The following is a 143,692-nucleotide window of genomic DNA, read 5'->3' as shown; positions in this document are numbered from 1 at the left end:
TCACATAGACCATAACATTTATGATGATTACAATAGAGAGAGAGAGAGACAAGGAATGTGCTCTAACTTTAACATCTGTCTATTAATTATTTAATTTAGCACCTTAAGTAACCGATAATTCATCCAAAATTTCAGCTTGAGATGGTCATGTTGTTACAAATAAGTGGTGTGAATCCCTTGGTGATTGAGCTCGCAGTGGTTTCTTGCACCCCTGATATCACCAAAACTTGAAACCCAGATAAACCCAAGAAATCCATCGAAACAGAAGATTCATGGAATCAAGCAAGGCCATGCAAAGTAATGAAATGGCCTCCAGTTGCGTTGGGTATGAGTGTTGTAAGATTAGGTTGCACCAACAGGATTTGGATTCAAATTAACCTGACAAAAGTACATTGAAAAATCCAGGCCCGACCCAAATCAACTAAAAAGAATCCTGATCCGACCTGACCCGATCCGATCCAACCCAAACTTATCAAGTGACGGCAGTCTGCATTAAATCTAGAACAAGGTAGCTTGGGACCTATTTGCAATTGTTGATTCTAGATAGGATTTAAATCCATGACATTCTTCAAACTAGAAAGAGACAGTCTGCCTGAGCTGACTCTTAACTATTTACCAACTACGTTTTTTAAGCACAACATATTTCACCTAACAAGGGAAGACTATTTTGCTGAATTTGGACTTTCAGCTTAAATATGAAATTATTCAGTTGATTTCATCAAGAGGTTTTCCAAGAAAAGCATACTTACTTGATTGCGACATTTTTGAGTTTATATGGAGAAATACCTGTCAAGTTTTAGCTTTTCTCCTACAGAAGTGGCATGCCTTTTGCTGATTATGGTCTATTAGATTAGATTCAGCTTTAGGCTTATGGAGTTTATGCATCTAGCTAAATTTTGCTTTTAGTTTGTTGGGTTCCTCAGTACTATATACGATGCCAACTCTATTAAGAGCAAGATCTGGAGGGGACCTACCTTGTTGAGATTAGGTGTCTTCAAGACAAAGACAGCCTATAATACATGCTATTTTAGAGCCAAACTTTTTTTTTTTTTTTTGAGTTGTACAAGTGTAAAAATATAAATCTTATACGAAAAAGTTTCCCAACTAATGTGTAAAATTCCTATTTATTTCTCAATCTTGCATTGTGCCTATAGTAAGGACCACAGATACTTAGGCATCAATTGCGTAATCTTGTCTACAAGATACCTATCTGGTAGCTGTAAATTTTTTTTGTCCAAAAAGAAGAGAAGCAATAAAAAGTTCCCATGTTACCCTTTTTTTAAGCATCTCACTTTGGGATTTCTGTAGGGCTGAAATCGGATCAAAGACTAATATATACATATCCATATTTGTTTTATTTGATAAATACAGATACAGATACGAATATTAGTTAATTAGTTAAATACAAAAATTTATATCTATAACTAAATTTTATGATCACAGAATCAAACATATTACTAAGTGGATGGTAAGTCAAGTTAATAGCATATCAATGTAGTTATATATTTCCATTAAAAATTTATGAATGCTGTATAAAATTAAATAGGGCTGGAAATAGAATCGGATATTCGGATATCAATCGAGTAATTGTCTATTCATATTTATATCTATTTTTTTCACTAATATCAATACGGTTACTGACATTAATCGGATACTCAAATGTTTATCCATGTCCAGATAGATTCCAATACAAATATGGATCTGAACGGATATTATCCTATCCACTTTCCTTCACAAATTTTTGGTGTCACAAAAATCTTTTACATACTTCCACCAAATATATATATATATATATATATGGCTGGTCCCATAGTCCTAAGAGTCAAATCATTTTGAAGGAAAGAAACATCTGAGCAACATGGGATGAAGATATGAATCCGGGGGGACCAGGAAGATAAGAAAGGAGGAGCAGGGGGCCCTCACAGAGACATCATCTGCTTGATGATTCCCTCTCCTTATCACAATCCTGTTTTCTAGCTTTTGTATCTCATGCGTCAAATCGGATTCATTGATGGTGGGAGCTGATGTGGTGGCGACCGGTCGCAAGAATCTCCAGCCATAGCCTTCCAAATGCCCCCCCTCACGGCTCCATCCCAATCCATTCAACCACCCCTCCCCCTAAAGCCATTAAACAACCTAGATATTAATTGAAAGACACCAATTATGTTCATTGTCAATTGTTTCATTGCTCATCTCTCATCTCCTTCCTAATTATACAACTCATCCCTATCAAAAGGCAAATTAGTTTGAAAAAGAACTCTTGTTAGCCGATAAGCTGACTATAATGATGCTCGGAAGGAGAAACTACTAAAGCAAATTCGCAAGGCCCTAACCCTACTCCTAAAGAAATTTTGCAAACATTATTGCGGAGGTACGGGCTTCTTTCTTCCCCCCTCTCGGTCCACACCATAGGGATCTGTGACCAATGATCGGCAAGAAGTACATATATGTGGCATCAAATTTAACACCTTAAGCCATCAACAACCACGTAACCATAGCAACAGTCCACAGCATGGACAATTATTTGATTCATGGAGTAGATGTGATGCACATGCTAACTCAAAGAAAATGGCAGGCATCTATATTTTTGCGGTTCACTTTAGGGAAAGCAAATGATATTGCCTATGCTAATTCTCAGTGAAAACAGGTGCTCGACCTGACATATCAGTACCCAACTTGGCATGCAGGCCGAAACAGCTTTACCCTAGCAAAGTGTGACCCCTCAGCCCAACAGGATCGATATGATGCGAAAAAAATATGGTTGAAGTGGAACCATGATATAATATAGATTAGATTGCGCATCTTACGGCTGTCTTAATTTTTTGTAGCTTAAGAATTGGACTAACTTTTTATTTTTGGATAACATGGTTGGCCCCATGAGGATGGCTAAATCGGGTGGCATGAGCCACGAGGACTTCTGCTAATGTTGGTAACTCTTATTATTATACACCATCGAACTTTAGTTCAGATGATACAAGGGTTCAATTTCGGTTGGAGTCATCCTTGAAGGATAAGATAGGAGGATGGAAATGTGGGGTTAACCTCACCTAGTCCGAAAAGGAAAAATAAAACAACTCCTGTACCGAGTCACTCGCCACAACTAAAATGTACTACCAGAACCACATATATAGAAGCTGCAGTCTTAAATATCTTTAAAGAGATTACCTATTGGTACACACTACTTAACAACCCAGGCTGGCTCACCAGACACACAGTGATTGTGGTTGGATGAATTAATTGTCCTTGACATAGGACAGCCATCCGAAGCCATTGGAATATCACATCCTTATCGAACTACTACATTATTCTATCAAACTACAAGATTACACCAGCTCCAGAGGCATTGATGACAGGAGACACTGGAGAAGATTCGTCCCTGTTGCACCATCTGTGGAGAACAAGCAAATAAATGTATTTATATTTCAATCAATCTATCACCCTTAATAGATGGGCCATAGTTTTGGGAATTAGATTCATGGAATAACTGCAGTTATATGCAGCATTGTTCCATCTCATTCCATAGCTTTTTGCTCTTTCGGAAATTTGTAGCTTTGGCAAAGAAATAGGCTCTATGTTATTGACTAGGGTCATCATCTTCGTTGGATTCCACATCCTAATTAATTATTCATGTGGAAGACAAAGTCCTTCAAAGGATGAGACAAAGAGCCTCCCAGTACTCTATATCAGGTTTTATTTGGCCATTAAACTTCTTCAAGTTGTTGGTTTAAAGCTTACACAGATAGTGTATCACAATTTACAGGAGCTGGTGCATTACTTTTCTGCTGAGGAGGAGGAAATTTGATGCTTATAAAAAAGAATATAATGTCATTTAATTTAGATCCCTTAAGCAAGTAGTGGCTCATATTTATGAAGTTTCTTGTTCTTCTTCTTCTTCTTTCTTTTGGTAATAGCTCATATTTATTAAGTTCAATGTTCACATTATTCAAGAGCCTTTAGTCTTTTTTGTCTGCATGTTTTTTGAAACTGGAATTGTCAAATAGCTACAGTGAATGAAGAAAAATTAGCTGATTAATGTGTTTGTACTCGTGGATTCAAGGAAAGGCCCCCTTGTAACCTCAATAGTCGGTGTTTAAGATATCATGCTTGATGTGAAAGGTTCAAATGCTTAGTTGATGGGCCCTCCAATGGCCACAAATTTTGGGTGACCTAGACCTGAATCTTGTTTCTCATGGCTACATATTTGTATGGGTTGTCTTTTTGTTGAGATTGCTCTAAAACAATGTCAGATCCTAGATGCCAGGCCAAGGTGCGCATATAATGCATCTTTGCTTGCCTCATTGGTGGCCACTTGAAGAGCATGACAATTCTATATAAAAATTAATATCTATGTAGAGTAAGATATGGCATGGTCTCTTCTTGATGCATGCTGAGGCACGTGGCAAATATCTAAGTATCCAAATATCCAAGTATCCAAATTGTCTAGCCAATCTAGGTATTCAAGATCTAACTTGCTTTCTGTCATAAAAATTAGATCCACCGAATCCCACCTTATATGTTGTTTCTATTTTGATATCCCTCATAACCGATCTTTGACCTTTGCTGGTAAGACGAACCGACCTTTGCTGACAAGACGAATCGACCAATAAAAGCTCATTACCTAACTGCAAGCTGATCATTGAGAGCTTGCTACATAGTCAGGCCAATAGCTGTGAAGAGTCATCTGTATTTTAAAAAAAAGAAAATCTCAGCTAGCAACAACTAGCTCGTGGTCGCTAATTGTTTTCTAACAAACGCGATATTCGAGTAAATCCCACAACCGAGAAACACGAGCGAGATTCACGGGTGAGATATACGATTTGTTGCTTTATCAACCAGCGTATAGCCACAAATTACTCGGCAATAGGCTTTGGCCCTTACCTATATATTGCATTTCTGAAGGTCCTCTAAGTAAGTTCTCTTTCGACTCTCTTGCACTGCTTCTCTATCCCTATCAAGCCTCCTCCTCCTATTTTCTGAGAGTTACATCTAACTTAAGCATCGAAGTATCTTACGTCGGACACGCTTTGGCAGGTGGACTTTTTTATTTTTGTTGTTTCAAGTTGGCGCTAGCATCTGAGAGCCACCCGAAGCCATTCATCCATCATCCAACACCGACTCGTGGATGCTCAATAACATGATCCCCACCGATCGAGCATAATGGCCATCGAAACATCGTCGCAGAGGCGTACAACGATCCCATTCAATTCCTCCGATCCAGATAGCAGATGATCCAAGATCTCCAGCGACCCTCACCAGCATGGCTTCTAGATCTGGCTAATACCCAGCGGCAACGCATCCATTATAATTACCGGTCTCTCGAGCTTTTCATGCACAACCCAAATATCTTCGAGTGCTGGACTCAATAGAGGAGTCGAAATCCCCTGGTCAATCGGCAATAGTGGAAGAATCCTTTCAAGTGAAAGTGCAAAATATCAGTGGCCCCAAGTGTTTTGGAAGCGATAAAAAGGTTTACCCATGCTAGGTTATACTATGGAGATAGATTACCCAACCATCTTGATTTCAAAAAATACCATGTTCAACATTCATCCCATAAAAAAAGTGCTAACTAGCTTAGTCAGTAAGGTTACACAACATTACCGCTAACTATATATTTAATTTTTTAAATCTCGTTTTGATATGATTTTTGCCAAACTTCTTCTCGTTCTATCTTTTAAATTAAAAAAAAAAAATATCATAAAAATATGATCCAATAACTTACTAATGTAAATCTCAAAACTCTATCCAATAAATATAGCATGAAGGAAAAAAAAAGGAGGTTGGAGATCTTGGATACCCCTGGTTGACATCTCGTCTGGCCCTTTGCTGTGATCATCATGAACATATCGGCGTACAGCAGACCAAGTCTCCCTGAAGTCGACAAGATATCCTTTCAACTTGGATGCCTTTCAACTTCCTTGTAATTGTTGCCTATGCTGTGGGTTTGTTTAGCTTTCCACGTCCAAATGGATCCACGTTTAAACATGACTGTCCATTTCTTTGTAATTGTACGATTAGATATCTTTTTTCTTCTGTGCGACCTGCCTCATCCAAATTCTGGACCCATCAGCTTAGTGGTCCATAATTTCGAGCTAGGGGACAAAATTAATTAGATAGTAGTGATAAAATAATTTTAAAAGGTAAAGTTAGGTACACGTTATAACGCTTCAGCAGACGTACCACCTGCGCTTGCCTTGTCTTTATCCCATCTGAGGCCCCTCCAGTTTGGAAACTTTGAGATTATTTTTCTCCATGGGATTTGGCACAGCTGCAATTCTCCAAATCGCCGCTCAAAACTATATTGAATACTATTACATGTATCGAAAATGGCATCCCTCGCGGGCAGCAGCCTTGTTATGTCTTTATAACCCACTTCATACAAAATATAATTTTTTTTCATAAATATTTTTCTAAAAATTTAAATTTATATGAATATTTTTTAAAAATTATATTTATTTTTATATCTAAATAAAGTACTGTTTTTGCACAAATGCTCCTGAATAATTTAAATTTATGTGAATATTTTTTAAAAATTATATTTATTTTTATATCTAAATAAAGTACTGTTTTTGCACAAATGCTCCAGATATAACGATTCTTTTAACACCATTAATAAAAACTATATTTATTGAAATTAAAAATAAAATAAAATTTTAAATTTATTTTTTTGTCCTTCAGTATATTTTTTTTATAAATGTTTCTTTTTGCATGTCTATCCATTAAGAATATTTTACTCTTAGATGGCGTAGGTATATATATATATAAATAAGGATAAAAAGGAATAAAATAGCAAAATAAGTGTTTTATGATGATATACATACAAATATCAATGTTACGAAAGTATTCATACAAAATTCGATATTTAGGAGGGTATTTATGCAAAAAATTTAAATATAAAAGAGAAATATTTCATCTATTACCTAATTTAATGTTAATTATTGAAAAAAAAATTATTCCATCGAATGCAATCTAGAAACTCTAAAATATCTTCTTGCATAAAATTATATATTTCAAGAATTTCTAATTTATGCAATAGATCATCTCAATGTATAATCGTAATAAGATGATATAGAGTATTAGTTTCGGAACAACTTGGTGCGTAGATAGAGCATCTATAAAATCTATTTTTTTATAAATAGATATTTTAGATTTTCTTAATCACCCACTAAAATTGAATTTGATGGCAAATAACAAAAAATTTTCAACACTCCATCTATATTATAATCTCACCCTCTTTTTTGTTGGAATAGATCCCATAACCTTTCACATAGAAAGAGAATCCTTATTATAAATTGAGTTTTAGAGTTCTGGTTACGCTTATACATTTGTAAATATAATACTAAATAGAAGATTAACTGCATAATGATCAATCCAATAAATTTCCACATGTATGAGCATTAATAGTAGCACATGGGGGATTTAGTCTCGTACAAAAAAAAAAAATATTTTTTTCTTGATATAGCGGTGACTCATACCAGCTCTGTGTAAGTGCATCCAGTAAAATCATAACTTTTCTAAAAAACGGCGATCTAGTCTGCCGCACTGTACATTAAAATTATTGCACCTGATATGCATTGTATATTAAATTTTATATTTTTTATTTATTTAAATAACTGATGATAATTAAGGATTTTATATGAACGATAATGATAGTTAAAAAAAAAAAAAGGAGAGAGAGAGAGAGAGAAAAGATGATGAGGATGATGATGGTTGATGCCAAGGAGGGAAAAAAAATCTGGCGCAAGGGGAAAGCTGGGGTGGGTGGGGCCCACAGACTAGGCGCGTGCCTCGCCGGGGCAGCAGCGCGTGCTCTGGAACCCGGCAGTCGTGGGCCCCCACTATTAATCTTTTCCATTTTGAAGTTACCGTCCGGTTTTCTCTTGTCGTCTTCCGCCGGGTGGTTCTATATACACCCCCCCTATTGCTCAGGACACCCCCCAAAAATTAAAAAAAAATTAAATACTCTCTACACCCCCCATTTGCTAAGGACATCCCTAAAAAATTAAAAATTCCTAAATTACCCCCCACCCTCCCCACCCCCTCACCTAAATTGCTCTCTACACCCCCCAAACCCCCCCCACCCCGCTCTTCCCCTCCAAAACACCTCGCCAACGCCCAAAACCCCCCCGTTCCCCCTTCTCCCTCTCGTCGCCGGCATTCTCCCGATCTCCGACCACCTCGCCGGCTTCTCCCGGAACCACCTCGCCGGCTTCTCCCGAAATTTTTTTTTTTCACGGTTCGTGCTCCGTTCGGCACTGGATCGCCGAACAAAAGGCTTCTGTTCGGCTGAACAGTGCCGGACAGAAGCCTTCTGTTCGGCACTGTGCAGCCGAACAGATCTGTTCGGTTGAGGGTTGCCGAACAGAAGGCTTCTGTTCGGCACTGTTCAGCCGAACAGAAGCCTTTTGTTCGGCGATCCAGTGCCGAACGGAGCACGAACCGTGAAAAAAAAAAAATTTCGAAACAAGGTGGAACACGTACCTTTGCGGCCGATTCTTCGTCCCAAATCACTAGTTGCTTGTCCATGCTTCGAATGGGGCTTAAATCTCCTTCAAAGATCGCCTAAACGATGTAAATGGATCGAGGGTTTTAAGGGGGGTTTGAGGGGTGTTTTTTTATTTTCTTTTCAAAACGAAACGGAGGAGGAGGAAGGGGGGTGTATGAGAAAACTTCAAGGGCAATATGGTAATTACACTAAAGGTTAGTTTGGGTATTTTATTTTTGGTTTTTGGGGGGTGTCCTTAGCAATAGGGGGGGTGTATATAGAACCTTGTCTTCGCGGATTTCGCCGAGAATAGACTTCCCAAATTACCCCTACTTCGGACGCGAAAGGATGATTCACCGCGTCAACCGTTGGATTGTATTATTTGTACCGTAGCTACTTCAAGATTTGGGTACGATAAAAAAAAGCTCGAAGTGCATTGAGAGCTGCGCGAGCGCGATCTGACGCCGAAAAAAGACCAACCGTCCTTTAGGGGTGGCAAAATATGATCCGACCCGCCAACCCGACCCGTGTTCGACCCGCCATAAACAGGTTTGGGTTTGGCTTAAACGGGTTCGGGTCATAAACAGGTTGACCCATTTAACCTGTTTATTAATTGGGTCGGATACAGGTTTAAGATGTCTAACCCGTTTAACCTGTATAATCTGTTTAATAATCTGTTTAATATATGGGTCAGATTGGATAAGGGCCACAGCCCACAGCCCACAAAGACCCATCAGTCACCTGTTTAAAACCTTCTTTGAGTTCTCTCCAAGTTCACTGTTCACCTGGGCACCGCTGCCCCTTTTTTTTCGTTTTAGTTCAACCTGAACCCCACCCTCGAGCCCGCCGCCTCCGACCACTCCGACGGCGCCGACGACCCCTCCCGCCTCCCCGACCTCCTCTTCCGCCCCCGCAAGCCGGCTTCCAACCTCCTCCCTCCCCTCGGCATTTCCTTTTTGGCTTTTCTGCTCCGCGATGGGGATTGGGGATCGAACCCTAGAGGCCTAGATGCATTCTCCGCTCCGCGATGGCCGATGGGGATCCATCTCTTCGACAACTCCGCGGCCTCGCCGGCAACTCCGACGACTCCAACGAGGATGAATCCTCGTCCGACGACAGCAACGACGATCCCATCGACTCCGGTAAGAGGGACCTCTAGTTCTTTTTTTTTTTTATTGCCAAAAGGGGAACTTCTAGTTCCGGCTCTCCCCCACCCCCCACCATCGTCCTCCCCTTTCCCCTCCACCCATCGTGTCTGCCCCTTTCATCGTCACCTACGCAACGCAAAATGGCGATCTGGCGGTGGCGCAGCACCGCACCCTTCCTGGAGGCCACCGCCGCCGCCGACGACCCCAGCATCGCCATTCACGGCCGCGAGCGGCCCCTCCTGTCGGACACCGGGCCAACCCCACCAGTTCCCTCTCCGTCCTCGAGCGCCTCCGCTCCCACGCTCGAATCCCTCCTCGCCACCCTCAAGACCGTCTCCTTCCTCCTCGACCAGCAAATTAATGGCAGATCTCGAGCTCAATCTAAGCCCCCGGTCGATAGCAAGGAGCAGGAGGAGGGTCTCAACTCTCAGTCAAGGCATTTCTGGAGGTGGCGGAGAAAGAGGAGGGCAAACTGCAAACAGGTTAGTAGGTTACCTGTTTAACGGGTCAGGTCGGGTTAAACATAATTCCTGACCTGTTTATTAAACAGGTTAAACGGGTCGGGTCAGGTTACCCGTTTAATAAACAGGTCAGGTTTAGGTTGTAATTTCCGGACCTGTTTAATAAACAGGTCGGGTTCAGGTTTATAATTTTCTGACCCGACCTGCATCTGACCCGACCTGTTTATGTCCAACCCGACCCGATTGCCACCCCTACTGTCCTTTCGTGCGAAAGATTATCTTATTGTTTGCCACTCTTGTCCTCTCCGCTGCTAGGGGGCGTTTGGTATGGAATGATCGTCCTAAGATCAAGGGTGATATGGGTAGAGGTGATGAGATCACCGCATTTGGTTGCACCACGGTAATCTACGTAGCGGTGATATTAAATCACCTCCGCTCCTCAAATCATCCCCCAATTCGGTGATGGGATATCTGTCCTTGAGGTCGGAAATTCAAGATCACCCCAAGGCAGTGATCCTGAATTGAAAGTTAAAGACAAAAAAACCCCTCAAGTTAGCATAAAAATTGATATATCAATATACCATCAATATATTATATCAATATTATATATATATATATTATGTTGATATTATATATTATATTAATGATATATATTATATTATAATATATTACTAATCATATTATTATCCTATTATTGAAGGATAATTTTAAATTCTAGTAGAAATACATTTTTATTTTTTATATTTATATAATGAAAATATATAATATATTACTATATTACTTCTATTTACCTTATTTTTTAATCAAAATAATTATTAGTATTAAAAAATTATTATAAGTATAAATAAAAATATTAATTCTATAATAAAAATAACATATTTTTATAAGATTAATAATTTATAGAAGTAATAAATATATTTTTATAGAATATATTAATAATTAATATATTGATAAAATATTAATATTTTATTATAATATATTTTATATGATTAGTAAATATATGATAAGGGCTACTAAAAGTAGAATATGTGACAAAATTATGGAGTTATTATAGAAATTAGTATATTGACTTATATTTTTAATTTATGAGAATTAAAATACATAAAAAAATCTATTTAAGATATATCAAAGGTATTTGTGGTATTATGTTGTCAGTAATTTTGGATCCTCGTACCATACCAAACAAGTTACTCATAGATATTCGGAAATTTTTAATCACTGAACCATGGTCTACTAAACACATTAACCTTAGATCATCGGGATCAAATCATTCCAGCATTCAAATTACCGAGAATCTTAGATCATCATGGTGATCCGTGGTGATTCTGTCGGGTTACCAAACGCCCCCTACCCCTTTTTTTTTTTTTTTTTCTTCAACTGCAAAAGTGTATAATTTTGGTCCTAATCATTGGGTCAGTGGTTGTACGGAAATCTCGCTTGGAGGGTAACGGCAGTCTTGGAAACGGGTCCGGATCAGTGAATGTACGGTGAATGATCTGTGCTGCTGCTTCCGTCTTTCACTCACCGGGACAAAAATTTTGACCAGAGATGATTGCGTCCAAGGATTTTTAAATCTGGATGGATCGGTTACCTCCTTGATTGACGGAGACCGAGATGAATGGACATCAAATAAATATTTTTTTAAAAAAATAAAAATTTTAAACACCTTAACAAATATTTTTAGAGAAGGAGAGCAAAATCTCAACCAACATGTTAAATCTAGAATTAAAAACTAAATTAAAGTTTAATTTTAATATTATTAATCTTAATTTTTACTGATTTTTATTGGCTAAGACATTAGTATTAAATTTTGACCAGAGATGATTGCGTCCAAGGATTTTTAAATCTGGATGGATCGGTTACCTCCTTGATTGACGGAGACCGAGATGAATGGACATCAAATAAATTTTTTTTAAAAAAATAAAAATTTTAAACACCTTAACAAATATTTTTGGAGAAGGAGAGCAAAATCTCAACCAACATGTTAAATCTAGAATTAAAAACTAAATTAAAGTTTAATTTTAATATTATTAATCTTAATTTTTACTGATTTTTATTGGCTAAGACATTAGTATTAAATTTTTTACATACACAATATTTGAAGATGTATGGTACGAATACAAATCAAAATTTTCGAATTACACACTATAGGTTTACATGGAGCTATTAAACCTTTGATCTTCCAATATAGTATTGAAAGTTTATTGTGTTATTGAGACATGCACATGTATATTAAGTTTGTTTGAATTTGAAAGGTTGTGTATTTCTAATTTCATCTTTTTTTTAATTTTTTTCTGAAACTAATATTCGATAAGCTTCCATTTAGTTGCTGGCTTAAACGTTTTTTTACGAATAACCTGAATTCAATCGGCACACTTTTTTTTTTTTTTTTTTGGAGACAAGAAGCCACCGACAAGCTAAAATATCTTCTAACACCAAATTGCTGGTTCCATTGATCAAACCAACCAATTTAAGTAAAATTAACAGAACATATATTTATTTATTTATTTTTGGGTAAAACCCTATATTCAAATTTCGAACACAAAAATTATGAGAAAAATTTGTGGGACCTCTATTCATGTTTTTTCAACAAAACCTGTATTCAAGTTTTGAATCGAATAATTTTGAAAAAAAATAATGAGATAGTTTTCTTTGAGAAATACAATATATATATATATATATATATATATATATATATATATATATATATATATATATATATATATATATATATATATATATATATATATATATATATATATATATATATATATATATATATTGTATGCCCCCACCACCATGCTGCATTGTGATGGAATCCATTTGCCTAGTCACGGTAAATTGTCTGGATCAGGTCACCACGTGTGAGCTCACCCTCCTTCCAAGTTCCAAGTGCACCAGCTTGCAGTCCACCGGACCCATGGCAGCCGACGTCATACTCAGCGATAGCCAGGCTCTGGTCATCTGATTTAAAAAAGTGAGGAGAAGAGATGGATGAAGGAAGCTAAGAAAGCTTGAAAAGGACTAGAGATTCTTAAGAACAGAGTAGACTTTTCCAGTACCACAACCGAATCCCACCGGAAACGACAGCTAGCTCTTTTCAAGAGAGCAGCAGATCTCCAATCTCCATCCCACAAAGCTATGGATCGTTAGACAAATCCGAGGCCAGCCTCAGACTTTCCTCAGACTTTCTCTCCTCTGGAAGGAGCCCGACCAGCAACCACGGATTCTGTCACCCCCCATCAGGAGCCCATGTTACTACGCCATGCAATAAAAATGTAGCCAGGTTTCATAGCTGAAGTTCAAGGGAAAACAGAAAAAAGTACAACGCTAGTGGGACTGACCGTATGTACATATATAGTTTCTTTCATGTAGAGCCTAGTTCTCTCTCTCTCTCTCTCTCTCTCTCTCTCTCTCTCTCTCTCTCTCTTTCTCTATATATATATATATATATATATATATATATATATATATATATATATATATATATGTGTGTGTGTATGTTTGTATGTATTTCTATAGAAGATATTTTTTTTTTTTTTGATGTAAAGGGAGGCAAAAGGAGCCATCCGGTTTTTATTGAAAGTTAATCTTATTTACAACAGAGATAAGAGGTAGATATGAGTTATATTGTCAAGAAAAAAGAGAAACATACACTACAGGATAATATAGTATTCTCAATGCTTTTTGGAGCCTATCTCGATGTCAAAAAGCGTTTCTAAAATATCTTCTGACGCTTTTCCAAAGCGTCGCCAGAGGGGATCTGCCGACCCTTTTCCAAAGCGTCGCTGGAAGAGAGGATCTACCGACGCTTTAAAGCGCGTCAAAACTGCTTTTTTAGCCAAAAAAAATACCATTTGCGGTCTGCATATTCTTCTCCATCACAAATGTTGATGGAGTACAAACGACCGAAACCATAGTGCTGATGAAGCACAAAGAGAAATACAAACACCCTCCCCGATCGGTACCTTGATTTCATCTGTGCGGAGTGGTTGGGTTTAGCTATATAAACAGTTTTTTCTTTTTCAGATCCGTCGACGTGGACTAAAATAAGGTGGTTTTTTAGCTTCCGACGACGCTTTCAACGACGCTTAAAAGCATCGTTATTTAACAACGCAAAAAAGCGTCGTTCAAAGTGTCGTCAATTACATATTACCTTCGACGACGCTTAAAAGCGTCGTTGTTAGCCGACGCTTTTTACAAGCGTCGGCAAATGTTGGCGGGAAAATTTTTTTGTCGATGCTTGGAATAAGCGTCGGCAAATAAGAGTCGGAAATTTTCTTTTTTTGTGTAGTGATATGTGAGAAAAAAAAGCTAAATGGTTCCAGACCAAGCATCTGATAATCAGGATAGGGAGAGATTTTGATAATACTGTTATACTAGTCTAATGGCTTTTGAGGACTATAATTATTGGCCAAGAAAGATTATTAAAGTTTTTTTTTTTTTTAAGGAAGGGAAGCAAAGCCACCCGAATTTATTGGAGAGAAGAGAGATTAGAATGGACAAGAATGAAAGAAAGATCTACAGTTAGAAGCCTAGAGATTGTTATTTAGCTTGCCAGGTTAGAAGTCTCGTTACTGTAATCAAGAATGTCGTTTGCCACCAACTTTTCTCAGCAGCATTGATATAAATAAAGAAAGTGTGACAAGATGGTGAATTATCCGACCGGTTGTCTACCCAGAAATTGACCCCCTACTATTACCCAAATTGAAACAGACTCCATTCCAAAATGGATGAAGAGCTTGGTTTTTAGTTAGTAACATGCTTGGTCTAGTTACTATTGGTTTTTTTTTCTTTTTTTCTTTTGTACAATGATAGCTCATCCTACTGTATATAGGCACAGTAAGCAGAATCAAGAGATGCAATTCGGCATAACTATAAAGGAGGCGCTCCTTGATGTGTTCAAAAGAACTTTCCGAAATGCTACGCTGCATAGGAGGCGACCTAGTTGGTGACCCTGTTCGCCTCTCTATACACGTATGCGGTCTAGAACTCACTACTATTAGCCTTTTTTGAAAAATATATTGGGCTTTATTTATTCAAGAGGAGAGATGCTTGAGTGGTACATAAATCTTGCACCACAAAAAAAAAAAAAAAACTCATACGGCTTTTGTCCAACTTTTCCTTTGACCTAATCCTCTAAAATGCAGCTGCAAGAAATTTCTACAATCAGATTTATAATAAGGTTTTTCTTGGCGATACGACTCTGGCATGTAGAAGTTCGCTAGAGAGATTGGATTTATGGGGAATAAGATTTTTTTTTTTTTTTTTTTTGAGGTAACAGAGAGGGGAGGGCTACATGGAAGAAAAATCTCTCCTAGATTCTATTGACCTATCAAAACTTATCCTGTATGTATGCTGTAAGAATTCCATGTAAGTTGCATTGTAGAAGATCTGCTGGCCTCTAAGTAGTTTGAATGGTGCAAACTAAGGAGTGTGATAAAAGACTTGTAAATTGGTTATGAAGTGCTTTTATATGTCATTTTTGTTGGTTTTCTTTGTATGTGTCAGTTGTTGTTGTTGTTGTTTTTTGTTTTTTGATAAAACAACTTTTAATTTTAGATAAGCAATCAATCACTCTTGATTAATGAACCCATTTAAAATGATGACGAATGCTTTGAGTGGCAAAGTTAGGCAAAATATAAAAGAAAGGAAGCTCTGCACTAAGCTTCTACTAGAAAATAATGGATAGTGACTACAAGATAACAAAATTATCTGATGAAATCACTGCTCTTAGCTTAAGAATTAACTTTTGAATCCATGATTATAAAACAACAAAATAAATGCTTTTTTTTTATGGAAAACAAGAAAATAATTGCTAAGCAACAATTATTATTTAATTTTCCTAATCATGCATTTCAATAACGTAACGGGCCACCCAATACCGTTATAGCGGTCTTTCTTTATTAGAGAGAGAGAGAGAGAGAGAGAGAGAGAGAGAGAGAGAGAGAGGTGGGTGGGTTCTCCAAAACAAAATCCCCTGACGCATGTGGGGCTGTTGGTGGTGGCGGTGGACTTCCCCGGAGATGCGGATTTTTTAATCGGCTTCAAACCTCTGCGGACAAGTATGTTTTTGGTCTGTCGGCTTTTCGACGAAAGCGATAAGCATTAGATGAGAAATTACTGTCTCTCTTTTTTTTTCATCTTTTATTTTTATTTTTATTTTAAATTTTTTTTTTTTACATCGGCTACTCATATTAATTTCGTATGAGTATAACCAGCATTATTAAGAAAAAGTAGACCGTTCAATAATGAATGAATATCTCACTTTGGACGCTTACCAATTGAAGGTAACGGAAATTTGAAACCTTTTTTAGAGAAGATGTGGTAAAAAGTTAATGATCTGCGGCAAAAAAAAATCGCATCAATTTACAAGAAAGCTCAAAGATAGAATTCTACCCTGGGTGAATTTTCTGATCTATAAATAGTACGGAACCCTTTCTTTCAGATAAGAAAGAAACCCCCACACGCAAGTCCTCGACTCTATACCAAAATCAATGATTGGGTTGAGAATATTATCTAGCCAATGAAAAGATAAGTTTTCTTGTGGTGATGATGCCGACTTCTTGCAAAATTTGTATATTTAGACAAAAAAGTAAAACACACACACACACACATCGAAGGAAAAGGTATAGACTCTATATCAATAATTGAATTTGGAGAATACTATGTAGTGGAGAAAAGGATTTTTATGGTGTACTATTTATCCTATGGGAAAACCCCATCAAGGATTACTTCAGCTTCGAGCCAATAAAAGGGGGTGGGGTCTGATCCAAAATGGCAAATCTAGGGTACTAACCACCATTATTGATTGAGGAAAAGTTCCAAACGCCGTTATTCCAGGTGTAGAATTTGAAGAATGTTTTTTCTAGTTGTTTTGCTCTTCTCTTATCCAAATGCCTTTAGGGAAGCACCATTTTCTCTAGTAGAATAATGCCCATCCAAGAAAAGTTTTGCCTTTTTACCCATCTGAGGAGTTGGATCTGGTTTAGAATGACAACTCTAGGATACTGAACCACCATGCTTGATTAAAAAAGTGATCCTAATGCAAAGAGTAGAAACCACTTGAGTAGGTCCAAAGCATGGATATCTTTAGATCTCTAAAGGGACAGAAGTAAGAAATGAAAAGTATTTGATTTTGTCTAGATGAGCTGGAGTGAAGGGGTGGGGGGGGAGGAGAGGGAGAGGGAGAGAGAGAGGAAGCATCAGCCCACTGTAGCATCTATCTTCATGTCCTATAAGAGCTGTCTGGAATATTTTGTTCACATGCTTCCATGGTTACATGGATGAGTGAGATTTGTTTTTATATGTCCTTGTTTTGGTTTGCTGACTCTTCTGATCCTCCCTTGTGGATATGATACAATTCTGAACCGATTTCACCAAGGGCTTCTCCACCTTTTTCTTGCCTTCTTCCCCTTCACAGCCTGTCATGCTTACATTATTTTTGGGCTGCCTTTCTTGTTTTTCCAAGCAATTGCTTGGTTGTTCATGTGTGGTAAAGAGCCTGCCCATATCCGACTAGTCTCCGAATCTATCACCCCTTTCGCTTGGATTTCTCCGATGATCATCGGACCTCCACGGTGACAGCGTCGCCTGGAAAGGAGCCATAGAGGATGATGGGAGAGTGGGTTCAAGCTTTCTTTGGCTGTTTAAGGTGATGTTAGATGGAGGAGTGAAGGGTTGGTAGGGGGGGAAGATGCTTGATGAGCAGTGGAAACAGAGCTTGCAGGTGAATTATACTTTCTTCCTGTTCTTCCTTTAACACCTCTAGAGTCCTTACTTATGTTAAATTTATTGTTCATTACTTTGTAATTGTGCTTCATTGGGATCAAATCAGTTGATCCTTGTTGTTTTGGGTGTTAAACCATGGTCATGCACTTACTTGGAAGGGCTAATCCTCTTGATGGTCTTGTTCTACAAGCCTTTTATCAACAATTAGCAGAACTCTGGAGTGGGTCTTGAATTGCAATTGTTTATCAATAATAGTCATCTACCTGGTGAAAGATTCAAAAAAAAAGGAAGCTATAGTCTTCTTGCAAGATGTGTTTTGTTCTTCAGCTTAGAAGATGTTTTTTGTTCTTAATATTGCAAAAGGATTCACCTTGGGGGTCACATATATGATTCATACAATCTTTTGTTTCCTGCACAAGTTTGAGCCTTGCTTAGATTCTTATGGCAGCCGAGAGAGGGGAAAAAATAATTGTTGGCTAACCATGTGGTTTTATATAATTTGATAGAACTTTACGAACCCTAAAAGGTAGCCATCAGTTCATAAACTCAATTTCCAAACGAAGATAGGTCTGCTCGCTCTTCCTTGGCAAGAATAAAACATACCACTTCTCTGTTTTATTTGAACTAACCACGTTCTGGATTTCCGGTATCTGGTGTTCGTCTATCCCACCCTGTGATCTTCAGTCCACTTTGAGCTAAAAAGATTTTCCAGGCTCTCCATCTCTCTGTAGCTCCAAACTTATGTTAGATATCTATCTCTTATTTTGGTACTCAATCAAATAGGAGCCGGGTTCTCTTATTTGTTGTTGTTGTGCTCAAGGATTTCCTTGTACCGGAATCAAAATCTTATAATCAATATTTCTTTGTTGGATCGACTGTAGATGTCATAGACTGATGACATAATTGTAGTGGACTGGCGATAACAATTTTAGGAACACGGCACAAAGCCTTGAGCTAAAATTGTTAGATGCAGCGATCATATAGCACTTCTGCTTCATGAGTCTTGAGTAAAATGCTGATGTTTCTATAATTTTATTTATCAGGGTTGAATGCGGATATTTCATTTATCTATATTTTGTCTTCTCGATTGGAAGTATGGATTTAAGTTTTGATAACATCTCGATTCTGTTGGAATGCACTCATGACATAATTTTGTAACTGGAGTGATCGGCTGATTAACATGCATGATCAGATCATTATTGTTTTTGTTGTTGTTATTATTATTATTGTTGTTGTTGTTGTTGTTGTTGTTTTGATTGAAAGGGAGGCCTAAGGCCACCCACGGATCAGATCATTATTTGAGGAAGACACATTGAGGCTGTAGAGTTTATTATTAATTACCTGTGAAGATTGTTCTGCATAGTACGAAGGTCCAGCATCAGTTTTTGGAATGCAGCTGAATCTCCAACAAGCCAATTGACTCACTACAAACAGTTTGTGAAATATAAGAAAAGAATGCCATTAGAGCTGTCTTAAATTGTAAATGTTTATTGAATATCTAAATCTTTACATTGTTACATTTTAGTTTCTGAGTCTTTACTGATACAACATTTTACCAGCCATTATGAAGAAAACATAGCTGACATGGCCCCTCATTGTCTCAGGAATGGGAACAAAACTGCATGACACTCATAATGTTTTTTCCACCTTGCTAAAGAACAACCGTCATGTAGTAACCATCGATCTGAACACTCCAGATAGTTGGGCCAGGTTCAGTAATATATTGCTGAAGACGGGCAGCCAGACTGCTTTCAATTGTCTTCCAGTGTCCATGGATAGATTGCAAAGCAACAGAGAATCTGTCAGAAATGCCATGTTGAAGCATGAAGAAATATTCAGACAGCAGGTGAAACTGTGCTCATGTGTCTCATTTTTTTTATTTCTACCCACTCCAAGGATAGGCAGATGGTGTTATGGATGCGGATTACTTCTGAATCCTCTCGGCCGACTTCCTTCTTTGCTGGCTTTGCTCTTCCCTTCTGACATTTTTTTTTCTGATGTACCCCTCTCTCTAACAGGTGGCAGAATAAGAATGCCAAGATGGATAGATGGCAACTGTTATTACTTTAGTTCTAGTTTATCATCAAGTACTGATGCGCAGATTTTGGATTGGATATTGCAGGTGCATGATCTACACCGGCTATACAGAGTTCAGAAGATGCTAATGGCTGAGATGAGAAGTAAGGAGGAGAAGCCCCAATCTCCCACAATTGTGACTTCCAGAGGGTTCACAGATACAAGGACCAGATTTTGGGGTAGTGCATCTACCTCAGAGACCAGTCATTCTTCCCATGTCAGTAATACACTTCACTCCACTAAACATCTGAACTCTGAGTACAGCTCCATCCATCACTACAACACAAGAGCAGGCCCTAGCTCACGAGAACTGAGCATATGCTCAGAAGACCCTTTAAGAGTGCCGAAGGGCTTCGATCTTGAACAGCCCGCTGAAGAGTACACCTCCACAGAAGTTGGACACACCCAAGATCAGATTACCAACTTGGGGAAGCATCTGAAAGAAAAGATGAACACAGAAAGCTCCAAAATGTGGACTGATGATGAGAATGATGTTGAGCTCACACTTGGCATAGGATGTGGCATTGGTAAGAAGAGATCAAAACATTGGCTTAGCTTGAATGATGAAATAAGCTACTCTAAGCCAGCTCCAAGTGATATCAGGCCACTGCTCTTGTCTACACCTGTCATACCACAGAGAACAGAGGAATGCAGTGACCACTCGACCAGCAGCTTCGACAGAGAAAGCTTACAGAGACCCCCCTGGCTTTTGCAAGCTTTAAGTTTGAACAAGACATAACTTCAAAACTTGGTGCAAGTCTTTTGGGTATAGGCAATTGCTTTATTTATGGAGTTTCAACTTCAGTATATCAGCACTCATTTAGGTGACAGCCGGCATGCAGGAATCATGCCTCCTGAGATCTATAGTCTTCTCACCACTACATCCCGTGTTCTTCAAGCTACTGCATTTAAGGTTCTGTTCTATCATCGGATCAGTTTTTCTGGGTTTCAAGATTGATTTATATTGGTGGGAAAACTTCATTGGTTTAATGGAGTTGGAAGTAAATTTGGTTCTCTTACAATGTTTTTTTGCAAACGGTTCTCCTTTCTAGTAACACCCCCATGAGAATAAGTATCAGAGGCTCATCTCACAATGGGGACTCACGATCAATAACAAGGTCACCTCTGTTGTCTGTAAACACTGACTTCTTTATATGTAAATGCAAGCTAATAACTTTTTTCTGCAGGATTGTAGTACTTTCTCATGTTGCTCCTCCATATTCACCAATCTATTATTTTTTCTTGGTTCAATTGATTCTGCTTCTATTCTTATATCCTCTTTGGTTCAAAAAGTACCAGGAGATAAGAAAGAACCTCCAACCAGGGTCTTCAAAGGAGTGATCTCATAGGCCTAGCAGTTTTGAACTAGGTCAATTTACATGGACACTGAAAGACTGTTTCTATTTTTTTTATGGAATATGAACATGAGCTTTGGGAATATGGAAAACAACTATGCTTAACTACAATCACTGTCTTCGTAAAACAAAAGAACAAATAGGTAAAACCTAGATAGAATAGGAGTTGTCAGTACACCAGGTGTACTTGGAGGGGCAATAACAATAGAGAACAAAGAAGAAAATGCAAGAAGAGGATTTGAGAATTTCTCAAAGTCCAACCTCCTCTAAATAAAGAACCAATGACAGTTCACATAAATTACTACGGTATATCACGACAATGTTCAATCACTTTTCCAAGATAGTTGTGCAATCTGCATTAAAAAAAAAAAGATGAGATTTTTTAATACAGCTAATAAAAGAAACCAGCTCTACTTCATGTCTCGCCTACATCTGACTTATAAAAAAATTCTGAAAACATAAAAAAACGTACATCCTTTTTTTGTTTGAAAAGAATTGGTTCTCCTTAAGGAAAAGCTGGTTTGAATCTTCTGGCCAGCTGAGAAGCTCAACTCCCTTTAGTTTCATTTTTCCATCTTCATGTTTATCGCTATCATAGATATCTTTCATAAGAAAAAAGATCATAGAATTAGTTCCCTGGATTTAGTATAATGCATGTCTTCAGCTCTTTGCGCTGCTTCAGCAGAGGTCAAATGAATTCACAAGGATCCAATAAGGCAACTGAGCTTCAAAAGAATTTAGGAATCTCATATCAAAATCATGCCATACTATTTCTCCTCCCTTCTCATGTTTATGTTGCTTATAAAGCTCACCTTCACCAAAATTCACCACAGGAGCACTCACCATTTTTGAAGTGGTGGAACCTCATGTTATCCCTCACCACAATCTCCCTGCTTTCAACCTTAGACACAAGGCGCATCACTAAATGACAGTCCTCACAAATCCTTAGGTTCTTCACAATCCTAATTGTGCCTCCAACAGTGGTTGTTAACAGACCGAATGCCAGAGCTAGCTTCTCACTATGACCCTTCAGTAGCCTTTCCTTCTCGTCATCACTAACATCATAGACAACTGAGCTCAAGACAGGCACATATCCATCTTGCTTCAACCTCCGCAAAAGCTCCTCTAGTGCCTCCTTTATCTCACGAGACCTAGGGTGCAAACCATCTCCTGCAAAGAACTCATGAACTAGACCATCTTTGGCCTCCACCCAGCTTGCCGCTGGGTTCTTCCTCAACCCCCTTCCCCTCATCAACTTCCTCACCTTCGACACCTCCTCCCACATCCCTGCCGATGCATATATGATCGACAGCAACACATAGTTCCCGATTCCATCAGGTTCAAGCACGAATAGATGATCTGCTGCAATTTTAGCGATTTGGGTCTTCCCATGGATCCGGCAAGCACCTAGCAATGCTCCCCACACACCACCATGGGGTTCAACAGGCATCGATTTCACAAGTTCAAGTGCTTCTTCCACGAGACCTGACCGGCCCAACAAATCCACCATGCAAGCATAATGATCGGCAGAGGGAGAAATCCCATACTCGTCCTTCATTTGTGCAAAGTAAGAGCGGCCTTCCTCCACCATCCCGGCATGGCTGCATGCCGTGAGCACCCCAATGAATGTGACCCGATTAGGCTTCACCTCCGTCCTCTCCACCATCTCCTTAAACAAAGCGATTGCCTCCTGAGCCCTCCCATGCGCAGCAAGGCCAACGATCATAGCACTGTACGTGTACACATTTCGCTCTACCATCCCATCAAACACCTTACGGGCCTCGTCAACAAGCCCACATTTTGCATACATATCCACCATTGCCGACCCCATGACGACGTTCCTCTTGAACTCATATCTCTCGGCAATCTCCCGTACGAATCCCGCATGCTTCACGGCACCCAACTGAGCGCAACCGGAGATGGCGCCGATTAACGAGACCTCATCGATTTTAACACCTGCCTCTCGCATTCTATCGAACGTCTCCAATGCCTCTTTCGGCATCGAATTCTGGGCGTACCCCGTGACCATGGCGGTCCACGCCACCATATCCTTCACCGGGGTCTTCTCAAAAAGCCCCTCGGCGGAGTCCATGTCACCGGTCTTGGTATAGGCAACGATCAATGAAGTCCAAGATATGGCGTCTCTCACAGACATTCGGTCGAATAACTTGCGGGCTGACGACAGGTCGGAGCACTCCACGTAGAAAGAGATGAGAGTGTTCTGGACGAAAAGGTCAGAATCGAACCCACCGGTGGCGAGGGCCTGGGCGTGGACCTGGGTGCCCATGGGGAGGCAGCGGGCGGCGCCGCAGGCCTTGAGGAGGGCGGAGAAGGTAAATGGGAGGGGCGGGGCGGGGGGCCAGCTGCGGCGCATGGCGGCGTAGAGGCGGAGGGGATGGGCGGCGGAGGAGGAGGCGGAGTAGAGGAGGAGGGCGGCGCCGCGGATGAGGGCGGTCCAGAGGAAGCAGTTGGGGCGGGGGACCTGGGCGAAGACGAGGAGAGGGTAGGGGTGGGTGGGGACGCGTTGGTCGGCGAGACGGCGGAGGAGGCGGGCGACGAGGAAGTTGCTGCGGTGAAGCCCGAGACGGACGAGGCGGCCGTGGGCCTGTCGGAGGTGCCGGGGGCTGGCGGCGGCATCGAGGGCAGCGATGAGGAGCGATTCGAGAGCGGCGCGGGGGAGGAGAGGGGAAGGGAGGTAGAAGGAGGAGGAGACGAGGATACTGGTGGTGGGGTTGGGTCCGGTGATGGCTCCGAAGGGCTGTGCTAAAACCATCCGAGGGAGAGAGAGAGAGAGAGATAGGGCGGTTGGGCGGGCGGGGGTTGGGGGAGTTGGTGCACTCAATCAGACAAATTATAATAACAATGTATTATAAATAATGTATAATATAATAGCATCATTATCACTTTATTCCATTCAAGTTCTTCAAACAATAATAACTATATTGGAGACGAATAACACCATACCAAAAAAAAAAAAAAATTATATCATGAATACAATATAAATTAAAAAACAAACTTCATTTTTTAAAATTCCAATAATACATCAATATTTTTGAGATACAAGCAATAAAATATATAGAAGAAAAAGCATATATAAACATATTGATGTACCTGTTCGGTGAATGGTATTGTTTGCAGAAGAATCAAAACTTGAACAAAGAATCCGTGCAAAACTAATATAAGCAAAATAAATCCCTATTACTTATGCTAAACAATATCTTTTCCGAGCTACTATAAATGATTAGATATACAGAATTAATTTGGAGGCTAAATCATAGTGAAGCAGAAAATTAAAGAAGCTTCAATTTTTATTCCTTTAATTATCACCCCACCAGCTACTAGCATGCTACTCGTCAGAGCTGATCATGGGTCATACCTCAGGCCTAAACTCTATTTATTTTTAATTGGATTTCAGGCCAAGCCTATGCTGATATTTTCTATATCCAAGCCCAGCTGATGATCAGCTTTACCATCCGTTAGGCTAATATGATTTGGGAAGAGAGTTCAATGCGATCCCTTTGATATTTTCTATTAATGGCCTATATTGACCAACTGGATCCATAATGGCACAACTAGAGAGAGCAAGCAAAGATCTAATTATCAGTAAGCAATTAGTGGGAGAGAGCAAGGTAGGTCGAGTCCCAGAAGCTTTTATCCATTTGCCCTTCTATAATCTGACCTACTACCATACTCTGACCATCATGTCAACATGGTCATGAGAGAGGGAGAGAGCAAGAGAGGCTTTGATCATTGAGTCAACAATACTGTGAGAGAGAGAGAGAGAGAGAGGGGAGGGGAGGCTTCAGCCTTTGGGTTAGCAAGGTCATAAGAGAGAGGAGAGAGAGCAAAGGAATCTAGGTGCCATTGCGAATTTGCCTTTTAATGCTACTACCCTCCAATAGTTTGGCTTGCCACCAAGCTCTAGCCATCCAATGATGGAGAGGGATGGGGTATTGTCGTCTCCCATCGATCATCTACTTAGATGCAGCAAGAAAGGGAGAAAGGGATAGGGTCTTACCCAAACATCGAAGGCTAAGAGTGGTAGTTGGTGCTTGTTGATGATCATTCTTGTTCATGTTGGTGCCGAAAAGGAGGGTCTAGGATGAGAGAAAGATCAAGAATCATGAAAGTGTGGGAGGAGAGAGCTCGATTCGGTTGAATCCTTAATCATAATCTACTTTAACTAGCTGGTTTGCTCGAACTCAAAGTGGTTCGAACAAGTTGACGATTCAACCGTAAGTTTAAGAAAATTTTCAAGACCAAATTAGTTTTTATCTCAAATCATTTTTAGTGTATATTTGGAGAAATGCCAGACCGATTAACGACCTAACTAGTTCAAGCGATGAATCCGACCTAATTTTCAAAATATTGGATGCACCCATTAGGAATAACTCGCCCATTTCAAGCAACCTGGTCAAGAAGGGTCTTGGTGCCCTATTGGTCTCCCTGCCTAGCTTGACCCTATTGGATGCACCCATTAGGAATAACTCGTCCACGCTCGAGGAGGACCTCAGCATGGGCCGCGAGATTGATGATAAAAAAAAAAAACAATAGATTGATTTAGGAAGGTATGGAAAAGGATTAAAATTTTTTCTTTTAAAATGTGGTTCAAGATATGCATACAAAAATTGAAAAGAAAAATACCTTTTCTTACGGAAGGGAGTCTGACGGCTTGAGTTCTTGGCTCCAGCAGATTTTTAGGTTTATAAAGGGACAAGCTATGTAATTATTATATTTTAATATGGACATTTTTGTCAAAAATACAGCTTTCCGAAAAAGCTGAAATAACTTCCTCCCAAAAGCTCCAAATTGGAGCTTCCTCCCAAAAGCTGTTTTCAGCTTTCCGCAAAAGCTGAAACAGCTTTTTGAAAAATTTACCAAACACAGTTTTTCATCTAAAAGTACTTTTGGAGGGCCAGAAAGTGCTTTCTGGCCCTCCAAAAGCTCCCCCAAACAGGGCCTAAAACAGTGATGTCAAGTCGAGCTATCCAGCAGTAGCGCTAGACGCACATGCATACGTGGTTAGGTGAAAAAGGACTACATAATTGGTCGCTTGCAAGTTGGGGCCTCGTTATCATATCTAATTCATCAACGGGGCCAACTCAAGCTCACGGCATCTTCTGGTACCGTTCCATGGCCACATGTGTGCGGTTGCACGTGCATATCTCTGACATGTGTCGCTGTCCTCGTTTTAACTTATTACGGTTCAATCAGCATCATCCTTATTGTTGCTAATGCTCCTGCGTGTTTGTAAAAATGCGTTCGTGCATGATTTTGGTGTAAATCCATGAGTCGACATCAATCTCGTGCATTGTGTCGTACATCTCATGGGCAATCAATGTAAACTTAATATAACTTCTTTTGTCTTCTAGTCATATATTAGGGCAGACGGTGGACCTCTACATGCATGCAAACATTGCATTATTGCTGCAGTTCAACGCTAGCTACGTGCAAGCCACATGTGTGAGCCACCTACAGGGTGTGCAAACTAAGTGCTTGCATTGTTTAACTCTATGAGTGCCAAAGTCCAAAAATATTAAGATGTCATGGTTGACAACTATAAATATTGCCACCAATCATCATTAGCAATTCAGATCAAAAATTTACCGAACCAAATTGAAACTGTTTATTAAACATGTCAAAAAAATTTAGATCTCAATGTATATACTCTTTGATTTTCTAAGTAGTGGTCCTGCGAGATATTTCCAGCTTTTTCCAGTGGACTGATGCTGTATTCTGAATGATTTAGAGAGACTCCAGCTGTCAAGCACACATTGTAACCAGTAGTCATTTAATTGGTTTGGATTTTTGTTTATCATTATTTTTTTCAAACAATGTTAAGAGTAATATTAATATAAGATCATTTGGAAGAAAAATAAGACACATCTGCAAATTAATTAACTTGATAGGTTTACATGTCCGTTAATTAATGAGTTACGTAAACATGCAACAGAACTGCAAAACGATTAAAAAGAAACAAAGAACTCAGACTGGCATGACTAGAGACAAAAGAGAACCAAACGTTTTGCTTCTTCTGCTCAAAGAAATGCTTCGACTCCTGAGTTTCAGACTCTTTGTACATAGCGTTGACTACAGATTCAGAGATTTTCCTTTGGACACTACATAGACAAAGTGGAATAATTTTTACAGAAATCTTTATTCACGCATTCAGAATGCAGCCTTGCAGCAGTCCTAGGATGTGTTATAAGTTCCACGAATCCTAAGGTGAGTTTGAACCTACCTAACTCACAATTGATTTTTTTCCATTGAGAAAATTTTTGGTAGAAGCTCCTAAAGGGAATTGATGAAACACTAGAGTGACAAGAAGATTGCATTCATGATTCATGATCAAGGGCTTTGGCATGTTCACTGTCCATGATATAGAGAATGTACTGATGCCACCAACCAACATCAAGCTATCCAGCTCACAGAAATCTGTAGCACTCGGCTTTATATAGATTCTTTACAACCTAGAATGATTCTTAGGCCATTACAAATAGTAGTCTTTTTGGTTGGAGAAATAAAAACTCCTTACGCTTCTTCCAAAGGTGCATGTCATGAAAATTATATCCACATCTAGCTAAAATACAGAATAGGGAGAAGGAAGTGTTGTGCCAATGTGTACATTAGCATATTAGGCCTTTTCAAGAAATGCTATATAAAAAATAGAAGTAGCAAGAGAGTTCATTTTAAAACTCAAGAATCAAATTCTTATCCAAATCGGAGTTATTTCAAAGAGACCACTCACCTCCATCCTATCCTATCCTATCCTATCCTTACCATCACATCGATAAGCTCAGCCTTATCCTAAGGCGTATGCTTTTAAAATTTCGACTTGACAAAGCCATTCTAAAGGAAAGCCACTATGCTTCCAAGGCTCCTCACTCTCCTACCATTAAAATACTCAAATTTTATTCTAATAGCCTGGTTGGATCGATGTAGCCAATATTTAATACGCAGTCACAAGTTTAGTAGTCAGAAACAATTTGGCCAGATAAATATAATCTCGGAAGCGCCTCTTAAAAATATTAAAGACTTGCCAAAATTTTGGAGAAGTTATAATCTAATTGTACTAGGAAAAATGAGTCTGGGCCTGTAGATAAATTGATTAGTTCTCGTCGGAAACCTCAACTATATAACAAGTATAGATAGTTTTGGAAAGAAAAGATAATAACAACAAAATCTATTTAACGAATCTTATCTCTTCGCAAATTCTCCCTCCATCCAAACCCATTTAAACTTTTGACCAAATAAATATCATTTTTCCTCAATATGACATACTTACTTCTGTGAAGATAAGTACTGTGAAGGCCAACAACTGTTTGTTTCAGCTGGTTGGCACTTCTCTTCTAAGGACACTATTCTTGGGGGAAGTCCAGTGTTCAAATGCTGGTGGTAGGACATGATCACTGTTGTTCAAAACGAAGGGAAAAAAAAAAGGAAAGATTATAAGCATCTGAAGAAGCTTGTCAATGGATTTGCACGTGAAGGGAAGAATCATACGAGTCCAAAACAAGATTAGCCCCCACTGGGACACACCATAAGCGAAACCCATGTGCTCCCCTTCTCGCTAGACTCCAATCTCAGCCATGTTCATAGCACAGACAAACACAGCGAACTTTGGAGCTAATAGCAATTTCAAAGTAATAACCAAGCATGGTGAACAAGCCTCAGGTAGATGCAGTGATGAGACTGGCTGGTTATGCCATTACTATAGCCAGTCTAAGGAGGCCATCTTCGTGCCCAAAAGATTTTTTTTTTTTCTTTGTTGTCTTTATTCTGTGTTCACCAAAAAAATGTCACCAACTTTATTATTAGAAGATGGGAATATTAGGTCTAACCTGAGCTTTGCTGTTTTGTAGGCCTGGAGTAGCCTTTCGTACTCTTGTTTCATTCATTATCTCAATGACTTACAACTCTCTCTCTCTCTCTCTCTCTCTCTCTCTCTCTCTCTCTCTCTCTCTCTTTCACTGAAGGAAAAAAAAAAGCTCAAACTCTCAGTTGAGTCAATGATGCCTCGTGAAGGCTACAGAATTCGATCTCCTCAATGAGAAATTCAACCGAGACAGAAGCAGCTTCTACTAAAAACGGTAATTCTATTTCTAGCAACAAATTCTCTTCTCGGGTTCTCCTGAGATTGCAGCAAATCACATTCCAAATACCCAAGGGCTGCTAAAGTAGGTTCAAACATGGACATTTAACATATTCAAAGAGACTTTAGCATTCCTGCTATTTGGCTAGCAGATTTGAATAGATGAAAGAGCCTTCTTCAAGAACAATTCAGTGATACGGTCTGATTCTTGGACCAAAAATTTGCATTAATGATATCATTCCATTAGCACAACCATCCGTTGGACCTCTGCTATCCTTCCATTAGTGATTCTATGGACTTCTATTGCTTGGTGCCGTTTTGCTAAAAAGTTAAAAAAGAAGAAAGAAAGGGAAAAAAGAAGATGTTGTGGCCCTCTATTATTTCATGTCCAATGAGAGAATGCATTGATTAGGTCTCAAGATCATCAAAAAGAAAAGAGTATTTCTCAATATCAGCAACAGTCCAGTTAAGCTGAGAGTTAGCACATGATTATTTTCCTAATTTCATCACAAGAAAAGAGAGTAAGCTCAAATGGAGCAATTTTGGCTGTCACAGCTGATTTTGTCCATCTTATATCAGTGACAGTGCTCACTATATTGGATATTATATTGTTAAAAAAAAAAGACAGGAAAAGCAAGAGGAAGAATTAAGGATCGTTGAAGTTTAACAGCTGGAACATTTGCTTCCATATTTTATTATTATAGCATTTTAAAAGAATGACATTCTGTGGAAATTCCTTCAAAAAAAGTAGGCATACTGTGGGATTTTTTTTTTTTTTTTTTTTTTTGAAGGAAATCATGTACATAAAACTTTCTCAACAACCATTTCAGTGGTTAGTGTGGATTTGTCGTGGTTTAACAACCACATAACTCCGTGCCTGATATCCAAAGAGGACGAACAGTATCATTTGGTCCCTCCTCGAGGTGGGGGAGAGAGATGGAATCGAAAGCTCCCGGACTTTCCTTAGAACACAGCATGACAGGGATTACCATGTGGTTTCCGATGAGAGGTTTGCACGCAAGAGTTTGGTAGTTAAAGACAACCACTGCTCTCATTGTCCTCTTGATAACTCCTGGACTAGAGTTCTCACGTGGATGGCAGGTCCCCCTCCAAGTAAACCTACAAACTTGCCATCAATCATTGGGCCTAGGTGTCTTCTTAGGTGACCACGTCGACACCGACGACACCTCATCTCTCCCTTGTCTTGTGGTGCATGGGGTTGGCACACCACTCCCATCAATCTTGTCATTAGAAACCCCACCTCATATTAAACAAAGGATTGTGTGGACCTTCTCCCCGGCATTTGGGCTGAGTGCATCCCATGACCTTGGAGGGACCCTTTCGAAGAGTCGAGGCCAAACCAAAAAAGAAAAAAGAAAAAAAGATGCATGTATATCCAATGCCCCATCCAACACCATTCAGAAGCACCATTTTAATCCAAAGTATTTGGTCGCATGCCTAGCTCCAACCCGGTTATATTTTCTAACTCTTTTTTATTCATATTTTCTTATATTGATCATTTCATTTCATGTAAGAACAAATAGTAGCAGATTGAAAGTGGTAACGTTGGAAAGGTATTGGGAGGAGAGGTGTCTAGCTAGAGAAGAAGCTAAAAGAGAAGAGAAGAGAAGAGAAGAGAAAGGTCATTGCCATAACCATCAGAAGAGAGAGTACTTTGGGGGCTGGATTCATGTGGTGGCATTTATAGAGGGTTCGGTGTCTTCTTCTTCTACGAGCACATGGGATGGGGGCTGTCCTTTTAGGTAGGTTGCGAAGAGCAAAGGGTGAACGTGCCGCCATGTGCTCCACCAGAACGCACCTTATATACTTCCATTCCCCCTTAGAGCTTCTGCTTAAAAGTCATTAATTCGAAGTTCTTTAGTTATCAAATCCTTTAGAAACTCACTCACTCTAGGACCTAGTTATTGGGTACGTTTATTTCCTTCAGGACTGTATATGATCTTTTCTTTTTTCTTACTTTCCGAATTAAGACTTCGGTTATTCCAAATATTTCCCTCTCCAACTTTCAATCATTTTTGTTTGTGGGCTGGCCTCCACATGCGAAGGACTGCTTGGGATGGATGAGCCTCGGCGCTTTAATGAGACAGCGGTAGGAGAAAGTTTTGGCTCTTCTGCCCTTCCAACCCTCCCTAAGTGCTTAAATGGAGGTCGCACAGCTCAATCCTCGACCATACTGAAGCTCTTAGGGCTTGGCAAGGTAACAAATAGCTTTCTCCTCCTACTTCCTGGCCACCTTCTTTATTATCTGTGTCTATCCTCAATCTCTATTCTCTGTAACATATTCTTAGTTCTTCCACTTTCCTTGTCATCAGCATTGTTTCTTCTCTCCTCCATTGCTATAAGAATTAAGTCCTCCTCTATTCAATGCATTACTGCTGCTGCAATCGTTGTTTCAAACTGATTCTTTAATCAAAAGAAAAGGAAAAAAGAAAAGCATGTTTCAACTGATTCATTAATTTAATATCACTGATATCTTGCTACAATCCTGCTGGTTAATTTTCATGGCGGTCGATGTCGTGTCTTTTGTTGTAGTTAGTTATATAAGTAGCAAGTAGTAGTGTCTATTCTTGTGATTTGCATAGTTGCCATCTTCTTCAATGCAGTTCTCCTTTCTTCGATGGAGAAGCAGCAAAGAAATAAGCAAAGACGGGCGTATTCGGTCAAACCAAATGCCTTATCATGTGCAAACTTCTCGCAGAAGTACATCAGTTATCTCTTGCCAGCTCTTCTAAATGTCACCAGCATTGGCTCCTCAGGCAGAAACAAAGATAATAACATCAAGAAGACCATCAGATATGAAGTAGACATGGCACTAGCACTGTCGACTGGTGAGTTCAGATGGAGCCGTGCCTTAAGACGCAAACTCGAGCAAGGCATGGACCCAAGAAAACTTCATAACACTGCCACACTCGGAACAACCACCAATAGTACTTTTAATATTGAAATGCTTGGCCAATTCTTGGCATGCCCAGGAATTCCTAGGTCTGTCGATAATGCTGAGAACCAGATGAACTTAAAACCAAATTCTAAACTAAATGAAGCAAGCAGGTTGAGAACAATCGGCCAGCGGCAAGGTGCTCGGAGAGAGGAAATCAGAAGGGAAGAGGAGATTGATGACCACATGAAGATACTGAGATTGCTTTTACCTGGTGGGAATGAGATGGGGTTAAGTGAATTGCTCTCTGAGGTGGAGAGTTACGTGGTATGTCTGCAGTTGCAGGTGAATATTCTTAGGACTCTTGTTGGTCCACACTAAAATATTAGTACTCGTGGCCTTGGTCTCATCAAGGACTATTTCATGTTAAAAAGCAAAGTTATATACTTTATTCATGTTTATATTGTGAGCATGTGAGAGAGTAAATAGAATGTGAGAGATAGGTGGAGACTATTATTGCAACTGAGTAGGCTTTCGTTGGCAAGCTACATTCAACTATGTACGTACTCAAGTTTGTTTTAGTAATGATGGTGCAGCTTTGTAAGTAATGTGTTATACCATTCTCTCCTCTCAAAAAAAAAGAAAAAAGAATTGTGATATCATTTCCAACTTATAATAATGGTGGACATGATATTAGGAGTTTTCTTCTTTCTGCACTGTGAATGATATAGAGTATGCCTCGCAGATGCTATGCTTTGCAAATAAGAATATGAAACAAACTATAGAAGGTAACATGCATTTATCTACAACAGGCCATTTGATTAATATGATGCATCACTTGACTGCCCAAATTCCATTGACTGTCTTATCGGCATGGTTTCACAGTAAAGTCCTTCAAGAATCAACATGTCTGAGTTAGACAGCTCGACCACAGTAGAGTAAGTTTATGCTGAAATTGAATTGATGGAGCTAAATAATTGTCCAACCACCTAATTCCCATTTCTCAAAAAAATTGAAAAAAAAAATAAAGGAGAAAACCAAGTCTGAAAAAATAAGGGAGTTGGTAACTTAATGCTTGGAGTGCTTTTAAGCAGATATGAGGGATTTTTTAAATACTTGGAAAGCTTTCTTTCCGGTAAAACAAAAGATAAATCTTATTTGAAAATAGACCAGTCAACCAAATAGTATATAGTCTAAAAAAATTCTAAATGTTATGCAAAATTTGTTCACTGTATTTCCTGCAGGTAAAGATTTCAGAAAATATGACTACAACCATAAAGTCACCGATGAAAGATGCATTGACTCAATGACCATACATAAGGTTATAACGATACAATATTTATGTTTCATAACTTTCTTCTAATGTTTCTTTAGCATGAATTATTTTTTGAGTTTTTTCTTAAGAAAAATATTAGCATGTGTTTTGTTTGATTATTTTTTATAATCTAGCAGACTAGATATCAAGAAAGGACAAAAATGATAATAGTAGCTACTTTAAGATTCATTGCTGCAACAATTTGCATATTTCTTAATCCAGAATAAAAAAAATCTAATTGCATTGATGCAGCTATCTGCATTGCAATAAACATAATTAGGTAATCTTTAGATCTAGCCCTTTTTTGAGGAAAAAATCTACCTATGTCTTAATGAACAGGATACTTGCTTTAAGTGCAGCAAAAATGTTCTAAGGAAACCAATCAAAAACTCAAAAGAAACATTTCCAGCCGTTGCTCCAAAATGCTACTTGCCTAACTGCTACTCAGATGTGAGATTAAGACACCAGTGTTTTGGGAAAAGTGGCAATATATGTAGATCAGACTTAAATCGATCCCTTGCTTCCCTATCTCACCTATTGCGACATATCTCTTCTTCTTCCAATAATATACCTATTCATATCTCTTCCTGTCATCTTCAATGTAAAGCTATTCGTGCACTTTTATCTTCCAGTGCATGCTACTTCATGTGCTTCCTTGTTGCAGAAATCATTTGCTCGGCACCGTTTCGATTCTGTTAAGCTGGTCCACATTCTTACAATGTTAATCTCTCCATCTAAAAATGATAAAATAGCCTCAAACTGATCCTCTTTTGTATAAGCCTACAATTAAGCAAATTTCCAGGCTTTCATTAATGCAAAACCAGATGCCTTTATGAGGTGATGAGACTAAGAGCACTACTGTATATAGTTTAAGTATTGAGGCAGGAGTAAGAGCATCATCAGACTTCAAACAGAATGGTTATTTGCAATCGATTCCAGATTTAAAAGGCCCTTCTCGGTCCTCTCCTCTTTGCTAGTTCTATGCATACAACTTTTCGATACGCCCTTTGATTTCTAGCATCATTGCAAACAACTCTCATTAATCAACTTATAATTCAGATATGTTTTTGGATCATTTTGTGCAAGACGCTTGGTTACCTTTTCTCATTGACTGTTATATCTAAAAAAAAGTTGAAGGGCATAGGAGCAAAATATCAGAGCTTGATATGAACTAGCTATCATATGGAAGAGTTGAAAAGGAGGGTAATCATTCTGAAGTTTTTCTTCTTCTTCTTCTTCTTCTTGAGGAATCGCTGGTCTGAAGAAAACGGTGCGAGCATTATTACTCAAGGAAGCATAATTCAGAACCAAAAGTGCCTCCATATGCCTCAAGCCTTGCCAGGAGAGCATCGGAGAAGGACATAACACAGTGGGAGCTAAATTGCTAAAAGCAGGGATATTTTTTTTTTCATTTTATTTTTTTAGGTGTTAAAACCATGGATGTTTAGAGAATGCAGGATGAGCTTGGCGTTTCTATTTGGAATAAACAGTTTTGACTGTCAAGCATTCAAAAACAAAAACCCAAGCATTGCTTAACTCACGTCAGATAACATCAACAATGGTACTCAAGGAGATGACTAAATAGAAGAGACTGCTGAAGCCCTTTGAGATTTAGCAACAGACTTGTGACTTTGCTCAAAAATTTATACCTATGATTCCATCCTGCTTTCGTTGCGATTCATGCTCTGATAAACCTAGAAATCTATACTATATCAGAAAGAGCAATAGCGTCCTTTAGGTCCGTCAAATTTTCAAATAGCCCCAAATTCCTCTCTTTCTGCCCTAATTAACGAACCCATTACCGCTCTATCTCCATCTCCCTCCCCCTCTCTAACAACCTAACACCACCAATATGTATCTTCATTTTATCCTTTTTAAATTTTTATGTTATTTTTTATTTATTATTATTTACTATTTTTTATTTTTTCTGAACATCGCAGCTACCTATATGCTAATTTGTCAAAACTGATAAAATATTTTAAAACCAAGGGGAGTTTATTGATGAACCTAGCATGACTTGTATGCTATCAACTTATGACTACTTCTTAGGGGCCAAGCAGAGAGAGAACACAGTTAAAAACCGCATATTGAGCTTATCTTATATAGTCAATTGAATCTGAACTTGAAAGAAAACAACAAGAATGAAACAGGCTTTTTCGTGCTATTTCAGTTTGACATGTAGGTCAACCGTTCCAATAAAGATTCATTAAAGATCACACGCAACTACATGGAGTTCATAAGAACAAGTGGACTTCAGTTCCCATAACATAATATGCAAAATTACTTGATTAGTTCCTAATAACAGCCATGAAGTACAATAGGTTAGTGCTGTTAATCTATAATCATGCGGAGCTTATGGAAGCCATTGACTGTTGCTACTTGGATCTGAGGAAAACTAATAACAGAGCATAAGAGTTCCCTATCCTTTGTCAAGCATTCCTTTGCATGCCATCATACTGTGTAGTTCTGTTGGGCGGTGTCAATATCAAGCCCTTTCATCTTGGCCATTGATTCCACATGGCCCTTAAGTGCGTGCAGCTCCCTCAGCCTGCAAATTATGATCAGAAGATGGCAAGATTCTGATTAGAACATAAAAAGGCTTTTGAAAGTAATTTTTTTTTTTTTTTGCTAAAACAGATATTTCATACATTTCGAGTATGGATATATCCAACAAAATCAGAAAACAACAAGTCATAGAGTGTTCTAGGCAACTCTCCCTGCCCGGCCCACAAGGTGCCTCCAGAGTGGCAGGCCACATATACAACCACCTAGTCCGTTGCTCCGTTGGCCTCTCTGAACACATGCTTAGCCTGAAAGGCCATTTCATCTCTCACCATCGCCCAAATGTCTCGAAGCAGGAGGTATCCCCCTTCAACACCGCAAGGACCCCCTTGACCCAGCTGATCACGGTGGCCAAGTCACCCTCCAATATAATCGAGCTAGCCTGTAGCACTCGTCGCGCATGACACAGGCCAGCCCAAACCAACTTTGACTCTGTTCCAAAACCAACGTGTCGAAGATTTGACAGCCACCACCCTGGAGTTCGGGCCCTGATGACAAATCTAGCACCTTCCCTCCTGCCTTTGTCCAAAATAGAACAATCAAATTTGATCTTGAGGAAACTCAAGGATAGGAGCTCCTAGATGAAAAATACCATACAAGGCCTTCCCTGAGCAGAATGGGGGCCCCAGGTGTTCCGATTTTGATAGTAATTTTAATTAAAAGAATTAAATCCATAAAAGACATGAGGGTCATTAAAGTCATGTCTCAGGCATCCTGAATGAGCCACACTAAATTGGAACCCACATCAGTATCCTCTTGATGCAAAGAGTTCTAGGAGATGATGAGTTAGGATACTTGCCGGTTCAAGTATTCAAGCATCCTTCAAAATGATATCGGAAAGTTATTTTCACAAACAAGATTTTTCTGAACATTATAGCATGTGCAGGAGAAACAGCCAAGTAATCCAACAAAAGCCATGTACCTTGCAGCCTCAGCGCATCTCCTAGCTTGCCAAGCAACTTCTGAAAGCTCCCTGTAGCTATTCCTGTCAGAGAAAAGGGTGCTTGTTTCTGGGGCTTGAAGTCCATGTTGAGTCCTTTGCAATGTGGCCCATTGGGCTTCTCTCGTGAAGGAGAGAGAGTGAGGAGAGAGAGTGAGTGACTTGGGAAGTGTGCCGAGGTGCGCCAAACTCGGTGCGGTGGGTGGGGCTTTTCCCCAAACACCTGGGAGGGGTGGACCATGGACGCTGGGGGGGGGGGGGGGGAAGGAAAAGGGAAGGGGACGGAGTCGGAGGGAACGAAGACTCCTAAGGGTGCTGGGAAGCGGCAGGGACCTGGGAGGGCGGGATCCTCGCGGTCCTGGTCGGAGGTGGCTAGGGGCTCGGCCCGGCCATCTATGTGGACCACCCACGAGATCTCGGCTGAGGCATTAGAGGAGGTCCAGCGGCGGTTCCCGAAGGTGCTGGAGTTGACGCCGGAGTGGGTGGACATGGAGAGGGAGGTCTGGAGCTCCACGGCGGTGATTGCGAGGAATCTGGGGCGACGTGTTCCGGCGGAGTGGGCAGCTCGGGAGGTGAAAGCGCGAGGGAAGTTGGAGTATGAGGTCGAAGCCTTCCCTATGGCCTCCGGGTACTTTGCTCTTCGGTTCCGAAGTGTGGAGGATAGGGAGGCGATGCTGCTGCGAGGTCCGTGGGTCATTGCCGGGCAGCTACTGGCGGTGGAGAGGTGGCAGCCAGACTTTGTTCCCGGGAGGATGGAGGTTAACAGGGTGTGGGTGTGGCTTCGCCTCCCTGGGCTGCCCCTCGAATACTGGCGCAAGGAGTCTATCTGGGAGATCGCTAATGAGGCCGGCGTTCCAATAGAAGTTGATGCTTTCACGGAGGACCGCCGGCGGATGGGGTATGCGAGGGTCAAGGTGGAGGTGAATGCTAGCTTACCGGTGCGGCCGGGGGTCTTTATCAGGGGGAAGGAAGGGAAGCTGTGGCAGTCCTTCACCTATGAGTCTCTACCGCCGGTTTGTTCCTATTGTGGTCGTCTCGGCCATGGAGGGAATGGGTGCCGAGCTACGACCCCGGAGTCGGCTACGGGCAACGGGGGGTCTGAGGCCAGTGAGACGGGAGGAGGAGTACCTGATCATGGCTCCGGCGGTCAGGCGGTACCAGTGGTGGACGGGACGCGGTGCCGTGTTTTTGGCCCATGGCTTGCCACGCACAGGGTGCCAGTGCCGGCGCGCGCGGGTGCTGGCCCGCCTCCGGCTCGTCAGTCTGCAGCGGCTGAGCCGAGTCCCTCCATCGTGATGTCGACCTCCCCGGAGTCGCCTGTGGACACCGATGGGTGGCAAAAGCCCACCAAAGTGGCCAGGCGGCGGTCGCCGGGGAAGGGGGTGGTGGGCGGTTCGGCGGCTAAGGAGACCGAGGCAACTCATGCCGGCGCGGGTGCCGACTCAACCCCAGTGCAGACTGGGAAGGAAGGTGAACCGGGCCGGGCGGAGTTAGGATGGGCTGGATCTTTTGGGCTAAGGCCAAGCCTGGCGGCCCAAGGCGGGACGGGCTTTGTGAAGTTGGACCAGGCTTCTGCGATCGGGCCTTCCCCGGGCCAGGGCCCAAGCCCGATGAAGCGGGCCAGGAGCCCGGCTCGAACGACCCGGAGCGTCGGGGCGGGTCGAGTGGCGAGCGAGCTGCATCTCATCCGATCGTCGTCCTCCTCCTCTCTTGAAAGCGGGACGACTCGCCGGAAGGGGGAAGGGAGGAGGCACTTCCGGAGTGCCTCCCTGCCACCGGTGAGACCCCCAGTGAGACCCCCCATACGACCGCTGCCGGCGGATGCAGCGGTTAGCGGAGCTGTGGCGGAGAAGGCTCCTCTGCCGAGCGGGACGCGAGCGATGGAGAGAGAACCCTCCCCGCGGCTGGCATCGGTCCAAGATGGCGGGTTGGCCCCGGCTGAGGAGCGGGGACCGGAAGGCGTCGTGATGGCCGGGAAGACGGCCGAGATCTTGGTTCGGTGTCCTGAGGTGAGTTTGGTTGGGGGTGATTTGGTTTCCCCTTCTAAACTGACAGGTAAGGGAGTGAAGAAGGTGGGTCTCCCTGAGGTGCCAAGTGGCTCCTCCCAAGGCTCCGGGCGGCTGTCTTCTCCCTCAGGCACCGTGGTTGGGCATCCGCTACCCTCTGGAACCGTGGTAAGGAGGGGTATGTCATCTGGTTCCGGACAGGGATCTTCTTCTCCGATCTTGGAGCATGGGAAGGTGGTGGATTTGCTGAGAGCTGCGATCCAGGGGGACGTTTTGGCATCAGGGGAAGGAGGGGTCTCTGTACCCACTGTGATCAGCCCGGCAGGTTTGGGCCAAAACCTCTCTTAATTGTTTTGAATGAAGATACTTTCTTGGAATTGTAGGGGGGCAGCCAAGCCGTCCTTTTTGTCGTCATTTAAGAGATTGGTTCAGCTTCATGGCCTGGATATCTGTTTTCTTTGTGAAACCCGAGTATCGGGAGATGGGTTGCGTCGGGTGCTGCGGCGATTGGCAGTTGATTGGGAAGTGTATGCTGTTGAGTCTCGAGGCTTGTCTGGGGGCATCCTAGTGTTATGGAGACGGGGGATAGTTTCTGTAGATATTATCTGCAATTGTACTCAGCAGGTGGTGTTGGTAATTTCGGAACCGCATAATCCTACCTGGGTTTTGTGCGGGGTGTATGCTAGCACTGACTACCGGACTAGGAGAGTACTTTGGGACGAGTTGACGTGTTTGTTGACTCAGGGAGTGCCGACCATGGTGGTAGGTGATTTTAACTGCATCTTAAGCCCCAGTGAGAAGAGAGGAGGTAGAGCCTATTCAGAGTCTGTGGACAGAAGGGAGTTTCGAGAGGTTTTGGAGAGAAATGGCCTGGTGGACCTCGGGTTTTCTGGATCTCGCTTCACCTGGTGCAACAATCAGCTTGGACATGCTAGAGTGTGGGAGCGGATTGATAGAGCACTTGCTTCCCCAGACTGGATTCAGCGATTTCCATCCTATCAGGTTAGTCATCTAGCCCGCATTGCATCTGATCATTGCCCTCTTTTGATCTCCACAGTGTCGGGGTCCACACATAGCAGCCCGTTTCGCTTCGAGAAGCTTTGGTTGTCATACCCCCAGTCTTGGGATGTGGTTAGGGAGGCTTGGGGTATGCCAGTGCGGGGTGACGCTATGCAGAGGGTGTCGCGTCGGCTGGAGCTTACCAAACAACGCCTTCGCCGATGGAACCGTGAGGTCGTCGGCAATGTCTTTCGGAGGTTAGAAGTGGTGGAGGCTCAGATATCGGAGTTTCAGGGGCGGGAGGATCGAGGAGAGGAGCTCACGGTGGAGGATATGGCGGGCTTACGGCGATCGCTAGCTACCCACCACTCTTTGCTTCGTCAGCAGGAGATCTTTTGGAGACAGAAATCTAGAGTACATTGGGTTAAGGATGGTGACCGAAATACCAGCTTCTTCCACCGGTCGACAGTCATTAGAAGGCAGAGGAACATGATTCGCTCCTTGCGGGTGGGGGCAGGACAGCGAGTTGAGGAGGATGCTGCAGTGAGACAGGTGCTAGTGGAGTTCTTTAGATCGAGATGGATGGAGGATGATGGATCATATGTTACAGGTCACCTCCCCAGGCCGAGGGCCTGCATTGGGGAGACAGAAAATGCAGCTTTGATCCGGCCCGTATCAGAGATGGAGGTGAAGGAGGCGCTATGGAGTCTTGCTGAGGATAAGGCCCCAGGGCCAGATGGGTTTCCACCTTTTTTCTTTCGGAGGTATTGGTACATCATTCAGAGGGGTGTGGTGGAGGCAGTACAGCTTTATTTTAGTCGGTCGGTGATGGCAGATGAGTGGAAGGCCACCTTTATAACATTGATACCGAAGCGGCTGGATGCTTCAGAGCCGAGTCATTATAGACCCATCAGTTTATGCACTACTTTGTACAAGGTGGTCGCGAGGATCTTAGTGGGGAGGATGAAGGATATTTTACCGAGGATCATTAGCCAGGAGCAGGGAGCTTTCGTGGGCGGGAGGAGTATTTCTGACAACATTCTGCTAGCTCAGGAGCTGATGGGGGACCTAGTGCGTGCCTCGAGGAGACGATGTTTGATGGCTGTGAAGTTGGACATGGAGCGTGCCTACGACCGGATACGGTGGGATTTTCTTCGGAGGGCGCTGGAGAGCTTTGGTTTCCACCAGATTTGGATTGACTGGATTTTGGGATGTGTGCAGAGGCCCAGTTTCTCTATTTTGATTAATGGCACGCCATCGCCGTTCTTTCGAGCTACTATGGGTCTGCGTCAGGGATGTCCACTATCCCTGTATCTTTTTATTATTTGCTCTGATGTACTCTCTCGTGCTTTGCATGCTGCTTGTGGGAATCGGGAGTTGGTCGCCTATAGTCCAGCTCCTGGCACCCCCATTTCTCACCTATTGTTTGCAGATGACTGCCTCTTGCTCACTCGGGCGAGAGGGACTGATGCGAGAGCCCTTCGGAGGGTCTTGATGGAGTACTGCGAGATGTCTGGGCAGAGAGTCAATCTCCAAAAATCTGCCATACACTTCAGTCCGAGCACGGAGCGGAGGGTGCGACGGGAGGTCAGGGCGATCCTAGGGATGCAGGAGGAGGAGGGGGCCCTGGTTTACCTGGGGGTCCCCCTTACAGGGAGGAGGCTGCGGGTGGCGGAGTGCTCTACCTTGGTGCAGAGGGTGCGGAGCAGACTCGAGGGTTGGAGAGCGTCCTCTCTCTCTATGATGGGCAGATTGACGCTGATCAGGTCAGTTCTATGCTCTATGCCTATTTATTTGATGGCACATACTGTTGTGCCGAAGACTGTACTGGAGGAGATTGAGAGGCTCATGAGGAGGTTCCTATGGGGCTCTGGTGGGGGAGGTCGCGGAGTACATTTGATGGCCTGGGAGAGGGTATGTTTGCCACTGCGGGAGGGAGGTTTAGGGGTGCAGTCACTCCAGGCGCGGCGCGAGGCTCTACTGGCACACGGGCTGTACAGGTTGTCTTGGAGCCACAGGGCTTTTGGAGCCAGATCATGTTAGCTAGATACGGTCGTGCGGGATTCACTGTACAGGCGGTAGGGGGCCGCAGAGTTTCCTTTATATGGCGAGAGATTGGGCGGCACTTGCCGATGGCTTTGGCTCATACTAGATGGTTGATCGGCGATGGACGGAGTATTGATGTGACTGAGGACTCATGGGTGGATGCGCTCCCATTGAGATTATGGCCGACGATGTTTAGTGGATCGGGGGCAGAGGGACTCCGGGTTTCTGACCTTCTCAGGCCGGGGGCGGCAGAGTGGGATGGTGACAGACTTGACCAGCTGTTTGGAGAGCATTTGGCAGAGCGGGTTCGGGCACTTCCCATTCCGGTGTCTGCAGGTCCGGATGTCAGGGTCTGGAGCACTACTTGCAGAGCGAGTGTCGGGGTTAGTGATGTTTCCCGAGTTATTCAGCGGGAGTCTGTGCTAGGCCTAGATTGTGGCTGGGTGTGGAGGTTTGGGCTACACCAGAGGGCTGCTCTTTTCCTCTGGAAGGTGGCTTGGGAGTGTTTGCCGACGTGTTCAGTGCTGAGCAGACGAGGAGTGGGCCTCTCTCCTCTATGTCCGGATTGTGGGGAGGACGAGTCGGTGGATCATGTCCTATTCCAGTGCGATCGGGCGCGGGATGCTTGGAGGCTGACTGGGATTCCGGAGGATGCGTGGAGTCGGAGGGACTGTTTTTTGGAGAGGGTCCAGCGATGGGCGAGCACCCCTCTGAGGCGCAGGATGGCTATTCAGGCAGCTTGTACAGCTTATCAGATATGGCTGGCCAGGAATGCCCGTGTTTTTGGCGAGGGTAGGCCTTCACCGCGTTTTGTGATGGAGCGGGCCAGTGCTCAGGCAGCAGAGATTATACATGTAGACTTAGCCCATAGACCTTTGATAGCTCGGGACACCTGGGGCCCCCATTCTGCTTCGGCAGCTTCACATAGGGTATTTTTTACCTGGGAGCCCCCACCCCCGAGTTTTCTCAAGGTCAATTTTGATGGCTCAGTCTTGGATGGAGGTAGGAGAGGAGGGGCTGGTTTTGTTATCAGGGGACCGAGCTCTGGTGTGGTGGTGGCAGGGGGCTGTCAGATTTTTGACACTTCAGTTCCTCGGGCAGAGCTGCGGGCAGCCTGGATGGGTATGTGCTATGTGCGGCGTGTGCTTCAGGCGACTTCTGTCCTGTTAGAGGGAGATTCTGCTACTGTGATCAGCTGGGTCCGAAAGGGCTCGTGCAGCTATGGGGGAGTTCACCCTCTGATCCATGATATTTGGGATATGGCGAGGGAGGTTAGTTTCCAGGCCATGCATGTATATCGCGAGGCCAATGGGGCGGCCGACTGGGTGGCGGCATATGTTGCGAGCCACTCAGGAAGCACCCTATGGTCAGGCGAGTGTGAGTTGCCCAGAGCTCTTCGGGGCCTTTTGTTTTCTGACTCTATTGGGTGTATTCGTACCCGTGTTGTATGAAATGCCCGTTTCATCAAAAAAAAAAAAAAAAAAAATGGCAGCCTGTCATCCATAATAAGAGAAACAAGTAAGAAAACCTTTATTTGAACTTTTGAGTTTTTTTTAAAAGAAAAAAACCTGATTCAAGATTGATTGGCATCATCAAGGTAAACAAAGGAACAGAATAAATATCACTACAATGGTATGCCTTCTTCTCCAAGACATGATCCCAAGCCCTTCCCCTGAGACTGTAGTGGACCGTGAATTTTAAGAAATCAAGGGGAATATAGAAGATCACACTGTGCAGCCAGATAACTCCAGCCCAGCCCCAACCAATACCCTTTATAAGTGCAAAACTCCAGTTGGCATAGACAGCAATAAGTGTTGCAACCTTCCAAAAATAAAAATGTCGGTCAAGCAATAGCTAAGAGGATGACTGGCATACAAGAAGTTACATATTACATGAACATGAATTGAACTTGAATACCACAATAATGATGCCTACCATTGCAGAGAGGTTACTTGGTATATATGAAGAATCTGCAGGTAAGTTTCTTTGAAAAGAATTGGTGCCTATATGTAACTACCATTAGTTAATTGTGGTGTTGATTCAATAGATAAATGATTCCCAAGATGGCTTAACTTCACAATGAACCATCAATTGATTATACGTTCAGAAGTGGAGGAATGCTTTGAGAAATTTTACCAGATGAGCAAGCAGAAAAGCAAAAACTAAGAGAAGTCCTGGTCGTTCCATAAGTGACCAACTTTGAGATCGGGTGACGAATTTGAGGGCTTGGCTCACAATGCTCACTTGCAGGTACAATGCAGACATCTTTCCATAGTGATTGTGATGAAGGGATCTTGCTTTGAATACACTCTACAGAAAGCAGTTGAATGTTCCATGAGGACGTGTTATATTAAAGATAGAACAAACTCGATAAGTGATATAATAATCAGTTACTTCTATTAATTACTTCCGGTTATTTCTAACTAACAAATACCATTGAGAAATGATTAATTAGATACATTTTCATAAAAAAAAACTTCAGAAAATTCCCCAAGACTAGAGGAAAATACCATAATGAATCAGACTTCTCAGATTTCCTTTTTCTACGATCCTAAAGTAGGACGAAGGGAGCTCAATGAAACTTACAGAAAAGAAGTCAGTACTGTTCCTGACCCAGAAGAAAATCACAGTCATCCCTGCAAGATACCTGCCTAAAACCAGACCAGTAGCAAAAAATTCTCCCAGCTTCCAACCGTCTGGCATTGGAGACGGTTTAATTCACTCCTCTGAGATGGTCATTATGGTACCTGGAAAAACCACTCAGTTCAGACTAGGGAAAGATACACATTCAATGACAAACTGCATCAGGTCAGCTAGGGGGGAAAATGGACACAGCACGTAGTTCTTCATCCTCTGGAAAATTGCTCGACATGTAAGAACAGCACTGATGATGACAGTGAGCCCAGGTTCAGTGAGGACAATATCAGAAGCACGTCTACCGAGTAAAACTTTCAATTATTACTTATAATTAAAAAGAAAAAACATGGATGAGAGAGAGCCACTTACTTCATCTGGAGCTCCTTTACTTGCTCGATGCCAGCTTCCATCAGCATCAATGTAGGTGAGAGCAGTTCGCTTGTCAACAGGATTGAAGGGAAGAAAATGCACTTCAGTAGTACCAGCTCTTGCCTATTTAATACATGCCAAGAACAACATTAACTATCCACATCAAATATGAGCTTCTCCACTTATGAGGTGTTGAATTCAAGCAAGCAATTCCAAGATATACCTCCTTTTTTTTTTTGGTAAAAGCGGTTACTCATTTCATATTGCTCTAACGTGAGTACAACCTGCTAAATCACGGGAAAGTAAAAGATGCAACAAAGGATAAACATCAGAAGCTGACGTCCAAGTAAAATCCCCGGAGTGCCGAGCAACAAAAGAGGCGACCCAGTCTGCAGCCCTGTTCGCCTCCCTGAACACATATCCTATCTGAACATCGCCAAACAGCAGCACCACCCTACGGATCTCCCGGATGAGGGGGTGACCATCCCCAAACCGGTCCGCCCCTCGGATCCAGTCGATAACCACAGATGAATCTCCCTCAAGGCAGACCCGCTCCGCACCAAGTACCTGCCGCACATAAGATATACCTCCTTTGGGTCAGCAAGCATCCCAACATTCTGGTTTTCTGTCCTTGATGCTCTTGCCGCTAATAAAATCACATGTTCCTTGTCAACACCTTTAGCAAACACCTCAATCAGGTTTTTGCCGATGCTCAGCGTGTTGAGGGTCAGTGTCCCTGTTTTATCACTGCAGAGCACGTCCATGTCAGCCATTTCCTTGATTGCAGTCATCCTTTTAGTGATGGCCTCTTGCTGGGAGAGCCTGCGAGACCCGATTGCCGTGGTCACAGACAAGACAGCGGGCATGGCTATGGGTATGCCACCAATCAGAAGGACCAAGATATTGTCTATGCCATCCCTGTACTTCCAGCGTTGCAGAGCATACATTACAATTGCCTCAACAACAATTCCAACTGCAATGGAGATGATGCAGAAATTTCCGATGGACCTAAGGACCTTCTGGAAATGGCGCTCCTGGTTGGTGCTATCCACTAGATGGGCAGACCTGCCAAAAAAGGTGTGGAGACTGGTGGCTATGACGACTGCCTCAATTTCACCCTGCTTGCAGGTGAAGCCAGAATAGACTAAATCCCCAGGATTCTTCATCACAAGAAGGCATTCTCCAGTGAATGCAGATTGATCGATTTTTAGTGGGTCACCCTCAAGGAAGCGCACATCGGAAGGAAGGATATCTCCAGGAACAAGAATCGCTGCATCCTCCTCGCTCCACTGGCCATCCCTAAGCACCTGCAGACATTGCCATAAGTAGTAACAAAAAAATTTTAAAAAAAAAGTTAAATTAAAAGATTCAAAATACTGTAAAGGTGTTCTTGCCATGTCTTGTAACCTTAGTTTCTGGAGCGAGATTAGCCATGAGAGCAGCCGCTGCATTGCCAGCATTGTTTTCTTCAATGAAACTAATGGTGGAGTTGATCAGGAGCAGCATGATGATTCCAATGAAGTCCTACCAATCAGGAGGTCTCCCAAAGCCATTTGCCAATGCAATGGCTGCTATTGCAGCTGCTTCCATGACCCATGAGAGGGGATTCCACATAAACCCCAAAAATTTGAGAATTTTAGATTCCTGTCATTAAAGAACCATATAACCATGCTTTCAATAAAGAGGCAAAGAAAGAACAAATGGACGAACAATATGATGAGCAATACTGACCTTTTTCTCCTCGAGCTTGTTTTTCCCAAAGAATTGGAGCTGGTTGGCTCCTTCCTGGGAGGATAGGCCTTCTTTGGTACATTTAAGATGCCGAAACACCTCCTCAATAGGAATCTGTACCTGAGGTCATGCCAGGAAAACCAACAGATTGAAAACAGAAATCTACTAGGATCTTGGAAACCATGACAAACATAATAAGTTTCACTATAATTAACGACATACAGAATATGCAATAGATTGAAAAAAAAATTAAAAAATAACAACAGTTCTCTACCTAAGAATACAGCCTACGTCTTCCTAAGAAGTGCAGAATATGTAGATTCATGAATAGTGTGTAGATTTTCAGTTACAAAACAAGCCCCCTTTTATTCCCATAGAACTACCCTTTTATTTTCTCCAAGAAAAGGAAAAAAGAAAAAAAGTCTAGTGTTTTAGTTCAACTACGGATAGCAATTTATGATCCAACCCGTCAAACCAATCCGCAAATGGCCTACTTTAAGCAGGTTCGAGTTTGGCATAAATGGATTTAGGTTATAAACAAGTCAATCAATATAGACCTGCTTGTAATTTTTTTATGGAAATAGGAGGTAGAAAATAGCTACCTCTTTTTTATTCGGAACGAAAGGTTACAAAAATATGCAAAGTGTGAGCAAAAGGAGCAGGAGATACATAATTCAGGGGATATAGATGACAACGATCAAAAGAAATGCAGAGAGGAAAGCCTCTAACAGTAGTCTGGATGAACCAAGGATGCTACTTTACTACAAAGTAGCTAATGAGACGTTTTGTCCTTTGAGGAGCAAAGTTGGCCCTAGCTGTGAAAAGAATTTAGTATCTTCTGGACTAGAGAGTAGATCAAGCCCTTCCTATTTAGAAAGGGTCGTGCATTTCTCTCTTGCCAAATCTCCCAGCAAACAGCAATGATTATTAAATGGGTCCAGTTCCGGTTTAGACCTTTCATTCGTTTTAACCCATTTAATAAATAGCTCGAGTCATCACCTTATCCATTTAACCTATTAAAGATATGTTTAACTTATTTAAAACCATCTCAACCTATTTATGTCTTGTTTAACCTAACCCACGTATCCTGTTTAACTCGTTTAAATTATTTTAATCGGTTAAAAACCCACATAACCTATTTAACCCATTTAATCTGATTCGATTTATTTAATAAATAGGTCATGTGGGTCCTATTTAATATATAGGTTGGATTTAAATCTGAATTTTTGATCTATTTAATAAACAAGTCAAGTTGGATTGACAAATTTTTGACCCAACCCGTTTTTAGTTCCAATTCACAAATATAAAAATAAAACAACCAAAATGTAAACAAGTAAATACTTAAAAAAGAAAAAGAAAACTTAATCGGAACAAAATGTTTTTCAATATATAAAAAGAGTTCCATCAAATCAAAAAATAAATTAGAAGCATCAAATGCACTTGTTCACATAGGTGAAGCTTCACACAATGGTAAGATTGCTCCATTGCAACCTGGCATTATAAGTTCGAAACATGAAAACAGCCACTCCCTGTATATCCAACCCTTCAAGATCATTCAATGGCACAAGCCACAAGGCAGACTTTTTTATCAAAAGAACTCTTTCACAACACAAAATCTTTGATTTTCCTTCTCTTTTCTTCTACTCATTTGTTGAAAAATCCCTTTAAATCAAGAGAAAAAACATCAAGCATATCTTGATAAGCAAGAAACCATAATAAACATTAGGGTTTTTTGCATGAAGACCCTCCTAAATATCGAATTTTGCATGAAAACTCTTCCAAAATTGATATTTGCATGTATACTCTCGTAAAACACTTGTTTTGCTATTCTACCTTTTATTATCTTTGTTTTTCATATATAACCACGCCATCTAATGCCGTTAAAAAATTAACGGTTTCAAATTAAAATGACTAAAATATCCTTAATGGTTAGATATGCAAAAAAAACATTTATAAGACGATCGCGATAGAGGACAAAAAAAGAATTTCAAAATTTTATTTTGTTTTTAATTAAAATAAATATAGTTTTTATTAACGGTGTTAGAAGAACAGTTATATCAGGAGCATTTGTGTAAAAATAATATTTTATGAGGGTACATAAATAAATATAAATTTTAAGAAGGTATATACGTAAATTTAAATTTTTAGAAGGGTATTCATGCAAAAAATCCCTAAACATTATATTCAAAGTCTTTATCTTTTTTTCTGAAAACTTCTACTTAAAAAAATAGAAAAAGCATGATTGATTGAGAAACAAAGTGGAAAAGCCTCACCAAATCAACCAACTCAGTTAGGATATCCTGCAAACCAGTCGCGTTGTTGCTAACCCCACTCATCTTTGCACAACGAAGGAGACAAAAGAACTCCCGAGAGACAAAATCCTGAAAAACCATAATGTCTAAGATAAATAAGAGAGGAAGATAGCAATAAGAAAAGAAAAGATTTAAAAGCAGCAGAAGTGAAACAAGTACTCCCACCTATCTCCTCTTAGGAGCGGCTCCCGGAATTCCTTCACGTGAATCCGTCTTCCAATATAACAACAGATAGCGTTTATGACTAGCCAATAGAAGATTACGAATTTTTTTTGAAAAAAAAATCTTTTTTTTTTTGTACAACGGCGCCTTACACACACAACGAATTGACACCTGGTTCTCCCAAAAAACCCTCCAGTATCATGAGCCGCAAAGAAGGCCACCCAATCGGCTGCATTGTTTGCCTTCCAATAGACATGGGTGGCTTCCAATAGACATGGGTGACTCAAAAAGAGCCACACTCTCTTATTAGTCTCAGTATGTCGTGGAGCAGCGACTACCGACTCGTATCTCTATGCCGACCTCGAAGCCACTCGATCACCATAGTCGGGTCTCTTTTAAGGTGAATGCAGGTTGCACTCAGAACATGCCTCGTATAGGAGAAGCCCTCCCATGAAACTCTAAGCTCAGCTCCAATGACAGAAGTGTCAAAGATCTGTAGTGGAGTGCCCCAACACTTTACGGCGCTGCTTGGATTGCTAAGAGTTTAAACTTTACTGGGATCAAGTTCCTCGTCACCTGCACCAGCATCCGCATCTGCTTCTCCATCAGTTTAATCCCGTTATGGATAGCTTCCCGCCTCCTCGTACTTTTCCTCTTTTTGCTGTGGTGTTCTGGTTGGATCGCCACTCTTTTCTTCTCCTTCGTTATTGTAAAGGAATTGCAGCTGAGGTCACCTGTGCGTCCCTGCGGGGCTCGGTCGGAGTCCATTGAGCACCTCTTTCTGAGGCGTCGTTTTATCAAACATTTGTGGTGCACCATTGAGCAACTCGTCGGAGTTCGTGGGACGCCAGGATGAGCGAGGCCTGGTGGACGATTGGAGGCGTTCCCTCTTCTTCTTTACAGGAGAAACGGCACAAGCGGCCAATCCGAGGATGCAGATGAAGCTCCGTGTATCGCTGGCCATGGCGGATTGAGGATGGGGAGATGGTATGACCCAGGGCTTCAGGTTTCTTTTGAGAAGAAGGGCTACGTTTTTATGTGGGCTTAAACTGCGGGTCTGTTGAGTCGGGCCCAATTGGGGGACTGATTCTAATCTGTTTACTTTTTTTTACTATTTTTTTTTCAAATCTTCCTCTCCCTCCTCTTCCCCTATTTTAAATTGTATTCCTTCACTTCAACATCTTAATGAATTGACGGGTGCTTGCTGCTTAGGCACCGGTTTGTTATGGGAAAAATAAAAAAGAGCAGAGTTTCTGGGGGTTCCTAGTCTGTCTCATTTTATCTTCCTAAATCTTGATGAAATGGTAGTGTAGAAAATTCGGATACAAATATAATAAGATTTGGGAGAATTGAGAATTGTAACCATAAGAAGGAGATGTTCAGATTTTGATGGAGGGAAGTGTAAAGCATCTCATACCAGAGTTTTGGATAGCATAATCTTTCGTTGAGAGACTTTGAGCATATTGGGCATTGATTATTTGTTCTCTCTCAGTAAAAGTTTATATGTTTATCTAAAGAAATATAGTCATTTGGGCATCTTAGGCATTGATTATCACTTAATCCTTAGTACAAGTTTATCACTTCTAAAGTAATACAATTATCTGTTTATGTTACAAATTCATATGATGGTCAACTATTTAGCCCTTATGATTGATACAAGAGCACTATAACAACAGTCGCAACAAAAGAGAAGAACATATTATTGATCCATTATTTTAAGATCAAATCATATATTAACAACATTTTGGCATGGCTTCCTGGCAATTAAGCCCTAGTCGGACGAGGACCAGAAGGCAGAGAAGCATGCTATCATCTTCTACATAGTAGCAGTACTACTAAATAACTATACTCACTAACTTGCCAGTATGAGGACATGGAGGCATGGATAATCTCATAACTATACTCACCAGCTTATGGTACAAAACCAAAATCCTGTTTACCCAAAATGACATCATCAACCTTAATCCAATATGAACAGATAGTAACTGCAATCTGACAGAGATTTAGTACAACAAGCAGCTAGCGCAGCTCGCTGAATAATCATTATTAGCAAAGACTGATGTTTAAGTTCAGAAACTAAAGCACTATTTTCTTTTACCGTAAACAAAAGTTTTAGCTTTTCACACGCACACCCCCCCCCCCCCCCCCCCCAACCCACAAAACAAAAAAAAAAAAGAAAAAAAGAAGGAAGCCATTGGCACTGCTCATGCACTGCTCATCATGAGAAGACAAGGAAACTGAACGTAACTTGTTAAGATAAATAGACTTAGAATTACATTGCACTCGCTACATCACGTACTGATATAATTTCTACTTCTTTCCCTGAATTGTGAACGCTCTCTGCTTCCCTTGCATGCCCACCAGTTCATGCAAGTCTCTTTCCTTTGCACAAATTACCACTACACTGTGTAACTCTGCTGGATGGTGTTGATGTCGAGCCCCTTCAGCTTGACCACCGATTCCACATGACCCTTTAGAGTGTTAAGCTCTCTTAGCCTGCAAAAGATCACAAAAAATGGCAGAATTTAGTGTCTAGCAATTGCTGATCTTATTTAAGAGAAATGACAGGCTCTCGTGTGCCACTTTATGACGGTTTCAGCATTTGTTGATGCCCAAAGTAGAGATAAATTTCTTAGCGGGCACCGGGGTGTAAAACCCAATGAATCAAATTAATTAGACAAGCAATGTGGTGTAGGAGATTGTTGCAATGGATGTGTGATAAAATTAGGAAAAAGCAGAGTGAGGAACTCGCGAAAGTTGGTTGAAGGCAAAGTGGTAGAAAAGCAATAGCAACTGTGCAAAGACATGAATAACAAAAAATTTTAAGAAAGTTTAAAGAGGAGAGACACTCGAATAGGTGTTGAAGGATTTAAGAAGAGGAGAAGACCTAGATGTAACATGGTTAAATTTTGTAGAAGGATATAGCAAGTTTGCCATATCCCCAGAGGTATTCCTTAATAGGAACAACAGGCAAATAAGGATTCTCAAAGCGAACAAACACAAGGTTGAGATAGGGCTTGATAGCTACAACAGCCAGAAATGAAAGAAAACATTGGCAAAACCATCAAAATATTTGACTAGTGAGTGCATAAAACCTCCAGAGGAAATAACGAAAAGCATGGTGACTTCAGAGAGCAACCACTGCTTTTTGGACTTTTAAAACCACTTACTTTGCAATCTCTGCTCGCCGTTTGGCCTGCTCAGCAATTTCTGAGAGCTCATGATAGCTGCTCTTTTCACTGAAAAGAGTGCTAGTTTCCCGAGGTTGGAGTCCATGAAGCGTTCTCTGTGCCGTAGCCCATTGAGCTTCCCTCTCCTCTCTACCATAATCCTTCTTACTGGTGAAGGCAGTCTGTAGTCATAGAAGAGTAGATGATAAGCAAAAAAGATCAACAGCAAGCAACAAGGAAAATGGATGGCTGTCTGAAGAATCGACAAACTGAATAGGTAAAAAGACATTAAATAGGTGCCATACCTTCCTCTCTAGGAGATTATCCCAAGCCTTCCCACTTAGAATGTAGCGAATGGCAAATTTGAACCAGTCAAGTGGGACAAAGAAAACAATGCTGTAGAGCCAGATCACTCCAGCCCAGCCCCACCCGACACCTTTAATCCGTGCAAAACTCCAGTCGGCATAGACAGCAATGAGAGTTGCAACCTGCCAATAGGAATGTTGGTTCAGTCGTGGCAGTAGCACCAGATGCATGAGTACTTATTTTAATTGAGTAGGAGTAGACCTGTTTGCAGACATTTATGTTGTAAAAGTTTAATGGAGCATTAGCTCTGGTTATGTGGGACATGAGTGAATAGTGGAATGCAACTCCACAGAGAGAAAATGGCAAGAGTCAAGATGCAGAAAAGAGTAGAAGTATCAGCACTGCGACCACATATGAAGAGCAAGGACGGGGTTCTGGGGCCGCTTCTTATCAATGGTCAATGAGCATAGTACCCAAAGTCAAGTAAACAAACTAGCTTTGCAGATTGCAGGAAAGAGGACTTAAGGAGTAGAGGATTCTGATGGGCTGTTACACTTGACCATATCTTGTATGTTAAAGCTTTTTGAATGTTGGAAAGTGAAGACAGGTTTGTTGATGAGATTATTGATAAACATAAACCACTTGCTGATATTGATAATGAGACATTATTATAAAAAGATGAAGACTGATGGAAAATACGATACTAGGGGGGGGGGGACTTACAAGTTGAGCAATCATAAAAGCACTGACTAGAAGAAGTCCAGGGCGTTCGACAAAGCACCAACTGCGAGACCGGGTGACGAATATGAGAGCCTGACTCACAATACTGACTTGCAAATATAATGCAGCCATCATTTCATGGTCGTTGTGCCTCAATGATCGAACCTTGAATTTATCCTGCATCGAGGCATCATAATCAAATAAATCAATGTTATCTAGTAGATAATGGGGAAGCATCAGTCGTCATGCTCATCCAAAAGCAGTTCCAGATGTAGGAGAAGGGGATTGAAAATACTCACGGAAAAGAAGTCAGTCTCCTTCATAGCCCAGAAGAAGACGACAGTCATCAATGCCAAGTAAGTACCCAACACTACACCAGTAGCAAAAATCTCTCTCAACTTCCAGCTGTCTGGCAGCGGAGATGGCTTCACTCGATCTTTCGATATTGTCATGATCGTACCTGCACTCGAATTACCGCATAAGAAGGCAGTCTCTATTAGCTTAGAAGTTGAGGGAACATACAGAAAGAATAATTGAACTATTCAGTTAAGGGATTCACCGTCATTAAGGATGGCAATGATCAAAACCATGAAAGGCGAGAAGTCGAATTTCCATATCAGTGCAATAAGCATGAACCCAAGCTACAAAATTTTGGAAGAAGAGAGAAAAGTTCAGATCAGTATCCACAATTAGGATCTACGAGGAAAGAATCCAACAATTTGACCATCACACCAGAAACAAATTTGCAAAAGCATTTCGGAAATTCCATCTCTATTTGGTACTTACCACAATACGGATGGTGATTGAAACTGCGTAGATCTGCAAGCGACAGAGAAGAAAAGAAATATCAGCCATAACAAAGTGCAAAGAATGAAGATTTGGAAGATGAATACTGGCAGATAGAGCTCACAGTGTAGTTCTTCATTCTCTGGAAGATGGCTCTGCTGGTGAGAACAGCACTGATAATGACACTAAGCCCAGGTTCAGTGAGGACTATGTCTGAAGCACTTCTAGCAGCATCGGTGGCATCGGCGACGGCGATTCCTATATCTGCTTTCTTCAACGCCGGTGCATCATTCACACCATCTCCTGTCATTCCACATAAGTGCTTCCTTTCCTGCAACTTCTTCACGATTTCGTATTTATGCTCTGTTTCAGAGAGAGAGGACAAGGAAACAGCCCATTGTCATTACAATCGAAGTTTATGAAGTTCAGATTTATCAGCAGAGAATATGCAAATGAAGCGCACCAGGAAAAACTCCAGCAAACCCGTCAGCCTTCTCGATCAATTCATCTACTGGAAGTCCAGCAATAGAATCATCTTTGTGCTGACCAAGCAAGGAAGAGGATGGGTACATGTTTGTTCCCATTCCGAGCCTCCGGCCAGTCTCCTTAGCAATCGCAAGCTGATCGCCTGAAGGCAGAAAATTTTATTTAAGAACAGATGACAAGCTAAAGTTTACGATAAATCGATAACTCAATGATGGAAGGATTCAGCCCAATTACCCGTAATCATCTTCACATTCACACCAAGGTTGAGAGCCCTACGAATGGTCTCTGCACTATCATGCCTTGGAGGATCAAAGAGAGGCAACAATCCAATAAATTGCCATGGCCCCCCTGCACTCTCCTTGGTCTTCTCAGGAACTTCCTGCCACCGGAGCCAACAAGACCAGTAACGTTAAGGAATAAGGAATTCATTATGCCAATAAGAGTACCAATAGTGATTACAATCATAAACCTGTCTTGCAACAGCCAGTGACCGAAGCCCGCGTTCAGCAAATTTGTCGATCACGCTGTGAGCCCTTTTCCTGACATCCTCTCTGCAGCTGCAAAGGTCCATGATCTGTTTCCATGGACCAGTTAGAATTAGCGAGCCATAAACTATTGTGATCTATCCAAAGAGAAGTGAGGATCGAAAGGATGAACAAAACCAGCAAGCACTGTACCTGTTCAGGGGCCCCTTTACTCGCACGGTGCCAGCTGCCATCAGCATCGATGTAAGTAAGAGCAGTTCTCTTGTCCACAGGGTTGAAGGGAAGGAAATGCACCTCCCTGATGCCAGCTCTTGCCTGAGAGTCATACATTGGTATCTCAACTTAATAAAGAGCCAGAGGAAAAGAAGCTTCATACGTCGCCATGAATTCAAGAAATAATTTGTTTTTATGGTAGAAATGGATTTGAATGAGGGAGATATACCTCTTTAGGGTCAGCAAGCATGCCAACCATGGCGGCATCGATAGCATCCTGATTCTCTGTCCTGGAAGCCCTGGCTGCCAATAGGAGGACATGGTCTTTATCGACACCTTTGGTGAAGACCTCGACGAGGTTTTTGTCGACACTGAGCTTGTTGAGGGTGAGGGTGCCGGTTTTGTCGCTGCAGAGGACATCCATGCCGGCCATCTCTTCGATCGCGGTCATCCTCTTGGTGATGGCACCTTGCTGGGATAGCCTGTGAGACCCGATGGCCATGGTCACCGAGAGGACGGTCGGCATGGCGATCGGTATCCCTCCGATCAGGAGGACCAAGAGGTTGTCGATCCCGTCCCTGTACTTGCGGTGCTGGATCGGGAACATGACTATGATCTCGACAAAGATCCCGACGGCGATGGAGCAGATACAGAAGTTACCAATGGCTGTCAGGACCTTCTGGAAATGCCCGACTTGGTTGGTGCTGTCCACCAGATGGGCTGCCTTCCCGAAGAAGGTGTGAACCCCGGTGGCGATGACGACGGCCTCGATCTCACCTTGTTTGCAGGTTGAACCGGAGAACACCTCATCTCCCGGATTCTTGCTGACGGGGAGGGACTCGCCGGTGAGCGCGGACTGGTCGATCTTCAGAGGATCTCCCTCGAGAAGACGCGCGTCAGCCGGGATGATGTCTCCCAGTTTGATACTAATGATGTCTCCCGGAACCAGAATGGAAGCATCCTGCTCACTCCAGACGCCATCTCTGAGCACCTACAGACATCAAACCATGCAGAAGGACGATAAGAGAAGCAATTCATTCGACTGCAGGAAAGATACGAATTTTTACGAGATTCGAGAGCTTCTTCTCACCTTCGTTTTCGGAGCGAGGCCAGCCATGAGGGCGGCCGCTGCGTTGCCGGCGTTGTTCTCTTCGATGAAAGAGATAGTGGAGTTGATGACAAGCAGCGCAATGATTCCCACGAAGTCTTGCCAGTCTGGGGGCTTCCCGCCACCGTTTGCCAAGGCAATAGCCATGATCGCAGCCATCTCCATGACCCAGGAGAGGGGGTTCCACATAAATCCCAAGAACTTGAGAAATTTGCTTTCCTGTTGCAAAGCATCATTCTAAGCTTTTAGAAAACCACGCGCACACATCACAAAGAAGGAAGGTTAAGATTTTGGGACCTTCTTTTCTTCGAGCTTGTTGGGGCCGAAGATTTGGAGCCGGTTCTCTCCCTCCGACGCCGAGAGACCTTCCCGGGTACATTTCAGCTGTTCGAACACTTCCTCTACGGGAATCCGTTCCTGTGTAACATACCAAGAACGCACACAAAGTCAGTAGCCGTGAGCCATCTCCTACAACTGCTGCACCGAGGAGAGGTTCCAAATTTCAACGGTGTCGAAAGCCTCAGTAAAGTTATCCGAAAAAAATCTATGTAAGTTCCAGAAAAAAGTGCACAAAATGCGAACGAGGAAAAGAGAAGGTATGAACCAATGTCCTCGACTTCAGAATCACATAAAATTCAACGAACTTTGGAATCACGCCCCTCGTAGAAACTGGTCGTAGACGTCACTTGGCTGGCAAAAAAGTCAAGCCAAGCAGAGCTCAAGTTTTGCTTGTCTTGCTCTACCAATCGGTCCTTCAATGTTCCAAGTTTAAACTCAATTGGAGCCTCGCTACATGTAATCAAACTTGATTTGCTTTCTAGATGAATGAGATTAACAGAGAATGGTGGATAGAACCAGCAAGAGGGAACAAATATAAAAAGTTTTGTTACGCACAAATTATTACTTCTTTGGGATAGAAAACAGTAGGGACATCAAACTACACTCCTGAATCCAACCACCAGAATAATCTTTACATAATTAAAGCAACTCATAAGGAAGAAAGACTTGGTCCACCGGCCTACAAGGGCAATAATTACGTGGGAATGATCAAATTTTATATAAGAAAAAGGGCAGCCTTTCTAAATTTCAAGTTTGAATATTAGATATCGGGAACCCTATGCACCAAATCCTGATGGTGTGGCTTGCAAGTCAACGAACGTTGGGTGCAGAACAAACAAACAAAAAAAAAAAAATAATCCTGCAACTAACCCACAGCGCAAGACATCACATCAATCCTCCAATCACTATCTTCCGATTACCCTCAGTTCTTGTCTCACTTATTACCCTCCAAAAAAAGTTGGAAAAACCGCACCCCATCAGCACCACCACGTTTTTATTTCTTTACTGTTTTTTTTGGTTAATCTAAGAAAAAATAAGCGAAAAGAAAGGAAAGAAGTAGAACTGTAAAAGGATACGGAAGCTTTGATTTCTAGAAAACAAAACGCAAGATGGCAGTGAAAACAACCGTGATCGAAGCAGGAGTTGTATCGCATTTGACGCCGGCGGAAGCTTAGCTTTTTCCAGATTCGAGGCAGAGAGACAGGCATTAAAAAAAACCGTGCATGCGACCACTAAAAAGAAGATCCGTTAACGGATCCAGTACAACTAATTTTAAATATTCAATTTATTTATTTATTTGATAACTTACTTTCTTGAAATATAATATATTTATTTGTACCTACTTCTGTTTTGTTACACCGTAATGGCTAGCGAAAGGCTACCTGATTGTTTCGCTTTTATTCAAAAGCAAAAAAAAAAAATCTCAAAAGAAAAGGTTATATTAAGCTTCAATATAAGCTAGAGACACCAATTCCCTCTTCCTTCTTTCGGAACTTCATCCCATCATCCACATATAAAGTGATTTAGAAAAATAGAAAACGTCATCAAAAATCTAACTAAGCAAAAGCGGAAGAGTTAGAAACAAGAAGAGAAGGGAGGGGGAAAAAAAAGATATTAGTAGTTGAAGAAGCAGCGGCTCACCAGATCAACGGCCTCGTTCTTGATCTCATCGAGACTGATCGCGTTGTCCCCTCCCATCTTCTCCCCTCCAATCGAAATACCAGAAAAAAAGAACCCAGTAGTCCCGAGCTAAGCGACCGTTGCCCTCCTTTCCTCCTTTCTTCTGAAAGAAAGAAAGAGAAAGAAGGGGGAGAAAGACAGCAGCTCACGGTGCCCTCTGCTGCAACGCGCGCACCCAGCTTTATACCCTGAGAGCCCCACCCCCTACGCCAAACTCGGCGGGGCCCACCCCGGACGCCCGCGCCCGCGCCCGCGCCCGCCCACGAGCGGAGGCCCCCTCCGCTGTCCTTCGTTTACCAGCTGACGTGCCTTCAAGGGCGCTACGTGGCCCCCTCTTATTGGCCGACTCCAAAAGGCCAGCTAAATTCTTGGGCGGTTTTGACCTCGAAGCCCCGGGTCCCACTTTTACTTGCTGTCTCGGCGGCTCGGATCCCTGTGCCAATATTGGAGCGGTCCGGTCTGCCACGGACCGGGTTGCGGTTTATTTATTGTTCTCCTCCCGCCGAGGCCGCGGCACGGAGATCGGGAATGACGGTTTTTTTAATTTTTTAACTCAAATCATTATAAGAATTATAAGATCCTGGCCGTTGGATCAAGCACGTCAGTTACAAATAACCGGAGAACATGATGGGCAGGGATAATGCTGTCTCTGTAATCCTTAAATTATGATATAGTGGAATTAGGGGAAATAATATCAATTAGTTATAATAGTGTGAAGGGAAAGGTGATAGCTTCATAGATACCGCTGAAACGGTTTGGATTACCGAGGTCATATCCACATCGGAGTTCAATTAGAAAAGTGGGATTCGGATTCGAATCCAGTAAAACTCCGGAAATCCCAACTCGCATCCAAACTTGATTAAAAATCCAATTCGAGTTTGGATTCAATTTTTTTTAGATTAAATTTAGTACATCATTTGAATGGATCGTCTCAGTTAAGAATTAACAATTTTGGATTATAGTGACTTATGGTGGGTTACGATGGAAGATGTAGAAAATAAATTTGTGGACCAATTGCTAGATTCAACTTGACTTGACCGGCACAGAACCGAAACGATTAGCCAAGGGGTTTCTGTGTGTAGAGGGGATTTTTTTTCTCCTAGTAGAAATAAGAGAGTCAGGCTACTATGATTCTAAAGATTATAGCTAAGAGACAAAAATAGATGATTCATGATATAAAATTCTTTTCTTTTTTTCCCAACAATTAACATCATATCATATAATATGAAAGAAATAAAACAAATTTAGTTGACCGTCTTGCTCTTTAGAGTGGCTTTATGTCTTCAAATGACAATTGCACGTATGTCACAATAGAGAAAGATGAGTAGTTTGAATAGAAGTAGCAATATGATGAATAATAATTTTGACCTAACCAAAACAAAATTGAACGCTCAATCGATATCATTTTTGTAGGGACTCTCGCGATAATCAACTTTATAAAAGAATGCTGTGATATTTAAAACATATGCTCTAATTTGTCCGTCCGATCAAAAAAATAAATTTTAAAAAAAACATAGGCCCTAATGTAATATATTATGCAAAGTTTTCTTCCTTGATTTTTTTTACTCATTCCAACAATTTAAGCTATAATACAATAGTGGCATATCAAGATTAACTATAATTAACGAAAAGTATGCATGTCTTTATGTTACTCGCTTTGGTTAGACCGGTGAAGTAAGTCATCTCTAACAGAAGTGGCCTGCATTGCTTCCTACGATACTATGAAAAGAAGGTAATTTTACATCAAGAAGGATAAGTTTTATGTATAGAACCTCCATCACTTTCAGGTTTCATAAAAATTATATATATATATATATATATATATATATATATATATATATATATATATATATATATATATATATATATATATATATATATATATATATATATATAATATGACTACTCTCTACATTTTAAGTCATCAAAAGCTCGATCAGAAGTTTCTAAAAAGTATAACTTTTTAATACATATAAAGTGGTAAAAAATACAGACTTGTAATTTTATTCACACCGGGTGCATATCGTCATCTATAAAAGCTAACCAATAATGAAAGTGTGTATGTTACATTAAAAATCAATGACGCGAACCTGCAAAACTAGTTTCAAACATTCTTTTGGGAAGAAAAGATTGGCTCATTTGGCATTTGTATTTGTCATTCTTGCACAGCAGCTAGACTAACTCATGGGCAGCTTATCTCTAATTGGATTTCCTTTTCCAACTGGATTTTATTCCAAAGATGTGATCTTAGAGCTCGTAAGGATTAGAACATCCTCGCTCATCTAAAGAAGATCCCTTCACTGCTAAGCGTCTATGACGCGCTCCCAGAACTGCGCCAAGCATTGATCGAGCGGGGTGGAATTTGTTGACTGGTTTTCTTTTACCTTTTCTTCAAAGATGTCATCTTTTCGAATTTGTAGATCATTCAACTAACTTTTCCCTTGAGAAAAGAAAGTTTTGATTAAATTTTACCCCAAAAAAAAAGAGTTATTAAATAGGTTTAGGATATCAAAGTCTGCATATGAAAGGAATGCCTCCCCTTATTTATCTTCCCAAATCACTGAATTGGTAAAAATCTGTCCAACTTCCCAATCCCACATCATATATTTTCAAAAAGAAAAAATTACTTGGACTAACAGAGTAAGTTCACGCATATCAATCCATCCAAATCAAGTTAAAGTTTAATAAGTCTGCTTCCAGGCGGAATGCAATGTCTTTTCGTGGAAACATGGAATTGCGAAGTCCTCACACAACGGCCCACATTTTTGGGACCTTTTATGACTGGTTACTCTCTTCCAACCTCTAACCGAGGTAGTTACTTTTCAGAAAATTCTAATGATATAGAAGAATATTTATGTTTCATTCATTTGAAGGTGAAAAAAAAAGATAAAACTAATTATTGATCAAAATAAGAGTTTGAAATTTAATGTAATTAACTTCATTTGTTTTTGTTAATCTAAGAAAAAATAGGATAGATTAAGATGGAACGCAAAAAGAATTGATTATCATTTTTTTTCACTTTTACCTTTTTAAATTTTTGAGAAGAAACCAAGCTGTTCTTGGCTCAATTGATGCACTCGGGCCAAGTCCAATTTTATGACAATTATATTAATCTTAACTCAAGTCTATGGTATGTGTCAATATTTTATAAAAAGAATTATATTAATCTTAACTCAATTATATTAATCTTAACTCAAGTCTATGGTATGTGACAATTATATTAATCTTAACTCAAGTCTATGGTATGTGTCAATATTTTATAAAAACTGATTTAGCTCGAAACGACCCGAGAGTCTTTGTGAAAGGGAGATGCAACTAGCTTTGTGACCAACAGTGGTCAAAATAAGGCAATTTCCTTCGCAGCTCGAAGAAACTTTTCCCAAACGCCAACCTACTCTCCTCGGCCAGCCGTCTCCTGCTCACCTCAGCCGCTTGCCCAAAAGTCTTCTTTCTTACGTGTGCAGGGTCCGTTATTCACCATGGCTGTCCCTGTTTCGACTACTCTTTGGGCTCTCGAGCTTCCAAATTATGAGCAGTATTTTTTTTTATACAACGGTGGTTCACACATTATGGATGTGAATGCGGCTAACAAAATCAGAAAATAAAATACTACGTAATGGCTCTGGCACAAATCTACCGTCCATCCAGACAAGACCATCGGAGTAGTGGGCCGCATAGAAGACCACCTAGTCAGCCATCCCATTGATCTCTCTGAACACGTGTGAAGCTTGATGGGAGTTGAGCATTGTTTTGAAGGGCAAACAAGCTGGCTTCAAAATTATGAGACAAGGATGCAACAAGATGTTGATTTCCATGGAATCATTCCACGATCCAAACGGGGCGTTAGATATTATGCGGTCTTGCTGTTGGATCCATCGACCTACTGCGATGCCGTGCACCACTAAAACGATGGACCTTGCTTAGCTGGAGAGAAGAAGCCTGTCGAAAGCTACATTAGCAGCAGTTTCTGAAGGTAGATATCCAATATCAGTATTATACTGTATGATGTCTCTGTTAGTACATAGAAATAATGCTATAAAAAGACATTAAGAGAGAACATATTGTGATGGTTGGAGCATGAGTGATTGATCAAGTTATCCTCGGAAGATCCATAAGACATTTTTGTCAACAAACTTTCGTGTCATTTATATCATCGAGGTGCTTTGGTGCATGGAAATCACGATGTTTGTCGTATTTTCTATCTCATTCTTTAATTTTTATGATTCCGTGATGGCTCAATTGTATTGAAGTAACTCTCTAACTATAGAAAAAAAAGACGTGTTTTAATATACCTAGTTAGATGCATGAATTATGCACGGAGTCTAGTAAACAATTGATAAACTTTGGAGAATCCGTAGGTTTTTTTTTTTTTTTTGTCTGCGAGGGAAATTAAGAATCTTATAATACTAATTCATCCTCTAGGCAATCCTCCCTCGTTCTTTGGTTCCGAGTTCTCTCAACCTCCAAGCCTCCATGGAGAGTTGGAATGATTCTGGATCCGGTTTACCCTGTGGGAACAAGGATTGGTTTATGCTGCCGACTTGCCGAGCCTACACCAAACCCGTGGAAACTTTTCCAAATACCCCTCGCTGACGTGTCTTCAAAAGCTAGAGCAGCCGCCGTTTGAACGCTATTTTGGGCTGCTAGGTCGTCAGTACTCAGCACAGTTTTAATGTTTTTCTTTTTCACTCGATCGACATGCTTGACCGCATTACGGGGTTCGATCCTTTTAATCATCCGTAAGGCTGAAACCAATTCGGTACCAGTATATCCATATCGGTGCTAATATGTTGGTTGATGTTGAAATATAAATACCGATATCAATATTAGTCTAAAAATTAATTTGATATAAAAATTTATATTTATTTTAAATTAATATGAATATAGAATGGATATAAAAATTATAGATATAAATATAAATATATATATTAAATAATTAAATTCTATAACTATAAAATTAAAAAAATATTAAATAAAAGATAGATCAAGCTAATAACATGTTGATATGATTATTTATTTTCTATGAAAGTTCACGATTATTATATAAATTAGGATTACAAAGAAAATTGAATATACGTATATAGATCGGTTAGTTGTCTATTTATATCTATGTTCGTTTTTTTTTTTTTAACGTACATGGATATTATCTGGATAGATGCGGATACGAATATAGATCTGGACGGATATTATTCGGTCCATTTTCACCCTTAATCATCCATCCTAAGCCATGGACTTACAGCCAACACGTTGGATGCTTTCTTTTCTTATTCTTTCGATGTCCCTATAGTGTGGCCTTCGAGCAAGGATCCTGTATGATACATAGCTTACACTGTAAAATACTATGCAGCATTCGATGGGTAGTCATCAAACAAAATGGTCTTATATATGATACAAAATATATGTTATTTGATGGTTGTTCATCTTTATCCAAATGCTGCCGAGCGAAAGGCTCTGGTATCTTTTTGCTGTGAGAGAGGTCACCACAAATGTGCCCGTACAAAGAAATGGCACCAAGATCTGAAAATCGGCAAACCGGGTGCAGTTGATATCAGCACAAGTTTCGGTTATTTGCATTTTTGAACATGACGCCGTGGCTTTGCATTAAATATGGATATCTTTGGTAGAACACGCATCTGAGGTAGGTTTTTTTGTTTCTTTTTTGATCGTTGCCACAAACATATCCCACAAGCTCTTGAATCAGCTGCAGAAACCTGCATGAAAGATGCCCATGTATGTAATATAAGACTCAATTTATTGGAGGTTTTTCAGGTAATTAAGCTTGAAGGCAAGAGGTATGCTCTGCTCTTCAATTTTTATTTGAATGATCGACAGTACTTTTGACCTTCTTTATTTTATGGATGAATTCTAATGATAATCACGTTTCCAAGAAAACTACTAACATTTTTTGACCATTTGCAACCTAAAACGTGACCGTGAAGATGTTCATACAGGTATGTTAAATTGTTGATGGGACCTGCAAATCGAACTTGATGCAAAGGTTTGCATTTGTAACTAAAAGTTTTTAATAGAAAGTGATGGGAGGCAAAATGGATCATCCTACTCCGGCATGAAGTCATCCAATTCCGGCTGAGCAAACCTTAGAGCCAGGCCGACCTCAATGCGCCAAAGGCTGAGCCGACCTCAAGGTGGAGTGATGCAAGTGCATGAACTTCAGGCAACTTGCATACCATTTTCAGAGCATTAAATGGCCGAATTTAGAAAATTTATTAACATAAAAGTTTCAGGTCTCTTTCTCTTCTTTCCAACAAGCCTAAGAACATTAAAATCCGAGTTATGGTTGGAAAGTTATAGGTATTTCAAGAAGTAGGTATCTTTTGACCTTTTAAATTTCCTAAGAAAATTTAGTTGGCTTTAATGTCTTTTATTGTGTGAGTTACCCATATTAAGGTGACTTTTGATCTTTCATTTTCTTTTATCTTTTCATGTTACCCATGACTTGCCTATAAATAGTCATGAATTGTAATGAGAAGGCATCCAAGTATTTGAAAGAAAGTTATCTTCCTCCTTGCACAAGAAATTTATCTTGTCTTTTCTCCCACTTCCATTGGATTGCAAATTGATCCAAGCGGTATCAAGTGGTATCAGAGCGAGGTTATCATCTCTTGACGTTTCGAGAGGAATCCTATCGCATTTCTTGTGGTGGTGTTGATGCAAGCTTAAACCAACCATGGCAAGCCGAGGCAACCAAAGTCGTTCTAGCGATGAAGAACCTCGTAGAGAGCGAGATCTTCACGACATAAAGAATGATGAGTTGCGGCGGCAAGTCCAAAACCTTACCGAAAGGTTGGCTCGTTATGAGCAAAAATCGAGTGAAGAGGAGGGTAGCACCACTGAAGAAGATCGCAACATCTTCCGTGACCAAAGTTCACGTCGTGGTAGGAGGAGCTACTCTTCTTCATCTCACCAACATCGTCATCAATTTCGATTTCCAGACATCAGGGTAGACATTCCTGAGTTTGAAGGAAAAATGCAACCCGACATCTTTCTAGATTGGCTTAACACTGTTGAGCGAATCTTTGACTACAAAGAGGTCCCCGATGAGCTTAAAGTGAAGATTGTAGCCATCAAGCTTCGAAAGCATGCATCAATCTGGTGGGAGCGCCTCAAGTTGCAAAGAGCAAAGGAGGGCAAAACCAAGATTCGTACTTGGGAGAAAATGAAGAAAAAGCTTCGCAAAAAGTACCTTCCCGAAAATTACCTTCAAGATGCATTTCTCACTATGTATCAATTCACTCAAGGGATGCGAACCGTGGAGGAGTACACTGAAGAGTTCGACAATCTTATGGTTCATTGTGGTGTAGCAGAGGCCGAAGAGCAAACAATAGCTCGTTACCTTAGCGGATTGAGGCGTGACATCCATGATATGGTACATCTCCATTCTTTTATTTCTCTTAATGATGTTATTAAACTTGCTACTAAGGTGGAACGCCAACTTCAACAACGGTGAGAAAAGGGTTTAACAAATGCTCCTGGAGGCCGAAATTTCAAGCGTGAGGGCATTCCTAACCGGGGGAGTGCATCGCAATCTCATTCGTCTTCTACATCTAAGCCAACCACGATGGTGAAAAAAGATGCTTCATCTTCTTCTCGGCCAACATCATCTCGACCTCAATGTTTCAAGTGTTCTGGCTATGGGCACATTGCTTTTGAGTGTCCAAATAGAAGAGTGGTTTCTCTTGTTGAAGAAGGTGATAGTGAAGAAAATGAGTCAGATTCTATATATGATGAAATTGAAGGAGACATCACATATAGTGATCATGGTGAAGCTCTTGTGGTCCGTCGAACCCTGAATTCAATACGAAGCGAAGATGATCACATGTGGCTCTGGCACAACATCTTTCATACTCGATGTACGGCTCATGGCAAAATTTGCAATGTTATTATCGATGGAGGAAGTTGCGAGAATTGCGTCTCAATGGAGATGGTGGAAAAGTTGAAACTCAAGACAAAACCTCACCACCACCCATATTCTCTTTCTTGGCTCAAGAAAGGAATGAGGTAAAAATTTCCCAACGTTGCCTTGTTCAATTTTCAATTGGAAAAAATTACCGTGATGAAATATGGTGTGACGTGGTTCCTATGGATGCTTGCCATTTACTTTTGGGGAGGCCATGGTTATTTGATAGAAGGGTTGTTCATGATGGATACAAAAATACTTATGCATTCTTGAAGGATGGTGTCAAAATAACCCTTGGGCCTTCAAAAATGGACAACATACCCAAACCCATTAAGAGAGAGGGAAGTACCTTTTTGTTCATGGCAGAATTTGAAGTTGAAATTCGAGAAGCCTCCCAAGCATATGCTCTTATAGTGGTGGAATCTAACCCGGAGGGCAATTTATTGTCACCCAAGATTACTTCTTTTTTGCGGAAATTTCGAGATGTGACTCCCGATGAAATTCCTTCTGGTCTTCCACCAATGAGAGAAATTTAACATTGCATTGATCTTATGCCAGGTGCAACTTTACCAAACAAGGCGGCATATAGAATGAGTCCCAAGGAGCATGAAGAATTGCAAAGACAAGTGAACGAGTTGGTGGCCAAAGGTTTGGTACGTGAAAGCATGAGTCCATGTGCGGTTCCTGCCTTACTTATCCCCAAAAAGGATGGAACATGGCGCATGTGTATTGATAGCCGAGCTGTTAACAAGATCACCATCAAATACCGTTTTTCTATCCCTCGGCTAGACGATATGTTAGATCAACTTGCCGGCGCTTGCATCTTCTCCAAACTTGATCTTCGAAGTGGCTATCATCAAATTTGCATGAGACCGGGTGACGAATGGAAGACGGCATTCAAGACAAGAGATGGACTATATGAATGGCTTGTGATGCCATTTGGGCTCTCTAATGCACCAAGCACATTCATGTGCCTCATGAATCAAATCTTCAAGCCTTATATAGGTAAATTTGTCGTTGTTTACTTTGACGACGTTTTGGTCTATAGCAGGGATCAAGAGCAACACTTGGAGCATCTTAGACAAATCTTCATGATGTTGCGAAAGGAGAAACTCTATGTCAACCTTCGCAAATGCGACTTCTTGACTGATAGCCTAATATTTTTGGATTATATGGTCACCGCCAACGGCATCAAAGTTGATCCTAAGAAGATTGAAGCTATTTCTAGTTGGCCGGTACCTCGTACCATTCACGAGATCCGGAGCTTTCATGGGTTGGCCACATTTTATCGAAGGTTTATACGACATTTTAGTTCTATTTTGGCCCCCATCACAAATTGTTTGAAAGGTAGATCCTATCAATGGACTATGGAGGCTCAAGAAAGTTTTGAGAAGCTTAAGGTATTAATGACAACGGCCCCTATCCTTGCCTTGCCAGATTTTGAAAAAGTTTTCGAGGTGGATTGTGATGCCTCTAATGTGGGCATTGGCGCAGTGCTTAGTCAAGAAGGACGCCCTATTACCTTCTTTAGTGCCAAACTTGGAGATGGGCGAAAGAACTATTCAACATATGATAAAGAATTTTATGCTATTATTGAGGCTCTTCGTCATTGGCGGCACTATCTTGTGACTAAGGAATTTGTTCTCTACTCCGATCATGAAGCCTTGCGATTCCTCAATACTCAACACAAGCTTAGTGCAAGGCATGCCAAGTGGATTGAATTTTTGCAATCTTTTACCTTCACCATCCGTCATAAAGCCGGAAGTCTCAATCAAGTTGCGGATGCTCTTAATCGAAGACATGCTTTGTTGTCAACCTTGGAGATTAAGGTAATCGGTTTTGATTTCATCAAAGATCTCTATTCTAATGATGATTATTTTGGCAAGATTTGGGCTCGATGCAGTGATGCTCCTCATGAAGATTATTCAATTCAAGAAGGTTACTTATTTAAAGGTAACCAATTATGTATTCCTAATTGCTCTCTTCGCCAAGCAATCATCAAAGAAGCCCACAATGGAGGACTTGGAGGACACTTTGGCCGAGACAAGACTTTAATCCTTGTCAAAGAAAATTTCTTTTGGCCGAAGATGAGAAAGGATGTAGAGAGACATGTCAACTTATGTCGAACATGCCATATTGCCAAAAGCCGAGCTCAAAACACCGGCCTTTATATTCCTCTTTCTATACCTCAAGCTTCATGGGAGGATGTAAGTATTGATTTCGTTCTTGGTCTTCCTCGCACTCAACATGGAAAGGATTCGGTCATGGTGGTTGTTGATCGATTCTCTAAAATGGCACATTTTGTACCTTGCGAGAAGACCTATGATGCATCTAAAATTGCTGATCTTTATTTTCGAGAGATTGTCAAACTTCATGGCATCCCAAAGACTTTCACTTCGGACCGAGATCCAAAATTTGTAGGACACTTTTGGCGAACTTTATGGGCGAAATTGGGCACCAAACTTCAGTTCAGTTCTTCTCATCATCCACAAACCGATGGTCAAACGGAAGTGGTGAATCAAAACCTTGGCAATCTTATTCGAAGTTATTTGGGCAACAACAAGAAGCAATGGAACTTAATTCTTCCTCAAGCAGAGTTTGCATACAACCGCTCAAGTAGTTCTACTACCGGTGCTTGTCCTTTTGAGATCGTCTATGGGTGCAATCCTAATGACCCCCTTGATCTAGCTCCCCTTCCTCATGTTGTTCGATTTAGCGGTGATGCAGAAGCAAGGGCTAATGAAATCAAAAAGATGCATGAGCAAGTTCGATCTAAGATTGATAAGAGCAATCAAAAGTTTAAGGAGAGAGCTGATAAGTATCGACGCTCGGCATCATTTAAAGAAGGCGACCTTGTATGGATTCATCTTCGTAAAGAACGATTCCCCCATGGAAGATATAGCAAATTACAAGATCATGCCGATGGACCATTTCGAGTTCTTAAGCGTATTGGAGAAAATGCCTATCAAATTGAACTTCCTGGTAACTATGGAGTTTCTGCTACCTTCAATATTTCTGATCTAATTCCATATCATGATAAAGAAGAGGCATTGGACAACTCGAAGACGAGTTGAGCTTCAACCGGAGGAGTATGATGCAAGTGCATGAACATCAGACAACTTGCATGCCATTTTTAGAGTATTAAATGGCCGAATTTAAAACATTTATTAACATAAAAGTTTCAGGTCTCTTTCTCTTCTTTCCAACAAGCTTAAGAACATTAAAATCCGAGTTATGGTTGGAAAGTTATAGGTATTTCAAGAGGCAGGTATCTTTTGACCTTTTAAATTCCCTAAGAAAATTTAGTTGGCTTTGATGTCTTTTATTGTGTGAGTTACCCATATTAAGGTGACTTTTGATCTTTCATTTTCTTTTGTCTTTTCATGTTACCCATGACTTGCCTATAAATAGTCATGAATTGTAATGAGAAGACATCCAAGTATTTGAATGAAAGTTATCTTCCTCCTTGCATAAGAAATTTATCTTGTCTTTTCTCCCACTTCCATTGGATTGCAAATTGATCCAAGCGGTATCATGGAGGCCAGGCCGACCTCAGTCCGTCAAAGACCGAACCGACCACGGCTCGGGGCCGAGCCGACCTCGGCCCTGTCAACCTCGATCCCGTCGAAGATCCCGCGAATCTATTCTCAGGCGGTTGAGTGGCCAGATCGTGCCACGTGGCAAACTCGAAAGCTCCCTCAGCAGATCTTCCTGGATCGCGGTATTGAAAGCCGGTCATTATGACAGCCATCTCGAAGAGCAGGGCATTGATGAGTGGCCCCTCTTATATCACTAGGTAACGCCTCGGAGTAAGTGCACACACGACGCATTTAAGAACTCCCTCGACCATTTCTGTTTGGAATGACGTGGCGGACCCTCAGAATAAGTCCGAAAGATATCTCCCGAATTCTCCGCTAGTGGGATTGATCTCCGTGCCATATGCCGCCTCCAATTGATGTCCTGCTGATCACAAATCGACTCCAAATTTTAGGTAACGATCAAGACCCTCATCCTATAAAAAAGGGATAGGAAATGGCCTTCGGTAAGCCATTATAAGCTATTTTAAGCTACAAGCGGCCATCTAAAGCACTCAGAAACCTCTCCAAAAGCCCGGCTAACTTAGCCATTGGAGGGCCTTCGCCGAAATCTCCAGCCAAGGCTTCGTGCAGGTATCCCGGAGCGCAGGAGGTGGCCTTCTTTCTTCGTCCTGGTCGACGTCTCCTCGACTTCTTCCGACATGGTCGCCCTCAGGCCAGATTTCAACCACAACAGAAAGATTTCTCCTTTTGTCTATCCTAAAAAAAAGGGGAAAGAAGCAGAGTTCTTGTAATTCTCATGATAAATATGAAAATTTTGCTTACAAGCATGTACCCATAAAGCATGCCCTTTCATTAACAAGTTTCTTGATTTATCATAGTTGTAAGGCTTGCTTTATTATCCACAGTTGCAGCAGACTCTTTGAATTATTTTGCATCTTGTTTGCGATCAGGCTGTCGCTGCAGGGAATTTTAATAACTAAACAATTTAATGACAATTATCTACGACACCAAAATTCTCCTAATTCTCATGAGGTTTTTAATAACTAAAAGATGAATAAGATTATGAGATATGTCATTTGTTTTGATGCATAGGATTATCATAACCTAATCATAATATCTTGTTATGGTGATATATTCATGACTTTACTGCAATTAATAATGATGTAGTTTCATGTCTCATGCTCCTAATATTTTTCTTTCAACATTGGCAGAATTTATTTTTTCTAAGAACTCCAACAGAAAGATTTATCGGTACAGAGTGATGTCAGCTTGGATTGGAAAATTATTGAATCATCCGTATTTTGAACATTTTAATACTGAGAAACATGTTTCCTGATGACTATGGCTCCAAGAATTAAGCAAGCAAGTGAAGGAAAAAGATGTAAACTTGTGTTTTCCCCCTTTTTAATTTCTCCATGGTGGCAAGTCACATCTATAATGTTTTTTTCCTTTCAAATGAAAACAACTATAATGTTTTCTATCATTAATGTATACATTTTCTCAATGCAACATCCATAAATAAGCGAAAACAATTCCAAAGGTTCCTAATCAAAGGGTTTAATCTCGGCAATCCTACTTGGAGTCCATGGAAGCCATGTTGGGCGGCAATAGGTTCCTCCGAGATCATTAGATATCAAATTTGGACATCTTTTTTTTTTTCAGAACATTGAGACTAATGATGTTGCTTAAAACAACATACCGACTGGCAATATGAGCAATTCACAAAGATCTGGCCAACATCTTTTGCATTCTACAACCTTGGAGCTTTCCATTCATTCAAGGGCGCTAAGTTATGAACCCAGCCTCATATCTTGTTCATTTATAAATCATGCAGAATATCATTGTATTGCATACCTGCATATATAGCTGAAAAATATGCTGTCAGGCTTTGTTGCATCCTTGAAACATGCATATAATGTGAGTCAAATTTGTACATGTGTAATTTTGCACCCTAACATGACTCAGACTTCTGCATGATCATATATCCATGCGCTACTATTTTTGTTATGCTGCTGCTATATATCATAGCCACATCTGAATTTTCTTTTTCTTTTTTTCTTTTTTTCTTTTTTTCCTAATGAGAAATTTTCCACATCTCAAATTGGGCTTCCTCTTCAAAGAGGGTAAAAAAGCTATCTATTGTTATAGAAGCCAATTTGGAGACATGCATTGCTTGTCCATACAGCTTTGTTATATTCCTTTTCTAAAGAAACTATAACATGCTTCCATATATATGAAGTATCTATTTCACTCATCCCTAACCAATAGTCAAATAACTTGTGTAGTGTTCTTAGGCAACTAATTATAGGCTGCCATGTATCCATTTCAGAACAACAGCTCACCATAGGAAGGATAAGTCTTAACAATACGACGTTAGAATTATTCATCTGAAACAATTTTTCTTTTCAGCAAAATGGCCATGCTCATCTAGAGAGATAGATAGATAGATAGATAGATAGATAGATAGATATATATATATAGAGAGAGAGAGAGAGAGGAAAAATGAGGCTGACGAATTCTTTGGCTTCTTTTCCTTGTGAGAGGTACGTTAATGGTAATGAGGGGAATCACGTCAATGCAGGGAGGCGAGACACTTGTAAACAAACATTACTTCTGTCTTCTGAAGGCATTGATGCCTTCAAAATCTTCCGTAAGAGGGACCATTCATCCACTTGAATAGACAACAAGAGCAGTTGCGGGGTCAACTAGCCCAAGAAGTAGAAGGTTTGTGGTGTAGATTCGTCCCCCATTTAGAAAAAAAGGCACCACTCGTAGAAATTTTATTCCCCCATCCTGCCATCATCTTGTCTCGTGCCTTCGAATTTTAATGCTATAACCATGACAGCAGTGCTCACGACTGCAAGGCCAGGCTCAAACCACATATCCCTTTTAAACCAAGTCAAAACGACATCGTATGGAGGCATCATATCTTGGCCAAGTCAGAAGAACGATAAATTTATTATATGTGACATAGGTGATCATCAATTGGAAATTCCCACATCCATTTAATTATCATATTGTTAATGAACAAGAGCCTTATACAAAGACCAAATGGCCATGCTTGGGGGTCAATAATGGCTTCTTTCTTATACTTTTCGTCAAATAGTACCCTACATCACACCTCCATGTTCTAATATTTATACCTCACATATCTTTAATTTATGTTGCATTGCAACATTGATTAATATTTTTTTTTTTTGGCAAAGACGGTGATCAAAAGTTGCTTAAAAGAAGTGATTGAATAATGTGAACTCTTTTTATATTTTCAATAATTTTGGAAGACCTTGATGGGAGCTGAACCTAGCATGTGGCATTGAATGCATATGGTATGTCATACAACCGGTAAAACTCTACGAGTATCACATGGCTTTTCTTTTTTTTTTTTAGTCTAAAGCTTTTAGGATAAGAAAAATCTAAATAGGAGAATAACAGGCAAGGAGCGAATCCACGCACGGTGGAGGAATCCGTAGGAAAAAGGGTTTTCTCCAAATATGTGTCGTTTAAGCAACGCTATATGTTGCGGCGGGCGTATTTTGGGAAGATGGTTGCTCAAAACATAACAAATTCCGGTGGCTGTCACCTGCAAAGAGGATCGTTTGCCCAATTTTGGATGGTTAGGGCTCGACTTTTAATTTCTTGCTTCAAGAGCCAGCATCTGGTCAAATGACGTTGCAGCACCAACAAGGATGGGGGATCTCTGTTCCAGGCGCGGAGCTGAGAGTGGTTTAGAAGGATATTAGGTATATGAAGCTTATCCTGCAAGCGAGCCATATTATCTAAGAAGAAGACTCGGCGAGGATGATTGGGTAGATCTTGAGGTAACCTAATTGGTTGGTGTTCACCTTCTGCTTTTAGATATTTAGAAGTTAGCCAACAACTGCAGCTCCTTCCATATTATCCATGTGTATGGAGAGATGAACAGAACCGCAGACTAAATGGCATCATATGGAGGGACCTACCATGGTCCCGGTTTATTTTCCAGACATTTTTTTTTTTTGAGGAAGTGGGGAAAGGGAAAAAAAAAAGGAGGAAAGTTTCTGATGCTATAGGACTGAATATATGGTAGGATTTTAAGTCGACACGGACGCAGAAACGTGCACACACCCCCATAACCACTACAACAACGACAGCAAAGGAAAGAAAAGAAAAGAAGATGATAAATCATCTTATAACGCTAATCCAACGTTGCAATTGAACCATTAGTCATACGTATATACAACTGGATCATAGTGAGCCAGCTTTTCCATCTTCTACCAGGTCTTTCAATACACGATTGTCCAATTTCAACAAAGACGAAGTCAGGCAAATCTGATTAAACCAACAGCCAAACATAGATTTGGAACATATACTCCTTGTTATGTCCGAATAGGTATGGTTTTTTATTGGATTTTTTTTTGCATGAATATCCTCTTAAATATTGAATTTTGCATGGATACCCTTCCAAAAGTGATATTTGCATATATACCCTCGTAGATACTTGTTTTGCTATTTTGCCCCTTTTTTTTATCCTTCTGATGAGGTCGGGCCCCCACCGAACTGGAACAGAGAAAGAAGACTGCGTCCCCACAAGAGGTGTTGTCTGCTTTGGAGCAGGGTACGACAAGGTCAACCTCCCTCACGGTTTTGCCCTTTAAAAGGTGCCTCCCGAGGGAAGAATAATCGAGCCCTCCATTTAAAGCACAGACCTTTCCACTATTTAGTCGATGTGGGACTAAGTTTGAGATCCTTTATTTCCAAAACATCAGCTCCCCAAAGGGAAGGTCTGAGCCGAGGTCAAAGGCCCCTACGTGGCGCGCCAATTATAAGGTCGGGGTTCTTCCGATATCAGACCTTAGCCCCCACTGAACTGGAACAGGGAAAGGAGACTGCGTCCCCATATGAGGTATTGTCCGCTTTGGGGTAGGGTACGACACAGGTCGGCCTCTCTCACGACTTTACCTTTAAAAGGCGCCTCCTGAGAGAAAGGTAATTGAGCCTTCCATTTAAAACACAGATATTTCTGCTATTCAATCGATGTGGAACTAAATTCAAGACCCTTTATTCCCACAACATCTTGTTTTTGCATATATACCTGCGCCATCTAACGCCATTAAAAAGATTAATGGTTTCAAATTAAAATGATTAAAATACCCCTAATAGGTAGATGGGCAAAATGAAATATTTATAAGACGGTCACAATGAGAGACAAAAAAATAATTTTAAAATTTTATTTTATTTTTAATTAAAAATAAATATTGTTCTTATTAACGATGTTAGAAGAACTGTTATATTAGGAGCATTTGTACAAAGCAGTGTTTTATGGGGTTACAGGAATAAATACAAATTTTTAAGATGATATTCACGTAAATTTAAATTTTGAGAAAGATATTTATGAAAAAAAAATATTTTTTCTATTGGGTCAGGGGATTCCGGTCCCACAATTATACATTGTGACCTGTTGCCATTTGGCCCATTGACGAGACCTGCTTCCTGATCTGCAAGTTTCCACGGTGGGCCATGTACTGATAAAGTAAATCTTTGAACGACGGACTGGTTCTCATGGGCCATGGGCCGAGGTACGATCCCCTACAAGGACACTGCAGCCGTCCATTCTCAACGGCCGAAACGCCTATTTAAGATCTGACCAAGTCAACGTTTGACGCAATTGATTGACGGGTCTCTGGGCCCCACGATTTGCACCTAAAAAACAACAAACCCGACAAAGCCCGCTCCGGAGCCACAAGTCCAGATTTTGCCGTGATTTTATAACCTCCTCCCCCCCCCACCTTCTTCCCGCCACCTTCCCCCAGATCCATGCATTCCCACCGAAAGATGGCCGCCGCCCCCACCGGAATTGCCTGCGTCTTGGCCCTCCTCCTGGTGTCCGGCCTTGTCCTCGGTGCTCATCCGGCGGGAGCAGCGGGCGAGGCGTCGTCGAAGCACGCCGGCCGTGTGCAGGACCAGCATCCACCCCCGTCGGCTCAGTATGGGACCGGCATCCCCCTCTTCAGGCAGAGGGACCAGCCCGGGGTTCTGATCCCGGAGACAGAAGCCAGAAAGTAACATAGTTGTTTCTTTCTTTCCTTTTTCCGGGTTGTAACGTATGAACTGGTGTGATAATTTTGTGATGGTGCATGTTTGTGTTGGTAGTTTTTATTTTTTTATTTTTTTTGTTTTTTGTGTGTGTGATATGTAAAGTAATTGACTGTGTATTGTTTTAATATTTTTATTTGTGAAACAAAAAGCATAAAAACGTATATGAGAGCATGGTTCTGGTTAATGGCCATTAAAATGTAAATGGACAAGCTAGTAAATGGCTGTTGTAACAATCTTTGAGGATGGCCTGTGAATTACGCTTGTTGTATAAATGCTATGACCGTTGCATGGCAACATCATGACACCTATTGGGCACCATCCTTGTTTTCACAGTTCGATGCTATTTCTCTCTAATATTAGCCTAAAATATAGTGACGTGATTTGCATTTCTATATATATATATATATATGGGGATTGATAAATCTACCCATTTTTTCGTAGACAAAAAATACCCTTACTTTTTATAACTCTTAAGGGTATTTATGTCTTTTTACAATCCCATATTAATTCACCCTCTCAACCCCCCAATTAATACTCTCTCCCTCTCTCTCTTTCTCTCTCCGGTGTATATATGTGTGTGTGTGTATGTATGTATGTATATATGTATACATGTACATTTATATATATATATATATGCATATATGTACGTATATATACATACATATATCTATCTATATATACATACATCTATATGTATATGTATATATATGTACATACATATACATCTATATGTATGTATATACAAACATATACATCTATATGTATGTATATGAGAGAGAGACATTTATATATGTATGTATATACATACATATACATCTATATGTATGTATATGAGAGAGAGACAATTAATTGGGGGGTTGAGAGGGTGAGTTAATGTGAGATTGTAAAAAGACATAAAATACCCTTAAGAGTTATAAAAAGTAAGGGTATCTTTTGTCCAATGAAAAATGGGTAGATTGATAACCTACCAGAGAGTAGGTTATCAATCCCCTATATATATATATATATATATATATATATATATATATATATATATATATATATATATAGAGAGAGAGAGAGAGAGAGAGAGAGAGAGAGAGAAAGAGAGAGAGAAATGTGGAATTGTGGCCAGCTTGGTCTTTAACAAACAACATGGACTTTCCCGTGAAAGCGAAATTCGCCATCCTTCATACGAATGTTTTCGCAATTCGATGCTATTTCTCTCAAAATATATATTAGCCTCAAATATAGTGACGTGATTTGAATTTCTATATATATATATATATATATATATATAGAGAGAGAGAGAGAGAGAGAGAGAGAGAGAGAGAGAGAGAGAGAGAGATGTGGAATTGCGGCAGGCTTGGTCTTTAACAAACAACATGGACAGGATTGTATCTTGGAAAGCGAGATTCACCTTCCTTCCACGCAAGTGGATGGATTGTACTGTTTGGAATGTATACCGAATGTGATTCGATGGGTGACGGCGCAAAAGAAGAACGATCATATATTCTTTGGCGTGAAAGATACAACCCGAACCCCAAACGATAAAATGTTTTGGGAGGCTAGATTTGCCGCATTTATACCCAAATACAAAGTAAATTTGTTAAGTTTAAAACCAAGAGATGGCCCAATGCATCTAGAGGCCTAAGACGGATTCATTGAGAGTGGCTTTTTTTTTTAAAAAAATAATGATAAAAAATTTTAATAAGTGTAAAATATTTTAAAATTTTATTTAAAAATAATTTGTCAAGCCTTTTGAGATGCAAAATTACTAGCCAAACTTACTAGCTTAAAACTACTAAACGGGATAACAGCTTAACAGATAACAAGCTCCAAATCCTCACAGTCAAACTGTCAAACAGATGGCATGCCATCAAAACTACTAAATGGGGATACCAACTTAACAGATAACAAACTCCAAAAAAGTCCAACAGGCATTCCGATACCACCAGTACATGCATATGAAATTCAAACTAAAAAAAAAACCAAAAAACCTTGAACTTCATAAACATGAAACAAGTTAATCAAGGAACTTAGGTTACTGTAGCACAATGAGGAAAGCATGCACTCAAATCTTTATAGAAAAATATCCGAAGAGCACCTGCCACCTATGGGCTGGAGAGGACGGCGAATGGGCGAAGGACGGAAGAAGTGAAGAACTAAGGAGGATGGAGGAGGAGGAAGTGAACTGTGAACCGAGGAACTAGGTAGTAGGAACAGGAAGGAAGAAACGAAGATTGAAGAAGAAGAGTTTAGAACTTTAGAGGGCCCTGAACCCTGGTTATATGGGAAGACTGGGATTCTGGTGACTACGTTGGATGGAGAAGACGGGCTATGGTGGTCCTATGGGCTATGGATGACAGCCGGCAGGAGGACAGAGGACAGGCTAAGACGTCTGGGCCGCCCCTACCTCAAACCCAATAAAATCTCGATATCCATATTCAATATTAGATGAGAAAAGTTTAGGTCTCACACGAATCTTGGATAGAAATTGGATATTTGATAAGCTAATTTATTATATTTTTGGACTATTTAATGCACCCAAATGCTATCTCATGAAATGTGAGATATAAAAAAAGAATAAAGATTAAAATATAAAACTTATTTCGATAAAAAGATATCTGTTCAGCAAATATATGTGCACTTATATGTATATAAGTACATGTATATGTGCGTGTAATTGAGTTGGTTTTTGGTTTTGGAATATGGATCTATCTAAATCCAAATCTAATTTAGAAATACTTTGAGTCTAATTTTAGAACCTAAACTTGAGCCAATAGCTTATTTAATCTATTCTTTTATACCTAAACCCTATATTTCATATTGGTTTTGGATTCGAAGGTTATCGGTCAATCCCTTTGCCCCTCATTTTTCGAGAATTAGAAAGATATCTTTCCAGTTTGAATTTGTTCATTAGCTCTTCTATTTTCTACTTATTTTGTCTATTTGCTTTTTTTTTGCTTTATTTTTTATTTTATTTCGATTTTCTTTTTCTCCTTTTCTTTTTATTTCTTTCTATCATTCTTTAAGTCCCATAAGTTTGTTAATTCTTTAGAATTTGACCCATTTTCTCATCGAGCGAAGAGTACGAAACCAATCAGATTGATTTTTCAACCGTCGTTCATCAACATCTCTAGGCACAACACTTATAATCTTCCTTGTCTAAACTAATACGCATATTATGCTTGCCAAGTTGCGTACATGACATATTTTGAGTGGCTAAAAAGTATGGGTGACTTTGTTTTTCACATAAAACCAATAACTCTAGCAAACAGGAAAGTTTTAGGAATTATTGAGCATGACATCCATCCCCTTTTCTTTTTTTTAACACGCACACACGGCGTAAATCACTTCTTATAGCAGAATTGAGCCGAAAGCTATTTGTATACTCTGTCGCAGGGCTTACAGCTATTAGGTTCCCCGGTACATCAAAAACAAAATTTCTTCAGTGACTAAGGCCCTGTTTGGGGGAGCTGTTGGCAGTAGAGCTGCTAGAAGTAGAGCTGTTGGAAGTAGAGCTGTCTGAAGTAGCTGTTTGCTGTTTGGTAACTACATTCGTAAAGTACTGTGGTACTTTGTTTTGTGTTTGGTAAACAAACCGAGAAAGTACTTTTGTATGACAAAATTACCATAAAGGACATTGCATAGTATTATACAACAGAACATAATAAAACATAACATAAATTAATACATAAATATACGATATAGTATAATATTATTGTAATATAAAATAATATTATGTTAATATAGCATAATAGTAATATAATTATTAGAGTAAATTAATATTTGGTAATATAACATAATATTAAATTATTTAACATAACATATTAATGTATTATGTTATAATGTAATATATATTATATTTATAGTATAATACAACAATAAAAGTATAAAATATTAAAATTATTAGTATAAATTAATTTCACATAATATAACATAATATTAAATTATTTAAAATAACATATTAATGTATTATAATGTAATGTAATATAATATAATATTTATAGTATAATACAATAATAAAGGTATAAAATATTATAATTATTATTATAAATTAATTTTTCATAATATAACATAATATTAAATTATTTAAAATAACATATTAATGTATTATAATGTAATGTAATATAATATAATATTTATAGTATAATACAATAATAAAGGTATAAAATATTATAATTATTAGTATAAACTAATTTTTCATAATATAACATAATATTAAATTATTTAACATAACATATTAATATATTATGATATAATATAATATGATATTATATTTATAGTATAATACAAAAATAAAGGTATAAAATATTATAATTATTAGTATAAATTAATTTTTCATAATATAACATAATATTAAATTATTTAACATAACATATTAATATATTATGATATAATATAATATGATATTATATTTATAGTATAATACAAAAATAAAGGTATAAAATATTATAATTATTAGTATAAAATAATTTTCCATAATAATTTCTCATAAAATAATTTTTCGCGGTCCAGGGGCTCTTCTTCGTGGTCCACGCTCGAGAAGGACCTCAGCGTGGGCCGCTAGGTTGATGATAAAAAAAAAAACAATAGATTGATTTTGGAAGGTATGGAGAAGGATTAAAAAAATTTTCTTCTAAAATGTGGTTCAAGAGATGCATACAAAAATTGAAAAAAAAATATCTTTTCTTACGAAAGGGAGTCTGACGGCTAGGGTTCTTGGCTCAAGCAGATTTTTAGGTTTATAAAGGGACAAACTATATAATTATGTTATTTTAATATGGGCATTTTTGTCAAAAATACAGCTTTCCGAAAAAGCTGAAACAGCTTCCTCCCAAAAGCTCCAAATTGGAGCTTCCTCCCAAAAGCTGTTTTCAACTTCCCGCAAAAGCTGAAACAGCTTTTTGAAAAATTTACCAAACACAATTTTTCATCTAAAAGTACTTTTGGAGTGCTTTCTGGCCCTCCAAAAGCTCCCCCAAACAGGGCCTAAGACTGCAATACGTAATGTCCTTTGAGATTTGTATAAATGAAATTTTCAGCAATTTTCCTATTTGAACGATTATTTGGGCCACGCATATCTCTCAAAGCCTGTGCCCACAAGATAAGGCTTATTAGCGAACAATTCCATTCATCCACTTAAATTTAATTTGTTTAATGGGTAACCATTCGTCTTTCATGTTTCCATTCCATTAAACGACTACAAATTAAACTTCTAAACTTTTTAAAAAAAAGGCACATGGAAAGAAGAATAATGGACCATTGTAGTAAACAAGAGAAAATAAATGTCATACTTAATAGTGGATACCGGCTGACAAGATACTCTGGGCATGTTTGGCTGGGATGAGTTGAGCTTTGGAAAGAGAATAGGAATGAGTGACTTCTATTCCAGTCATTTGGTTAGAAGAAGTGTCATCTTCATTTTAATTCCAAAAAGAAATGAAAAATGCCTAATTTCTCAAAACCCAATCCTAACACTTTTCCAGTATTTAAATTCCATTCCAATTTCAATTCCGATTCCAATCACGAACTGAATACATCAGAGAATATCACTCTTATAAATCTTTTCCATGAATGCATTGTAGAAGATTCTTGGGAGCCCTGGTCCATGTCCCAAAGGCCCTGCAGCCCAAGCCCATCCAAGCCAATTTCGAAAAGGCCATGCTTTATAGAATAGGCCCAGTCCATGCCCTGTTATACACAACACCAGCAAAATTTTCCAAGATTACAGGTGCAATAGGAACCTACGGCCAGCTCGAGCTTGGCTTAAAATTTATTGGAACTAGCTCAAGGTCGAGTCAAGCTTGGAAGGACCAGCTCAAACTCAGCTCTCATACGAACTTGACTAGTTTATGCTTGCCAAGGGAACCCTTCCTCTACATCGTATGATCGTAAAAAAAAACCTGCAACAAAGAGCTTACTTGTTCGACAACTCAAGCTTGACTAATTTACCAATTGAGCGAGTTGATCTTGAGCTGGATCTCAAACAGAACGCAAGGTGGCCAACAAAGAGCTTATTTGTTTGGCAACTCTTTTATGCCATCCTTCCTTAATGCAAGATATCACGCAGCTATTATTAGCACATGATTTTTGGATGTATCACCTCTAGCAATCAGTGCTGTTCCATTCCATTCAGGAGTATTCACTCATATGGATCAAGTGCATCCCTAAATTATCATACAAATATCGAACCATAACTTGTCCATGCAACTGCCATAGCTCTGATCAGGTTCGAATTGATGTCTCTGCAATCACTTGAGATCAAACTGCGAGCCAAGCGCATGAAGAAACCGAGCTAACTTTGGCTCATTGCGACTCGGCAAGTCCAATCGGCTCTTCCGCATCGAAGTTTGGTCATTTCTATCCAAAATGAACACAAATTACATGATCAATTCCTGACTTTGCACGTGCAATGTCCCTCCCCTTGCCGAAATTTCGCACTAGATGACACATTGTTGGGACCCAAGCCTGCTTTCCTTCCTCACCCAACCTTTGGATCTTTCTACTTGAAACTTCAAGAGGCAAAGCCTTTCATGTGCGCAGGAAGTGATTCCATGTGATATGCTTTCCTCTCTATCCACTCCCCATTAAAAGCCTTTCTCCATCGCCATTTTCCAGACAATTCACACCCAGAAGCGACACCAAAAATACTACTAGTTTTTGTTACCTACGATTGGATCTTTCCAAGCATTTAGTTAGCTAGATAACAAAGTATTGTGTTAGGATGACTGGAAGCATGGCATGATGATGACATGGCCCTGAGAAAAAAATGGATAAAAAATGGAGACACTCTTCTGACACACGCCGTATGAGGATTCATAGGTAACCAGAAATACCTCATCGGTTGATGTTCCCCTCTGGGTAATTCAAAGCCTTGTGATGTCAGTTCCCACAAGGTCCACAGCCCAAAAGGTCTACATGACACCAGAACATTGTATCTAAGCTGAAAGGAGGATCTCTTGTGCCTCTGCCAAATACACCAAGATTTTTGTGAAATATTACATTGATAAGTTCTTTCTTAGGCCCTTTGGTTCATGATCGTCCCCACCGAGTGACCGTCTCATCATGGTCGGGCCATGATCAAACGGCGATGCTCGCTGACCAACATGCAGCTCCCAAGACAAAGATCTCATACTATTATGGTAAAATCAAGTCCACCGCGTAGACATTCATAAACCGCTTTGCCGTAGTTCTTTGTAGATAATCCCAATCCCTGAAATGACCTGCCCCAATAGGAAAATTCCAATTCAGTGAACCTTTCAATACAATCAAATAGATTGTCACAAGGGCGCCATATTCTATATTCATATCGTAATGATCTACATGCTACTTTGGTTGAGGGTATCCGCCATTCAGTCATTCAGCTTTGGATCCTAATCCGATTAGTGCGTTGAGATTCGCACCAAGTTAAATCTGGATGCATAAACTTAATGGGCCTTCTATGGGCTGGACTAGGTAGGGGTATATAGAGCAGGGCTCCTCCAAGCCACCAACTACAGGAAGGCCATCCCCTACCCCCCACAAGCCCCTTCCCTTAGGCTCTTCACGGCTCTCGGAGATGCCAAGGTTACAAAGATACAGAGGAGTGAGGCAGAGGCACTGGGGCTCATGGGTCTCCGAAATCCGGCATCCTCTCCTGTAATCTCCCTGCACTCATGTCATGGCGAACCATGTACAAGTTCACAGGAGAATTGTTGATGTCTTATGGCATAGTTCTTATTGGTAACACTCGCACGCATGCTTCTCCTGTTGCAGGAAAACTAGGATTTGGTTGGGGACTTTCGAGACTGCCGAGGATGCGGCCAGGGCGTATGACGAGGCAGCGAGGCTCATGTGTGGGGCGAGAGCAAAGACCAACTTCCCCATCGATCCTAATGGTACGAGCACGCCATCGGCCCTGTCACCCAGCCTCATGGCAAAGCTGGAGAAGTGCTGCTTAATTTCTCAGGAGGAGACCGAGAGAGCAAAGGTGGCGGCGGTACATGGCGAGGAGGAGGTCAAGTTGGATGAGGCGTACATCCAGGAGATGATCGAGGAGCTTTTACATTATGGATCTGTGGAGATATATTGCTCTTCTTCTTCTTCTTCTTCTTCCCCCTCTTCTTCTTCTTCCCCCTCTTCTTCTTGACTGTGGGCTTTGTAATTCGGTCTTTGGGTACGGAAAGAGCAAATAGTTTGCTGTAGTGTAGCATAAGTTGCGTCGTGATCAAGTTGGGTTCTGTCAATGTTCTCGGATACTTATGTACAGAAGGGTTTGTTTTTCCAAGCATTTTTTTTTTTTTTTATGAAGAACCAATCATTTCACTATTGATTCTCTTATAATATTTTCCTTGCATACGGCTGCCATCAGGTTCTCAGCCCCCGATTCATGACTCAACATCCTCGCCGGTCTAGAGTTGAATCAGGGAGGTCCGGTTCAAAAACAAGGGCTGCCTTATATGCAATTATGAAACGGCTCAAAATTAAGGGAGGCCACGGTCCACGCATTACAAAACAAATCAAGCTCCGATTTAAAGAGCCAGACATCAAATACCTCGCACACACATACATATACATACAAACATATATTTATATTATTGAGACTATTTATTGAAAAGGTAACCCCGTCTATCTTCCAAGGAGCTGCATTCTATAGTTTGGCATTGTTCTGATTGAGCACTCTCTTTATCCAATTCTGCCTAACCGTCTTGTAAGATTGGACCAGGTACGAAGAATGAATCTATAGTATTTTTATTCTCAAGTACAAAAATTGCTAGCTAATGCTTATATATATATATATATATATATATATATATATATATATATATATATATATATATATATATATATATATATATATATATATATATATATATATATGTTCACTCTCTCTCATGCATGCATGTACGTATGTATGTATGTGCGTATGTATGTGTGTAGAGATCAAATAGACTCTTGATTGGCTCTTTAAAGAAGTTATTGGCTAGACAGGGACGAAGTGTGGAGAGAGAGTGAGTGAGGAGAGAGAGTGAGTGGCTTGGGAAGTGTGCCTAGGTGCGCCAAACTCCGTGTGGTGGGTGGGGCTTTTCCCCAAACACCTGGGAGGGGTGGACCATGGACGCTGGGGGGGGGGGGGAAATGGAAAAGGGAAGGGGACAGAGTCGGAGGGAACGAAGACTCCCAAGGGTGCTGGGAAGCGGCTGGGACCTGGGAGGGCGGGATCCTCGCGGTCCTGGTCGGAGGTGGCTAGGGGCTCTGCCCGGCCATCAATGTGGACCACCCACGAGATCTCCGCTGAGGCATTAGAGGAGGTCCAGCGGCGGTTCCCGAAGGTTTTGGAGCTGACGCCGGAATGGGTGGATATGGAGAGGGAGGTCTGGAGCTCCACGGCGGTGATTGCGAGGAGTTTGGGGCGACGAGTCCCGGCGGAGTGGGCAGCCCGGGAGGTGAAAGCTCGAGGGAAGTTGAAGTATGAGGTCGAAGCCTTCCCTATGGCCTCCGGGTACTTTGCCCTTCGCTTCCGAAGTGCGGAGGATAGGGAGACGATGCTGCTGAGAGGTCCGTGGGTCATTGCCGGGCAGCTACTGGCGGTGGAGAGGTGGCAGCCGGACTTTGTTCCCGGGAGGATGGAGGTAAACAGGGTGCTGGTCTGGCTTCGCCTCCCTGGGCTGCCGCTTGAATACTGGCGTAAGGAGTCTATCTGGGAGATCGCTACTGAGGCTGGCGTTCCAATAGAAGTCGACGCTTTCACAGAGGACCGTCGTCGGATGGGGTATGCGAGGGTCAAGGTGGAGGTGAATGCATGCTTACCGGTGCGGCCGGGGGTTTTTATCAGGGGGAAGGAAGGTAAGCTGTGGCAAACTTTCACCTATGAGTCTCTACCGCCGGTATGTTACCATTGTGGTCGACTCGGCCATGGGGGGAATGGGTGCCGGTACACGCCCCCGGTGTCGGCTACTGGCAGTGGGGGGTCTGGGGCCAATGCGACTGGAGGAGGAATACCGGATCATGGCTCCGGCGGTCAGGCGGAACCAGTGGTGGACGGGACGCGTTGCCGTGTTTTTGGCCCATGGCTTGCCACGCACAGGGTGCCAGTGCCGGCGCGCGCGGGTGCTGCCCCAACTCCGGCTCGCCAGTCTGCAGCGGATGAGCCAAGTTCCCCCATCGCGGTGTCGACCTCCCCGGAGTCGCCTGTGGACACCGATGGGTGGCAAAAGCCCACCAAAGTGGCCAGGCGGCGGTCGCCGGGGAAGGGGGTGGTGGGCGACTCGGTGGCCAAGGAGACCGAGGTAACTCAAACTCAACCTGGTGCGGGCGCCGACTCAACCCCAGTGCAGACTGGGAAGGAAGGTGATCCGGGCCGGGCGGAGTTGGGACGGGCTGGACCTCTTGGGCTAAGGCCAAGCCTGGCGGCCCAAGGCGGGACGGGCTTTGTGAAGTTGGACCAGGCTACTGCGAGTGGGCTGTCCCCGGGCCAGGGCCCCAGCCCGATGAAGCGGGCCAGGAGCCCGGCTGGATCGACTCGGAGCGTCGGGGCGGGTCGAGCGGCGAGCGAGTCACACCTACTCAGATCGTCGTCTTCCTCTTCTCTCGAAAGCGTGACGACCCGCTGGAAGGGGGAAGGGAAGAGGCATTTCCGGAGTGCCTCCCTGCCCCCGGTGAGACCCCCCTTACGACCGATGCCGGCGGGTGCAGCGGCTAGTGGAGCTGTGGCGGAGAAGGCCCGTCTGCCGAGCGGGACGCGAGCGGCGGAGAGAGAATCCTCCCCACGGCGGGCATCGGTCCAAGATGGCAGGTTGGCCCCGGCTGAGGAGCGGGGATCGGAAGGCGTCGCGATGGCCGGAAAGACGGCCGAGATCCTGGTGCGGCGTCCTGAGGTGATGGGTCTCCCTGTGGCGCCGAGAGACTCTTCCCAAGGTTCCGGGCGGCTGTCATCTCCTTCAGGAACCGTGGTAGGGCATCCATCACCCTCAGGACCTGTGGTAAGGAGGGGTCTGTTAACTGTTTCGGGACAGGGATCCTCTTCTCCGATCCTGGAGCATGGGAAGGTTGTGGATTTGCTGAGAGCTGCGATCCAGGGGGATGATTTGGCATCAGGGGATGGAGGGGTCACTGTACCCGCTGTGATCAGCCCTGTAAGTTTGGGCCAAAACCTTTCTTAATTGTTTTGAATGAAGATACTTGCTTGGAATTGTAGGGGGGCAGCCAAGCCGTCCTTTTTGTCGTCATTTAAGAGATTGGTTCAGCTTCATGGCCCGGATATTTGTTTTCTCTGTGAAACCCGAGTATCGGGAGATGGGTTGCGTCGTGTGCTGCGGCGCTTGGCAGTTGATTGGGAAGTGCATGCTGTTGAGTCTCGAGGCTTATCTGGGGGCATCCTAGTGTTATGGAGGCGGGGGATAGCTTCTGTAGATATCATCTGCAATTGTACTCAGCAGGTGGTGATGGTAATTTCGAAACCGCACTTTCCTACCTGGGTTTTGTGCGGGGTGTATGCTAGCACTGACTACCGGACTAGGCGAGTATTGTGGGACGAGCTGACGAGCGTGTTGACCCAGGGAGTGCCGACTATGGTGGTAGGTGACTTTAACTGCATCTTAAGCCCCAGTGAGAAGAGAGGAGGTAGAGCCTACTCAGAGTCTGTGGACAGAAGGGAGTTTCGAGAGGTTTTGGAGAGAAATGGACTGGTGGACCTCGGGTTTTCTGGATCTCGCTTCACCTGGTGCAACAATCAGCTTGGACAAGCTAGAGTGTGGGAGCGGATTGATAGAGCACTTGCTTCCCCAGACTGGATTCAGCGGTTTCCATCTTATCAGGTTAGTCATCTAGCCCGCATTGCATCTGATCACTGCCCTCTTTTGATCTCCACAGTGTCGGAGTCCACACATAGCAGCCCTTTCCGCTTCGAGAAGCTATGGCTGTCATACCCCCAGTCTTGGGACGTGGTTAGGGAGGCTTGGGGTATGCCAGTGCGGGGTGACGCTATGCAGAGGGTGTCGCGTCGGTTGGAGCTTACCAAACGGCGCCTTCGCCGATGGAACCGCGAAGTCGTCGGCAATGTCTTTCGGAGGTTAGAAGTGGTGGAGGCTCAGATATCGGAGTTCCAAGGGCGGGAGGATCGAGGAGAGGAGCTCACGGTGGAGGATATGGCGGGCTTACGGCGATCGCTAGCTACCCATCATTCTTTGCTTCGCCAGCAGGAGATCCTTTGGAGACAGAAATCTAGAGTACAGTGGGTTAAGGATGGTGATCGGAATACCAATTTCTTCCACCGGTCGACAGTCATCAGAAGGCAGAGGAACATGATTCGCTCCTTGCGGGTTGGGGCAGGTCAGCGAGTTGAGGAGGATGTAGCAGTGAGACAGGTGTTAGTGGAGTTCTTTAGATCGAGGTGGATGGAGGATGATGGATCATATGTTACAGGTCATATTCCCAGGCCGAGGGCTAGCATTGGGGAGTCAGAAAATGCAGTTTTGATTCGACCCGTGTCAGAGATGGAGGTGAAGGAGGCGCTATGGAGTCTTGCTGAGGATAAGGCCCCAGGGCCGGACGGATTCCCACCATTTTTCTTTCGGAGGTATTGGTACATCATTCAGAGGGGTGTGGTGGAGGCAGTACAGCTTTATTTTAGTCGGTCGGTGATGGCAGATGAGTGGAAGGCCACCTTTATAACATTGATACCGAAGCGTCTGGATGCTTCAGAGCCGAGTCATTATAGACCCATCAGTTTATGCACTACCTTGTACAAGGTGGTCGCGAGGATCTTAGTGGGGAGGATGAAGGATATGTTATCGAGGATTATTAGCCAGGAGCAGGGAGCTTTTGTGGGCGGGAGGAGTATTTCTGATAATATTCTGCTAGCTCAGGAGCTGATGGGGGACCTAGTGCGTGTCTCGAGGAGACGATGTTTGATGGCTGTGAAGTTGGACATGGAGCGTGCCTATGACCGGATACGGTGGGATTTTCTTCGGCGGGCGCTGGAGAGCTTTGGGTTCCACCAGATTTGGATTGACTGGATTTTGGGATGTGTGCAGAGGCCCAGCTTCTCTATTTTGATTAACGGCACGCCATCGCCGTTCTTTCGAGCTACTATGGGTCTGCGTCAGGGTTGTCCACTATCCCCGTATCTCTTTATTATTTGCTCTGATGTACTCTCTCGTGCTTTGCATGCTGCTTGTGGGAACCGGGAGTTGGTCGCCTATAGTCCAGCTCCTGGCACCACCATTTCTCACCTATTGTTTGCAGATGACTGCCTCTTGCTCACTCGGGCGAGAGAGACTGATGCGAGAGCCCTTCGGAGGGTCTTGACAGAGTACTGCGAGATGTCTGGGCAGAGAGTCAATATCCAAAAATCAGCCATACACTTCAGTCCGAGCACGGAGCGGAGGGTGCGACGGGAGGTCAGGGCGATCCTAGGGATGCAGGAGGAGGAGGGGGCCCTGATTTACCTGGGGGTCCCCCTTACAGGGAGGAGGCTGCGGATGGCGGAGTGCTCTACCTTGGTGCAGAGGGTGCGGAGCAGACTCGAGGGTTGGAGAGTGTCCTCTCTCTCTATGATGGGCAGATTGACGCTGATCAGGTCAGTCCTATGCTCTATGCCTATTTATCTGATGGCACACTCTGTTGTGCCGAAGACGGTACTGGAGGAGATTGAGAGGCTCATGAGGAGGTTCTTATGGGGCTCCTGTGGGGGAGGTCGCGGAGTACATTTGATGGCCTGGGAGAGGGTATGTTTGTCACTGCGGGAGGGTGGTTTAGGGGTGCAGTCACTCTAGGCACGGCGCGAGGCTCTACTGGCGCGACGGGCTGTGCAGGTCGTTTTGGAGCCACAGGATTTTTGGAGCCAGATCATGATAGCTAGATACGGTCGTGCGGGATTTACTGCACAGGCGGTAGGGGGCCGTAGAGTTTCCTTTATATGGCGAGAGATTGGGCGGCACTTGCCGATGGCCTTGGCTCATACTAGATGGTTGATTGGCGACGGACGGAGTATTGACGTGACTGAGGACTCGTGGGTGGATGCGCTCCCTCTGAGATTATGGCCGACGATGTTTAGTGGATCAGGGGCAGAGGGACTCCGGGTTTCCGACCTTCTCAGGCCGGGGGCAGCAGAGTGGGATGGTGATAGGCTTGACCAGCTGTTTGGAGAGCATTTGACAGAGCGGGTTCGGGCGCTTCCCATTCCGGTTTCTGCAGGTCCGGATGTCAGGGTCTGGAGCACTACTTGCAGAGCGAGTGTCGGGGTTGGTGATGTTTCCCGAGTTATTCAGCGGGAGTCAGTGCCAGGCCTAGATTGTGGCTGGGTGTGGAGGATTGGGCTACACCAGAGGGCTGCTCTTTTCCTCTGGAAGGTGGCTTGGGAGTGTTTGCCGACGTGTTCAGTGCTGAGTAGACGAGGAGTGAGCCTCTCTCCTCTATGTCCGGATTGTGGGGAGGATGAGTCGGTGGATCATGCCCTTTTCCAGTGCGATCTAGCGCGGGATGTTTTGGAGGCTGACTGGGACTCCGGAGGATGCGTGGAGTCGGAGGGACTGTTTTTTGGAGAGGGTTCAGAGATGGGCGGGCACCCCTCCGATGCGCAGCATGGCTATTCGGGCAGCCTGTACAGCTTATCAGATATGGCTGGCCAGGAATGCCCGTGTTTTTGGCGAGGGTAGGCCGTCACCGCGTTTTGTGATGGAGCGGGCCAGTGCTCAGGCAGCAGAGATTATACATGTAGACTTAGGCCATAGACCTTTGATAGCTCGGGATATCTGGGGCCCCCATTCTGCTTCGGCAGCTTCACATAGGGTATTTTTTACCTGGGAGCCCCCACCCCCGAGTTTCCTCAAGGTCAATTTTGATGGCTCAGTCTTGGATGGAGGTAGGAGAGGAGGGGCTGGTTTTGTTATCAGGGGGCCGAGCTCTGGTGTGGTGGTGGCAGGGGGATGTCAGATTTTTGACACTTCGGTCCCTGGGGCAGAGCTGCGGGCAGCCTGGATGGGTATGTGCTACGTGCGGCGTGTGCTTCAGGCGACTTCAGTCCTGTTAGAGGGTGATTCTGCTACTGTGATTAGTTGGGTCCGAAAGGGCTCGTGCAGCTATGGGGGAGTTCACCCTCTGATCCGTGACATTTGGGATATGGCGAGGGAGATTAGGTTCCAGGCCATGCATGTATATCGCGAGGCCAATGGGGCGGCCGATTGGGTGGCGGCATATGTTGCGAGCCACTCAGGAGGTACCCTATGGTCAGGCGAGTGTGAGTTGCCCGGAGCTCTTCGGAGCCTTTTGTTTTCTGACTCTATTGGGTGTATTCGTACCCGTGTTGTATGAAATACCCGTTTCATCAAAAAAAAAAAAAAGAAGTTATTAGCCTCCATGAATTGTAGTTCAGCTTGATGCACATTATTATTTGTACTCCAGTCATATCTTAGGACGTGGTGCTACACTAACAATAACCGTCAGGTTCCACTTCCCCTTAGCCAATTAATGAGTTCCATGTCTTACAATATATGACACAGAGCCCTGAAGTTGTTTTTCTTGCTGTATAAGGGAAACATGCATGGATTCTACTCAAATCAAAACAGAGCATGTCTAGCCTAAAATTATGTCAAATATTTTGTCATTAATTTGGAGCTTATAAGAGAAGCATGTGTGGATTCTACTCAAATCAAAATAGAGCATGTCTAGCCTAAAATCATATCAAATATTCTGTCATTAATGTTCTATATTTGGAGCTGATTCTAAATTTGAATTCTATAGCTGTATATTGTAACAGTAGCACAATTTTAGCTTTACTTTTTACATGTTTCATAAATTAGCTTCTCTACCACTTTGTATATAACATAGTATTTCTATCAATAAAAAGTGTGGGAAATTATTCATTGAAATCACGTCAATATCCACTTTCTTACATGGTATCAGAGCAACCGATCCCTAACGAGCCACCGATCCATAACGAGCCACCGAACCAAGTTACCACAATGTCTTCCTCCTCCGATCAAAACCCAAACTTTACCCTCAACACCCAACCTCCTTCCGCAGCAGATAAACCCCTCATTGCTCTCAATATCACTGCCCAAATCAATGAAAAATTAACTCCCTCCACCTTTCCTTAATGACGTGCTCAATTTGAAGCACTCCTTATTGGTTACGATTTACTCGACTATGTCGAAGGCACCCATCGGTGTCCCTCTTCCGCTAGTATCGCCATTGATGAGCTGCGCAAGACCCACTGGGTCCGACAGGATAAACTTATCCTGAGTGCTATTTTGGCCTCCACCTCTCCTTCAATCACACCACTCATTGCTACAGCAAAAATCTCTCATGAAGTTTGGAAAAAGCTAAAAAATCTATATGCTAGCCGATCAAGAACCCGTGCTATGCAGTTAAAGGAGGAACTCACCTCGATCCAGCGTGGAAATCGGTCGATCACAGAATATCTCCATGCTGTGAAGACCTTGGCTGATGAAATTGCCATTATTGATCATTCAATTTCGGATGATGACCTAACCCTTTATGTGTTGAATGGTTTAGATCCTGATTTTCGGAAGATTGAAGCGCCTATTCGAGCCCAAGAATCATCACTGGCCTTTGAGGAGTTGGACGACTTGTTGGTTGGACGCGAGGCATATCTGAGACGCTTGGAAGTCGCAATGCAGCAAATAGTTGCTTCCGCTAACTACATGAAGATGAAGCCGTCTGCACAAGGGGGAAGTCAACCATGGTCTTTCAAGCAAAATGCCACTTATCATGAGCCTCAAGGCTCCAACCCAGGCCGAAACTTCAATGGAGCCAGCGTGATGGACGTCGCTCCAACAACAACTCTGCCAGGCCTAATAATTCCAATCGGCGTTACCAACCCAAATGCCAAATTTGTGACCAATTAGGCCACATTGCCAAGTCCTATCCTCAATTACATTCACATAATGTCTCTATCAATTGTGCTACAACTTCTACTGGAAAGGATAAAAATTGGCTACTTGATTCGGCAGCTTCTCATAATATCACCGGTGATCTTTCCAATTTATCTATTCATTCCGAATATGATGGAGCTGACGAAGTAATTCTCGGTGATGGTTCAGGTTTGGCAGTCTCACACATTGATTCTTTGGCGTTACACTCTCCTCACCGAACTTTTACAGTGCGCGATACTTTGTGTTCCAAACCTTTGCAAAAATTTAGTTTCTGTTCATCATCTCACAAAACAAAATAATGTCTTTGTTGAATTTCACCCTTTTCATTTTCTTGTGAAGGACAAGATCACGGGGGCGATCCTACTAAAAGGAGCATGTAACAATGGCATCTACACCTTTCTGGAATCAATGGTGGCGTCCAAAAAGGTTGCTAATGTGCATGAACGGACCTCCATTGATGGATGGCACAAGCGTCTTGGGCATCCTTCTCTTAAAATTGTCCATCACCTTATTAAGAATTTTTCTCTTCCCATTTTATCGCACAAAAAATTGTCTTCATTATGTCATTCATGTTCTATTAATAAAGCACATCAAAAGTCACTAGTCTCAAAAGTCATGAGCCACTTGAACTTATTTACATAGATGTGTGGGGTCCTGCTAGTTATACTGGAATTGATGGATCACGATATTACCTTATTTTTGTTGATCATTATACAAAATATATATGGTTTTATCCAATAGTCACTAAATCCGGTGTTTCAAATATTTTTTCGCATTTCAAAAAGTTTGTTGAAACCCGCTTTCAAAAACCAATCAAAACACTATACTCCGACAATGGTGGTGAGTTTATCGCTTTAAAATCCTATCTCTTGCTTCATGGCATAACTCACTATACAACTGCTCCACACACCCCGCAACAAAATGGTGTCTCTGAACGTCGTCACCGTCATCTAGTTGAAATGGGTCTTACACTTCTTCATGATGCAAATCTTGACTTCTTGTATTGGCCCTATGCCTTTCAAACAGCCTCTTACCTCATAAACTAACAACCAACGCCTCTCCTACAGGAAAAATCACCTTTTGAAGTCCTTTTTGGTCAAACACCAAATTATTTGAAATTTAAAAAATTTGGGTGTATTTGTTATCCTCTCACATGGCCCTATAACTCAAATAAAATGCAGCCCAAATCCAAAGCCTGCATTTTTCTTGATTATTCACTGACTCAAAATGCCTACAAGTGTTTTGAACCACAAACAAAAAAATTCTTCATCTCACGCCACGTGTTGTTTGATGAAAATCAACAACACTCCAGCCCGTCTCCACCCATGTCTTCTGTGCCAACCCAGAACATTCGAGAACCTCACCAATTTCTTCCCCTCCTCTTCGGTGCCCAACAAACTGCAGTGTCTTCATCAACATTGTCCGGCGCGCCAGCATCATCGCTACCTTCGGAAGGCTCCCCTGCCATTGTTGCATCCTCCCCAGGTACTTTTAGACCCTCTGTTTATTTACTTCATGATTGTTTTGCAAGCTATAGATCACAACACCACCCATCCGAATCCTCCTCAAGATGACAATTGGCTTGTTTCTTCTTTAAATTTGCAATCACAATCTAATGATTTTTCTACTGATACACATCTAGGTCCAGATCATAATCTCCCAAATCCGGATTTAACAAACCCTACCCAAACAAATAATCCTCCCCAACGTACTCATAACATGACCACAAGATCAATGAACCAAATTTTCAAACCCAAACAAATCCATACCGTGTCCAAATATCCTCTTCCCCAGACTATCGAACCAACGAGTGTGAACCAAGCCATTTCTCAACCTCACTGACATGAGGCCATGTCCAATGAGCTCACTGCTCTAATGAAACATGGGACTTGGGACCTAGTTTTACCACCTTCAAACTGTAAACCCGTAGGCTGTAAGTGGGTATTTCGAGTAAAAAGGAATGCTGATGGGCCAGTGGACAGATTCAAAGCCCGTCTAGTTGCTAAGGGTTACAATCAACGTTTTGGTGTTGATTACAAAGAAACCTTTAGCTCCGTGGTTAAATCAGCAACTATTAGAGCTGTATTATCTATTGCAGTCATGAATGGATTGGAATTGAGGCAAATGGATGTCAACAATGCCTTTCTAAATGATGAATTAACTAAGACTGTTTTTATGGCGCAACCCCCGGGGTTCAAAGATTTGTCCAAACCTAACCATGTTTGCAGGTTAAAAAAGGCGATCTATGGGCTTAAACAAGCCTCCCGGGCTTGGTACACAGCACTCAAAAATGCTATTCTTCAACTAGGTTTTCACAATTCCAAGGCAGACTCCTCTCTCTTCATTTACAGTCAAGGATCAAATCTTTGTTATTTCCTGGTTTATGTTGATGATCTTATCATTACCGAAAATAATTCAACTCTTGTGGCCAACATTATTAAGCAGCTGGGTAACGTGTTTTCTCTCAAGGATATGGGTTCTCTTCATTTTTTCTTGGCGATTGAAGTAATTCCTACTCGGGCAGGATTATTTCTCTCACAACATAAATATGTTCGTGACTTTTAGCCAACACAAGTATGAGTGGTGCGAAAGATGTCTCAACACCTCTCTCTACAACTCAATCCCTACAATTAGTTGATGGCACTGCTGTTGTGGACAGCTCAAAGTTTCGTAGAATCATTGGCAGCCTTCAATACCTTTCCTTGACACGTCCAGATATCTCATTTGCAGTCAACAAACTCTCTCAATTTATGCACAAGCCGACTACAAATCACTGGACAGCAACCAAAAGGCTCCTACGCTACTTAAAACAAACCATTTTTTATGGTATTCAGATCCACAGAGCTGGAACTCCGGTATTAAGAACATACTCCGATGCCAATTGGGCTGGAAATGCGGATGACCGCACGTCAACATCTGCATATATCAGTTTTTTGGGATCTAACCCCATTTCTTGGAGCTCCAAGAAATAAAGAGCAGTTGCATGATCCACAACAGAGGCTGAATACCGGGCACTAGCTAATGCGGCTTCCGAGACAATGTGGTTGTCCACTCTTTTCAAAGAACTCGCATTTCCAATCAAAGAATCTTCCCAGCTGTTATGTGACAATCTCGGAGCCACACATCTCAGTTTTAACCCAGTCAATCATTCGCGCATGAAACACATTCAAATCAACCTTCACTTTGTGCGTGACTTAGTGCAAAAAGAAAGCCTCCAAGTCAGACATGTACATACTCAAGACCAACTAGCTGATCTATTAACAAAACCACTGTCAAAACAACGCACGAAATTGCCACGTAACAAGATTGGTCTTGTCGATGGAAGCTCAATCTTGCGGGGGCGTATAAGGGAAGCATGCATGGATTCTACTCAAATCAAAACAGAGCATGTGAAGCCTAAAATTATGTCAAATATTCTGTCATTAATTTGGAGCTTATAAGGGAAGCATGCGTGGATTCTAGCCTAAAATCATGTCAAATATTCTGTCATTAATGTTCTATATTTGGAGCTGATTCTAAATTTGAATTCTATAACTGTATATTGTAACAATAGCACAATTTTAGCTTTACTATTTACATGTTTCCTTAATTAGCTTCTCTACCACTTTGTATATAATATAGTATTTCTATCAATAAAAAGTGTGGAAAATTATTCATTGAAATCACGGCAATATCCACTTTCTTACATGCTGATATTAGGGTTTCTTTTACAATCCCTGATTTTCATCTTAGGATGAGGTCTATGTGACTTTTTATTGCAGCTTTTCCATCATCCCCTTACTCCATATAGCATGGTATATCATGTTCTATAACTTCCCACACTAATAAATGTTTTGTAATGTAATGTAACAGATGTCATCATTTTCTGCATGGTTTTGTGGAAACACTATTCTTGCATTTTATTCCTCTTGAGAGGCCTTCCTGAATTAACTATTACTTGCACTCCTCATTGATCTCTGTTTCATAGGCTAGTGTTTTGAGAGAAAGGTGACATAAAGGGTGTGCGAAGGCAGGGACCGCATCATCTATCCTACACTGTGTACGATATTTTAAATTGCTCACCATAGAAAACTTGTATCTGTTATTTCTATATGTGAGAAAATTTCAAGTGATTGCTGATCGTATTTCAATAGCCCAGACTCGTTGGCATATTGTCTTGATTCTTGAAGGTAAATTTTTCCTCCCTTTGTATTTGGCGTCAAGAAAACCCTGTTCTAGCCACAACAGCAACATTGCTTTTGATTGTTTGCGAAAGTAGTCTCTCTTCTCCTCTCTCTCTCTGGTTCTTTGTTCCTGCGCAACTTGTAAATGAGCATTGATATGGTGACCTTCATTTATAAGTTCTATATTGGTGATATTAATGGTGATTATCAATTTTATAAAACAAGCAAAACATACTTCATCCTTCAAAATGAGAGAATTTTTCTAAAAAGGAATCGATCCATCTACTTCATCCTTCAAAAGGTACTGCATACTTTTTATAGTTGGGAGTATATATACTCAGCGGAAACAGAGGAGAATCAGTGGAGGAATCTTGCTTCTCTATCATAAACTTTGTCTCTTGTTTCTTTCTTCCCTCTTACCCAATCTTCTGCACCTCTTTCTACGTGTAAATTTACTTCTTCTTAATAATATACTAGGGGGAAGCTTCTAGCTACCTCTGTTTTCGCTCAAAAAAAAATAATAATAATACAAAACAAGCAAAACCTACCAGGTAAACCTCCTTAATTTCCAATGTTCAAATGATCTTGTGGTAAGCAAAAAAATCTAGCGAAGGCTCAATTTGCTGTTGTAAAAGCAAAAAATATGTAAATTATAGAAAGTCAGTCCTTTTCAAAACATAGTATGCAATCAATTAGAAATGTTCAGGTGAGCTCCTTGTATTTTAATGGATGGGCACAGCAAACTAATGCTACGCGCCAAAGGAGGAAAAAGAGATGATAGCAGTGCAATAATGTCACACATAGTGACTTATAATTGACCCCCCACTATATTAACTTCTACTTAAGGAAGTACTTTGATGTGATCCTTACGGATAGAACAAGACTGCAGTTGGTTTGGTAATAATCTTTAAGCACTGTCTCATTTGACTTAACAAGCAACATGTTCATTAGATATGTGCCTTGTACCATTCTAACCAACATGACCAGAATGCAAATTTGCTGCAACTTGATTTGCAAATCTTCCTTGTATACTTGAACATGAAATAAATAATTCACTAATAACATATTTCCCATGTTATTCTAATCTATTAACTATCATCTATTATTTGTTTTATATAAATTAAAATAGAGGTGCTACTTGTGTTGAGCTCTCCCCTCACCGCATCGACATTAATATTAATGATGGAATTTAAATTTTGCTAGCATCCACATCATCATTAATAATGTGAAAGCTATATATTGGTTGAACTAATGGAACAAAATAGCTGGTATTGGAAATATAAACGAACAATTTCACACGACTGAATAATAGCTTTTAATTTTCTATATAGACATTTTAATAATTACAAAAAAATTATTTAATATTTAAAATAAATATATCTAACATTCATAATTTATTTAATATAATATAATAATTATATGTAATAATATATACATATATATAATTCATTGTAAAAATATATTAACATCATATATGATAATTACATGGTCGTGATTTAGTTTTATGTCAAATTCAAGTCAATTGACACATCTATGGCCTTAGAATTTAGTATAATCTATATTCTAGCTTGCCCGTATCTAATTTATTCTATAACTTTAAGGAACGATTATTACAATGTAGTAATGGCATCATGGTGGTTTTGAAAACATGCATAATATTTTAAAATGTAATTTATTATACTACTATATTATATTTCAAGGACAACTCAAAAATAAATAAAAAAATTATATCCATGCTTTATAATCTAGTACATCTTTAAAATGGAGGCTTTACTTGTGCAGAGTTCTTCATTTGCTATGTAGACTCTAATATTAATGATGCGGATAATAATATACTTTGCCACTATTCAAATTCATTACTTAATATGCAAGAAATATTAATGACACTTATATTAATATGCTCGGCCATCATTAAAATTTATTGTTTAATATACAATAGAAAATTGATTATTAAAGACTTTTTATTTACTATAATTTATTATATTATCATATTGCATTCAAGAATAGTTGAAAAATTGAGAGAAAATCTTATTTCATGTATTGCACATAAAGACTCGACTTTTATGAAGTTCTCTATTCGACATATAGATGTCAGTATTAAAGACAGAGTTTCTGCTTAACAATCATTAATATTCTTACTTAATATGCAATAGAAATTTGTTTATCAAAACCTTCTATTTTTTGAATAATTTATTAAACTGCTATACTGTATTTATAAATAGTTGAAAACAAAGGGAAAAAATTATATCCCGCACATCGCAAGGGTTATATTACTAGTAATAGCTAATATACGTTGCTTTTGTCATTGATGTCTACATTATTATTATTTTTTTATGCAAACGAGTAAAAAAAAAATCTAGTTTTCTTTACATTACATAGAAATAATTTTATAGTGGATGATATATTAGTATAGAAAGTTTTATAGGAGCTCAGAGTAGAGTTGGGCACTGGGCCGGGCCGCCCACGGCCCGGCACGACTGGCACGGCCCGCTAGCTACAGTACCGGGCCGTGCCTGGCACGGCCCATTTAAGGGGGCCGTGCGGGGTCACGGGTTTCTGGCCCGCGGGCCGGGCCCGGCACGGCCCGCTTCGGGCCTGGGCCGGCACGGCCCGATCTTGGCCCGCGGGCCTGGCCCGGTCCGGGCCTGGGCCGGGCTAGGCCCGGCCCGATAAAAATTAATGCTTCATAAATTTTTTTAATAAATTAATAAATATTGAAAACTAAGGATTTATGAATATAAAGCCACCTTAATGGTGGGGGGTTTGGCATAGACCCCTACCAGTTTATTAATTTAAATCAAAATGGTACATGAAGGGAGGTTTGGACCTTGGTCTGACCTCCAGAATACAATAAGAAAGGGCCGAGGTTTGGACCTTGGTCTGACCTCCAGAATACAATAAAAATGTACAATTATTAAAAATTAAGAAATCTTACTAATCATCAGTGATTTAGTGAATCAGTATTCACTCTTCAGTCTTCAGTAGTGTTTGTATCATCATCATCAGAGGATGTTGTATTATGTCCACCTTTATCTTGAAGTCTTGCCTCAGCATCCAACCAATCTTTGAAGCAGAGAAGCATCTCCACCGTTTCGCCCGTCATCCTACTTCTCTTTTCGTCAAGAACACGCCGACCTGCACTAAAAGCGGATTCCGATGCTACCGTGGACATCGGCACAGCTAAAATATCGCGTGCAATTGCAGACATAACAGGATATTGATTTCTAACACTCTTCCACCAAGATAATACATCTAGATTCTCTATTTGATTTTCATCATATGCAGACTGAAGATCATTTCGTAAATAAAATTCTAGTTCACTACTTAAAGATGAAGAAGATGAAGATAAACTTGAAGCATGTGTGTGTTTTCTCTGTGCAATGAATGAAAAAATAGATGACGAACGAGAACTACTAGAAGAAGAAATAGAGGTTTGTACGGAAAATCTAGATCCACGAATTTTTTCATCATATATAGCATAAATATCATAAAGAAGTTGTTTTACCTCATTTTTAGCAGATTCAGAATCTTGATTCATATTTTCACAGTATGCATCAAGTAAAATTAGCACGCCATTTAATTTAACTCTAGGATCAAATACAGCAGCTAAGTTATGCATAGGACATATCTTGTCCCAATACTCATTCCATTTAGATTCCATTAGGTCAATAATAGGCATTAAAACATCATCATATCTATGTTCTGCAAATTTTTGACTAATTATATATGCTTGTTGTAAAAATGAACATGAAGTTGGATAATAAATACCAGAAAGAACATTGGTAGCATTATAAAAACTAAGCAAAAAATCTTCCAAAATTTTTCCTTTATTCCAATCAGTTTCAGTCAATGTAAAGCCTAATCCACGATCATTAATATATGCACTTAATAAGTTTTTATATGGGTATGCATCATGTATCATGCTATATGTTGAGTTCCAACGAGTAATTACATCAAGTTTAAATGTTTTAAAACGTTTACCATGATTTATACATAGTTCCTTAAATTCTTGAAGTCTTGATCTTGAAGCATGAATAAAAGAAACTGCATTTCTAATTTTACCAATCACATCTTGAATCATGCCCATGCCTGCTTGAACAGAAAGATTTAAGATATGACATGCACATCTAATATGCAATAAATTTCCATGTAACATAGGATGCAATGAGTCTTTTAATAATGCTACAGCAGAATTATTATTAGATGCATTATCAAAAGTAATAGACATAATTTTATCATTAATATTATATGAATATGCAGTTTGATAAATAACATTTGAAATTTGTTGCCCAGAATGTGGAAAATCAAAAGCACGAAAAGCAAGAATACGTTTATTTAATTGCCAATCATTATCAATATAATGAGCAGTAATGGCAATAAAACAATTACTACCTACAGATGCTGACCAAATATCAGAAGTTAATGAAATTTTTACATTTAAAGTAGAAAGTGTTTCAATTAAACTTTGTTTCATTGCTAAAAAGTTAGTCATAGCTACTCTTCTAAATGTACGCCTACTAGTTCTTTTGTAAGCAGGTTGTAGGTTTAATTGAACATATTCTTCAAAATTAAAAGATTCACATAAACTAAAAGGTAATTCATCCTTAACTATCCATTTTACAAGTGCTTTCTTTGATTTTCATGATTATATGCAAAATTACCTACAAGTAATCCCCCTTGTATATTAAGGGTACTTTGAGTTTGAGCATGAGAATCATGCATCCTATGACTCTCTTGATGTCTTTTTAAATGCCCTGTTCCCCCACTACTACTACAACTATAAAGTTTGGCACATTTTTTACATTTAGCTTTCCAGACTCCATCAACCATAACTCTATCAAATTCATTCCATACAGCACTAGTCCTCTTACGAGAAGAGGTTTGATCTTCACTCGGTTCACTAGTTCTAGAGGAACTAGGAACATGGGGTTGGGGATTAGTTTCTTCTCCCTCAGAAACAGGAGAAATGCCAAACTGACTTTCCTCAAAAGATGACATATCTAAATTGATGAATTCAAAAAATAAAAACTAACCACAAGGAGGAATTGAGTAGAGGGTCGGAGGGCAGAGGCAGAGCTGAGATTCTGAGCTTCCTCTTGTGCTCTCAACAGGAGTGACCTTCTCTTCTCAACAGGAACCTCCTCTTGTGTAGCACTTGAACACTTGCTAAATACAAACTAAAAATTAAATTGCTAGAAGAGCACTTTAGAAGAGAGAAATAATAGTAGTAGAGAAGGAGAGAATAATTGGTTTGGTGTGGTGAGAATGAGGGAGGAAAGGGCTATTTATAGAAGCCCCAAAATTTTTTTCCCAAAATACCCCTCAATTTAGCCGTTTTTGGACTGTTGGGAGGGGTAAAATTGGAATTTTCCCAAAATAGCCGTTGGAAACGGCTATTTTTCTCCCCCCCTCACCAGACGGGCCGTGCCTGGCACGGCCCATTTGCGCCCGTTGCGGGCCGTGCCCGGCTCGGCCCGTCAATAGACGGGCCTGGGGCCGGGCCGGGCTGCCGTTCCGTGCTGAACGGGCCGTGCCCGGCACGGCCCGCTTCATAAGCGGGCCGGGCCAGGCACGACCCGTTTAGACCTCGGGCCCGGTGGGCCTGGGCCGGGCCGGCCCGGCACGGCCCGTTGCCCAAATCTAGCTGAGAGTAGGCGGCTGAGTAAAGAGAGCCGATTTGGAGTATTGACATTTTAGCGAAGCACATGATCTAACCCAACCCAACTTCTCATATGAGTCTGGTCGAATTTTACTGGGTTGGGTAAGTCGCCAAGCGCTCGGCTCGAACTCCACGCATCATCGTATATTTCGCGTCGAAAATCCTGTATATCTGCCGTCCGCATGCCCTCCTTCGAAGCCATTGTCCCGCTGGTGTAAATCGTCAAACGGCGGATCTGCATCTCAAAAGGACACTTTTGCCCTAGCGAGAGAAGGGCTTATACGTACTCGTCTTATTCCTCGCGGCTCTCCTCTTCTCCCCAGCCCGGTTGGGTGCGACGCTGGAGGGATTAAAGCATTGTGGATTCCTTGTTCTTCGCCTTTTCTCCATTCACAAGTAGATCTTTTGGGCTCTCTTTTCTGATTTTTTCATTTTTTGTGTGGTTTGTATAGATCCGATATCAAGGCGGAGGCATACCGTCGGCTCGATGGCGCTGGTGAGTTTTTTCAGATAATTAGGGTTGTTGCTATAGCATTTTTTTCTTAATGATATCAATCTTTTTTTTCTTTGGAGGCGTTAGGCTTTTAGGGTCTAAAAGATTTTTTTTTGAATATATATTCGTCTCAAGGAAGGTAGAAACAAAGAGAGTAAGATGTTTAGATGGTTACTTAATTCAAAATTGTAATTTTTATTGCAATCATATTGTCATAATTGTGCTCTCTTTGTTTGCTCCTGGAACGTTCATGTATGATTTAAAGAATCCAAATTCCTTTTGCCTGATAGTAATCTACTGTTGTTTTTGCCTTTTTCCCCAATACATTTATGTTATCCGCTAGGAATTTGGCATTCTCTTTTGTCTTGTAGAATTGGTGATTTAGGGTTTTATTTAGGGTTCCATTAGAAAATTGAGTTGTTGGTTTAATGGATTGTGTACGTGGTGCTAGATCTTGGTTTTTGTGTCATCATTAGATTCATCTTAAATGTTGTATCTTTGTATAGAAGCTCAGGGTTTTCACTTTGCAACAATTGCTAGCTGCATGGGAATCCTAATACTCAAAAATTTTGTGTGGGGCACAGATTAACTTATGATGGTCACTTTTTTGCTGTGACGAATGATATAATATCTTGTATGCCAATTTCTTTCAATCTCTTCTTTCTTTTTTTTTAAAACAAAAATTGTTCTGTTATTTTTTAACTCATGATATTTGGTATTATTTGTATTATGTTAGATTTTAGAAATTATTTTTCAAATTGCTATATGATAATTTACCTCTTTGGTGGGTGCCAACATGGTAAAACTTTTGGTTGATTTCTTGAATATTTAAAGAAATTATTCACTTTTTGATTAGATGGTCTCTTTGCCATGCAAGTAGTGTCTAGATTCAACCAGGCCCTCAATCATCCTCTTGGGTTGTAATTGCCTTGATAATTTCTTTATGTGGGATGACACCTAGCAAGCAGTCATGCAGCTTGGATAGGCTTTAAGCCTTGACACTTGTCTATGTTGCTTGTAGGCTATAACTTTTGTCTTGTAGACTACGATGGTCAACATGAATTTTCTTTTGTGTTTCTGACAACTGTTATGACACAAGGGTTTCAACTTTGTTGCATATTGCCCAAGTTTTAAGCCATGAGCCCATGACACTTAACTTTAGTACTCCTGTCTGCTGTATACCGTGATATATTGTGGATCATGTAAATTAAGATGCTACATCATTGGCCATGTTCAATGATATCTGAGATGCCTAAAAAGCTTGAAGATCAAATATTTTGGTTGCTTCTTGTGACCAAATTTGACAAATGTTGTATGGTTCATTTTGCTGAAGCCTTTGAACCTTTCAACCTCCTATTTTTAAGGTGAAAGAATCTGAGACATAAAGGGGTAGGTGGGTGGGATGAAATGTCAAAAGGAAATGTAAAATTGCAGGATCTTAGTGGAATGAAAAGTGGTGATTGGATGGAAGTTGGGGGACGTATAGGGTTGTGTGTGGAGAGTGGTGCACTGGCTGTTGGAGTTGGGATATCTGGAGACAGAATGATGGTGAATTTCAAACTTCAAACTTATTGATACAGATCATCATAATATCTCAACTTTGGTAAATATATGTGGTAAAAGGTGATTTACTTGGAAATTTATCAATTTCATTATTCCCCAATTCCCCATCCCCTGCTAGTTTCATTTCAAATATGATTGTAGTTATCATATCTTCGAGCACTATACCATCGAATGCATCATAAAATAGTTAAATAAGTCCTTAAAAGTTTATCTTTTCTTTCCCTTTGAAAACTCCTAGAATTCCAACACACGCACACACAAAAACACTTATGACAAAAGGTAGGCATCCTCCAAGGAAAATATTTTGGTTTTACTTAGAAATTGTTTTAATTTTATTGTTAATGCAAGTTGGCTTGTTTGATATGGTAAACTTTCCATTGATTTGTTTTGTATATTAAAAATGACGCATTGATAACTATATCTTATAGATTTTGCATGCTGGTAACACAAATAAGAATAGTTTCAAGCAAGGTTCACCGTCTTGGTATCGAACCCCGTACCTGTGCCATACTAGCACAGTGTCGGTACGGTATAAGATTTTTTTTTGGCGTATCGAGTGCCTGTACGCCACCCGTATGGGTACGGGTACCGAACCGGTACAATATGCCTCATACCACCCGGTTCAGGCCGGTACAACGTACCTTTGTTTCAAGGCAATTATTGTGGCAGAATACAATGGGGGTCTAGGTTGAGAAAAACAGTTCCATATGGGGCTAAGAGAGGATAATATGGTTGAGGTTGCAAACCATGATAAAAATTTAATGTTTTTCTTCGTGTTTAAGCCGCTCTCGTTGATCATGTCACACAACCTTGCCTCATGAGACTTGTTGGATAAGGTCTGCTAAATTCTTGCTCAATTTTGTACATCCCATTATAACATGCAAAGGTAACCTTGACACCTCACCCTTTGCACAATAATTAATAGCTCATTCAAGCAAAAATCATCTCAGCATCCCTTGATGCACGAACACATGTATATACTTACACCTCACAACTCCACTAGCATATCATAGAGTGCCTATTCCCTACAAAAATAGGAAAATTAAGGCTTCTCCTTCTGAATGTGTATAACCCTCCTTAATGTATCAAGAACTACTTCCAGAACATACTCTAGTTATGACTGCTTGCTGGAGAAGTCACTCACAAGTCCTAGAGTCGCCACATATATGATAGCAGCTATATGGCACTCAAGAAGCACAGTTAAACTCATCTAGCTGCATGAGGCACGAGCAGACTTCGGCGAGCAAATCTCTAGACAAATTTTGTTATGTGGTTAGATGACAATATATGTTAGCCGATTTTGAAATCTATTGATGTCAGGTATTAGCTACTAATCATTGATATGTGCATAAACTTCCAAACAAGTTTGAAACACTTAGCGTCAGCATAGGCCAGATGTGATTTAGTAGTTGTGGGAATTTTGGTTATGAGTTTTCAGAGTTTCAACCAAGAAATAAACGAGACTAGCAAGCAACAAAGAAAAGTTAAAAAAAAAGGAAAATTGAAGAAGCACGAAATTATCATAAATGGATTCATGCAAGATATGAGGTACTTGGTGTTTTTATCAGATGATAGAGATATCTGTCAAGAGCCAAGAATTCATGGTTTATAGGATCTCATCATCATAAAAAAGGATTTGGCATTAGGCTTATCAGCTCTTCTTCTTTACGATCAAGAGAGAGGTGATGATTGCAAAGCCGTGTGAGGGATTGAGATGGAGGTCTTCAGTCGAGATTGCAGACCTCGATAAAAAGTTAGTGTTTTCTTCGTGATGGTACATCAAGTCCTCTATATGGTTGAGATTGCAAGCCTTGATAAAAAAATTGATGTTTTTCTTTGTGTCTAACCATATTATCCATCTCAGCCCCATATGGTGAATGCAGCTGCATGCCGTATCTACATGGGGGCTACTATCCAAGTTGGCGAACTGTGAGTAGATATGGGAGGCATACCACATCTTGTACTATGATGGTACATGAATGATATGGGGCATATCACAATATGTCAAATTTCTAACCTTGCTTTTCATGAAGAAAATAATTCAAAATCATTTTATTCATTATGTTCAATTTTACTGTTAGTTTTTCCTTCTTTCTTCGTTGCACTCAACTTGAACTCCATAAACAGATATGAAGGAAAATATCTGGATCTTACTTAGTTATCCTGTTCCTAGGTGAGTTCAATTGGAATAATTTCAATTATTTTATCGCATACTTTAGCTGAGCCTTGTATGGTCTCTCCCTCCACTTTTCTTCGCTCTCAGTTGTTGTGCTCTTCTGTTGTAGCATGAAATTATGGATGGATATTATGCACTAGCTTAGAGGAGAGTTTTTCAACATGCCTGGGGATGAATTTTTCCTGCTAAAATTTTATAAGAAAATATCTTTAATTTGTAGGTAAATGTAATTATATCTTTCATGCATGTGAAGGAGTATCTGTATTTTTCTACTTTTGTAAAATGCATTTTTATGTTTGTGGTTTTATTTTTCTCCGTTAAAAAAAATTTATTTTCACTCATATATTTTTTTCCTGGTTCCTATGCAGCAATGTATGTGATATAAAGATGCTGAGAAAGAAATGTAGGCTATGGTGGCCGGAGCAGCTGTTATCTTCCCAGCCCAACTCAAATCTCTTACTTTTTGGCTGGTATATATGTTCTGTAAATTCTCTGGACATCATTGTGGCTACTGCAATTTCTCCACATGAGATTTCGCCTTGCCTTCTTCAATCCAGTCTTCAGGTAAAGAAAGTTGTGAGCAATTTTAGTTCGTTTGCAGCACCTTTAGGATATGGTTCTATTTAATCTAACAATTTACTCCAAGAAATATGCTTTGATAACAAGAAAAAGGTTGAGAAACATTTTATTTATTCATCGTTAGCATCTTTAGGACATATCTGCATTTAATCTAGCAGTTTAATGGATAACATATATCTGCATGAAGCAGAAAATGTGCTTGAGTAGGATTCTTATGAGAACGTAGTTATAATATGCACTTGAGCTGCCTGTTTGCTGAAGTTAAGGAATGAACATAGGAATCAAGGTTATTATGTACTACATGCTATTGGTTCATCACCAATAATGGTATGCTAGAATGATCATAGCCAACAAGCCTTTTTAAATACATAGGTGTTTTGACAATCCTATCTGACTTCTGTCAAGACTCTCTTCATTTGTAAGGCTTTTGAAAGTCCTCAAGCACATTTACTATCTATGGTCCTTAAGATTATCTGAACATAATCTAGCACCATTATGTTAATGAGGCTTCACCAAGCTTTGTTATATGAGTATCATTTTAAATAGATCTTTAGTTCTTCATCCACGACTAGTTTGACCCTTTGCCCCTAGTTTTGCTTCGTATCCAACTTGGCATTAGATATATTGCACTTTCATATATCCTGAGGTCTCATTGGCTAGTAGCTATCACTAGCATTTAACGAGCATCTCATCTACTTGCTTTTCATTATTTTTGAATCATCTTTATTTATCCTCTAATTTTCTATATAATACAACTAAGATAATTTGTTGCTTTATCTTGTTTCTTGGCCATTGATTTCAATTTGGATGTTCTTATACACTTAAATGTGTTTTTGTTTATGCATGGATGGATATATTAACATTCTGAACTTGTTTGTTATAATTTGTTTTGGTTTGGCAAAATCTGAGTACATCTCTTAAAACATTTTTTGATAATTTCATTGCACAATTCATCTAAGCTTCGATCTCATGAACTAACATTGTCGTTGTTTAATTACATTCATTGAAGGCTGCCTTAGATTATCAATAGAGATGAAGCCTGCACAAATTGTAGTCAGTGTTTGGAACTAATTGACTTGTCTGAACTGCTGCAATGGGTAGGCCATAGGTTCCAAGTTCGACCACACGTCAACCATGGTTGAATAAAACTAGCTTTCTTTTCCCGTTAAATATACCTTTCTTACGCCATCACCCTGTCTGAAATACCTAGATCCCAAAAGCCTTCTCGTTTCAAGCCAGTGAAAGAAAAGGAGGGAAGAAAAGGAGGAGAGGGGAAGAAGGGGAGGACTTAGCTATGATATGATTATGATCCACTCTCCTCTCCTTCTCACTTTTGCTTTGGCTCCTAACACCTAACAATTATCCATTAATTCCATACTTCTTCCTATCTTCCTTATTCTTCTTCTCCACATCAGATTCTTTTCCATGAAATTGAGGTGATAACCCACCCTGCTCCCATGATAAAGGCGACAATGGTCCAATTCCTCTACCCATGGTGGTCATGGCTTCTCTTCCACAACAACGAGGCATTGGCGCAACCCATGGTGACATGGCTCATGCGGCGATAACATCAACAATGGTGACGATAAAGTTTCTCGATCTCGCTTAGAGTGGCTGGGAGGAGATCACTAAGAGGGCATGAGGAAATCATGGCAGAGGATTTTTTTCATCATTTTCTACTTACTAGATCAGTTGACTTGAGTGGGTTTGAGATCAAATGCCTTTCCCTTCGACATCTCATTTTCAGCTTTGCCTAAGTTTAGTATTATTTTTTACGTTACAATCCTCGACATTGCTATCCTTCGAAGTCAAAGCTTTATCTAGAACAACTAAAAAGATTATTTTCCATCTTTCTTTTGTTTTCCACCCTTCAGCAAGACAATCTTCTCTTCATTTTTATTTATGTAAATGATTTTTATCCAAGTTTTCCAGATAGATGATTGTTATCTGTAACAGCTAAAAAGACTGTCCATCTTTCTTTTGTTTTCCACCCTTGGACTTATGAGTAGTCTGGTTCCCTCATATTTAAGCATTTGCCGGTGTATAAATGATCATGCACAACTCTCTTTGTGTCTCTAGTTTCTGTTAAGGATTGTCTGTTCTTTGAAGTTCCAACCTTTCTCAATATACTTGGTAATAATATAATGGGCAAAGAAGTACTTAAGTCAAAGAATTGTTTGAGCATAAAAGGATTGAACATTATATTGTATGAAACCTCTATTTCGTCACATATTGTAAGGAATTATTTCTTCAAATCATGGATTAAGAAACTGCCAGAACAGGATGCTACAGCTGATACCATACTATTCCAATGTGAAATTGGCACCGGTATGAGTACTAGGATGTGAAAACCCTGTGTACCAATACATATTGGCCGTATCAATGCATATTGATGGTATTGGACCAACTATTCTGGTGCTTACCGATAGTTTTTCCATTTTTTTAAGTTGTCAGTTTTAGTATGTAGCCATGAGCACCGAAACATGCCATTCCGATTGAAAAATGGTATAGGATTCGATACTAAAATTTAAAAACTTGCTTCAAATTGTTTGTACATCATTATACATTTTTAGTCCTTTCATAACATTGCTAAGCTATCGATTGTGACCTCATGCATTTTATTTTGAATTTACAAAGTTGAATCTATGGAAGTCATTTTGGAATTCCCTTCTTTTTTTCTTGCATGGAATATCTCAGGTAGGAATGAGGATGATATCTGTGTCTTCAATTGTTATTCTGGAAGTTTTAACTATGACTTTAGGACCCGACTAGCCACAATCTTCTACTTATAGTGCCAAAGCTTACAAAGAATCTAGCTTTTTAACTCCGACGCTCCCTTTGCTGCCTATAATTGTTATTATTTTTCATGGTTCACTATACCGCCTTAAATAGCAACAGCTAATGGACTTTACTTTTATTATTTTTAAATGTATTACTCTTTAGTTATAATGCTCCTAGTATGCTGCTCGCCCTAATTCCTTTGAGGACTCCCTACTTTTGCAATGAGTACTAGCACATCCACTCCTCTACTGGGAAACTAAGTTCTCAACAAAGATATATCTATACTTAGGGCGTGTCTGGTTGATGACTGGAATTGGAATGGATTGGAATGTGAATTGGAATGGCCATATTCCCCAACATGATTAGTTTGTATCTAGAATCGGAAAATCAATTAAACAGAGGAGCATTTTTGAAAAATCAATTACACAGAGGTGTATTTTTGGAAAATTAATTTTTTTTAAAAGTAAACCTAGCAGAATGAGATTTAAATATTGGGGGAGAGAGAGCCAGGATTGGATTGTGGGAGATTACAAGATTCCCATTCCCCCCTAGAATGGGAATGGGACTCCTTCCAACCAAAGGGTTGGAGCGGGAGTCACTCATTCCTATTTCCATTCCAGAGCCCAACTCCCCCCAACACGTCCCTAATTTCTCAACTATCAATAGAATTTGACTAGAAGGACTTACTAACTATAATGTAATATGATCAGAGTGAAGATTTACTCAGCGTAATTTAACTGAAACTATATCAGAATATCTGCATATGTAGTTTTCTGTAACAGTATATCTTCCAATCAACACTGAATTCAAAGAAAACCGATTTATTATGTAGATTTAGGTATCTTTTCAAATACACCCTTATATTTGATGGGGCGTGATCTATGATCAATGAAGATTTTTTTTGTGTTACCCTATAGCATCAAGAAACTTATCTTCATGGTGAATTCTATCAACAACAAATTGAAAAGCATGTTCTCCATTGTTGCATGCATGGTGAAAGTTTGCGAGCCTTTGCTCATAATTAGTCTCCTTATCAAAGGCTACATGCTTTGTCAACTCTTGGTTACTGCATGTTTTTTGTTACCAATCTCTTTGCAATGTTACCAATTTTGTCCATAGATTCAGGAAATCCTTCATTCTGTAAATGGAGCTATGCCTCTGCGACTCCAAGATTTGTCAACAATCTCTATTCTTGGACACTGCACTGCAGATTGCACTGGTAAAGTTTTGAAATTGATGGGCACCCAAAACAATGATTCTCCCAGGAAAAGCAATAGCGAGCGACTAGAATGTCCTGGAGTGGAAGAAAATTCTTCATTAAAAACTCATAGTGATGACAGGGTGAATCAACAGTGCCATCAGAAACTATTTGCAGACACATCTGATGAAAATTGTGCAAGATGGAATTGTGGTTGCAAAAAGCTAGATCAATTTACAGAACCTCACCGGCAGTCTTTTATTAGAAATGGTAACTGGATTCAAGTACTCTGTAAATCCCAAAGAATCTTGTGCAAAGAGATCCCGGAGTTGCATCACATGCATCTTAATGGCGATACATTGTCAGCACATGATGTCCACGTATGTAAGTTAAGAAAATCATCACTACTTGTTTCCAAATGGTATCTCCTTGCTGCACTCTTTATAAATTTTACTTCTATGTTTCAGCTTATAATATATGAGCTCCCAACCTATGGTCGAAATCATTTCTCTTTGAGCTCTTGGGGTTCTTCTGGGCATGTGGGATCCCCTTTCAAGAAACCAAACTGGGTAAATGAGCTTGACAAGAAACCAATGCTTCTTGATTTGGTAAGCTCAGGAGTTTTATTTGTATAGATTTATGTTGTTTCCACTGCTTGAATACTTAGCACTTAATTTCTGCATCATCAAAATCCGAATTACAGGACTCAGTTATGTTGGCACTTAACTGCGCAACGGCTGCTAAGGTACTGCTGGAGCAGCATATGGGTACCTTTGATCCTGTGATCCACTTGTTTTGGATATCCACGTAATCTCTTATTCTTGAGAAATATGTAACTTCAATAGTATCGTTTGTTTCTTTACAATTTTTTAATGCTGATTTGTTTCGCTTAGGTTGGTATCCACAGTATGGCAAACAATGGCTGTTTTGGTGGCCTCAGTTGCCACTGCTAGATACATCTTACTTCAAGCACTCTATAGGTTTCTGAGTTATGGATCTCAAACTTTCTTCTTTATCTTATCCAAGATGTTCGCTCACACGTGGAAGAACGTGCACATACGCAGTTGTCAGTTCTTGTATTGGCCAGTAATTCTTCAAGGTACTGGTTTCAGGTAAATAAAAATGGGTGAAACATCTACTAGATTTTGTATTTGGAATCTTTTGCATGTTTCTAATGGTTGCAGACTTATCCGATATGCAGTTCCCAATCAAATGTTGAATATGCACACAGATCTGCATTACGGAAGCACTTCATGTGGTCTAATGTTGCCATGGATGTTATTTTTGGTATTATTATTGGTCTAGCATTGTTGGCTAATGCTGAAGCTGTTTGCTTTTGGATTTTGATTGTGGTACGTGGCATAACAGACAATCTGTTGCGCTTGGGTTGTGTATGGTTGATGGGTGTTCCTGCAGGCTTCAAGCTGAATACTGAACTAGCAGAGCTTCTTGGCATGATTTCACTCAATGCAATTCAAATTTTCTCTACCCTCTGTTTCTTTCTAAGTACTTATCTCAGTTATTTCGTCGAGGGGCTTGCATTGTCCGGAATTGTCTTTGGCCTGACCGTACCAGCTGCTTTGTGCATAGACATGCTTAAGCTTGCAACATTGCATGTTTTGACTCTTCATTGGTTGATATCATTTCTCTATTCACAACAGATCCAGGCTTTAGCATCTTTGTGGCGCCTTTTCAGGTAACAGTAGGTGGGGATGTCTGATCCCCAGGTGCTGATAGGAGATACGTTCCATCTATTGGCATATATTCATGAACTAATGCTGCAATGAATAGTATCCTACTTTCTCAAACTTCAACAATATCATTGGAAATGATCATAATTCTTCCAGTCTCTAGACAAAATAGATATTGCTAGTGTTGCTTTAAGAAAGAAACTAGTTTTATTGTGTTTTTAACCATCTTTCAAATAATAATTGGCATATTTATGAATCTCTTTGTATCATGGCATGCCAATTGTTTTCACAAACTGATACCAGCACAGAATCCTTTGTACGCACAACCTTTATTTAATTATGGTGCACTGAGCCTCAAATGAAGTGCACCTTAACTCTTGTACAAGTTTTTAAGTATTGTTTATGTCATGAAGGCCCATATGAAAAGCATTTAAAACTTGGAAATGGGTGGTATGCATTTACAATAGTATACGAATTCATGGATATGATGAATAACTTTGAAATTGCTACAACACATGCCAATATATATGAGCGTGACTTCACTGTTGCAAATACATTAGCTGAGTGGGGTATTTGCTCCATGTCATTCTAGCAATACTCATCTCTGGATTAGGTTGCTGACATATTCACATGAAATTTACATCAATTCCACCCTTATAGCTGAGCTTGCAATAAGTTAAATCTCTCTCATTAACACAAACACATGCATGCATGAAATGGAATGATAGACTGTTAGCTTGTTAAAGTTCCATCCATTCATTCCAAATCTTTTCTATCCATCAAAACATGCATACACAGACGTACCCATGCATGCATGGAAGGATTTGTTGAGCCTTCATTATGGTTGTACTGATTCTTCTATAGCTTCTCTCATGAGCTAACTGTGCTATTTATTCAATGGCAGAGGACGAAAATGGAATCCTCTTCGGCAGAGGTTAGATAGTTACGATTACACAGTTGAGCAGCATGTCGTTGGTTCACTTCTTTTTACACCTCTCTTACTTCTTCTACCAACAACTTCTGTATTCTACATTTTTTTCACCATGCTGAGTACCACCATCACTTTCATCTGCATCATGATCGAGATCACTATTTCTGTCCTGCATGCTACTCCTTTGGCTGAAATCTTACTATGGATCGCACAAAGAAGGAGATTTCCCTCTGGAATATGGTTTGAAATCATATCTGGTCCAACTGCCTGTACTTATGCAGGTGATGGACTGTCAGGTGATTCTCTGTCATCCGATTTGGATGCAAGGAAAACAGCTTGCTTCTTCAAGGGAGGATCAAAAACTTTGGTTTCACTTCTCCGTAGTAATTATGCTACAATAGGTAAAATCCATTTTTGTCTGTCTTCTATCTTTTTTTTACATAATCTGTTTCATCTAATACCCCTCAGTGGCCATCCATATATATTTTGTTGTCAAACACCTTTTTACCTGCCTTATATTTTTTCATTGCTTGTTAAAAGTTCTCTTTACAATTCTTAGCATTGTCACAGGTAAAACGTAGACACCTTTATCCCTGTCCATTTTATTGCTATATTCTTTTTTGGATTTGTCTGTGGATAGACTACCTTTTTGTCTATTGTTTCTCTCATGAAAGTCTGTGAGACGGTAGTCACAGTACTTGTGTAGCAGCCTCCATCTGTGTAGTTCATCTTTATTCTTTGTACCTGCATTATGTTTCTTGCAGGTATAACTGCTAAGAACATGGTGAAACAGTTTGATGTATCATTAATGCAATTAAAAATCAGGGAGGGGGTAATTGTTTTGCTACATGCATGTAGGTTTATCCCTTGTTACATCAAGTGAGGAATTTAAAAACAGATTTTCATGGGAAGTCTGTGATTTCCAATTTCACATTTCTTAAACTTGGTGTCTATTAGAATGTAAACCAATTTTGATAGTTTTCATTTTTCATTTTATTAAAGCTTGCATTTGTGTTCTTTTTGACTAAGGATTTTGTACTTCTGGATATAAAACAAATTAAGGTATCATCATGTTCTTTATAAATTCTATTATGAACATACACTGTTCATGGTTACTCCTCTGATTTGTTAAAAATTGTAAATTTGGTAAGATACACTGCTAGTTTAAAAATCTCTGGGCAATGCAAGTTTCTGGGCATGGCTGGTCAAGGAGGGTGCGAATGTTAATTCCCAAGAACCACTTAAATCATGTAAGATTGACATTTCGAATTATATTATGAGGTATGCTATGTTGGTCGAAGGACCAAAGTTATGACATATGACCTACATGAGATGTGGCCATCAATGGGGATTAAACATGACCAAAAAAATAAAAAGTTTGAAATGAAGCTTTGTTTGATAGTTTGTATGCTGTTCTCTTTATCAAATACAATGTACTATCAATTCCTGTGCTGGCCCAGATGGAACAGCAAGTTTTCAGGGGAAACAAGGGTGCAGATTAGTGAGTTTTAGGGAAAAGGCATTGTAATGATACTGTATCCTTGGTTTTCGAGTATTGGTATGCAAGTCGTAACACTGGAGACTCATCGTCGCAGGTAAAATTATCGCACCACATTACCGGAATATATTCTGTGGGGTCAGGCCATCCTTCGGCCCATCATTGGCATATGGAGTCCTCAGTGGTCAGAGGTAATTACACCCTTCTGTTACTCTATGCATGACATCCTGTCATTTATCTTGACTGAAAAATTCACATATTTGCCCACAGAATCCCATCTACTTTGCAAACTAGTCTGCCTCCCACATTGCCCTGGATGAACATTAACTTTCGCGAATATTGGAGGTTGTGCCATGATGCTGTGCTTTCATTCAGATTATGATGGTGATTGCAGGCTAAAATCTGCAACATCCTGACAGAATCTTGACGTGACAGATTTTGCACCATGACTCCCGCCTACTCCAATCTTTTCTATTGGTTTTTCACATTGAAGCTGCTGATTAACTTGGATTTTTTTTTTTTTTTTGTTGGGTTGGGGGGGGGGAGGGGGGGGGGGGGGGGGGGGGGGCACTGACCTTGTTAATAGTATCATTTCATTCCAGAAATTTAGCAAATTTTGTAGTTTGCTCAAATATTAGTTTTTATTTGTTTGTTGGATCAAAAATTTTGTTCTGCAATATAATTCATTGTCTTGATTCTAACTAAACTAATGGCGTTTTATGTTGCGTTGCATAGTGCAAAATCATCTGCTCAGGGATTCCTTGCTGGATATGTTAATGTACTAGTGAAGTTTGCTAAAAGATATCGAAGTCTGTTCTGGAGCATGATGATCATTGTGCGGTCATGTTCATGATTTCCTGGCTCATTAGCTAGCTGGACCTCCTGTTTGCTCTGTACTCTTGAAATCAGAAGCTGGTTGAATAAAATCCGGCAGGAATGAGCAAACAAATTTCTCTTGCCACTATACTCCCCCTAGCTAACTTATATGAAGTAGATGCAAGTAAGAGCTTGCTATTATAAAGCTCAAAGTGCTGATTTCTTCCTTCCAGAGAGGATAAAACAAATTCCAACACACGGGGGTATTTGTCTCAGCCGTTTTAGCTGCTTTGCATAACTAGTTTATGTTCCACTTGAGCAGGAGAAATTATATCCTACAGTGATGCATCATGTGGCCATGCACATCGATAATCACAGCTGGTCGTCCTACAGTGATGCATTGAGATGTGTGCTTGATGATGCAGTCTGCTGGAATAAGCAGCTGTGATCGGCACGATTGCTATGGAATAAGCAGATGTCTATATATATATATATATATATATATATATATATATATATAGGCACGCCCGCACGCATGGTTAACACAGCTCTAGTCTGCTCAAGATTGAAGAATATAGCCCTTATACATGGATAATATATATATGTATCTACATGTGTATGCGTCTGTCTATATGTATACATGTGTCTGTACATATGTGTGTGTACACACACATATATATACATATACATACATACATATATATATATATATATACACACACACATATATGTACATGCATATGTATATATACATAGATAGACACACATACATGTATATACATATATATATATATATACATGTATATATATAGACAGGCACGCACACATACACATATATATAGGTAGAATCTGGATACTTTTGTGACACGTGTTGGATGACTGGGACCGTTGGACTGAGACATTGTCCGACTACTATTGAAGAACTAACAGACCAACCCGCAAGGCCCCTGTAAAGTTCCCCCCGAGCACCTGACCGCCCATCAAATTTACCTCCTCCGCCCTAGGATTTATAAGTTTTCATCGCCATCTAGCTCGAACACGAAGAGGAAAAGAAACCGAGCGAGAGAAACCCTAATAGGGGTCGCCGGAGGGACCGCCATGGATATGTCGGCAGCGATAGCGCGGCAGACGTGGGAGCTGGAGAATAACATCGTGGCGATGGAGGCGGGGGTGCCGGACGCGGACGCGATCTACTACTACGACGAGGCGGCGCAGGCCAAGTTCCAGCAGGAAAAGCCGTGGGCGCACGACCCCAACTTCTTCCGGCGGGTGAGGATCTCGGCGCTGGCCCTTCTCAAGATGGTGGTCCACGCCCGCTCCGGCGGCACCATCGAGGTCATGGGCCTCATGCAGGGGAAGACCGACGGCGACACCATCGTCGTCATGGACGCCTTCGCCCTCCCCGTTGAGGGCACTGAGACCCGCGTTAACGCCCAGGCCGACGCCTACGAGTACATGGTCGACTATTCTCAGACAAATAAGCAGGTAAAACTTCTCCCCCCCGTTCCCTAACCCTAATCACCTATTTCCTTTAATATGCCGTCAAAACAAGAAAGTTATTAGCCGGTTTATCCTCTGACTAATTCTTCCATAAACCCCAACCCTAGCCGTTGTTCTTCTGATGTCGTTCTATCGATCTCCATTACAGGGAAAGAAAGATACTTGTCATTCATGAGTAGTTTCGTAAACCCTAGCCCTTCCCTAGGCGTATTTCTTCTTGTTTTGTGGTTACTCGTGATTAGTTCCATAAACCCTAATTATATTCCTAGCTCTTGTTCTTCTTATGTTCTGCAATCTATCTCGGTTACCCCAAGAAAGTTGTTCACCTTTTCATCCATGTGTAGTTTCGTAAACCCTAACCCTAAAACTAACCCTAGGCATGCTTCTTTTTATTTTCCAAATGTAGTTCCGATATCTGCAAGAAAGTCGTTAATTTTTTTTCCGTTGTTGGACCAGCATTGAAGTTATCTCCAATGCCAGCCCTTGAACATCAAATGTCGTTGCTCTTAGTCTCGATTGATTGCTCCAAAATAACAAGCGTTTAATTCTAACTATTGTCTATGCAATATTGCCTTTTACAAAGGGACATGCCTGTGTTTGCACAACATGCAAAATCTAACCTTGGTTGTCCTCTCTCTCTCTCTCTCTCTCTCTCTCTCTCTCTCTCTCTCTCTCTATTTATATATATATATATATATATATATATATATATATATATGGATATATATATATATATATATATATATATATATGGATATATATATATATATATATATATATATATATGGATATATATATATATATATATATATATATATATATGGATATATATATATATATATATATATATATATATATATATATATATATATATATCTTGGATGCCAGCAAGTAAATCACCTAGAGACAGTTTAATCTATCCTAGTCCTAGCATTGACATAGTTCCAGTGTCGCTATTTTTGATTGCACAAATTTATAGTGAAAATTCTGAGCTCTCAGATCCCAGTGAGGGCCTAGCTGTAGTTTCATTTCAATGTTGTTATTTTTGAGTACACAAACTAATACTAAGGAATTTGATACCTGGGTCTTTGATTTGTATATATCAAAACAATAAGCATATGTCTAATTGTTTTTTTTTTTTTGAGTGTATGTTGGCTGCTCCCTCGCCAAAGATAATTTAGTTTCAAGTTGGGAATTCAATTTTTTTTACATATAAATAGGCAGGAAGATTGGAGAATGTAGTTGGGTGGTACCACTCACACCCTGGATATGGGTGTTGGCTGTCGGGTATCGATGTATCTACTCAGATGCTTAATCAGCAGTTTCAAGAACCATTCCTGGCTGTTGTGATTGATCCCACCAGGACTGTTTCGGCTGGGAAGGTGGAAATTGGTGCATTCAGGACATATCCGCAGGGGTACAAACCGCTTGATGAACCTGTATCAGAATATCAGACCATCCCACTTAACAAGATTGAAGATTTTGGGGTTCACTGCAAACAGGTGTGCATGGATAATATCAGATGTCCAACCCCCCTCCCCACTCCCCTATTTGGGCATGTAGACATCTCCATCATTCTGATTGTCTACTGTTGCTTGTAGTACTATGCATTGGATATAACCTATTTCAAGTCTTCTTTGGACTGCCACCTGTTGGATCTTCTATGGAATAAATACTGGGTGAACACGCTATCTTCATCCCCACTCTTAGGCAACCGAGACTATGTTGCAGGGCAAATTTCTGATTTGGGTGAGTTTTACTTTTTGCTCTTAGACTTATGTAGTGCATTGAATGCAAGTTGCAGTAGTCAACATTGGCAAAGTTGTATGCTCAGAGTCTCACATGTGTTGGATTAGGATTCAGTTGACATATATCTGCAATCTTTTGATGCAGCGGAAAAACTGGAGCATGCTGAAAATCAGTTGGCTCATACACGATTGGGTTCTTTTCTTTTGCCCTCGCAACGAAAGAAGGAGGTCAGTTTACAATGTTCTTACAATGGATGTTGGTTCAGTTCTTGATGGCAGGCTTTGGTTCAATATCTGTTTATCTTGGCCCAGTTTTTTTTTTTTTATAAGTTTTGATGACATGAATTGATATTTGATAAATCTGATAAGCAGTATTTATAACTCACCATAAGCATATGGTATTTTCTACTATAAGCCATTATTTACCTAATATTTCAGTTTCTCTGAATCTGATGACTAATGCCTTTCCACCTACCTGTAAAGCAAAGTTTAGCGAATCCTTCCATATTAGTCAGTTTACCTGTCTATTTTACTATGGACACATCTAAGTATGTTACTGAAAGTATTTTTTTTTGGGAAAGAACTATGTGCAATATTTTTGTTCCACCAATATGATCTTAGAATTGAATAGAGATATGTGACGATGTTACTTTTGCAACTAACAAAACGTGATTGATGAGACATATGGGAGAAGTTTTACAAGTAGGATGGTAAAACTTCTTCTAGGATTTACGGTCCAGGGGATTTTCTTTTGGGGTTCACCTTAAAATTGGGAGGAATATAACTTCACTGAATGTATTTATTGGGTGCTCCATTCTTGCCATACACAAGTCAGGCATGTTAACTTTGTTATTGCTGTCCACTGGCACACCTAGATGCTCTGAATACTTAATGGTGGCTCTTTATTAATTGTAGGGCTAGCTACACAGTGAACTTAATTGTCATTGGAATAATTTACTTTCCCTGATAGTTACATGCATGTCTTTTTGCTTCAGCATTTCTAACTTTTTTTGGGTTTACATGCCACTTTTTGTACATAAATGCCCCTAGAATTAAGCTTCCAAGATGAAAATGTATATGTCTTGGGTGGCTCGTTACTTGGAAATTCTTTTTTCTGTAATTGCAGGGTTTTAACACTTGGGTGAACATAATGTGACAAAATACTCCATGAATTTCTAAATATGGCCCCATCTTACATTAGCTAGAAGTATCAGTCTTGGCATGGCTATTTGGAGAGTTCTATGAAAGAAAATATTGCATTGAAAGATGCTTAGATATCAACTATTTTTACTACCAGACAACGTTAATCTAGAACCTAGACGACCCCACAAGGTATCATGCCTACTTCTTTGCATTCAGGCCCCTTTTATATTTTTGATTACCCAATATATTAGGCCCCACCCATGAGAAGATATGGGGTGTCTTTAACCCGCCACAAGATGTGGGATGCCTTGAGATGAGTAAATTCTCCCTCCCTCTCTATCTCTCTCACACGCGTGCACCCGCAATTTTTGTTTCTTGGCAGGAGCACCAAAAGGGCGTCTAGGGTTTGGGCTCCAATGGCTTCTCTCTTCGATCCCTCCTCTCCTCTCCCTGATCTCTCTTTCCTTCTTCGTCTTTGTTTTGACAATGTTTGATTTCTAATTTCCAAAGCCTCACAAAATCCTCCATGAAATCAGTCACCTGTTGAATGAGTTTTTCCCCTCCAATCCAGGCACGGGATCTAGACTTCAAAGATCACATCAATGAGGTGGGCAGAGGGAAATGGGTCTCTCTCTCTCTCTCTCTCTCTCTCTCTCTCTCTCGCTCTCTCGTGCGCGCTTTTCTTTTTACTAAACCTTTTGTAGGCTGCGAGTGGAGCACATGGCGTCGTGTCTTCAGTGTGAGCCACTCGTGTCACGACTGTCATGCCTGCTTGGGACACTGAAAAACCTTAAATTTGCTGTGTCCAGGTACACTGCATCTAACAATAGATGATATATGAAACTCTAAAATTGATGTCAAACATGAATATCAACTCTATTAGTTCAACACATGACTATTTACATGCATAGATGCCTCTATTAGTTTACATACATACCATGGTTTAGCCTGATATCTTGCAACCTTGGTTCATGACTAATAGTAAGATGAACCTAGATCTCTTTTTATCTCGGCCAATATGGAAAGCTGGAAAGACTTGGTAAGAATCTAGATATTGGGAGGTCTTGGCTGACATATATAATCCAAGATATTGAAAATTTGTTGATATAATGAAAAACATAGATTAACAATTGTTTAACCCATTAATTTTAGTATTATCCAATTAAATGAAAAACCTAATTTAGATTGGAAAAGAAAGATCAAAAAATCTCAGCCAACAAGTTGGTGTAGATTTATGTTGGCTTAGAACAATGAGCTTAGATTTTGTTATATCTCATTGATGAGTGCTAAATATTGTTGACACAAACAAGTTCTTGGATGAGATGTTAGCCGAGATGGGGAACCTTGATATGTACATGCATATGTTTTTTCAGTAGGGAACGACCAAAACAATTTACTTAGATCCCATAGAATAAACTATGCATTAAAATGATATCTATTCTTTTTCTTGACTTGCTTATTTATCCCTTTTTCCTTATTTTTAACTATTTGTTGTTTTTTCTTGCTGAATAGGCCAAAACTAGGCTGAAATTTTTGACATTGTTGGAACCATAACTTGTTTGGTCTATCCAAAACTGGAAGAAGAAACAACTTTTCAAACCTTCCTGCAGTCCTTGTCCGATAAGGACATGCAGTATCCAAATCCTATTATGTTAGAAGATTCAATTATTGAATCGTAATCCTAATATTTGAACCTGCCAGCTTTATGGCCCATTCCTCGTGCTTGTGTTCTTGTGCCCTCTAAAGCTGGCAACAAACATTAAGGTTTAAGGTACAAGGTTTTGGCCTGAATTGAATTTCTAAGAATTCAATTAAGTTTGCATCTTTCGCTGTGATCAAATTTGGATTCTAATTTTAGGTTGAGCTTAGATCGGGCCAAATCAAAACAGATCACTCAATAGATGACACACAAGGGCAAGGACCCTGTACTATGCTTGATGACTCGGTAGACGAACCTACACTACTAAATTGGTCACCCAACTTAGATCTACATTGATACTACATACTCCTGTAACCAATATTTTTGGCTTTGTATAAGTACCAAGGATTACCCTACCAGGGAATATAAGGTTGCAAAGAACTTTTAAAATGTTACGATAAATTACGAGCGCTTATACTTTTTAATGTGGGCCTTTTTCTTTAAAATATTTAGAGTTTGAGGCCTCATTTATCCTTTCGCTTAATGACAGATATTTCTTAATCTTAATACATGTTTTCTTCTGTTTTTTTCCACCGGCAGAATGAGGAATCTCAGCTGGCAAAGACAACTCGGGATAGCTCAAAAATTACTGTTGAGCAGGTGCATGGTCTCATGTCACAGGTGTGTGGAGTATTGTTGCTGGAATCAATACAGTGTTAGATTTTCCCTTTCTAATCTGTGTTTTATTTCGTCTGCTGTAGGTTATTAAGGACATCCTCTTCAACACCGTCCGTCACTCTAGCAGTACATCCCCAAGCCTTTCAGACTCTTCTGGCCCCGAACCTATGGTGGAAGCATGAAGGGTGCCGACAACACAGCACAGGGGTTTCCAATTTTTGACACCTTCATGCCGCCACCTAGGAAATGTGGCATCCAGGCCAAGCCCGTTATTTGTTAATACTTGCCCCCTTGGATATGCCAAGTAGCTGCTTCTGCTTGGTTTGATCTCACTCTGACATACCCCAACAATTTCCTAGTGCTGAAGAACTTGGATCTGTAATTATCAGCTCAAATTTAAATTTGGATTGGTGAGTAGGATCATTAGTAATTTAAGGAGATGCTTATGCCTGGGATGACGTTTCTTCTCAGGTCATAAGAAATGCGTTTCCTTTGGTCGCTTGATCCCATATTTTGATCTGATTATTGAGGAAAGCTTTCATTTCTGTTGTGGTTCACCGTACAACAGAACGTTGACACGACCAGGGGGAAAATATCAACTGTCACAGGCCGGGATGGTTGGAATTCTTCTCTCGCAAAAAAATGGAAAGAGGGGGAAAAAGAACTCTAGAGAGGCATGATCCGTTTGATGATGGATTGAATCTAAAGTGTATAGAGACGATCTGTTTGTAAGATTATATGTCGCCGTGTAGGCCTGATCCATGTGTTCTTCTGATCTGGAGAGGGCAGAATACTGAATGTATGGACCTGTAGAGTCTTAATGTCTTGCAGATGATGCTCGAGTCCTTTTTCTACCAACACGTCTTGGAGTTGATTCAATATAGTGTTTGCTGGAGCAGTCCAACATACGACCATGCGTTCAGTTACTGTGCATCAGGTGGAATAGCAGGACTTTTGTTAAAAAATGAATTTTCCTAGTTGATCGGGCTAACCAGAAGTTCATCGTGAACGCTGCCACCTTGTATGCAAATCCATCGGTAATGAACAATGCAAACACTCGGGAAGATTTTGTCATTAGCACAAACAAAGGATTTATGCTGCCATTCTCAACACCACCTGTAGGGCGCAGCCTGTTCGGCGGACATGGGCTCTTGCTGCAGGCATATGCATCTGCACAACGGCATCCATTCCGATATCCTATTCGTAATTTCTGACGAAGCGCAAAATATTAAACCAAATCAAAAGAGATGTGATTCGCCACAAGAAAAATTGTTAAAAAGCAAAGCAATTGTTCAGATTGTTATTAGGAATTTATGCCACTAAAATTCGAAAAAAAATAAATCTGGGGAAAAAACCAACACCACTGTTGCAGCACACAGATTAACTGCATTCAGAAATTACAGAATCAATGGCGGAAATCAAAGAACTAAAGTAATACACTTCAATCTTGCTCTGTTAATTAATGGAAATTAGAGATGATACAACAGGTGTATCTCACATGGATATGCACCGTGGTATTTTCACCCGGCCTCAACAGCGGATGCTAACAAGTTGACATTGAAGCCTATTCATGCTACGCCCTTTTCCAGCAAACTAGTATACAATGTGGCTTCAAGCAGCCCGTCATCACTTTGCCCCTCTTCCTCTTTTTGTTTTGGCCACTGCTTTTCGCCTACGGTGGCTAGTGCTTGGCTGAGGTTTGGTTAACATCCGCTCAATTGACTTCATCCTTGTACCATTCCGTGATTTGCCTGCAAGACTGTTGGTATCATGACCAGAAGGAACGTCGATGGCACACTCATGTTGAGGCTCATGAATTCCCTCAGAGATGCCTGCAGCAGCTGGCTCACCATTGATGGAGTTGGTACCACTGGGCTCTCCCTTGCTGAAGGATTCAAGATCTGAGTTGGCGTTTGATTCTGCAGATGAGCTGAGCAAAAAAACCAATTTGTTGGATCAGCAGAGTGGCAAACAAAGATGGCAGTCAAACAAGGTCTCTTCATTAATGATTACCCAGTGGCAGAAATTTTTTGTGTTGATCCATTTGCTTCCTCCTGAATCTGAGGATTCTCAGCTGGTGGCCTTGAATCTGCTGAATGTCAAATAACCAAAGGAAAATATAGATAAAGATCCATATCGTTCTATTAATTTTAGTTGATCACCGCACACATGCATGCATGCACACGTTGAAGAGAAGAGAAGAGGAGAGAGAGAGAGAGAGAGAGAGAGAGAGAGAGAGAAAGAATGGCAATAAAACATGCAGCATGATCATAAGCATCCCTGCTACAAGTGGACCAGACCCAATCCTTGAACAACAAACTACTGACATATTGCTTGCTGCTCTGAATTCATGCTCTCATAATCTCCTAAACATCTGCATAACCATTTCTGACATGCCAGCATGCTATGATTCATCCAACACACTCTTATGCAAGGTTTGTTGTACCGGTGTGTACAGCACATATCTAGTGCACCATAACGTACTAATACTGAACCAATATTCTGTATGAAGGCGTATCAAGCATCAGCATGCCAAACTGACCCATACTCATACTGTACCAATATGGTATAAATAGGGGTATCGCAATCAGTCGAACCTTGCTTAGAAGTGTGTTTGGCAACAGTTTTATTCCGAAACTTCAGGAAAAACACAAAATTAATGTATTTTCTATTCTAAAATAACAATGCAAGATACCTGAGAGAATATATATATATATATATATATATATATATATATATATATATATATATAATATATACAATACATATATATATATATATATAAGATAACTATGCTAAGAAACCCAGAAAACCTCCAATAAAAGCACACTTTTTTAAGTAATATCTAGCTATTCAACATGCAACATTTTTCCATCCTTGAAGGAAATATCGACTCTTACATTAAAACTATTAGTTTGAGTCCAAAATTTTCTAGGTCCTTTTAGTCAAGGGTTAGACTACAGGAATACATTCTCTGTATCAAAAGTTTATATTGGTCCATTACAAGGTTCGTCAAATTGGTACTAGGGGTCGCACCAACCAGCTATTAGTTCGATACGATATCGGTATGTAGTATACCAAGTTGAGGTGTACCAGAGATGAAGGATCGGGAGAAGAGGAGGGGACAGAGGTAAAAACCCTAACCCTGACCCTAGAAAGAGAAGAACTAGGGGGGAGAGAGTGAGGGCGAAGGGGAGAGAGAGGTAGAGAAGGAAGAGGAGAGAACGTCCAAAGGGCATTGGCTCGATGTTGATCAAGGGCAACAGCATCGGCATCAATCGAGGGATGAAGAAGAGGGGGAGAGATCAAAGTCAAACGTGGTCACAAGTTGGGGGGTTTATCATAACGAGTCAGTTCGACCTGGGTGAACCAAGTCAACCATTCCAAACTAGGTGGAACTGATCGATTCAACTTGGTTTGGACTGGTTCTAACTGGTTCCATAGGTGTTCTGTTTCGATTAGCCAAATTGTCCCAGGTCTTCGCCAGTTTGGTTTGGTACGCCCGAACAGTTCAGTTCAAGATAGTTTAGCATACCCTGATCCATTGTTTCCTGATGCAAATGAAGTACTAACATGAATAGCTAGGTATGAAGCCTTAAACAAAATTGAGGAAATGCTTATGGGCAGAGTTATGTTAAATTCAACTTCATGAATTATTTCCAATCCTCTCTATTTTATTTCCTCTTACTTAACTGCTATTTGTTTCTCTAGTCCTGTCATCTTCACAACTAGATTTGTTTTAAGGATTGCATGAACACAGTTGAAGACATCACGACAAATTTCGATTAGATGAAAGAAAGCATGATTAGATGGTTCCGAACATTAAGAGAAAACAAAACAATTCAATCTCAGAAAGTGACAAGAAGATCACTGCAAAATTAGAAACCACAATATGCTATCCTCCTCTAGCCAATTTGCACTATAAGCATTGAGCTGCATGGAAATAATCACCCTGACCAAGCACAAACTTAAAGAGTTTTAGCTTTTCTCGCTCCCTTTTTTGGTAGTTACTGCTGTGAACTTGCCAAGCAACCAAAGTTCACATGATTCACTGTATCGTAGAGTACAAAGGTATATGTCAATGGGGCCTGTTTTGGCTAATGTTTCACAATGGGTATAAAGTTCCTAAGTAATGCATATACATAATTTGGAAGAAGTTGAACCATAATTCAAGGTCACTTTCCTCAAATTACAAAAGAATGACTTACATGCGTGTGTAAATTGAGTACAAACCCAATTTGGTAATTAAATAGTCAAATGAGCTTGTGCCTCATTACTAGCATTAGTGTCCCTAAAATAAAAATCCAAGACCTATGTGGCCTATCACATTTGGCTAGACAGGAACAGCCAAATATTTAAGGGTAGGAAAGTGCAACCAAGAAAAGTGGTTGACAGTGCCTTACTCCATGCAGCGGAGATCATTGGTGGCACTGCTGTGACCTCACCTGAGTTGGCCAGGGACATCTGGAGTTCCCATCTAGCTCATGTAGCGCCCAGGAGTATCTTAGTATCCCGAGAACCCCCATCTCCTGGCTTCCTCAAGGTCAACTTTGATGGTAGTATCTCTGAGAATGGAGGCAATGGTGGGCGGGGGACAGCACATGTTTGATGGCACAGAGTTGAGAGCATCTTGGGAGGGTATTACCTATGCCAGGACTGCGCTGGGAGCGGAGTGTATCCACCTTGAAGGGGATGCTGCCACAGTGATCGCTGGATTCAGCAGTGTTGATAGGCACAGACAGGGCGACTGGCACCCGCTACTGCGTGACATGTGTGAGCTCGTGAGGGGGCTCGTGGCATTCCGAGCCACTCGTATTTCCAAAGGCGAACAGTGCAGCGAACTAGGTTGCCTCCTTCGCAGCATGCCACTAAGAAGAACTCCTGTGGAAGAGTTTCGAGTTTATCCCTTCCCCTCTCCGTCGTCTTCTTTACTATGACTCTTATGGGTGCACTCATGCGCGTATAGTGTGAGGTACCGTTATATCAAAAAAAAAAAAAATCTAAGACCATGTGCAAGTGTCGATATATGGGATTGTCGTAAGGAAAAAAAACTCTATTTTCAAGGTATCATAATTGGTGTATCTTTTCATGTCCAAGTGCCTATTGCCAACATTCCAAAGTGCTTAAAAAATTAGAAAAGGAAAGAAAGAAAATAAAGAACAAGAAAATGAAGTCCTGCCTATGGTTTATGCCAGATCAGAGTGAATGTTAAGCCAAAATCATCAAAGGATAATAATTAAAAAGTTAAAAGTAAATAAAAGATATCAATTCACATGGAAACATCATAAAGATGAAGTTTCATGGTAATTCTGTAACTTAAAAATAAGGAACAAGAGAATGCGGTTTTATCAGTTCATCAATGGTTTCTGTGCAAGACCAAATAACTTTTGACGAAAGCCACTTTGACATTGGTTTCAATTCAATGCAAAAAAGATTTGAAGGGGAAGTTGTCTCAAATGTTTGGCTCCCACCTATCTTCAACTAGAGCTGCTCCCTACCTCCAAAAACCTTGTTTCTAAGTCCATCCAATTGTCACATGCAACCACCTCAAAAACATTAATTTTATCCAACTAGTATTTGGCACACGGGATGCACCAACCTTGTACAAGAGGAGTATTAAGAGGTGGCAATACAAGATAAACATGGAGTGATATCAAACCAAAAAAAAAAAGTATCAAATGTTTGTGATGATACATGTGTGAATTGGACTCTGGGACAGAACAGGAGCTGCAATCTTTTTTCATTATAAAGCTCACCTTGCGTGTGGGCCCATTCCAACAGCATCCAGCATCCAGACCTTTCACATGGTAGATGTGACCACTTCAATGACTAATCATTGTAGACCACAAATAGAGGTTGGGAGCAAGAATGACTTGGATAGAGAGGTGGTAATAGGAATTTTGAGGAAGCTAAAGACATGAAATGGTGCAAGATTTACTGATTATAATCAAGGCCAAACCATGAGAGAATTAGCTTCACCCAACAAAATTATGTTGGGTGAAATCCCATTAGGTAAAAGACGGTGCTTATCTGCTTGGTCACATCTTGAGTCCATTGTCAGGAACCACTTCCCAAACAATCTCTTCATAGGAAGTATGTGTATGGAACATCTTTTATTCAATAATTGTGGTATAAATAATAGTGATCATGATCATCCAAATTGTTTCTAATCAAAATGGTTTCAGCTATGGAACAATAAAACTAAGTCAAGCGAACTCCTTGGAAGGATCGAAGAGTTTATTTAAGGCGACCATCAAATTAAAGCATGTCTTTAGAATCTTGGTTCTAAGCCATTGTGTAGATATATTTATGTCAAATCCTCGAAATGCTCAATAGAAGAATACTTCAGAAGTCTTAACAGAGGAATGACTTGGCAACATGCTCAAGTTCTAGTGGTCCATCTAAAAGTGCCCAATGGAACAAATAAAGTAAAATATGCATAGATGGCAATAAATGCAAAGTACAAAGGAAAAAAAACAAGAGAATCACCATAGATTTTCTAGGGGAACCTCCATATGATGCATGCCGAGCACTCACTAACAAAACTAACAGGTCATATGCAATTGACACAGCCACTCGAAACTTAAATAAGAATCTCTACATCTTAGGTAAAGTGTTAGCATCTTGAGGGAAAAAAACATGTTTTGACGAATCTGATAAGGTTATGCCACTAACATAGTATGCTGAGTGCCTGTTTGGACAACCAGTTGCCATGTCTGCGGGGAACTCCTACAACGTGGTTGTTAAATGGCTACAAGATTGTAGCAGAAGTTGGAGGACCAGCGAGTCGTACAGATCCCACAAATGCAAGATGCTTGCGGTACCAAAAACAACCTCAGTAAATGACTTTTGGTACCATTTGGAATCAGGGAATCCATGATAACCTGATTGGCCAACACTCCTTTCCCACCACCTCCTCACGTCAGCTGACTCCCTCTACTGTGAGAGTAATCTTCAACTATACTAATTGGTTGTCCAGACAGGCTAAGTATACAAGATCCCATATTTCAACTTCTAAAGATTCGTCTCAGCAGCATTGTTCTCTAGTCTAGCATTAGCTCCACGAATGTTGTGATATGCGACGAGCGGAAGAAACAACAGTAAACTAAGATAATGCAAGATCAGTATAAGCAAATTGTAATGTTCAACATACCAGCAATAGAATGTGTTTCTTTGAGACCTGGATCCAGATTCAATTGTGAGGAATCATTGGCTTCTAATATCCCTAAAACCTCAGGAACCGTCTGTATGCTGCAAGTGTGATTATTATCACTATTGGTGGCACCATCAGCACCACTACAGTAAGAAAAATGAAATTTGGAAGTGTTAAAGCATAAACATGGAAAACGTTATGAGCTTGCAGATGAGCAAAAAGAATGATGAACTAATATCCCCAGCTCAAGAAAGTACACAGAATATGAAGTTATGATATTAATAGACTATCATGTTGCCTACTGAATCTCTACTAATATAATGCAGCCTCCACAAGTCCCATCTCTTGAGCCAACAATCTGATAAATCAGACCTACTTGAAAAAATCTTGATTAATGGGATCACAGCCATTCATCAAATGTTCCTTTTGGAGCACATTACATGCCATTGCATGCGCCAAGATTGTCTACTTAGCATAAAACTAAAATTAACAACGAGGCTGCTCAAGTCCAATGTCTTTCTAGCAGTTTTTCTCAGCAACAAATCTTTAAGAACTCCAGTGATCAACTGGAATGCTCTGATATGTTATTATTCTCATAAGTGGGGAATGTAAACGAGGGGAAAGAAGAGAAATAAATTCAAAATAACATAGATAAAAACAAGACAGAAACCATGAGTGATTATTATTTGCAACAAATTTTAAAACCATTGGCTTTTTTATCTTCAAATAGTAGGCTCAAAGATGAAACTGATCTTCCTGAGTTGTGTTTCTACAGCATTACAAAAGCAGCATAAAACAAGAGAACTCTCTAAATAAACTTATGCCTGAAACAAAAAGGTTGAACAATAAATAATCACTTCAAAAACATGTTTATTTAGAGAAACTGGGAAGGGTACTCATGCATATATGGGTTACAAAAGAAAACCCTAAAAAAACTTTACTAGATGTTCTGGACTTCCTATTTATGCATCCAATCTAAGCATTCTTATAACAACTACTATTCTCATTTCATGTTCATGTAGTCTATAATCTCAAACATTACAGCCCTAACAAGATTGCTGGCCTTACACCAATAACTAAAAATCAAAAAATTGACTTAAACTCTCACCTGGAAGCATTGGAAAAGCTCAAAACTTCATTGGCTATTACTTAATTTCATAGAAAATAGTATTCTAGATAACAATATAATCAATGCAGATAGAGCTGATACTTTAGTGTGCAGTAGTACAAAGAATTGCAAATCATGTTCACCAATTCAAGTGAAATGATAATCTTCAGTTTATGAGCATGACCAGTCCAAGTTATTTATGTCTCTAGTGAATTGGCTCTAAAAGGCCTTTGCCAGAAACCAAGCTTGGAAGCTGATGGAACATGGTCATAGTGATACTAAAATAAGAGTGCCAAAGGCTCAGCAATCAAGTACTGCAATTCAGATGCAATCTTCAAATCAAATCCATCATATTTAGCAGGTTCAAGACCAACACCACCAGTGTCACTCAAATATCACGGCTCGTGAGATGATCAACACCAATATCAACCAACAAGTGTAGATTAATTCATCAACATAAAACAACTGACAAATACTTCAAGCAGCTTTACAACACTTTTTTATGTCGCATAACCATTTATGAGGCTAAGACATTAGAACCATTTTTCATATCCGAAGTCCTGAGATATGTTAGCAACCATATATAAAATATTAAAAGAAAACAGATTAAGTTCATAACAGCTTGTACCTATATCAAAATTTTTATCAAAAAAAGAAAAACAAGCAATTCCTCATCCATTTGACTGAGTTCTCCTTGTGAAGCTCTGAAAGCATATTCAAGGATCATTCCCTAAACCTTATCATTGCATATATACTAGATATGTCAAAAAACATGACAAAAAAGCCATCACACCATAAATACAGACAGCAATCAATATTCAACCTATTAGAGGTCATATTCATTGATAAATCCATTCCAAACTAAAGCTAAGCGCTTCAATAAGCTTACTTTGGACCTATACTAATTTGAATTGTTTAAGAAGTCTAAGGCTGAATATGTATTTTAAGCATTAACATCATAAGGGGAACAAAAAGAGAACCCCTCTCAATAGGTAGCGCGTAAATCAAAACACCATTGAAAAATTTGATTAAGATGAAATAACTAACCTTGGTGTCGCAGCCTTGATGCTTTCTGATGTCACGTCTTTTGCTTCAGATAAGAGATTACCTGAATTGAAAGGTCATTCTATACTAATAAATAAAAGTAGATGATGCTTGGTAACATTGAACCTAATTTTTGGAAAAGCTAAAAAGTCAATAGAAGTTCACTGACAGAATAAAAAATTACCACCAAGCTCCACTGACTTGGAAGCCAAAATAAGAGACTCCTGGGGAACATCAATACTGCCATCTTGAAGTTGCAAAAGCTCTGTCCCATCCTTCTGACATAAAAGATGAACCATTCCAATATTATTATTGTATGAGAGAGAGAGAGAGAGAGAGATTGGCCTTATTGAAAAAGATAAATTAAAAAGAAACAGAAGAGAAGTTTTCTCTTTAGAAAAATGCACTCTAGTAGAACCAATGCTGTAAACTTAGCTTACCTCATTATTTTCTAAGATCAGGACATTATGATTGGAAGACTTAAGCTCACTCTCTATTATAGAACTAACAGGTTGTGATGAATTAGTATCTGGCAGTGATCTTTTATTGGTTGGTTGCACTGCATTAAGAGCTTTTTCAGGCTCTGAAACTATGTCAATTGAAGTCACGTTGCCTGTTTCTGTCAGAGTATTTTCTTCACTAGCCTTTTGATCAGAGAATCTGAGGGCTCCATTTGAACAAAGATTTTCAGTATTCAACTCTGCACATGGTTTTGGAGACGCACCGGGAACCTCTGTAGGCCCTAAAGAATTTGAATGATGATCAACTCCTAAAACTTCTCGATCTCTCACATCAGCATCTAATGAGATCTTAGAGGTTTCATTTTCAAACAAGCTTGCAGATGAATCAATTTGATTAAACTTAGGAATCTCCAATATATCATCTCTTGACTTCAGACGAACTCTGCGAGCTTCCTCAAGGGTGTCCCAGAATCCAATAGAAAGAGAGTTCCTTTTCAAAACCTGCAAACATGTTTGAGGCAGATCAAAGCATAACAATTTAGCATTATACAGGGGCATACGCAACAATTAGAACTTAAAAATAGTCTATTGGAAAAGGTGTTCTAGAAGGTTCGCCATCTCAGTACCGGATCCTATACCAGTAATATCTTGGTATAGTGTCGGTACACTAGGTACAGCGGTTAGTTTGACATACTGAAACTCTGTATGCCTCCTGTACCGCATACTGGTTCGATAATAGTATCATATGGTACACTTGATGTGCATCGATACCGATCGGTATGGCATACCATGTTCTAGCCTGATATATGGGTTAGAAAAAACATTGTATATTAATTCACATACCAAGAGAAGTTTTTCTTGCTTTTGACCTTGCCAAGACAAATTTTAACATTAATGACCATAGAAAAAATGAGATTATTTTAGCTATTAGATAGCTTGAATATAGCTCAAGTTGGACTTATTTTAACAGTAAACAAGCCAAACATGATTCTGAGCTTGAACAATAAACAAGCCGAACACAAGCTAGACAAAATTCACATGTATTCGGCTCAAACTAGCTCAAGGACATATCGAAAGGCATATAAATATGTACATATTATGCAAATATAATACTTGAATATTTTATTAAAAATATAGAAATCACAACAGCCTTTCAATCTGAGTCTATTGGTTGATTTAGATATCTATTAATTCAGCTCAGCTGTCACATTAAGATCCAATTGCTGAAGATGGACCTAGCTTCCAACTTATAGGGGACTCTATAAGGTAGCAGGTCTCTCGTCTTCTACCAAAAATCTAGAACAGTGCTAAAACCCCATGCCTCTTTCTCCTGATCTCCCTTCCCTTTCTCCAGCACCTATCCTCTCACATCTCCTTTCACTTGATTTATCCTCTCCCCTCTCCTGTGCCCAAATCATATCCCTACCTAATCTATATCCCCCACTTTCTTTAACCACCTGCCTTCCGCCCGTCCCCCAGACTTCCCCCCCCCCCTCTCTCTCTCTCTCTCTCTCTCTCACACACACTCTCTCTCACACACACACTCACTCTCTGAGTGAAAGCCATATCCCCTCTCCCAACCTCTCCTCACCTCTCTCTTGCTTTTGTTCATCTCCCTCAAATAAAAGAACCCACCACCACTAACAGTCTTCCGCAATTTACAGCAACATTAATAACAGCACCTCCTACCCTTCATCTACACCAGCAGCAATGCCGTTACCAACTTCTCCACTGTACAGTCCCCCTCCCCCTTCGGTGGTGGCATCTTGGTACAGCTCTCCACACTCAGTGATTGCTTCTTTCCAAGTGGCAGCTAAAACAAGCCTAACAAGCCAAATATGATCTTCAGCTTGGGATAGCTTGCTTTCTTACAAGTCAAGCTCAAGCTGGACATCTCCAGATTGTAACAAGACTGGCCAAATTCGTGCTGCTGTTGCAAATCACTGAGCTGAGCTTGAGCTGGGCCAGCGCACTCAAGATCACCTATTTACAGCCATAATTGTCATTGATCGCCTTAGGCTTAAGTATATTATCATCAACCTAGTTCAAACTAGAGTTTTAGGTTCTCCATGTGAACGCACTTAACTTCAACACTCTCTAGACCTTAATTGAGTCTAGAGTATGATTTAAAACTCACTATTTGCACTAGAGTTTCAGGTTTTATCCAAACTCATATCAATAAACCTTATTCTCCTTAATATCAATTAGTAATTTCACCCCATTTGTACTAACAAACTTAATTACCATATACAATGCACCAAATGGTGTTACGTACATTATCAATTGTTCAGTAAGAAAAAAGGCCGTCACCTTTCATATTTTTCGTAAATCACCTAAAAGTACCTTGGATGAGGACAAGGAAAGATTTAAAGTTGCATAGGTGTTTTCGTCCTTGTAAAGATGCATCCGACTAGGTGGTGGGGTCTTAAATTCAATACTACTCCGGGATGGCGATTGCCATGGAGGCAAGGAGCGCATGTACGATTTAGCTAAATCTATAGGTGAGCTTGATTCACTTTCAATGCCCTGCAGAAAAAATATTAGAAGTGAGATAAATTCAAAGCTCAAGAAACTCAACATGGATAATATACAATTTAAACAAAAAAAAAAACCTTCATACAAGCATAAATACCAAATAATCACAACTGAAACAATATAAAACCCTGAGAGGATATAAAGCATATACATTAAGTGTAATCTCATGAAGCAGGCATTTCTGTGCTGAAATACATGAACATTTATGCATATAACATGCCTTTTACCTATCTAAGCATATACATTTAAGTGTAATCTCATGAAGCAGGCATTTCTGTGCTGAAATACGTGAACCTTTATGCATATCACACGCCTTTTACCTGTCTATAAGAACTGTAGTTGCAGCTGACAGAAGAAAATCTTCAACAAGAAGTCCAAAACCAAGCAGCCCAGAAAATGGGAAAAGAACTTATATTAAATAACAGCAAGAACACTCAGATATAAAAAAAATTACAAGCAAGACAAAAAAATCCTAAGTTATCAGAAATTTCTTTTCCATTGATGTTAAGAGACCCCATGAATAGTTCAGACCAAGATTTGAAATACCGATGCCAGACATCATAGTAGTTTGCAGGAACCTTACAGTACCGGTATCAACACACTGTACAGGACTGTGTCCCATATCGATACACTGTGTATCCATGTTCAAAACTTGCCAGAATGGTGCAGTACAACTCGTACAGATCCGACAGTATTTGAAACCTCGGTTCAAACTAAGGGAAATATTATGTGGATAGATCAAAAAGAAAGAAAAACATGTGTGTAAGGAAACATTCATCCCTATCAGAAAAGAAAGAATGACTATGTTGTATTGGAAATAAGAAAAAGACTTTTGAATTTGCTGGTGTGGTGTCTGTCTCCTAGCTACCAAATAGTCCCACTAGCATAAATTTATTCAGTTTTCTGCCAAGATGGGAACTACGCATTCTGGGGGTAAAATGCGCCTAACTTCTTTCCCTTTTGAGTTCCATAAGGAATGGAGATTGAAAAAATAAATAAATAAATATGTAAACATAGGAGAAAATGTATTGGTCCAGGAGAAAAAAAATATGGGGGCAAGAAACATATTCTTGAGACAAATTTGAGATGACCAATTATTCATCCTAGCAAAGAAAATACTTTGCTCCTAATATCATGGACAAGTATGGTAACAGGATCATTTTGTTACTCCAAGGATGGAAGGAAAACATTAAAAATAGAATAATGTACCACACCTTAACGTAAGTAAAGACCTTTAGCTAGAGTTCTAGACCCCTAGGATATTATGCACCTGAATGTTATTAGATGTCAGAAGATCCATCAAGCTTTGCCAAGCATCCTCAATTGACATCCATCAAGCTCCCATTTTCTTCTTCATTTTGTTTTCTTTTTAGCACAGATCAGGAATCCACATCATTATAACCCAAAATTAATAAATAACTTGTCCATTTGATGAGTTTGGTGAGATTTATCCAAATTATACTATCTTTAGTTTTCAGAATATCAGATTTTGACCTACTATGTACCCAAATCATAGTTGGACCCAAACCTTTTGGCCCTAGCCTACAAAGCAATGTGCTTCCCTCAGAAAGCTCTGGCCAACTCCATGAGGAGATATTCTCTTAACTATTGGGGAGATTGAAAGCTAACATATACTAATAACATTAGCATTACATGTTTCCTGCAAGACATGCTAACACTGCATCACATGGGTTAGGAAAGCATTCGGAAAAAAAAAGGCATCAATGAGAGTAATCAAGTTGGTTGCTGATTCACTAAGAAAGTAAGATCACATGATGGGAGCATAGGCACATATAATATGCATTGCAAAGATGAGGCTCAGGATATCTGTCAGGAAGAACACTACATATGCTTAAAGATGTTTGAAGTTATCAATAATAAAGAATAAGTGATTGAGAACAAGCTGAAATAGTACAATCACATGCAAGACACATTGAAGACCTTCCGAAGCTAACATTTGACGGGAAGACCTAACAGAACCTGGATAGAATTGTGAGTTTCTCAAATTAAATTGTGTGCAAGATAGGGGGAAAATCAAAGAAGCATGCAGGATTTGTTAAGGTACTAAGTAAAGTTGCATTTATCCGTCTTGATTATGGTTTGGTACGAAGACAATATTGTAGATAATAACAAAACATGATAAAGCATGCATCATAGGAGAGATAAATAACTTCATTAAAAGATATCCAAATACCAGGTACAGTCGCAGGAAGAACAGGAATCCCCCTCCCTTTTCCAAGAAAGGACAAAAAATTTAACATGGGGCCTCTCCTCATCCTTAAAGAGAGATCATGTAAATAGGAAATACACAGATCCATAGCCAGAGATTCACTACATACACAAGCACGCACATGCACAAGGAGGGGGAGAGAAAGAGAGAAAGAACCAACAAGTTGATACAAAAGGGAAAAATCACCCAAGTCCTTCATAAAGTTACCAACCTCCCCCTTCAAAAGAAAAAAAGGGGCCAAATGGACCCAAAATTTGTAACACATAATAATTGAATTTTAGAGAACATCTTTTTTTACTTCCTTTTTTCTTGTTGTTAACATTACAGCCTTGTGCATGGTAAAAAAACATAAAGCACTACAAGAAGTATGACTTGATCAACATTCATCATGCTTATGGAAATGAGGAGCTTTCACAAAATTACATGGGCATCTTTTTGTGACACATGTTTGGGGACACCATTGTAAGCTTTCAGTGATAACTAGGAGTGGCTCACATGGGTTTCACTGAAGTAGGGGTCCAGAAATGGCCATCCCACCTCTTCAATCTATGGCAGAGCCATTACAAATCAAGAATTAACATTTAAGTTCATATCAGTGAAGAATCAAGTCAATCACTTTCACAACATATTAAAATAAAGAAAAAAAATAATTCTTCTGGGATGGATCTTCAAAAAGCAAACAAATTGAAAAGCAATACTGACATATTGAAGCATATCGGTATTTAAAGTGCAAGGTCCACAATCAGAATTATGTTTTGAACTTGATTCTAGCCTTTTCTCCTCTATCCATTTCTTGGCCTCCATAACAGCTGTGTCACGAAGATCAGGGGTACATGCTTGGACAGCAGAAGACCCAGGAGAAAAGGCCTCCAGCTTACTAGCAGAATACTGTATTGATTCAGGTAGATTCTGATTCAAGGATCGCCAAGCTCCTGAACATGCCGTAGCACTGCTAGTAGCCCTGTCTGAAGTTTCCTTATGTGTTCCATCCCGGACAACTCCTGTAAATGGGGCCTCTATAACTCGTGATTGTATTATTTTGGTCAGTCTATTGCATTCATCCCTGGGAAGGAAATATGAGATTCCAGTCAGAAATTTGTAACTTCCAATACAATAGATAGCGTCAAGCATATTTATGATTCCAGTAATTTCATGCATCTTCTGCATATTACAATCAGACAGAAAATGGTTAATCTAATTAATTTTCAATTTGCTGTATTCTTTTCTTTCTCCCAAGTCACCAAGCATTGGCTAGATGAATCATATCAAGAAGATATGCAATGACAGATTTATATCTTTTCACCATCTTCTGCACCTCATAGTTGCAAAATGTTGTATATAAGCAAGAATACTCAACCCTTAAAGAAAAAAAAAAGAAATTGATCCACAAAGGAATAATGCTTAGTAATATTTTATATAAAGGGAAAAAAGAGGAACTTGAGGGGCATGCCAAATATTTTGTGTTCCCAATGGGTCAAGACATCACACTTTTATAGAGCAGTCAGCAAAGTGAAGGAATTAGTATGAGTCTAGAACAGATAAAATTAGGGGGAAAAGATCACATTCTAAACTACCTTGTGAAGGTTTCCTGCATAAGCAACTGCTCGATAACAAGTTTAGATTCACTTCTTGAGACAACTGCTTGTGACCTCGCCATGCAATCCCTGGCTGAATTTGGTCTATTTTCTCCCTAATCATTAAAAAAAAGAGCTTGATTAGCGTGTAAATTAAATGAATCTCGCATATTCATCTTATCAATGAAGACATAGGAGTACATCCAGCACTACTTGCTAACTTCATTTGTCAAATGGTCAATGAGATTTGTAAATCACTAACTACAAGTAACACAGAATGGTCTTCACACCATAAGGTCCTATTATATTCAATTTGAACGCATGCACCAAAATCATATGGATCAATAGATCAATAACTAAATAAATGGACACGATAAACCATAAATGATACCAGTAACAAAACAAAATCACGAAGTTACCTGATTTAATTCATGAAGATGTTTGGAAGAGGCATCAACATCTTCCTTGTCATCTGTACAAACAAATAAGATCAGCCATGAGACACTAAATAATAACTGAATTTACCAAAATAACTTCATCTTGCATAAATAAGCTCCATGTTTGACCGTATGAGATGAAAAAATTATTAGGTCAGTCAAATTGTTCAGGCCATCAAAGTTCAGGTCTGCTGCAAAATGTGAAGGAAATATGGAGAAATGGATGTTATTACATTATATCCACTTAAGCTTCCCAACATGGCAAAAGTGACAAACACTAGAAAGCACAGCCTCAACACCTTTAAGTCAGTAAAACTACAAAAACTGACTGCAGTTCAGCAACATAAAGTTGGGTCAGCTGTCTCTCTCACATGCAAGTAAAGACTAGAAGATCTGAAATGCATTTTTAGCTGCAGTCTCTCGTGGAATGTTACATGGCTCAGAGAAATGACACTGGAATGTTACATGGCTCAGAGAAATGTCACCCTCTTGAAGTCCAATGTGAAGATCAATGGCCAGGAGTACAACAGTCAATCTGTCCGTCTAGTTTCTAATCAAGACCTCCTCCTCAGGGAGATAAAAATGATGCAATTACAACTGTATGAAATGGAAGTTCTGCAACCCAATAACATAATCGAAGAACTGAACACCACATCCAGATATGATACATGAACATCTGACAGTTTTGGTGTAGGATCATGATCCCTACATCATGGGAGGTTTAATATTGAAATTGATTTTTTAATTGAGACAACTCAAAATTTATTATAGCGATTAATGGACAACATCCTGAATATCCTATTTTGTAGGATGATTAACGCAGATCTTGATAGCTTCATTTTATTATCGGTTGGATGGCTAGATTACTGCTAGTGTACAGCGGTCAATGAAATAAACCAAACATAGGGGGGGGGGGGGGGGGGAGAACTCAATACTAAATGGTGGAGATTCAATTTCAATTAGCAAGACTATGTTCTAGATGTATATTCAATGATGAGTCCCAAGGTTGGTGGAACCGTCCTGAACCAGCCCCGAGCCATACCGGCAGTTTACCGGGACGGTTCCGGCAAAGAATCCGAAACAGGGGGGGGGGAGAACTCAATACTAAATGGTGGAGATTCAATTTCAATTAGCAAGACTATGTTCTAGATGTATATTCAATGATGAGTCCCAAGGTTGGTGGAACCGTCCTGAACCAGCCCCGAGCCATACCGGCAGTTTACCGGGACGGTTCCGGCAAAGAATCCGAAACGTCGCGCCGGAAGAGGAGAAGGAAAGAGAAGAAAAGAGAGTGCGAGTGGGGGGAGGGAGGGAGAGGGAGGAAAGCCGGCGGAGGCCGGCAAATCGTTTGCCGACTTCACTTAAAAATCATGAATTTTTTTACGGCCAAAACCTCCCTCTCTCTCCGCTTTCTCTCTCTTGTCCTCTCTCATTCTCCCTCGCCCCTGTCTCTTCTACTTTGTCGGTATGAGCCCGGCGCAGGCCGTACCGACTCGTCCCGCCGTACAACCAGTACGGTGCCCAGTACCGGTTTCACCGACACTGATGAGGCCCTTTATGGTAGATTTTGACCAAAGAACACAAAAGCTAGCTGCAATTAAGAAGGTCATCAGGCAATCATATAATACATGTCTTAGTTTTATGCTCGGTATTATTTTTCTGTTTATTTATATAATACGAGGGTTCTCTCTAGTCTCTATATGATGGAAGTTTTGATCAAAAATCCGAATAAATGAAGCAAATCTAAAGATTATAGCATAAAAGCAACCTGTTATAGGACTAGAAGGAACTCTCGGTTATTATTTTATTCATTTAGTTGTTTTCGATTTTTTTTTGTTGATCTTAGCTATCTAGGAATGAGTAGGACAAAAAGTTGGTCTTATTTTAGTCATTATGGCCAAAGTTATCATCTTTTTTCCAGTAGAATTTGAATTCTTAAGGATTGCATAAAGTGAGGAATGCAAACTTGAGCTGTAGTTTAGTAAAATGTATGAAATAGAAGCATGTGGCTGCACTTGATGGGGTTTTGAATTCTGAAAGGCACTCTCTCTTTCACACAAGTTGTTGCTGAGGTTAGCAATAAAAAAGTAGACCTCATGTATCAAGGGTAATTTGGGGATTTACAGTTGAATTCAATTAGTTCTAAGTAGGAAAAAAGGGAAGGGAGAGGCACGTGAATCTAAGTAATATTTTTTTGCAGAGAATATGAATTAGAAGCATGCAGATGAACCAAGTATGGTTTAGAAATAACCCCATGCCTGCTCACCCACCTGATTCAGTTTTATAAAACCTTTGGGGAAAAAAAGACATGAAGCAGATAAAAACCTGTCCACCTAACTGAAACACCTACTAATCCTACTTCTCTCGTTTGGTTCCGGACTTTGAAGCCACCTGCACTCAAGCTACATGCACATATTTATTTCATTCATATTTCAGAATATATAACTAAATAACAAGCAACCAAGTAACCTAAAATATTTTCACCTTTTCACAATTATCCATTTCCAAAACCCTAATTGTTTTAAGAGGCTGTTCGCCAGATCAAGTGCTCAACAGGGCGAGTGTACTTGAGCAGGATAATCTGAAACCAAACAGAATACCTCCTGTATAATATAACCTTCAACAGACCTAAACGAAAAATCTATTACCAAAATCCTCCAAATTATTCAAAAAATCAAACCATGCCTTTCTGTAGCAAAGTTTCCACTATAACGAAACTAGTTAACAGAATATTCAAGAAAATCGTCATCTCCGCAACAGACCGCTGATTCCTGTAACCTTCTCATTCTCTCAGGTCTTGATGAAGAAAATTTCAAGGAAAGCAGAAACAGCTAAAAACAGAAATATATCTCCAGACAAATTGAGAACTAAGCAATCAAACATGGTAAAGAAAAGAAACAACTCACCAGAGCTCAAACTTATCTCTCCATCCGAAGAATAACCAGAAGACGAAGAACACGAGCTATCTTCAGAGCGAAACACAGTAGAGATCAGCTTCCCGGCGCCCGAGATGAGGCCCTGGAACCAACTAGGGCTTCGAGATGAGGCAAGGGAAGCTGGAGCAGGAGACGGCAGTTGGTTCTTCGGGCGAGCATAAGGGGAGGCGGGCGGCAGCGCCCGCCGCCCGCGAAGTATCTTCCCTCCCGCTCCGCCCTTCCCCCGGCAGCGGGCCCTAAAGAGGGAGGCCATGGCCGAGGGAAGAGAAGCGGCTTGCGACTGGTCTGGGTTTTGACTTGGGTGGGAAAGTAGTTTAGGAACTATAATTATCTTGGCGGTGGGGGGAAGGGGGAGAGAGAGAGAGAGGAAGGAAGAGAAGATGGATCGATCAGAGTTCAGAGATATGCCGCAGGCCCGGCCCCGTAGATCGAACGCAACTGCGCTTTGTTCGCAAGGAGATGCGGTTTATCAGCGCTGTTCACGCGATGGAAAGAAAATCCAAAACTTCAAACGTGCACCCAAATCGTGCGAACCCTCATTGGGACGAAGGGACCCACAGAACATTTATACACCACCACGTGGGTCCCACTTGTCCACCAATTTGACGTAGCCTTGGGGGCGGCGTGGATCGGCGCATGTCGACCCTTCATCTGGAATGATTGGTAAAACGAAAATTGCATCGTCCCCGTTGGCTTGTATCAAGAATTTCTTCCGCTGGCTCTCATGCGGCTGCCATGAGCCAACGAGATGACAGCAAGCATACATGCCACGATTCCCGAAATGCCACCAAGAATCGGATATTCCTTCCAACCGACAGCGGAGCGACCAAAGATACCCAGCTCTAATAACACGTTGAGAAGTGGACGATTAGCAGTATGCTTCCGGAGATCGGATGGGCTAATGGCGATGGTCAGTCTATCGATGTGATGGAGGATAGGTGGTTGTTTGCGGAG

The 143,692-nt window shown here is 40.5% G+C and overlaps 9 protein-coding genes and 1 pseudogene across 24 annotated transcripts; 6 read left to right on the top strand and 4 right to left on the bottom strand.

Moving 5' to 3' along the window:
* Window positions 1-16,642: 16,642 nt before the first annotated feature.
* Window positions 16,643-21,084, top strand: LOC120105254 (uncharacterized). The gene is made up of 3 exons (XM_039117556.3): window positions 16,643-17,820; window positions 19,427-19,668; window positions 19,945-21,084. Exons 2-3 carry the CDS (start codon window positions 19,429-19,431, stop codon window positions 20,635-20,637), a joined length of 933 nt encoding a protein of 310 aa, XP_038973484.1. The 5' UTR covers window positions 16,643-17,820; window positions 19,427-19,428; the 3' UTR covers window positions 20,638-21,084.
* A 406-nt stretch (window positions 21,085-21,490) lies between these two features.
* On the bottom strand, window positions 21,491-24,092 carry LOC103718042 (Pentatricopeptide repeat (PPR) superfamily protein). The gene is made up of 2 exons (XM_008806684.6): window positions 21,726-24,092; window positions 21,491-21,606 (listed from the first exon to the last, which is right to left on the bottom strand). The coding sequence occupies exon 1, from the start codon at window positions 24,024-24,026 to the stop codon at window positions 22,068-22,070; it is 1,959 nt and encodes a 652-aa protein (XP_008804906.4). The 5' UTR covers window positions 24,027-24,092; the 3' UTR covers window positions 21,491-21,606; window positions 21,726-22,067.
* A 7,332-nt stretch (window positions 24,093-31,424) lies between these two features.
* On the top strand, window positions 31,425-32,845 carry LOC103718040 (transcription factor bHLH146-like). Its single transcript, XM_088716720.1, has 2 exons — window positions 31,425-31,563; window positions 31,970-32,845. The coding sequence occupies exon 2, from the start codon at window positions 31,984-31,986 to the stop codon at window positions 32,620-32,622; it is 639 nt and encodes a 212-aa protein (XP_088572846.1). The 5' UTR covers window positions 31,425-31,563; window positions 31,970-31,983; the 3' UTR covers window positions 32,623-32,845.
* Window positions 32,846-42,195: 9,350 nt separating this feature from the next.
* LOC149768381 (uncharacterized) lies at window positions 42,196-43,279 on the top strand. The gene is made up of 2 exons (XM_089928342.1): window positions 42,196-43,038; window positions 43,172-43,279. The coding sequence occupies exons 1-2, from the start codon at window positions 42,196-42,198 to the stop codon at window positions 43,277-43,279; spliced, it is 951 nt and encodes a 316-aa protein (XP_089784468.1).
* Window positions 43,280-43,615: 336 nt separating this feature from the next.
* Window positions 43,616-49,360, bottom strand: LOC103718055 (plasma membrane ATPase-like; annotated as a pseudogene). Its single transcript, XR_016398939.1, has 9 exons — window positions 49,120-49,360; window positions 46,847-46,966; window positions 46,523-46,759; window positions 45,703-46,422; window positions 45,116-45,238; window positions 44,948-44,993; window positions 44,696-44,856; window positions 44,246-44,419; window positions 43,616-43,930 (listed from the first exon to the last, which is right to left on the bottom strand). The product of XR_016398939.1 is annotated as a plasma membrane ATPase-like (transcript).
* Window positions 49,361-51,553: 2,193 nt separating this feature from the next.
* LOC103718041 (plasma membrane ATPase-like) lies at window positions 51,554-58,782 on the bottom strand. The gene is made up of 16 exons (XM_008806683.6): window positions 58,575-58,782; window positions 56,892-57,011; window positions 56,577-56,813; window positions 55,716-56,477; window positions 55,466-55,588; window positions 55,258-55,362; window positions 55,023-55,167; window positions 54,766-54,930; window positions 54,427-54,665; window positions 54,303-54,335; window positions 54,076-54,157; window positions 53,816-53,976; window positions 53,520-53,693; window positions 52,796-52,978; window positions 52,491-52,672; window positions 51,554-51,816 (listed from the first exon to the last, which is right to left on the bottom strand). Exons 1-16 carry the CDS (start codon window positions 58,629-58,631, stop codon window positions 51,720-51,722), a joined length of 2,865 nt encoding a protein of 954 aa, XP_008804905.1. The 5' UTR covers window positions 58,632-58,782; the 3' UTR covers window positions 51,554-51,719.
* Window positions 58,783-83,603: 24,821 nt separating this feature from the next.
* Window positions 83,604-84,434, top strand: LOC103699031 (ethylene-responsive transcription factor ERF003-like). The gene is made up of 2 exons (XM_008781073.4): window positions 83,604-83,768; window positions 83,886-84,434. Exons 1-2 carry the CDS (start codon window positions 83,689-83,691, stop codon window positions 84,256-84,258), a joined length of 453 nt encoding a protein of 150 aa, XP_008779295.3. The 5' UTR covers window positions 83,604-83,688; the 3' UTR covers window positions 84,259-84,434.
* A 9,880-nt stretch (window positions 84,435-94,314) lies between these two features.
* LOC103718037 (N-acetylglucosaminyl transferase component family protein / Gpi1 family protein) lies at window positions 94,315-116,442 on the top strand. 4 transcript variants are annotated; one of them, XM_039117558.3, is made up of 11 exons: window positions 94,315-94,489; window positions 103,279-103,322; window positions 107,427-107,622; window positions 111,538-111,996; window positions 112,084-112,224; window positions 112,320-112,423; window positions 112,510-112,728; window positions 112,818-113,312; window positions 114,212-114,639; window positions 115,834-115,927; window positions 116,007-116,442. In XM_039117558.3, the coding sequence occupies exons 3-11, from the start codon at window positions 107,446-107,448 to the stop codon at window positions 116,116-116,118; spliced, it is 2,229 nt and encodes a 742-aa protein (XP_038973486.2). In that variant the 5' UTR covers window positions 94,315-94,489; window positions 103,279-103,322; window positions 107,427-107,445; the 3' UTR covers window positions 116,119-116,442. The 4 variants fall into 4 exon arrangements, with proteins under 4 accessions (XP_038973486.2, XP_089785244.1, XP_008804900.2 ...); XM_089929118.1 differs by having other exon boundaries at window positions 94,316-94,489; window positions 111,544-111,996; XM_008806678.6 differs by lacking the exon at window positions 94,315-94,489 and adding an exon at window positions 103,046-103,185 and having other exon boundaries at window positions 111,544-111,996.
* A 1,055-nt stretch (window positions 116,443-117,497) lies between these two features.
* Window positions 117,498-124,118, top strand: LOC103718036 (COP9 signalosome complex subunit 5-like). Its single transcript, XM_039117564.3, has 6 exons — window positions 117,498-118,037; window positions 119,273-119,554; window positions 119,654-119,801; window positions 119,946-120,028; window positions 123,183-123,263; window positions 123,344-124,118. Exons 1-6 carry the CDS (start codon window positions 117,651-117,653, stop codon window positions 123,440-123,442), a joined length of 1,080 nt encoding a protein of 359 aa, XP_038973492.2. The 5' UTR covers window positions 117,498-117,650; the 3' UTR covers window positions 123,443-124,118.
* Window positions 124,119-124,532: 414 nt separating this feature from the next.
* LOC103718034 (uncharacterized) lies at window positions 124,533-143,294 on the bottom strand. 12 transcript variants are annotated; one of them, XM_008806673.6, is made up of 11 exons: window positions 142,709-143,294; window positions 139,785-139,837; window positions 139,366-139,481; window positions 138,494-138,854; window positions 135,370-135,552; window positions 133,006-133,527; window positions 132,735-132,843; window positions 132,569-132,629; window positions 130,414-130,556; window positions 125,274-125,352; window positions 124,533-125,190 (listed from the first exon to the last, which is right to left on the bottom strand). In XM_008806673.6, the coding sequence occupies exons 1-11, from the start codon at window positions 142,989-142,991 to the stop codon at window positions 124,887-124,889; spliced, it is 2,214 nt and encodes a 737-aa protein (XP_008804895.3). In that variant the 5' UTR covers window positions 142,992-143,294; the 3' UTR covers window positions 124,533-124,886. The 12 variants fall into 12 exon arrangements, with proteins under 12 accessions (XP_008804895.3, XP_017700927.3, XP_017700929.3 ...); XM_017845438.5 differs by having other exon boundaries at window positions 125,274-125,349; XM_017845440.5 differs by having other exon boundaries at window positions 132,750-132,843.
* Window positions 143,295-143,692: the final 398 nt, after the last annotated feature.

This window comes from Phoenix dactylifera, chromosome 2, assembly GCF_051530095.1.
Source record: "Phoenix dactylifera cultivar Ajwa chromosome 2, Ajwa_hap1_PhDact_Kaust_v1.1, whole genome shotgun sequence".
Taxonomy (NCBI): domain Eukaryota; kingdom Viridiplantae; phylum Streptophyta; class Magnoliopsida; order Arecales; family Arecaceae; genus Phoenix; species Phoenix dactylifera.
This window is presented reverse-complemented; position numbering and strand designations above follow the sequence as displayed.

Bases quoted from the DNA above. Each gene is read 5' to 3' on its own strand.
- LOC120105254 (XM_039117556.3), top strand. From the start codon at position 19,429: ATGGGAACAAAACTGCATGACACTCATAATGTTTTTTCCACCTTGCTA. The intron at 19,669-19,944 runs GTGAAACTGTGC...TGGATATTGCAG, and splicing joins AAGAAATATTCAGACAGCAG to GTGCATGATCTACACCGGCT.
- LOC103718042 (XM_008806684.6), bottom strand. From the start codon at position 24,026: ATGGTTTTAGCACAGCCCTTCGGAGCCATCACCGGACCCAACCCCACC.
- LOC103718040 (XM_088716720.1), top strand. From the start codon at position 31,984: ATGGAGAAGCAGCAAAGAAATAAGCAAAGACGGGCGTATTCGGTCAAA.
- LOC149768381 (XM_089928342.1), top strand. From the start codon at position 42,196: ATGGCTTTGGCTCATACTAGATGGTTGATCGGCGATGGACGGAGTATT. The intron at 43,039-43,171 runs GTATTTTTTACC...TGGTGGTGGCAG, and splicing joins CTTCGGCAGCTTCACATAGG to GGGGCTGTCAGATTTTTGAC.
- LOC103718041 (XM_008806683.6), bottom strand. From the start codon at position 58,631: ATGGGAGGGGACAACGCGATCAGTCTCGATGAGATCAAGAACGAGGCC. The intron at 54,666-54,765 runs GTGCGCTTCATT...TCTCTGAAACAG, and splicing joins GTTTGCTGGAGTTTTTCCTG to AGCATAAATACGAAATCGTG. The intron at 52,673-52,795 runs GTATGGCACCTA...CTATGACTACAG, and splicing joins ATAATCTCCTAGAGAGGAAG to ACTGCCTTCACCAGTAAGAA.
- LOC103699031 (XM_008781073.4), top strand. From the start codon at position 83,689: ATGCCAAGGTTACAAAGATACAGAGGAGTGAGGCAGAGGCACTGGGGC. The intron at 83,769-83,885 runs GTAATCTCCCTG...CTCCTGTTGCAG, and splicing joins GAAATCCGGCATCCTCTCCT to GAAAACTAGGATTTGGTTGG.
- LOC103718037 (XM_039117558.3), top strand. From the start codon at position 107,446: ATGCTGAGAAAGAAATGTAGGCTATGGTGGCCGGAGCAGCTGTTATCT. The intron at 112,225-112,319 runs GTAAGCTCAGGA...TCCGAATTACAG, and splicing joins AACCAATGCTTCTTGATTTG to GACTCAGTTATGTTGGCACT. The intron at 115,928-116,006 runs GTAATTACACCC...ATTTGCCCACAG, and splicing joins GGAGTCCTCAGTGGTCAGAG to AATCCCATCTACTTTGCAAA.
- LOC103718036 (XM_039117564.3), top strand. From the start codon at position 117,651: ATGGATATGTCGGCAGCGATAGCGCGGCAGACGTGGGAGCTGGAGAAT. The intron at 118,038-119,272 runs GTAAAACTTCTC...ACATATAAATAG, and splicing joins ATTCTCAGACAAATAAGCAG to GCAGGAAGATTGGAGAATGT. The intron at 120,029-123,182 runs GTCAGTTTACAA...TTCCACCGGCAG, and splicing joins CCTCGCAACGAAAGAAGGAG to AATGAGGAATCTCAGCTGGC.
- LOC103718034 (XM_008806673.6), bottom strand. From the start codon at position 142,991: ATGGCCTCCCTCTTTAGGGCCCGCTGCCGGGGGAAGGGCGGAGCGGGA. The intron at 139,482-139,784 runs GTAACTTCGTGA...TTTAATGATTAG, and splicing joins ATCTTCATGAATTAAATCAG to GGAGAAAATAGACCAAATTC. The intron at 132,630-132,734 runs GTCAGTGAACTT...CTTTCAATTCAG, and splicing joins TGGTGGTAATTTTTTATTCT to GTAATCTCTTATCTGAAGCA.